Here is a 117968-nt window from a genome sequence, read left to right on the forward strand (position 1 = left end):
AAACCGTTTGCAAATCATAGGGACCCGGCATGGCCAAGCGTGTTAAGACGTGCGACTCGTAATCTGAGGGTCGCGGGTTCGCATCCCCGTCGCGCTAAACATGCTCGCCCTTTTAGCCGTGGGGGCGTTATAATGTTACGGTCAATCTCACTATTCGTTGGTAAAAAAGTAGCCCAAGAGTTGTCGGTGGGTGGTGATGACTAGCTGCCTTCCCTCTAATCTTACATTGCTAAATTAGGGACGGCTAGCACAGATAGCCCTCGAGTAGTTTTGTGCAAAATTAAAAAAAAACAACAAAAAAACAAGCAAATCATAGGTTAATTGAAAGCTCCTTCGAAGATTTAATTCCATCAAAGGACGTCCAATTCTTTAAAGATGACATTTATAAACTTGCAACTCATTGGTAGAATTGTATTTAGTCTAAAGGAGCTTATTTTGATTATATGAATTAAACGACAAAAATCTGTATTTGTTTCACATTTCCCTTTAAAAATTCAACATCTCATATGCAACAGCCTGATACCATTATAGTCTAGATTATTTTGGTTGGTCAGTTTTCTTTGAATCGCGCGACGAAAAAAAATTATAAAACTAAACAAAATAAGATATTTCATGAAATTTGTGATATTATACATGAGAAATATAATCATCGACCAAGAAAATATAGCAATTGTAGAAATATTATATACTTTCAACTGTTATTTCCTTTATATTTCTACACATTATCCAAAATATCCTCGATCAATGCTCCTGTCTTTCTTATATAGATAACCTTTGTATCAGTGTGTTGTATAAACTTCTGTTTTGTATATTAATATATCTTCTGATACTTCCACATGATAAATCAATACGCTTCGTTTGCTATTAATCACATAGCTACACAATGTCTCTGTACTCTTTTCACCGCTAGTATCAAACCCCCGAATTTTCGCTTTATAAGTCTCAGACATACCGCTGACATACCGGAAACGGAGTAAATTGAAATTAGTAAAATTGTCATCAAAATATCTTTACGACTGTAATGTACAGTATAATACGAATGTGACCAAATTTGGTTGCAAGATGGATTGATATATATATAAAAATATTTTTCTGTATATGTTAGTAAAGCACAGACGTTTCAAACTCACGCTAAAATCCATTAATTGAAATGCTGTTCTTGAAATATATTGAAATATATGTAAAAACGGCTGGTATGAGTAGAGAAAGCACTATGTGGAGGAGCGAACAACGTTTCGACTTTCTTCTCTTATCGTCAGGTTCACAAAGAAAGAAACTGACCGATAGCTGACCACATGTGTGATAATGGTTGTGCAATTGAGTGTAGGAATGTAGAGGGCGTGCTTAGATGTTGCATATATCTATTAATATAGGTATAAAAGTGTTCTTCTGTATTGATTTATTTTGGGCTTGACTTGTTATATAAATAAGGCTTTTTTAATTTTGCGTTTGTTTATGTTTGCTTCCTTATTTAGTATTTGGGTGTTTTCTATGGTTATGTTGTGTTTATTTGGTTTGCAGTGTTCGAAAACGTTTGAAGGTGACCTTTTTGTTCTTTGAATCTGGTTTCCATTTTTCTACTTGTTTCTCCAATATAGAAGTCGTGGCAGTTATCACATTGTATTTTATAAATAATGTTGGTGTTGTGCTTGTCAGTGTAGTTTTTACATAGTAAAAGCCTTAGTTTTGTGCTGTTCGCTCTTTTTTTTCATCTCGCACTATTATCTTTCATAATTAAAACTCAATCACACCTTACACTATTACACTATTTAAAAGACAGATTGAAGATTAATATCCATCGAGTGTTTGATATCTCATCTTTCTGTATATATATATTTAATAATAGCTTTGAACAAACTATATTATAATCTGGACAAAAATTTGCGAATTTTCTAACTGGTGTTTTAAGAAACTTGATCGACGATGATCGTTTTCAAAATAAATTAGATCAAAATGTAAGAGAAGTTTAAAACCAATGAATGGATAACGTTTTCTTTTGCTTGTATGTGGAATATTTCCACAAATTTGCGTTACTGAGAGAAGTTTCAGCCAAAAATTTATCATTACACAACAGTGAAAGGTGAATTTGGTTTTATTAGGTTGATTTTAAGCATAAAAGTACACAATGGGCTATTTGTTTCACGTTCGTTACGGATATCAAAAACGTAATTTTAGCGTCGTAAGCCTACAGACTTACCGCTGAGTCAGCTAGGGGCATTTATTTGTTTGGAATTTCGCGCAAAGCTACACGAGGGTTATCTATACTAGCTGTCCATATTTTAGCAGTGTAAGGCTAGAGAGAGGACAAGTAGTTATCACCACCCACCGCTGACTCTTTTATCAACGAATAGTGGGATTGACTGTCAGATTATATGGGCTCCATGGCTGAAAGGACGATCATGTTCGGTGTGACGGGAGTTTGAACTCGCGACTCTCAGATTACGAATCGAGCGCCCTAACTACTTGGCCATGCCATTAGGGGTAAGTCAGATACGAAGCTGTATTATAGAAGATATATCATTATCCTTGAAAATTCCTTCTTTAGATATAATTTCAGAATTACTCTAATTTTGTTAAGTATGTAAAACAACATTTTAAAAAATATTCATAACTAATTGGATAGCCAAGAAACATTTCTAATGTGGCGAGATAACATGAAAATATACATCATGACATACAGTAATACCACGGTGCCCGTTACGTTTTAAAATAAGCTTTCTGAATTGTCACTATGAAATTCTCGATCATATCTCTGATAATTAAAAGGGTTAAAGCTTTATTTGTTATCCTTTCCCTTATTATTATATTTTCAATTTGAAACAGGAAATAAAACAAAACCTATTCGCCAATATTTTGTTCAGAAATGAAGACCTTAAAGTTTCATATATGTATTATTCGTAAAAAGAATACGAACAGTATAGAGAGTATTCGAATTACAATTAAGTATTGTATTGATTAGTATTTAATATCTTGGTGCTATATATAAATATATGTAACGGATTTACCCTTATACGCTTAGTATGAATATCTACGCTTGTTTCAGTATAGCTTGTTCTCTAAATTTGTAGAAGATTAATGAGAGTAAGAATCAACAGTATTTGTTTTACAAAAACACGCTAGATTGTTGAAACTTCTAGGTACTCGTATGAGTTGTATAAAAAACACTAAGTAAGAGACAAAAGGAGAATGTTATTGGACAGCTATAGTCAGTGTGCTATAGGCCTCGGAAGCTATAATTTCGATTAACGCCTGTTAATTGGAATATTATAATATTACAGTTTTGGTTCAGGAACATTTCTAGGTTTCGAAATTACAAACCGTTGAACTACAGTGAATCAAGTTAATTCAGTCTATAAGATATAAGACTCGGTATTATTTACTAAATTTTTGTATATAAATCATCATTTGTACTAACTATTAGTAATAATCGTTATTATAAATAGTAATGTCTTTCTTTGTATATTAAAATATATTTGTGTTTAAGAAAGAAAATCATGGGTAGCAATCTGGTTGGCAAATATCTTAAATTTAATACATATTAACAGTTTATTATTATTATTAGCTTCTAAATTAAAAATTTTGGTTATTTGAAATCGTAATATGTAACGTGCGTAACATAATAAATCGGAGACTCACCCTAGATAAATTATAATACCAACATAATAAATTAAAAGCTCTTCCGAGATAAATTATAGTACGTAACAGCCCTGGATTAACCATTAAGCGAAATAAGCACGTGCTAAGGGCACCAAAGGAAAGACAGAACAGTGTCTTTTACCTTAGCTATCACGCCCTTAATTCTTTCACTGCCACACTCAACTTTAGTCGATTTTTTTGTAATTGCTTTTTCTGGCGTGTTCAACGTAATTCTGCATTGTTAAAAAAAAACAAAAACGTTTTCTTTGGCTCGGTGAGTGACTAAAGTTTCAAGAAACTACTGAACTATGTGTCTGAAGTAAGAAGCCATTGATTTGCGAAAGATTATTGTAAAGAGCAGTAGAAAATTATGATAAAACTTTAAGTAAAAAATGATGGTATGTTACGATGTCTGATCTTGAAGATGAAATGTATCTCAGAACGGCTGGTTATGTGTATTAACACTTTTATTGAGAAGGAGAGAATAACGTTTTAACCTTCTTTCTTAACCTGAATACGACCTAGGAAGGTAGAAATATTGTTCTCTCCTTATAAATAAAAGTGTTAATACACATAACCAGCCGTTCTGAGATACATTTTTATTTCAAGTGGGTTTCTCGTCATCAGGAATTGAAGATGAAATATTTTTATCAATCATTCCTTCTGTTGTGGCTATTTATAAAAAATTATAGGCAGTGGAACTATTTTGTTTTATCTTTTACTGTTTTATTCAGTCACATCTACAGAAAAATAAGAGTATAATACCACAAAACAAGTCAAACGAGTGTTTGTGTGTACGATTTTATAGCAAAGCCATGGCGGGCTATCTACTATGGCTATCGAGGGGAATCGAACCTCTGATTTTAGGGTTGGAAATCCGAAGACTTGTCGCTATCCCAGCAAGTCAAATAAAATTGTGACAGATGTGTACAGAGACGTGGCTAGTTTTAAAGTTTTTCGGCTTTTGTTTTCGAACATTATATTTGGGTTATTGTTTCGTTTGTTTTAGATTTATTTGCGTTGGTATTGCATTATTCATGCGTGTTTTGTAATATTTTTTTTTATAAGTGTGTTTCTCACTGAAGCTTTTCTCAGCCGTAATTTTTTTTTTGGAGAGAAAGAACTTTCTCTAGGAAAAAACACAACAAACTCCTTTGTGTGCGAGTACACGTTTCGAAATTTATCATATCAAAAAAGAATTTAGAATGGAATGCTAGTGTAGAAATGTCACCGTTCATAGATTACATGTGACCTATAAGAGCATTTGGGCATGTATGTATTCCCTTGTGATTATGTAATAATATAAACAGATTTAAAGCTGAGATTGACTTAAATGTGATTTAAGACCGAGCACCTTTATTTTTATCCCCATTCATAAATAGCCAACGAAATTTTGTTAAATATGCCATTTTTAGACCCAAAAATGGAGATCACAAATATATTCTCCTTACCTCTTCCTTGATCCTATCCTGAGGTTATAATGCCCCAATCCGGCCCGGCCCTCTGGTGATTATTTTTATTAGACGAACGAAAAATCCGAAATAGAAACACAGACACAACGACGACAAAATTTTAGGTGTAATTCAACTATTTTGCGACTATAAATTCAGATCAGTATGTGTTCTATTACGTTTCTGAAAAGCTGGGGAAACAATCCCCAGTCTAAAGGTGATAATTCGATCTTTTAGGTCAAATTGTGTAAGACTTCGACATGTACGGCAACATGATTCTTAATGTTGTTATGTATACACTATACTACTAGTAATAGTACAGTACCGTGGTTATACAAAGATCCTGTAAATAACCGACAAATCAACAAAATCAATTTAAGATTGTCTGAAAAAGTGCATGAATTGGGTAAATTCATGCGAGCAAAGTACCAGGCTTAATATTAGTGGCCTCAGTTGCAATGTATTAGCATTAGGCCTAACATTGTTGTTATCTGAGAAATGAGAGGCAATAACGTTAGGCCTTAATACTGTAACTAGTTCAGTGAAGTACACTGGAAACGCTACTGTAGCCTGGAATAATGAAGTGAACTATTCCCAATTTTAAGGCCGTTGTTTTTAATTTGCCTTCGCATCCTGGCATGCAGATAAAGTTTCAGACATATGCCAGTTTTGTTGGCTCATCTAAAGTCCCTAGGTCAAAACTGAGCTGAAAGTTGAGGTTACAACTCATTCTTCAGATATTTGATTAGGGTTGAGATACTTTAGCCTAGGCCTAACATAGTATTTTTGCTTACAATGGATTTGCATGTTACCATTGATATTGCATCTTGAATACAGCTACCATAGCAACAACCTTAATGAAACTTTTGCAAAGACTGAAAGCTAATTCTCCTAAAATGGATTGAAGCCAGTCTCGAATGATTTTCAACCAATCAGAATGCAGCAAATCAATAAAGGTATTTATGAATTTATGTTTGTGTGTTGATGGACCTAGGTCCTAGATAACTTTCTGATAATCTTTGTCTAAATGTAAACGTAGAGTTTAGTATGTTTGACTGTCTTACCAAAGTTTTTCTTTATGAATTTAGGTTTTTCTAATCATTATAACTATATATGATCTATATTATCTTGTGTGTTTTTTGTTTCTGTAATTTTCAGACTGTAAGATGAAACATGTTCAATTAGGTAGTGCCCAAAAGAGAAAACTTGCACAAAATAACCAACAACAGGATTTGGATTTAGTGACCAAAACTGGAAAGTTAATTTTTTCACTCAACCTCCACAGCATGATCTTCCAAATCAAAACTAATCCCCGCCATCAGAAGTCACTTGTACCGTATCTGATTCTGACAAAATTGAAGTTGAACCAAGCTCCACACCTACAAATATCACTTTGTCCACTTCAAGGTCAGAATATCATGTCACAGGCTGGCTTAAGTCTCACAAATCTCAATTTTCCTGTAAATTCTCCTGATATCTAGTTTTAACATTGATGCAAGTTGTTCTACAAGACAATCTAGAGTTGAAATAATTGCTGAAAATGAAAATCTCTTGGACTAAGGTAAAATGCTTCGGTCTACGAAAGATGAAGAAACTAAAGCAAAAAATCTAGGGTTGTGACTCGATTTCTCTGCTGATGATGTGGCTTATTGGATTGCTTTTCAGTAGTTGCAAACCAACGCGATACTGTTCACAAAAACTCTTCTTTGAGGTAAAAGCTGACGGCGAGCAATACAAAAGAATGGTTATTGCATTCACCATCAACAGGGTCAGTTTACTGCTTTGTTTGTAAACTTTTTGCCCCAAAATTTTCCTCGCGTTTTTTTGAAAGAGCAGGGTTCAGTGACTGGCGAAATACTATTGTAATTGATCATATTGAAAGGAGCACTACTCACCAAGACCCTATGCTGACCTACTTCACCAGATTCAGTCATGCTGAACTTCATAAAATAATTTCAGAAGACAAAATCGACTGTGCGTTTACAAACGGAGACATCGCATTGGGTATATTTTTAATATTAACGGGCACAAAGTGCACAACTGAGTGTTCATTTTATCAATTTAAACATATTCAAAATCCAAACAGAACAACTATGCGACAAGACAGGCTGGATGCCTTGTCTCTGCTAGGTATAGAAGCAGATTTGTTACACAAAATTAGTTTTGAGGACTTGATCAGAGACTTTGCAATTAAAAAATCTAGAAGAAAACTTTTTAAAATTTAAATAAATATTAAGGTATAAGTAAATAATTTGCTTACAGGGTTTTAAGTTCAAAGTGAGAAATTGTTAATATCAAAGTGAGGATATTTTTGAATAAAAGGGTTTTTAGTAAATTTTTCATTTTTATTAACATCAAAATGTGAATTTGTGAACATCAAAAGTGAGAATTGTTAACTCGGAGCGAAAACAAATATACAATTAAAAGAATTATTTTTACTATCATTAATTAAAGAAGCTTTTTCTCATCATTTCTAAATAAAAGGCCTCAGTCATTGCTTGATTTTGATCCATGCCCAATTTGTTAAATAAAGAAAATAAAGTTTTTATTTAATATAATTGTGGGGTCTGACCTGGAAGAAAACTGAAGAAGGGTTATAAATTTTCAAACTTTTATTTCACTTTCAGCACTAACTTGAGTCTTAATGTGTTGTCAGTTAAGGGTCCGAGGGGTCATCACTGTTGGACTGTGCTTCGGGCATCAGTTGCCCTTAATCCGGCCCTGGTACGTAGCATATATAAAATTATCAAAATATTTTATTTATTAAACGGAGTATTCACAAAAAAAAAAAAAAAATGTTGATGTGACACAACTCTAGATTTTAGGAGTTTCTGCCAGTTTTCACTAACAATCCTTGTATTATTTGATGATTACGCAGTTCAATGAGTCCTGCATAGAATGGTATACACCAATCACACACTATTAGTTTAAACGTTTCTTAGTAGTGCCATCATTCGCGAGGTTTTAAAGAACCTAACTAGAAGCTATGACAATGAAAAGTTTTATTTTTGTCAAAATATCTAACATAATGTACTAAATTTAGAGTACACGTCTTAAACATGTCAAATCAAATTCGGATGTTAAAAGGATCGATTAACATATTTTTCATACATCTTTGTAAAATATGAAGGTTTGTATACTCAGTCGTGCCATACACGTCTTTGCACCTATTTTATATTCCATGATACAACTTACCAAACACTAAAACATGAACTTTAGTCTAAATTTTAGTGCACAAAAGTAACACTTAAAACTTCGTCTTATACATATTCTAGAGATATGGAAATATAAAGAAAATATGAATAAAAGTTTATTTGATGCGAGATGAGCGCAAGGATAAACATTATTAATTTGTTTGTGAACGATAAAAAACACGCTTCACTTTCGTAAATATTTACTATTTGATTGTCGATCAAGTTTTAAGGAAAAAAAGTAATTTAATTAAACACACACACACACACGATATTAACTTGTTGATTGTCAAGTATTTCAGCTGCTAAAATACAACTCTAATGCTTATTCATTTTGTAACTTTTCTCGTGACGCTATTTTGGATCGAAAGTGAAACAATTTGTAAGTAGGTCAAATGCATGGATGGTTCTGACATCTAGCGTTGAAGTTAGGTATTATTGACAGCGAACTTACTCGTCCGTGGCACTGTATTACCGATCGGCTTGGACGAGTTATCTCGTTTACGGCACTGAACAGGTTAATGATGCCATGTATTCTAGCCACTTCACACTTTGTTGCATATATACAATGCACCAGTAAATACTGACTCATGAAGCACGGTCATGGCTGTGTTTAAAAACACAATGCAAAAGCTTTTACTCCAGAATTATTTTGTAAAGAGCACCTTTTATATTAAAAAACAAGACAACTATCTTTCGTCACATTAAACAATTTGGTCAGGGGCCTAATTAATATATATTGTCAATTATTAACTTCCTTTCAAAAGTGAATAACCAACCCAGTACTTGAAGGACACATGACAAGTGTGTGTGTGTGAGCGCGTGTGTATTCGTATAAAATTCTTAAGCTACTACTAGTGGTAAAGCACTCGAGAATTATAATCTTACAATTAGAAGTGTAATATTTTGGAATTTTAAAAAATGATTAATAACGAAAATTTAAAATTTGTAAATGTTTTTGTAAGTCCTAAGCTGTAAAATTTAATAGTTAAAATAGTTTTTAGGCTAAAGATGACGAAAAGCTATGAAATTTACCTATCACAATGTGTTCGTTATTTGTTGATCGTAACAAAGCAAAGGATAATAAATAAATATTTGAAAGACTATAAAATACTAAAAGTACATACTTAGTCTCCTATTTACATAAATAACATTATAGTTTGAATAGGATGTGATTTTTAATTATACAATTGCGAATCTTTGATAATTTTCATCCTTAATTGAAAGACTTGTCGTAAGAAATAAACAATTATATCTATTCAGCCAATATATAGCTACATTAATACAAATGTTCTTATTTAACATTTTAATAAAAGCGAAGCTCAATTTTTTTTAGAAACTGCGTTGTTGATTGAAGGCAACTTTATTTCTACCTTCAATTGTACTCCAGTAATCAACACTCACTCGTCCAAACGCCAAATTCAGTTCTGTTGCAGTAATGGTAAAATGGGTTAGATACAGCCACAGAATGGGCACGTTGAGAAAAGATTGAAATATTTACTGGATAGACAGTGACTGTAAAACAGATGTTCAAGACAGTATTGCTCAAATGACTACAACAAGGCATTTTTAGCGATCAAACGCAACTTTCTTTTCGGTCATCAACCTGTTCGTTAGATGAATCGTCACAGATTTGATCTTCTACAGTGACTGCTTTATTACTTCGTTTGCGAAGAGACTTCTTACTTAACCTGGCTATTAATGGCCACTTTACTTTACGACCTTCTCTATAAGAACTTTGTTGCTTGTCTTTCGTTTCAAAGTCTTGATTTAAGGATCTCAATGAATCAGCTGATAATCGTCTAATTAAATTGCTCAGATGGGGGTTGTTTGAATCTTGTTCCTTTTCGTAACATGATGATGAAGGGCCATGATTCTTTGTTGATGTTACTGAATCTATAGTCTTTTTCGCTTGGCGTGATAATTCATTATTTTCAAGATTAAGAACCACACTTTGCGTAAAGTCTTTATTTTTTGCAGAAACTAGATCACCGTCAAATGAAAGATGCGATTGTTCTGGCATCAGTGTTTCGATATCCTCCATATCAAGAACGGTACAACCCTCTGCAATGCCTGTAGTTTCTTCGCGACTAACCTCTATTATGGGTTCCATAGGTCTGGTGAATACCTCCTCGTCTATCCCTTCTACGTTCTTTAGGACCTTGTTTTTTCCTTCAGGAACATCTCTGAACTCCTCGAATTTTTTCTTTGGGGAGCGACCGTTATTGGCGCTTTTTCGTTCACTAAAGAAAGGTAGAAGTGTAAAGCTCATCCAACTGGTCTGTGACAGAAAAGGATTCCTTCTTCCTCTTTCAGCTACTGGCCGAATAATTTGAGATGCAGGTACATGGTTTAACAACGGTTTTTCTGAAAATCACAAACAATAATCTTCATGAAATTCTTGAGCTAGATGTTTCAACAGGCAAAGTTTGTGAGATAAAATGTCATATGTTTTATTTACCATAACATTTTTTGACATTTCAATGTACTTAGGTTTACGGTGTAATTTCAGCATTTTGTTACGAAGCTTAAGATTTACGTTTTAAATCCACATTATAAAAATACACCTCCTTAGCCTACATTTTGAAATGATGTATTGAGGTGTTTATTTCATGTGAGTTTTTAAAATAAAAACACATGGTTATACATTATTCTTTAGTATCCACATCTTTCATGACAAAAATGTTGAAAATTATAGAAAATATATTAACAATGCACTGAATTTCTTTTTTCAAAAATTTGTTCGAACATTTGATAAAAAAACGTTAATCTGATATATTACAAATACATAAATCCTTATATCACAACCGACATTTTACTAGGTAATGATCTAAAATAAAAGTTCTTATAAAGTAAAAAATAAATATAATAATATTAAGTATAATCTTTGTATAAGTCAACAAATAAAAGATGGAAACTTAAAATCTTAACAAGGTATCGTTATTATAAAAACGCTGAAGTTACAAATAAATCGAATTCTTTGCATCATTTCAATATCTTAAGGCTATCAAAATAATTTAAAGACGTGATATACAAATTTAGGTTTAACGACACTAAATGCTTCTCTGAGATTTTATAATATGAAGGCTTAACAATACCAAAGAACAGTTATGGTTAAAGAAACTACAGGATAATTAGATATTGTTAGCAGGAAATGTTAAGCCTACCATTGTTGTCAAGTATTTGCTGTTGCGAACGGTTCTTTTGTATCACAGATCTTTGTGCGATACTCCCTGAAACAGAATTCATTCAAGAGCAAAAAAAAAAAAAGTTAGCAAACAAACCATGCAGATTTAGGAACAATGTAAACACAACTGGTAACGTGGAAAGATAGAATCAGCAAAACTTAATGGTGGTTAAATGTTAGAAACGAACTACACATACAAAATTTAAAGAAATTGGACAAGTTGATTGAGAATGAGAACAAATAGTACTAAAATTCCTCGTTTGTTTTTACTCATCTTCGTTTGTAGGTTTGAAGGGCACTTTGCCGTTGTTTTTTTAAATGAGACTAGATTATGAGAAAGTTGTTAATTTTAAATTAAAGTTTTTAACATCGATTGATTAAAAGACCGAGAGAATAGCATCTCGGCTATTAAAAAAAAAAAAAGTCACAAGTTACTATTTTCTACATCTTTACACAGACCAAAAACAACCAATAGATTTAAATATGTCTGTTCTATTAGAAGTGACGACGTACTGAGGCCAATTTAGTCCCTTCATATAACAAGCCTCCCTCCCCCCTTCCCTAACTGGGACTACATTGACAAAATTTACTGTAGGTAGTATTTGTTGTATAAACAAGTTTTTCTGATGAACTAATCAATGAAAAATGTTATTTATTTATTTACAGGTAAACAAGGAAATACGTTTAAAAACCCTTATTTATTTTTCTTTTTAAAAAAACTATGTTTCGCTGAGTTTGAGTCGAATCATAAGTTTTACCACGTAGTTTTTAAATTCGGCCTGGCATGACCAAGCGCGTAAGGCGTGCGACTCGTAATCCGAGGGTCGCGGGATCGCGCCCGAGTCGCGCTAAACATGCTTGCCCTCCCAGCCGTGGGGGCGTATAATGTTACGGTCAATCCCACTATTCGTTGGTAAAAGAGTAGCCAAAGAGTTGGCGGTGGGTGGTGATGACTAGCTGCCTTCCCTCTAGTCTTACACTGCTAAATTAGAGACGGCTAGCACAGATAGCCCTCGAGTAGCTTTGTGCGAAATTCCAAAAAACAAACAAACAAACAAAAACAAACAGTTTTTAAATATATTTGTTCATCCGTAAATAAATAACAACGGAGTAAACATAGATTTCCATAATAATTTATATAGTTAAATAATTATTTATGAATAAGTGTAACTCGGTTTCGAAACTGCTTTATATTTGCAAGATTATAGTCTAAAATTTGCCATTACAATCTTCTAACATGTGTATTTCATCCTTCCGCCAACTTTGATATACGTAATAAATGAATATAGAAGTTATATTTTTACATAATATATTATATGGGTACAATGGCTTCATTTTGGTTAGTCCATAAGTACACGCATACTCTAAATCAGTGATTCTCAACCTGTGTGCCGCGAGAGATTGGCAGGTGTGCCGCGGTGTTTTTTAAACACATTCAACTTTCTTAGGATTTTACAAGCAAGTCGAACACATCAGTTAACAAAAGCTACTATAGAGACACTCTGAAACCTTCCGAAACATTTGATGGTTTTCATTCAACTCGAGCACTAAGAAGTTCATACTTAAATTTCATTCTCGACTGTAACGGTTCGACTGTTAGTTTAATTGTGGCGCAACAAGCGCTTCGTACGTCATAAATAATGCATCAAACAATCAAACTGCTTTCTGGAACACGTTCTCATTCTGCGGTAAGCTACAGCTACTACGCTGTAGATAGGAATTTTATATCAACTGCAGAACTTCGTGCTTATCGTGTATGAATTAGCTTTATCATTTATCCATGGAAAAATATTTAAGTAAGTCTGGTGCTGCGAAGGAGAATGTGTTGAATCAAAAGCAAGGAATCAAACGAAAGTACAAAAACGAATACATAGAATACGGTTTTATCGCTTTGGAATCGGAACATTCTCGATTACCATTCTGCCTACTCCGCAATGCAGCTTTATCGAACGAAGCGCTTGTAACTAGCAAATTGAAGAGACACTTGGAAACAAAACATTCAACTGTGAAGGATAAACCAACAGAATACTTCGAGAATCTCGCGGCTCAACAACATGAACAATCAAGGAAGCTTGTGAACTACATGAAGCTGCCCGAAAAAGGATTGATTGCAAGTTATAAGGTTGCTCAGTTGTTGGCAAAACGCAAGAAAGCGCATACGGAAGCCGAATCAGTCATTGCGCCAGCGTTAGCAATCATCGTTGAAACAATGCTTGGAACGGATGTCGCCAAAAAGGTTTAGAAAGTTCCACTGTCCAATGACACAATTTCGCGCAAAATTGTAGACTTGTCGTCGGATTTGAAGGATCAAGTTTGCGAACACTTCGAGGCGCCTGAAGATGAATTGTTTCTGGTATGGTCTCTTCAAGTTGATGAATCTACTTACATTTGTGGAAAAGCTCAAGTTCTGGCTTTTGTTCGATTCATAAAAGATGGAAAAATTGTAAACGAATACTTATTTTGCAAAGATTTAAAAAAGTACAGCCTTTCGCCAAGACATTTTCGAGTTGGCAAATGAAAAAACATTTTGCTCTTCAAATTACATTGGAAGAACTGTCAGCGTTTCCACCGATGGCTGTCCTTCAATGCAAGGAAAAAAGAAGGGATTCGTTACTCTGGTGCGCTAACAAAATCCAAATATTAGGATTGTTCACTGCATGATTCACAAAGAGGCGCTCGCCTCCAAATATTTGCCGAAAGATTTACAGTCTGTTATGAATCAAGTTGTTCAAGTAGTGAATTTCATCAAGTCTTGGTCACTTCATTCTCGACTTTCCTCTCTTTTTTTTGTGAGGCGGTGGATTCAGACTACAAAAAGCTACTGTATCACACTGAAGTTCGATGGCTTTCGAAAGGAAAGGTGTTAAAGCGTCTTGTCCAACTAAAAACTGAAGTAATTTCTTTCTTGGAGGTTGAGGAAGCAGGTTTTGAATTTTCTTTTCATGAGATCTGGTGGCTGAAGGTTCAATTTCTCTCCGATTTGTTTAACAAATTAAATTCTCTGAACTTAAGTCTCCAAGGACCATGTGAAAACATTATTACTGCAACGTCCAAACTGAAGGCCTTCGATGAAAAGGTGACGCTGTGGAAGAATAAGATCTCAAAAGAAGTCCTTGATTGTTTTCCTTCTGTTAACGAATGTCCGTCAAAGAAGAAAATTGTCCCTCAAATTTTGAACACATTAAGCGACCTACAGTCTGCACTAAAACATTACTTCTCGTCATTTGCTGTCGACGAATATAACTGGGTGACCTATCCATTTGGAATCAACGAGACAACAAATCTTACAACTGAGGATGAAGAAGAGCTTATTGATTTACGAAACGACAAATTTTATCAGTCATTGTTTCCCGAAAAGAGCTTGGATGAGTTTTGGATCTCCATTAAAAATTCATATCCTGCAATCAGTTCAAAAGCAGTTGAAGTTCTGCTTTCTTTTGCATCTTCTTAGATTTTCAGCATTGACTGAAATTAAAGCCAGAAAGAGAGAGAGGCTTCTTACAGTCGATAATGAAATGCGAGCTTGTTTGTCTACGTTAGAGCCTCGCTTCAATTTGATTTGCTCTCGGAAGCAGGCACAAGCGTCACATTGAAAACATATGTAAAATTAAAAAGTTTTAATTTTTCTGCTACACCACAAAATCGTTAAAAGCCTTAAAAGGAAAATCACGGCCAAAGCAAGCGATAATAATGTCATTGTGCATCACGTTTGGATACACGTAGCACAGAAGAGTTAACTTAAAAAGCCTTAAAACGAAAATCACGGCCAAAGCAAGCGATAATAATGTCATCTGCATATTGACAATACTATCGCTTGCTTTGACTGTGATTTCCCGTATAACGTGTACCTAAAAATCGTTAAGGCTTTTCAGGTGTGCCGCGAAAATTTTCAGATTATTGTAGTGTGCCGCAAGTCAGAAAAGGTTGAAAACCACTGTCTAAATGAAACAAACTTACTGACTACACAAAATGAAGCCGTATTTTAAGTAAACACATTTGCATATAGTTCAATGAATACACATCTATGTGTGTGTGTGTGTGTACGTGCCCTTAAAGAAAAAAACAAAAATTCAAATTTATTTACCAAATTGTTACCATGTACCAGTCTTTATACCCTTTATGTAATATAATAATAACAGTAAAAACAGCTTATCTGTTGGCGTCGATTATTGTTTAACGATAGAAATGTTACTGATAAAAATAATAATGATTAAAAAAGAAAATAATAATTATAATAATAAAAAGAAACAAGGACTAAGTGTCTAGTGCATAGTGGCCAGCTTGTGTTACATTTTTTAAATATATGTTAAAAGGGGAGAGGTATTTAGGACCATTTACATCGTGTACGTGATATCTGTCGAAATCACACATTAAATCATTTTTATGCCAATTCTTATTGAAATATTTTAGAGAATTATGGAAGAGCCTTTCAGCCATTGTATCTATGTTTGCATACTTGTGCATGAATGTGGTTGAGGTGCTACGTGGTACTTTATATGCTGAAGTTAGTACTGAATTTTGTATACGTTGAAGTTTCTGTACATGTGTGGGTGCTATGTTAATCCAGGCAGGTGATGCATATTCTATTGTTGGTCTAATGTAAGTTTTGTAGATTTTAAGTATGTTGTCTGGTGATGTTCCTTGGATTTTACCTGAAAGACTTCTTGCATAGTTTGCTCTTTTCCAGATTCGTATCAGTACATTTTTAATATGTGGTAGCCACGTTAATTTTGAGTCATAGGTTAGACCTAGAAATTTAGCAGAAGTAGCAGTCAGTAAAAGTGATCCATTCATATAGAGTTTTGGTGGATCTTTTTTCAGCTTATTCAGTCTGCTGAATACTATGACTTGGGTTTTTGGAATATTGATTTTGATTCTGTATTTCTGGCAGTATTCTTCGATGTTATTTAGGACTGGTTGTAGGTTCGTTGCTGCTACTGACGGAGTGGGGGCACTTTTCCAGACTGCTACATCGTCAGCGAACTGTGATGCATAACCTAAATTTACTTCCTACAGAGGCATATTACTCACGTACATGATAAATAATATAGGGCTAACAACCCCTCCCTGCGGGACTCCTGCTTCGGGTGAAAAGGACCCTGAGTGGGCCCCATTTACATTTACTTTACACATTCTGTTATCCAGGAAGTTGGACAGCCAGGGAATAGTTTCCTGGGGTAATGCCATTTCAAGTAATCTATGTCGTAAGCCGTTATGCCACACTGTGTCAAATGCTTTCTCAATGTCGAGAAAGCAAACTACAGTGCATTCTTTTTTGTTGAAGCTGTCGGTAATTGATTCTGTAAGTCGAATCAGGTGGTCTGTAGTTTGGCGGTTTTTTCGAAATCTGTTTTGAATTTCTGGTAATTTTGAATTTTCTTCTAAGTAAACTGACAGACGATTACTAATTATCCTCTCTAATACTTTGCCAATACAACTGGTTAAGCTAATCGGGCGGTAGTTGTTTGGTTTATTCGCTGGCTTTCCTTCTTTCTGGAACATTAATATTATTGCTTCCTTCCAAGAAACGGGGATATATCCAGCTGATAGTGAGAGATTAAATAACGCTGTTAGGTGTTCATATAATCTCTGAGTGCCTTGTTTTAGGAGGATAGCTTGAATACCATCTTCTCCAGGGGCTTTGTTTTTGTGTTGTTAATAGCAGTTACGACTTCTGTTACAGTGATATGTTTTATCAGTTGATGAGTGCTCCAGTCTTTTGTTTTTTCTTGGTGTGTAAAAGTGTTGACTGGAAATTTAGGTGTAAAAATGCTTCTGTTTTGATCAATTAAGTTTGTGACTGTATTATAAAAGTATCTGTTCATGTCTGGTTCATGATGTGTCTTGAACGTGTTTTCTAGGTGTTTTTTAAATATCTCGGCTTTTTCTGTGTTAGTGTATGCTGTTTCTCCATCCAGTTCCAGTGGTGGATATACTGTGTTTGTTGTTCCTGTATTTGTAAATCTTTTCAAGTGTGTCCAGAATTGTTTAGGATCAGTTTTGTGATTTAGATCGGAACAGAAGGTGTCCCAGTTTTCTTGTTTCTGTTGTCTGATTAAGTTTCGTATTTTATTCCTTATTGTGTTTATCTGAGTTTTAAGTGTGGGGTTGCGATTTTGAATGTACTGTCTGCGGAGTATACGTCTGTTTTTAATTAAGTGTATTATGTATTTATGTGGTTGCGATGAATGAGTTGTTGTGAAGTGTTTTTGTTTCGGTATCGAACTGTTGGCTGCATGTTTTAGACACTCAGAGATGATATGACAGTATGCATCTATATCTGATGCGTCCGCGGCAAAATGTAGTACTTCGGGAGGTAAGGTTTCATTTAATATAGTTTGAAAAACTGGCCAATTAGCTCTTTTGTAGTTCAGTTGGTCTTTAACTATGATTTTATTTAAGTGGGGGGTGAGATTGAAGATACACCAAACTGGGAGGTGGTCACTATCCAAATCGTGACCAACATGAAAATTTACGAATTTGCGACTCATATTTGACGAACACAGGCATAAATCCAGTATTTCACTGGTGCCGTGTGTGAACGAGATATGTGTCGGTGTTGCATCGTTTAATAAAGTCATGTTAGATTCATCCAGAAATTGAAAAAGTAGATTGCCATTTGCGTTTGTACTACGACAGTTGAATGCTATATGTTTACTGTTTAGGTCGCCGATAATAATAAGATTACAGTTGCTATTATACAATATATTAAATAGATTTACATCTAACACTGTATGATTTTGCGTTTTTACATTAATAATTATAGATTCATTGCTGGAAGGGATACTAAGTTCCTGAACTATAAGTTCAGTCTTATACAATAATAAAATACCTCTGTTTGGATCTCTATTATCCTTCCTGTCATGTCTAATAATGGAGTAGCCGTTTAATTTAAATCGATGGTAGTTATATAAGAGAGTTTCACTAATTATAATTACATCAGGTTTTATGGAGCTTGTTGTATCTTCAATCTCATGTTTCTTGGAAGCAAGAGCACCCTGGATATTGATGTGTAGAACTGTGAAGTTATCCATGTTTAGTAGAGTTTATGATGGAGGTTAAAATTTGCGGCAGGAATTTGTGTATGTTTTTCAAAATGATTTTAACTATTATGTCTGTGAGACTGTTGGTGTTTGTAGGGTTTGTATATTCTGCCATTATTTCCGAGAAAGTGGAAGTTATGGCAGATGTTAGTGTTGTTTCAATTGTTGTTGGTTGTGTATTTTGAGGTGGTTTTGGTATTTCCTCTTCACATGGTGATGGTTTTTCCTGTCGGGATGATGAAGATTTAACCACTGCAGCGTAAGTGTTTGTTTTTGTAGTTGTGCTTTGTGGTGCTGGAGTGGTAGGTGTGGGTTCCTTAATTGTTCGTGGTGGTGGCGGCTGGTTCGTGTTGGGATTTTTAATTTCGTACAGGTGTGTTTTAATGGATTTATATTTCTGACATCCTTTATAATTTGCCGTGTGTTCTTCCCCACAATTGCAGCATTTGGGTTTGGGGTTGTTTTGTACACTGTGTAATGTGGTGATTCTCCCCACAGCCCACACAACGCGCATTTGCTTGGCATTGGTAGCACTGTGTGACAACCACTGCTGGTGTTTTTGTTTGTTTTACTGTGTACTTTTGATACCACATAGTGATACCATTATTAATGAGTTGTGTAATATCCTGGCTGTTGTCTGTGACTACTTTGATTAGGTTTGTGGGTCTTTTAGTAATATTTGAAATTATACGGTCTACTGAAATATGTTTTATGTTTTGTGTACTTAACGCTTCCTTAATGTCTTCTATGTCTATTGAATTATGTACACCTCGTATCACAAAAGATTTCGGTGTTGGTTTAGTTCCTGGTAGGTGTATTGTAATATTTCCTGTTTTGAACGCGTCTGAAGGCCAAGCTTTTAGTAGACTGTTTAAGTCAGCGGGTTCCTGTCCTTGAACCAGAACACCGCCTCTGGGCAGACGCTTAATATTAGTAATCTTTGTGTTAGGTTTGCACCTGTATATTTCTTTGGCTAATTGTGGTTGGTTGAAACTACCAGGAACTCCTTGGATTATAATTGCGTGCTTAGGTGATTTTGGTGCGAGTTGTGTATGTGTGTCTGTAGTGGTTGTTCTTTGTTTAATTTGTTTTTTCTGACTTCGAGTCTGCACAAGCGTGAAGCCTTCGTCGTCAGAAAGAACTTCGTCTTTGTCTGAACTTCTTTGTTGTGGAATATCCAAAGTGGGGTTTGGGTTGCTAGAACTGCTAGTTGTTGGCATATTATAGTCTATAACCGTAGTCTTAATTACATTATCTTCAGATGCTGAAAGTATAATATCTTTTACTAGTTTTCTTTTTTTTCTAGTCCTAACAGTATTTTCTTTAATAGGCGTTAACTTTGTTTTTAATTCTTTTTCTGCTATAAACATTAAAGATTTTAATTTTACATTTTCATTTTCTATTTGGCCACAGACACTAGACTTACTTTTTGTCCCTGAAATAGACGGGTTTGCTCCCTCAGTTTCAGACGCTACATCGTTTTCCCTGGACTCCCCGGCCGGCATGTCGCCTCGTTGTTTAGCGAAGTTGAACTTCCTGTCTCGGGCTAATTCAGATGGTTAAAAGATCTTCTGTCTTTGTATCTACTGGCGTGAAACTCGAAGTGAATAGTAAAACACTACCAAAATATGAAGCGAAGTATGGGTTGTATACACGTAGAAATCAAGAGCATTTCAGAGGTATATCCTTCCTTTACCCTCTCCAAGCGCAGAATCTCCTCTCATCCAGTTCCAAAAAGTCTAGTCAAATATTTGTCTGTTGAATTTCGCGCATTAATATAGGAGTGATATACATACTACAGTAAACACAGTTCTTCAACACCACCCACTGCCAACCGTTGGGCTACTTTACCATATGGTGAGATTTACACTATAATACCCCCACATTTGAAAGGGCAAATTCTATAATACGATTCGATCTCAAAAATTGCGAGTCGCGCGTCATTACCATCAAGAAACGTCCAGTTAAAAATAAACAAATCAAATACACCAAGATGTTAGTGTTTATTTGTTTAAAAAGAACATTTGATCTGCGTGTTTAAGATATACTAATATAAAACAGAAACACACAAACATAATATTAAATGTTTCCATTGATGCAAAAACTTAAAATAAAGTATCATTAACCTCTGACCCAAGCAAACTACTTGTTTAGAAGAGAAATGAAAATGTCATTAAATAGTAAATAGTTTAATATTCTGTTCTAATCAGATGTATGTAGTTTTTAAAGACATACTGATTAGAATAATTTCAACTGTAACATAATTCTTGCATTTGTGTCCACTGTTAACAGAATTAAAAAGAGTGCAGAAGAAACATCTAGTAAAACTTGCTGCACCAAACAGTAGGTAAAGGTTCTTACCTACGGAGGATTGAATTGACGATCGACCACACATAATTTCCTTGTACCCCTTTCTGAAAGAATGACTTCTGAATGCATAGATGATGGGGTTACAAGCGGAGTTCATATAACCACACCAATAGGCCTAGAGTGAAACGTTAAGAACAGATAAGTAAGGAATATTAGTTTTAACTAGTTGAAATAATCAATACTATAAAATTAACCAATACAAGATAAAACCAACAAATGATAAATTTACACATACGCACAAATAATTACATAAACAGAAGATTAGTAGTTTTGAGTAATTTATATTAGAAAGAATTTGGAGTATTAACACGTAGCTATAGTCCATGTCACCACGTTCAGTCGTGTTCTGGTTTTCTTATATATACCCTTGAAAACAGCCTTGCTGCGTAGTTTCAATTGCTAAAGTCTCCATCATAAGACTGCCATGTTCAAAATACACCCTTTCCAACCATCTGGTGTACGAGGATGACAGTTTTATAACTCCCATTTTAAACAGCCGATTGTATGGGTGTTGTATTCGGCGATTTAACAGACATTGTTTCTTATAAAATACCATGAAAATCCGTTTCATTCTCCACCTACTTGAAGTATGTGATAGTTGAAGTAACTTGTGTACACGTGAATTGTGTTGCCTTTCCTTCTTGGTTATGTTGTGCACTGTTGCCTGGGCTTGCTAGGGATGAAGCTAAATCAAAATGTGCCTTAACTTAAACTTTAGTCCCTACACTCAAAGAACAGTGCTTTCCCGTTAAAACTGGTTAATTTTGTGTATATTATAATTTGTGTGTCTACCAGTTTTATAATGTACATGAACTCACCAGGAAAAGGCTGGCAGCGTCCTTATACGAAAAGCTTTTGTATTAGTGGATTCTCTTTCCTAACCATGGATAAATATCTGACTATTTGAAGACAAGCCTATCGGTGGGATATATGTTATTTTTAGAAAGCTGAGTTAAATAAATAGAAGTTTTATTGCCTTTTATTTTCCAGCACTTAAAATCTACTTATTCAACCATTACTTCCCCAAAAAGAATACATTAATTACAAGGAAGCATCTCATGATAATTTCCTTAATGTCACCAATAAAGAATACTTTGTTTAACCTTGTGTCCACCTCTTGAGTACACCCCCTTTTTTTTCTCTGAATAATACAACAGAACTCTCTCATAAACAGAAACTATCACAAAAGAGTTTCATTTTTGTGGGTGTGAACTCTTTCATCTTAAAGTTAATGTAAACGATCGACATTCTGCAGGATTTTGTTTTGTCGAATATATGATATATTCCATATAAGCATGATTTCTGTTTAATGCAGAAGTGCATGACAACGTCCACGCTACAGAGAATTAAACCACACTTTATAAGAATGTTGTTTCTAGCTCTACGCTGCCTTTAGGACCATTTACTTCATCGTCGACCGTGCTTATTCTGATGGCGATTATAACGCAACTTCACATGCACGTGGAGAAGTTGGATTCAAAAATTATATTTAAGCAAGAAAAATGCTATTAAATCTACAGACTGTACCGTGTGGTTTGGTAGGTATTTGGCTGATGCTGAGTGCAGTTTCTTTAGCCTTCGTACTCAACAGACACTGATTTCGAAGAGTGTCTGAAAGTTTCTGAACTTTTGACTAGTAAGCCTTGTAGCTTTGAATCTTTAAGTCACAGGGTTCTCCTTCGTAATAATAATATTTACCTTACAGGTGTAGACGTTGCTCTGGATTAGCATGGGATATAAGTTTTCTAAAAACCTCAAAACATATGTTTGACTAGAAGTGTTCTAAAACGATGAAAATAAGTTATAGGTTAAAACTCAAAGTTAAAACTTTGAGATAGTGTAATTATCATTGAACAGTAGCAGCTACTTCTGCTACGTAATACTTTACATGGTGGTTCACAGCGATCTATAACGAATGAAAACGGAACTACAAATATCACAGGTTGATTCACAGAACGCTTTTTAATTAAACACCTACATAATAATCGAATCAGTTTAATTTATCCGGTATATAACAAACACCCCAGCAGAACCTTCGGAATGATAAAATATACATCTTGCCCCCTGCAGTACCCAATGAACTGCAGTGTGGCTAACAGTAGTGTCGTTAACATCTGTTCAACAGTATCTCCTGAATGACAGTATATTTGTCCATCACTGCAAGAAGATCAATAGTGAAGCTAACAATTGTTTGGCAAAACCTATTTTGAGGTTTGTGTATTATATCATTTATCTAGCAATATTAACTGAACGAAAATTGTTAAAACCTGTCCACTATTACACGCCTAATATAATTAATTAACACTTGTGTAAGAGTACACAAGTGTACAGCAACGTAACGAGCGGTTGCAGTCCCTATGAAAAGTATCAAAGCACTTTACCTGTACTCATTACTTTTAACAGTGAAATTATCTATAAATCAAGACACATTGTAGTGTGTCGTGCGGCCAAAACAACTTGCAGGACATAGTGTATGTTAGTTTACAGAAGTGACAGTTTAGCAACTTTCTACTTTCTGTAGCCCAGACTGTGGTAATTCAAATAATTCCATATTCAATTGATGTGCTTTACTGGATCCTTACTTCACGTAGCAAATTGCAAGAGCACCCATTATGGAACACACGAGATATAAAATCTTCGATTTTGATTGAATTCCCCCCCCCCGTTTCGTTTCACGCTGAATGTACAGAAAATTCATTTGCTAGTAAATGTACTTAATCTCCATGGATTTTTTTTTCCTCTTTCAAATATAACATACCGATAGATCTGTACAAGTTAAAATTAAATGTCAAATTTGGTCTCAATATAAACTAAGCATGCAAAGTTATTTAACAAAAACCGCTCAATTTTAACCAAACTATTTGAGCACACATGTATAAAACGTCACGCGAACTATCGGTTAAAATATTTCCTACAGCTTTATGTAAGAGTAAAGGTGGACCATTTCCAGTTTGTCATTATAAGGTGAAAAAAACGTGCAGATATTCAATTACTAATTAGGCCACGCAAACTGCATTAGCAGTTTCTAGCTAAAGTTTTCCAATTAATCATATGGGTGTACGATTATTATTCATTGCCAATTTTTACGTACGAATTTGCTAAATTTTATTAAACCTCCTAATTAAAAAACGTATAGCGTTATGTGATATTAACTTAACAACTTAGCGTAAATAACGATGCTTGATACAATTGCAATGATTACAGGGTGGTTTTTGACATGGAACTGTTAATCTTGTTTCCACTGCGTTACAATAAAGGAAGTTATCAATACTGTTTTAGAGATGAAAGCTACCAACATGTATCTTATAGAATCTGGTTGGTTCTGTAAAGTACGCGTATATTCTGAATAATAGGGGTTGTGATTTTTAAATTTATATGCAAAAATGGCTCGTTTGGGTTGAGAAAATATTTTACATAGAAGAGCGAACAACGTTTCGACCTTCTTCGGTCATCGTCAGGTTCACAAAGAAAGAGGTAACTGACCGGAAGCTGACCACATGTTTGAAAGGGGTTGTGTAACTGTGTGTCGAAATGTAGAGGGCGGTATTAGATGTTTGAATATATAATTTTATTTATTTTATTATATTAATATAGGTATAAAGGCGTTCCTTTATATTGGTTTATTTTGGGTTTAAGTTGTTGTATAAGTAAGGATTCTTTAATTTTGCGTTTGTTTATGTTTGTTTCTTTATTTAGTATTTGAGTGTTTTCTATGGTTATGTTGTGTTTATTTGATTTGCAGTGTTCGAAAACGTGTGAAGGTGACTTTTTTTATGTTCTTTGAATCTGGTTTCCATTTTTCTACTTGTTTCTCCAATATAGAAGTCGTGGCAGTTATCACATTGTATTTTATAAATAATGTTGGTGTGGTGTTTGTCAGTGTAGTTTTTACATAGTATAGACCTCAGTTTTGTGCCTGGTTTTTGAATAAATTTGGTATTAAGTGGAATGTCATATTTTGTTAATAGTTTTTGCCAAATGTTGGTTATTTTTCTGCTGATGTCGGGAATATATGGTATGCAGCAGTATATGGTTTCATGATTTTTTGATTCACAAGATATATTTACTTTTGTTGGTGATTTTTTGATTCGCAAGATATATTTACTTTTGTTGGTTGATTTTGCTTTCTGTCTAGGTGTGTGCGAATGTTTTCTACAGTTTGTGGAGGAAACTTATTGATGCTGATGAAGTATTGTTTTATTTTGTCTAATTCATCGTTAATTTTATCTGGTGAGCATAGTTTGATGGCTGTGTTTATTTGGTTTCTTAGTATGTTGAGTTTTTTGTTTTGTTTCATGTGCTGAGTCCCAAGAAATCTATAGTGCAGTATGGGTGATTTTTTAGTGGATTTCTGGTTTGAATTGTGTGTCGGTTCTTGTAATTTTGAGGTTAAGAAATGATATTCGATTGCTTTCTGTTGGTTATTTGTTTGCTGATGTCAGGAATATATGGTATACAGCAGTATATGGTTTCGTGGTTTTTTGATTCGTGAGCTGCATTTACTTTAGTTGGTGGTTGATTTTGCTTTTTGTCTAGGTGTGTGCGTATAATGTTTTCTACGGTTTGTGGAGGAAACTTATTGATGTTGATGAAGTATTGTTTTATTTTGTCTAATTCATCGTTAATTTTATTTGGTGAGCATAGTTTTATGGCTGTGTTTATTTCGTTTCTTAGTATGTTTAGTTTTTGTTTTGTTTCATGTGCTGAGTCCCAAGGAATGTATAGTCCAGTATGAGTGATTTTTCAGTGGATTTCTGTTTTGAATTGTGTCAGTTCTTGTAATTTTGAGGTTAAGAAATGATATTTGATTGCTTTCTTCCTGTTCACATGTGAAGTTAATGTTGGGATGTATAGAGTTAATGTGATTAAAAAAATTAAGTATGTGTTCTGTAGATTTGAATCCCGCAACCGTGTCATCTACATATCTGTACCAGTATAGTGGTGGATGTAATGCTGTGTTAATTGCTTGTGTTTCAACTTGTGTCATAAAAATATTGGCTAGAACTGGTGATACTGGGTTGCCCATGCTTAGGCCATTTGTTTGTATATAGTTCTGGTTGTTGAACATGAAGTTTGTCTTTATCGTGGTGAATTCTATGAGGGTTGCTAACTGGTTACTGGGAATTTCTATAGTTGGGTTAGGGTCTCGGATATAGAGTTCTAAGGCTATCTTGCAGGCTTCAGTGGTTGGAACTTCTGTAAAGAGGGATATAACATAGAAACTGGCCATTAAGGCTTTATGATTAAGTTGATTTAGATTAGACTTGAAATTAAAAGAGTCTTTGATGTATGAGCTGGCTGGTGTTACATATTTGGAGAATGCCCATGCTATGTATTTACCAAGATTGTAATTAAACGATTCACATGTGGACATTATTGGTCGTAATGGACAATCTGGTTTATGAGGTTTGGGGATGCCGTATATTTGCGGTGTGCGTGAGTCGGTTTTACGTAGGTAGGAATAAAGTGTTTGTGAAATTGTGTTGGCTTTTTTCATTTGTAGTAGTAATTTGTTCAGTTGCGTCTCGTGTATCTTTGTTGGATTTGTGTGTATTGGTTTAAATTTGTTCGTGTCTGATAAGATGTTATTCATTTTTTGGATGTATTCATTCATGTTCATTATGACTATAGCGTTACCTTTATCTGCTTTTAAAATTTTTATGTTTTGTCTTGTTTTAGGTTTTAATGGAATTAATGTCTCTTTTGTAAGATTGTTTTTAGTTTTCTGTTTTGTGAAATTATGTTGATGGTTTTGTGAGAAAATTCTTTGAAAAAATCGTTTAAGATGTTGTTTTTAGGTGTTTCTGGAAAATATAAATTTGTAATTTTACCTGGGAAGTTTGGCTGTTGGATGTCAATAAAATTATCTAAGTTGTCTTCTTTCTGTTGGTTGTTTCCTTGTTTTTCTTCTCTGTAGAAAGTATCACAAGTCTCATGGCTAGGTCTTCTAAACATGTTTTGATTTCTATGGTTGGAATGTACCTAGGTGCTATTGCGAAGTTGAGTCCTTTGTTAAGTAGATGTTTCTCGTCTGTGTTTAATTGACGGTCGGATCTGTTAATTATGAGGTTAGTCAACGGTTTGTTGTTTTGGTGTCTTTTCTGTTGTTTGCATCTTAGTTTTTCTAGTTTTTTGTTGTGGCAGATCTTTTTGTCTCTGTCGTTCTTAGTATTGATTTGGTTTATGTTTCGTTGTACAAGTCCGTAAATCTCTGGTTTAATGCAGCATGCCAGTTGATGGTCTAGGTTCATTTTTTGTTTTTGTAAGTCATGTAGTTCTTTGTATTTTGTGTTTAACATGGCTTTAAGTAGTTTTTTCTGTAAATTTTGAATAATGTTTGTGCATGTATTAAAATTTTTTGAAAGTTTTACCTTTACAAAATTAGGGGTTAGTTGTTCTTTTCTACATTGTTGAATAAAATAAATGTCATTTCTTCTATTAATAATTCGTTGGTTTAAATTTCTTAAGTTTCTTAACGATCGTGTGAGCGTGTACTGTTAATAGTGGTGAACGGTATGCTAGTTCAGACATAATAGTAACAGGTAAGTACAAATACACTGAGAAAAACACAAAAAACTTACACTTCTCATACAATCGCCGTGATGAAATAAGTGATGTCGAGTAACCCACTTGTTGAGAAATTTATATGCAGAAACGGCTCGTTTGGGTTGAGAAAATATTTTACATAGAAGAGCAAACGACGTTTCGACCTTCTTCGGTCATCGTCAGGTTCACAAAGAGGTAAGTGACCGGAAGCTGACCACATGTTTGAAAGGGGTTGTGTAACTGAGTGTCGGAATGTAGAGGGCGGTGTTAGATGTTTGAATATATAATTTTATTTATTTTATTATATTAATATAGGTATAAAGGCGTTCCTTTATATTGGTTTATTTTGGGTTTAAGTTGTTGTATAAGTAAGGCTTCTTTAATTTTGCGTCCTAAAGCTAATGTAGGTCACTATCGAGTGTCACTTTTTTAATTGCTATGGCTTGTTGATGTGTTTGAGCAAAATTATAAAATTTAATCAAAAAACATTCAACTTGGGGCATGGTGGTGGATGAGTAAGTACTCAGCCTAGCTAACTAATAAATAAATATTTGCTGCAAAATTATTATCAATGCTACAAGTCTAGTTACCATTTTGGCGTCGAATTTTGATTTAATTTCTTTAAGTATCGCGTTCAATCGTTTTTTGGCCGCAACATTTTTTCCCCACACTTAAAATATGTTTCATTAGATATATAGCAGTATGACAATATAACAACACTTCCGCTAACTAGAGTCGGGCGATTTAATCGATTACCTCTGATCAGCGATTACAGTGCTTAATGTCTCGTAAACCAATCGATTATTCCAATAATCGATTAACTGAAAGTATGATTAAATAGATTGTCACGAAATTAATCAACTAATTGAAATTAGGATCTCCGATTATTACTATTTCTGATTATTCCAACTATCAAAGTTGGAAACATTGCCACCAAACTTGCACATCAAGCCTTTGTTATTGGAGAGCTACTAAGGTTAGCTGCCACCATTTTCTTTTTGGAACGTATGAAGCATGGTTTAAGAAACACTGTAGTAATCGATTAATGCTTGAATACCCTAATCACCAAACTAATTTCCAAAACCGATTTGTTTGGAATAGCACTGGTGTACTATTTGTAACATTGTAAAAAACTCTTGCTGTGTGTTTATATATATTTCATTTTTAAGCACATTAGTTGCTACCGCTTTGCTATACCTTTGTATCTCTTCTTTCTACCCTTTATCTTTGTCAGCTTTATGACATTTTATAACTCTTAGAGCCCATGATTGAAAGCAAAGGAGTACAGTATTCAAACCATACTATAGCTGGCATATCCAATGTAGAATGAGCCTTTGGCCAAATATAACGTTCATCGGGTTTACTAAGATATGACCAACTTAGCCGTGGTCTTGACGGTATGTTATCACTTCCAGTGAATGACAACTGTTATGATGCAATACACATAGCATATTGTAAAACCTCACTACAGAAAGAACGGAATAAACCTTCTACTTCTTTCATACAGAGCCCGACATGGTGAGATAGGTTAAGGCGTTCAACTCGTAATCTGAGGGTCGCGGGTTCGAATCCCCGTCGCACCAAACATGTTCGCCCTTTCAGCCGTGGGGGCGTTATAATGTGATGGTCAATCCCACTATTCGTTAGTAAAAAGAGTACCCGAAGAGTTGGCGGTGGGTGGTGAAGACTAGCTGTCTTCCCTCTATTCTTACACTACTAAATTAGGGATCGCTAGTGCAGATAGCCCTCGAGCAGCTTTGTGTGAAATTCAAAAAACAAAAGCAATCCTTCATACAGAGCTCATCCTTCACAAATTATTTAAAGCTATCTTTTGGTGTACACAATATGTCTCTTCAAGCAAATTCAAAAACTAAACAAACTTCAAATATGTGTATGATATGCTCACAAACACACATGCGACAACTGAAAAGCATCGTTATAGTTTGAAACACTCTCGACAACTTTAATTTAACTCTTAGTTTCATAGCGATTTACGCTTTTTTACCTTGATTTTATATTATTTTATTATCTGTGGTATCAGACCAATTTCAAAGACCCGCGATAATTTCGGCAATAAACAGTGATAGTATTTCTTTATGTATGGTACAATTTTTTTTTCACTTTTCACTAAAAATGAAATTGAAATTTGGCATAACACCTTAATATTATTCACATATCTAAATTAATTTAAGTTATATGGTAAATTTAAAAGGGCTCAAAATCTCCTTAAGTGATAATATTTGTTTACCATTACCTAGCTAATATTTATTTAGAACTAATTGTAGCTCTATACAAGTGGAATTAACCTGGTGAAGGTATATAACTATGCGCTATTTGAACAACAAATACTTACTATTTATGATGTCATAAATATTGTTAAGTTTTTGCTAAGTTAGGTTTCGGATTGTCTACCTACGTCAGATGTTCTATACACAACCATAAGAGGGTCGAGTGTCACTGTGTTCTTACAACTTTGACGTCTTTTAGTTTTTTGTTTATAACTTCCCCATCTTTTACTTAATTATTAGTTTTTATTCGACAGTTGTTGTGTGGACTGTGTGCAAGTTGAAGACATTTATTTAATTAGGTAAGAAAAGAAGTTCAACAGCCTGGAACCTGAATATAAAATCTAAATAGTTCACAACTTCCAACCACTAGGTAGGTATTAGTTTAATGTTTGTAGTTATGCACAAAGCTACACAAAAGGATACCTGTGTTCTGCCCACCACGGGTATCGAAACACCGTTTCTAGGATTGTAAATCCGTAGATATACCGCTGTGCCACAAGGAGACAATAGAAAAAAATTTACATTGCGGTACGATAACGATAAATGTTTGTTTGTTTTGAATTTCTCGCAAAGCTACACGAGGGCTATCTGCGCTAGCCGTCCCTAATTTATCAGTGTAAGACGAGAAGGAAGGCAACTAGTCATCATCACCCACCGCCAACTCTTGGGCTACTCTTTGACCAACAAATACTGGGATTTACCGTCATACTATAACTCCACGGCTGAAAGGGCGAGCATATTTGGTGTGATAGGAATTCGAACCCGTGACCCTCGGGTTACGCGTCGAGTGCCTTAATCACGTGGCCATGTCGGGCCAATAAGAAAGGTTAGTAACTTTTACGTATATAACGTGGAAGTAAGAAAATTGCGAGATGTGTTCTTGATGGTTAAAGCGTTTCAACCAACATTAATAATTTCACAAGATACTATTTAATTAGAAGTTATTAACAAATTAGAATAACTGTTCTCGGTATAAATAGGAACCCATGATAGCATTCGTTTTGTTTTTTTCGGATTTTTTTTTTCTCCTAGCTTTTGATATTGTACTTTTTCTCTCTCTCTAAGCCACCACCATGTTACTTGACACTCAACATTTTTTCTATAAATTTCACTCTGGAAAACACGTTTGTGCTACAGATTAACATTTTGCAAAAACTTAGATGAGTGTAGCAAGTCTTAAATCTTAGATTTGCCTTGCATGGGTAGTCGGACTACCGTAAAGCGATTATTGACAGTTTATGATTGTTATTATTCTTCAGGGCTGGTATCACAGGCCACATAGTTTTAAACTTGAACATCTTTACAGAAAACGCAACGACTGTACAAATGTAGTTATACAGACTCGTATGTTAATACCATATTAATTATTTTGAATAATTTTATCTCATACAATATAACTGGTGGTTTAAGTGGATTAGGTAATACGAGTTACAAGTAGTATAATACTGGTGAATCATACTTACTATAGGGTTAACGATGGGTGGAACTTTACTTTTATCCTTAATGAAAGCAACGGTGGAGGAATAAAGAACAAATGGTGTCCAACATATAAGAAAACATGAGAGAACCAGGAAGAGCGTTACCGACATCCGCTTTTGTTGCATTAACGTATTTTGAAGGGGAATATTAGACGTTTCTCGTATCCTGTGCATGTGTTCGTCGATCTCTTGGAAGATTCGACAATAACAGAAGATCATCACTGCCAGTGGTATCAGGTAGTTAGTGGTAGTAATGACAATGGAATGAGTATAGTCCAACAAGCCATCAGGAAGACTAGGACCACACTGTGAGGAGCCCAACTTATAGATTATGTTATTCCAGCCCACCAGAGGTCCTGTGGCACACAGAGCCGACCAACACCAAGCTGCAGCAATCATTATGAGGATCCTTCGAGGATTCATTGCTCGACTAAAGGGCCGAGTGATGGAGATATACTTATGAATGCTGATGTACATCAAAGTATGGATAGAACAAATTAGAAACAAAGCCATCGTGAAACCATTCAGCTTACAGAAAAAGTCGCCCATGATCCAATCACCGTGATTTATGGTCACCAAAGAAACGGGCATGTCAATTGCCGCGGTTAAAACGTCAGCCACTGCCAAGTTAACGATAAACATGTTGGTTCTGGTTCGCATTCCTTTGTGCCGGACTATTGTCAAGATTACCATGATGTTTCCAAAGATGGACAGAATGATAAAGATGACTATTGCCAGAGACATGGGCGCAACAATGGGAAGTCCATAGTAATGATACGTACTAGATGCTTGGTTATTTGTTTCATTGTTCCCTTCTTTCCTCTCGGTCAAGTAAGGACTTCTTGTTGTAACATTCATCTTCTCCAGCTTAACCCTAAACTCAGATCACCTAGATTAAATGAATAAGGTAAGGCAACATAAGATGAAGATTCCGATTCTTTCAACAAGGAATTCTTGACCTTCTTCGTAAAGCGATAAGAACCTGTAAAATAATAACAGTAAAACTCATTACAGAAGCGATAAGAACCTGTAAGATAGTACAGTAAAAATCATTATAGTAGTGATAAGAGCCTGCAGGATAATAACAGTCAAAATCCTTGTTGTTTTAATTCCTGGCGAAACGCATTTGTTTGGTAACCTTTCTAGTTAGCAAGCGCAGAAACAACTGTCATGGATTGTGTATTATGATTGTGCATTAGGTAGTTGGTTAAATTTAAATTATGCATATTGTTGTGTTCCGAAGTTCCATTCAAGTTAATGAGCGTCTTATAATCTAGATTTCGTCTGACTTGGGATCGGGAAACACATTCAAGCAAATATGAAAGACTTATTTACAGTCAATACTAAATTAAGCTATGAAAGTTCGAGTCTTGAAATTTCCTATGCTTCATGATAAGCATTTACTAACTCTAAAACATTTATATCTATCTTTCGTAACAAGTGAATCGATATAAATAAAAACATTGAGATATATTTAGAAAAGTGCAGAGAAAAGGAAACTGACTGCTTAAGTAACGAAACGATACATACATATATATAAACAAATTTACCATTTTTAAAACAACTGAAAAACAAAAAAAGAAACTAATATTCCCCTTACAAATGGTCGTGCTATAATGAAGCAGTACTGTATACTAAAACATATTGTGAGTCTGTTGAAGGACAGAAGACACCAGAAAAACAGTAATATCATACATTCACCATTAGTAAATAAACAGGGGATGATTCAGCATTTTATATACGAATTGTCCGTTTTATGGGGTCTAAAGCATATTTTCAAGAAAAAGTTATACCACATAAATTAGCTAATTGTACAAACTGTAAATATATATGAAATTAACCTTAGTTTGTGATAAACGACATTTAGAAGGAACAAAACAAGGCTAACAAAAGTAAAATAAAAGACGCCGCATAATTAAAAGAATCGCCAGGATACAGGCCACGATGTAGAATATAAAACCATCATAGCTATCCGCCCAATTTATCCACAGATCAACCCTTGATATATTTCAATAAGCCTATACTAAAGTGTCAAAGGCCTACTAGCGTGAAGAATCCTTTAAGCAAAAACTTGAAAGCAAAATGTTAAAAGTCAAACATTAATAAAGACTACATATTACACAATAAATTTGGACTTGCAGGTAGCTCTTATGGAAAAAAATATACGCCGTTTTTAATCGCAATTCCCCCCCCCCCAAATACGTCACAACATTTGAATGGTATTAACAAGTAAAACTGTTCTATTTGGTACGAATTGCAAAATACTCTTTAAACCTTTATATTTCAAATAGTAAAGCTGGAAATGTTCCGTGTTTATCGATGATTTGTTAATTATCATCCATCCTATACGATTCTCCAATAACTGTATAACTGTAACAATATTCTTTAAACTGGTATCAGTTAAAAAACCCCTAGGGATACAGTGGCATGTCTGCGGACTTGTTTATTTTTTGAATTTCGCGCAAAGATACACAGGAGCTATCTGCACCATCCGTCTCTAATATAGCATTAAGACTAGAGTGAAGGCAGCTAATCATTACCTCTCACCGCCAACGTTTGGGTTACTCTTTTACCAACGAATAATTGGATTGACCGTAGGTTTATAACTCCCCCAAGGCTGAAAGGGCAAGTATATATGGTGGGATGGGGATTCGTACCCGCAACCCTCAGATTGCGAGTCAAGCTCTCTAATCACCTAACCATGACGGACCACCCGAAGACTTAACGCTAGAAACTGGGTTTTGATACCCGTTGTGGGCACAGCGCAAATATCCAATTATGTAGTATTTTTCTCATCCAGAAATAAACAAAAGCAAAATAAACAGTTAGAAGGATCAAGTGCGGCCAAATGGTAAATCTATCGGTTCAAAACTGAGAACGTCTAGGGCAGATAGCCCTCGCGTAGCCTTGCGTGAAATCCAACAAAGTGACGAAGTAGAAGATTTAACATTTGTCATTTATCTAACTGCTATTTATCCGTTTTATTATTTAGTTTTTTGGTTTGATATTTGAATATTGCGCAAAACTATACGAGGGCTACCTCGATGAAGAATTACTGCATATTAGTTTACTCCTTCAAAGATTCCTAAACAAAACTAATTTTACGTATTTGTAACTGTTTAATTAGACATTTAGTTTATAGATTAGCATAATTAACCAACTGTCGTATGCCTACTAAGTTACTGTATTTGTATATATTTGTTTACTTATATCATTGGCAGTTAAAGAAAACCACATATGATTAACTACGGATAAAGAAATACAACTGATAACCAGCTACATTTTAATAATTTTAGGTTTTCATTTGTATTATAACATTGTTATTCCTTCATTAATAATAGAACGACCTTTACAGAGATAATGCTGAAATACACTGAACAAAATCGAAACTCTGGTTATGATAAGAACCACGCACGTGCACTACACCTCTCCCATAAAAACCCACACAGTGGTACCATACCCTCAATACTCCTATTACATAGGTTAATGTCATTGATTTATAATTTATATTTTAGTTACGATCCACAGAAGATAAATAATATTAGTGTTAAGAAAAAAGTAATAGAAGGACGACAACTGTAAAAAAAAAAAAAAAAGTTTCATTGTTGTTGAATTTCACGAAAGTTACACGAGGGCTATCTGCGCTAACATTCCCTAAATTAAGTGATAAACTAGAAGGAAGGCAACAGCATCCAATCTTGATCTACTTCAATCTAATAGTGGAATTTACCGTTACATTATAAATACCTCCAAGGCTGAAAAGGCGAGCAAGTCCTGTGGCGGGATTCGAATCCACGACCTGCATGTTGCGAGTCGAGTGTCCTAGTCATCAGACATTTGTTGTTGTTTTTTTGTTGTTGTTTTTTTTTTTGGGGGGGGAGGTCATGATAAAGGTTTGTACATTTTCTTCAAATAAGTTTAAGTTAGATTTGTAGAATAATAGTACATAATCATAAAATAATATTTAGTCCGAATTGTAAATATGGACGAATGTCTGAATACTGTAGTACCAGTGCCACGTTTCCTCTACATTATGATATAAAACTTTGAGGAAACATTAAAGGAAAAACACACGTGTGCAGGTTAAACAACGTCTCTGAACAAATCTTGGCAGTTTATAAACACCAGAATTTTTAGTGCGGCGTTTCGGCATCACTGAGCTTTTTTAGAATAAAATATTTAGCATTTATAACCTTATAATCTACATTCAGTCCGCTAATATTCTGAAGTATCCTGTTTAAAAATGAGTTGCTGTTCGACAATACGAAGTTATTATATATTTCAACAAATATACAAAGAAAACTACCTTCAAATAACCACCAGGCGGTGTTTACTCAACACGCTATTTTAAAAGCAGTTGATGTTTAATACATTTTAAATTGTTTGTTTATACTGTCCTCTATAAAGAAACATACCCGACATTCAAGCGCATGCGTCGTCTCAGTAGTTAAACCATTCGCAGCCAGTACATTTAAAACATGTCATCGCAACAAAAAACATTTCATATTTTCGTTTTTATAAATTCCTATCCATTAGTATATCTGACGACGGGATGGAAAATAAAAAGTAGGAATAAACTGTTTGCAGAAGATGGCCAGATTTAGATTATACTTAACTGAACGTTAGCTAAATCCATAAAAATATGTTTTAGTTCGCCTAATTTTTCGTTTTGTACAATTTCAGGTGCGATTTCATAAAAGTACAAAACTCTCTAGAGAAGTAACCCTCGATGATTCATCGGGAAGTTTTTGGGGAGTACTTCCTCGCGGAGGGCAGAGTACTGATAGCCTGTTGGGTATTTTTGCAGCAAAGATAATCGTATCTAAAGTGTTAAAACGAAAAGTGCAGCGAATTTTCTTCAGTTAACAGTCGTTTAATTAAATTCGTTATTTCAAATAATCACTATAAATATAATTAAGTGTTAGAGAGTTAATTAACATAATTTCTCTTTTGCTCGACATTTCTTCCCTTCTTGCATTTTACAAAATCTTTTACATGACTGGTCAAAAGATAAGATGCGAATGTACAATCTCTCATTTTTCGGTGCCCTATGTATGAACGACATACGGACGTTTCCGTTAAACCCTAGTTAAACTCAATTTTAACTGATTTGCCCATATAAAAGTACCGAGAAAGTGAAATAATCATGCAACAAGTCAGTTCTGCAGCACTCAGTGTGTTACCACCTGGAGCACTATGAACAGAAAATGCAGTTATAATACTCAATACACAAATTATTTCCTTAGTCATTTATAAGACCATTTATACAATTTTTATGGATCTATTTGGTGTTTTATCTTACTGATGAAATATTATCCCTTTAATGGTGAAGTACAACATCAGTTCTGATATCATAATTTTAAACAATATTTTTCAAGTTATATCTCCTTTGTGATTACTATATAATATTAATATATTACATTTTCTACTAACTTGATAACTAAAATGCCTTGCCGGGTGGCAGCGTCACAATCAATGTTATCTACTCCTGTCCCAGCTCGACCAATCAGTTTCAAAGAAGTTGTTGCTTCAAGCACATCAGCAGTAACTTTGGTTGCTGAACGTACTATTAAGGAATCATATTTCTAGAAGAAGAAAGAAAAAACAAAACTTTTCAAAATTTTAAATAGTACAAAAAATAAAAATTGCAATGTAATATAGCCTGCAAGAAAGTTATATTTCTAAAATCAGAAATATGAAAGATTAAAATTGTTTGTGAAAATTCTCTTCATAATCCAAATACCATGATTTTTACAAGAAGTTTTTGTTGGAAGGCAGGTAAAAACTCTTGTAAACTGTCAAAAAATTATCCACAGCAATAGAGCCCTATTGTGCGTGCGTGCGTGCGTGTTTTATAGCAAAGCCACATAGGGCTATCTGCTGAGGGTAAACTTATGTTACTGTCTAATTACAAAATTGAATAACGTGACTGTACAGAAAATATAGCAAATTAAACTAATGTTTAAAGAGATTAAGAAAATATATAAATTAAATAAATAATAAAAAATTCATGCAATAAATGGTAAATATGTTAATACAATAAACTAAAATGGCAAAGTTAAACAATTTACTACGCTGTAAGATGCATAATCAAATTAATTCGACTTTAATCACTGACACACATGGCCAACTGGCGCAGCATTCTGCCAGATGTTAAAAAGTTCAACTATAAGAATTTGGCGAAGTGCATCAGCGATAATAAGACACAAGAAGATTGTACTAGTTATAAGACTTAAAAAATAACACTGGTAAAATGTACAATTAAAGTAATTGACAGAAACTAATGTAACGTAAACTAATGACGGAATGTTACATAAGGAATGTTAAACAGTTCGCACCATTTACAGTTAGAGCTTAAAACTAACGGGAGATAAAACTGAGGTGAGGTGAAATATGTCTCATCCATAATATCCCGGATAGTTAAATTTGAAGGCAGTCTAAGAACAACCGGAATATAATACTCTAATGTGGATGTAGTTGATTCTAGAAGACTAACACCAAGTACAAAAAAATGATAGCAGTGTTTTTCTCAAAATAGGTGACGCGCCTCCCTTTTCAGGTGGCGCAACTGATTTCTGTGTGGGTCATTAGGAAAGTAAATATGTTTCTTATTAATGAAAATAATAAGCATGTTTCCATTATTGTTGTTTGTTTCCAGTATTTCAGGTGACATACAAGGTCATCTATGCATATGTCACACGAAATGACATACTGGAATATTCAAGAAGTTTAACTATTAATACTCGTTTCAGAGATTATTCTACTAATGATTTTAACCTTTGGCCGAAAGTTTGAAGTTCAATATATAAATATTCAGTTATAAGCTTAATAACTGACGAATATTTATAACCATTTATTAGCGAGATTTGCTGGTTGTTTAAACTGCTATGACGTACGTACATAAACATATTACCTTACGATACACAGTTGATAATAAATTCTTCTCAGAACATAAACACGTGTTTAGAGGTTGATAGATAGAAACTACTACTCCTATTTGTCTTAGTACAAAGCTACAAAATAAAGTACCTGCATCCACCGCGTTAAATCAAACCCCGGATTTTTGGCTTTGTAATTCCATAAACTTATCGCTGATCCACTGAGTGATCAGAAATTACTATCATTAATCCTTATCTTCTGTGTATATATGTATCAGTTTTAATTACCAGTACTGTCACGAGTAATAAAACTTCCAAATTTGTTTGCTGAGAACAATACATATCCATTAATCAACACGAGTCAAAATACCCAAGGCATATAAACCAGATATAGAAAATTACGAATCAAAATATCTCATTCGAGCACAACCAGCATATAAAAGACACGAAGCAAAGCAACTGAAGACAGAAGTAATAAGTAAAACTCTTAGAGTTTTGTTGTTGTTATCTACAGTATAAATCTAAAACGTGACGAATGGTTACTGGTTGGAAGTAGTATCAGTGAGAATATTATAACCGACGGTTCTAAGGTAAAGGTAACTGTCGAAAATATTTGTTTCAAGCAAAGTTACATAATGGACTATATGCGACGTATTCACCTTAGGGAACGATCATCGAATTTGAGGGATAAATCCTTATGCCTACCGCGAAGACATCGAGGAATTTAACGGTCGGTTTGGTTTGTTTTGAATTTCGCGCAAAGCTACACGAGGACTATCTGCGCTAGCCGTCCCTAATTTAGCAGTGTAAGACCAGAGCGAAGTCAGCTAGTCATCACCATCCACCGCCAATCATCATATACTAAACTTCGATTTTTCGCACGAAAGAAAGAAACTGGACACAGGATTGTAACCAAAAACAATTTTTGTTTGGAAAAAGATAAACACAACCAAAGGTAAGTACCAGGAAAAGCGTCTATGATGGGTATTACTTTATTGGCATTCTCTCTCTAGTGAAATTCTATATTGCCTGAATCTGATTGTGCCACACACAATCCACGTACTTGAGGACAAATCAATTTCTTCTAACAAAAATCTCTAACTATAGCAGACGAAAGATCTCTGTGGAAAACAATTTAATCAGAATTTCTATGATAACAAGTCATACATTGGAAAAGCCAAATCTCAGAGTCTAAAGTGTGTGTAAAATCCTCTCATCAAAACTATTTGACAAAATACGAAACTGTCAGTTATTATACTGACGCGAAAAACACATTCCAAACATAAGAGACATTAAAAATGAACCAAAAAGCTTCTTTTGTCGTTTTGAAGAAACAGATTTAGCTTTACCTCATACGGTTACACCCATCGGAGAGATTTGTAGAAAGTACAGACTACTTTTCTACAGTTTTTAATATAAAAGCAAGTAGAACAAGTGTACACATACACAAATACTAACTTACTGAAATAAAGTTTCAAACAAAACACCAGTTTTCCCGTATCTTTTTTAACATTTAGCATTTGGCATAGTATATTGAAAACGTCTTCGTACATATTAAACCTTCAATATTAAACAACAGCATATGTAAACTTGACTGACAACCGAATTTAGGAATTACTTGGAAATTCAATATAATTTTAAGAACACAAAACAAAATTACATTTTCTCTTACCATTTGGTTTTTACAAGCATAGCTAATAATCTTAATTGGTTGTATAAGAAGAGTTCATAAGTAGTTAACCAAACATAAACTGAAGGTTGTCACTTCATCAAAACTTGGAGCGAGTTGAATAGACACCGTCACGGCCTTCTTGCTTAAGTACAATTTACGTACTTAAACCAAAAAAACCTTAGCCTACAAGTGTTATTTAACAGCTTAACGGTAGTTCCCGAACTGTAGGTTGTGACTTACTGGCGGATCATAGAACAACACACAGTAAAGCAAATAAACATTTATTGTACAATTAGATCTATATTAATGATTCTAAAACGTTTTTGACAAATTAAACAAACACATATGATATAGGAACACTGTTCTACTCCCGAAATACATCACAACAATAACTTCCTCTCTCTCTCTTCCTCAGTTGAGCCCTTTCGGACAAAAACACTGACGACAGGATCACAGTTTTTTACTACTGCATGATTGAATTCTGTCATGTAACACAAACGCTTAAAACGCTATACAAACATCTAGCCTGTCTCCCACCGAAGAAATACTTAAGCTGTAGTTTAAGAGATTGCACCAAGCTCAGTTTCGATCGTCGGATCGTCAACCATCACCGTGAATGTATAGTTATAATATTATATTTAGAAAACATTTAGTTTCATATAAACTATGCTGCGGCGATGGTTCGCCAGAGTTTAGGGTCGTAGAATTATCATGAACCAAACTTCGTCAGAAATGGAGGTGGGGAGGGTATACAAATATAATTAATTCATAATTGTTAGTTTACATCGCAAAATGTGCAAATTGACACAAAGAGGAAATCTGGCCAACCGTAGTAAAACCGTGACCGGCCTTACTATGGCCAGTATTTGTCAAATATACCAACTCTAGCGGTTACAGAATTCAGTCGAGTATAGTTCAGTAGCTACAGGGCATATATAGTAGCTGTACTATATATTATATACATTTTATAAGCATGTGCATGATCCGGTACGTTCACCACAATCATCATACACGCAGTACTCCTATCAATAACGTTTAAGTGCTTGATGCAAGCGCCGCAGACGTAAAGCCATGCTGGGGGGAAGGGGATCCAGGGGCATGCCCCCGGGAAATTTTTTTAAATAAAAAGATAAAAGAAAAGCCTGAATTATGCATTCTGAGACCACCTTTTTAGCAAATTTCAGAATGGCACACTGAGGTGTTTGTCTTATTTTTTTAATCATAAATAAATATATAGGCCTATATATATAAAACTTAAAGTTATCAGACCCAGCAAAGTAGGCCTACAGTCCTGTCATCAACATATAAAATATAGAGTCACTCTATATATATATATATAGTGTCTATAATCTGTATTCAAATATCATAGACAGTGTATGTTCAGATTCCCTGGATTTCAAGAATTAACTTCACAAATAAACAGTGGGTGGCACCGTAGCTGGCTGGCAACACCATGGCACTAAACTAGTACCATTGGCGCCATCTATAGTGAATGATTCACTATACATGGCGCCAATGGTACTGTGAATGTGACGTTGTAAAACAGAAGTTGCGATAAACAATCATTCACTATGTCAAGCCTGAAAAAGCAAAGAACACTGCATGGGTTCTTTATACCCATTCATGAGGTTGAACCTGATCAATCTGCTGCAATCAATCAAGTTGAATCAGAATTGTCAACTGAATTATCAGAGTGATCACCGTGGCCTTCTACCAGTGCTGCCACTACCACCTCGGATCCAGTCTGGGACATTGGAGATTACATTTCTGATTATGTCAGCATTGGTAAACATGTAAGTCGACTCCTCATTATATTAATTTTGTATTAAAAATCATGCAAACACTGTGATGAGTTTTAGACTGAATATTCATTGCTGCTAGTGATTGTAGGCCTACAGCCACAGGATGTTAGGCCTGCTCTGTGAAATACAGCTCTAAGCCTTTCTCTTCGAAGTTATTGTACTCTCATAACAAACTTTCCTATGTGCAAAATAACTTAATCAGAACTATATCTTTCTGTCTCTTTTAGATAAATGCTGAAACCAAAAAATGCTTCCTTGAGAATGCCTGGAAGCCAGGGAGTGATTACGTTTTCCCCCCAGTATGGTTCAAGAAAGCTGCGTTTTCAGTATCGTTGGCTTTCACAGTGGAGATGGCTACTCTACAGTCAACATGCAAAGGGTGTTTTCTGCAAGTACTGCTGTCTTTCTACTCCTAATGGCGCTGGTGTTGGAAGCCAGAAATAGGGACAACTAGTGACATTTCCATACACAAACTGGAAGAAGGCTGTTGAAGGCTTCAAGGCACATGAATTGAAACAGTACCACCAAGACAGCAAAGAAAAAGCTAACAATTTTCTACAGGTCGTAAACACAAGTTCATCTGTGCACTTGCAGCTTGATGCAACTTGCAAGCAAGAAATTGAACAGAACCGGCAATATTTAATGCCTATTATTGATACTGTATTGCTGTGTGGGAGATAGGGTTTAGCTTTGAGGGGAAAATATGATTCTGGTCCAATGTTTATTGGTGAAACTGATGAGGAGCTCATCAATAATGATGGGTAGTCTAGGGCAATTTTGCACTACAGGGCAAAGGGTGATGTCAAGCTTTCAGCAAGCCTTAAGAGTACAAAGAGGAATGCTACGTATCTGAGTCCTCAAATTCAAAATGAAATCATTAATGCCTGTAATACTCATGTTCTTGATGCTTTGGTCAACAGGGTTAATGCTGCAAAGTGTTTCTCAATATTAGCTGATGAAACAACAGATATTTCAGGCATTGAACAGTTTTCGCTGTGTGTTATATATTTGCATGCCAATAACAACTCTGTTCCGATGAGAGAAGATATTTTGTAATTTATACCTGTTTATGATGCGACAGGCAGAAACTTGGCTGATATTATCATAACCAATCTGATAAAATATGGTATTGACATGGCTTACCTGAGAGGACAAGGGTACGACGGTGCTGCCTCTATGAGTGGGAAATTCAATGGTGTCCAGAGACACATAACTGATAAATTCCCACTTGCACCCTATGTACACTGCAGTGCCCATTCCCTAAACTTGTCAATTTCTGATGCTTGTAAAGAAGTTCCTGTGCGAAATTGCATGAGAGTAATTTCTAGTATTGAAAAACTTTCTCAATACACCCAAACGAAAGCACGTTTCGGCTCTTTCGGTGAAGAATAAAGCACCTGAATCGAAAAAAAAAGTTTTAAAGGTATCTGCCCCACCCGGTGGGTTGAGAGGCATGACTCAGTCATTGTCTTTCTAGAATTAATCCATGCAGTTGCAGATGCCCTTGAGACCATATCAGGTTGGCAAGACAGATTTTGCCACGCAAGCCAATCAATTGTGTTCTATAACAGAGCCAGAATGCATCATCACTCTACTTACCATTGCTAAATTGCTTTCCTTTAGTTTACCTCTGTGCAACGTACTGCAGCAACAGAACATTGATTTAGGTGCTGCGATGCATCACGCAGAAATAGTGGAAGATTTAATCCGTTCACTCAGAAATAATACTGTGAATGAACTTAACATTTTCTGTGAGGCTCAAACTCTGTGTAGTGAGCTTCAAATTGACATCATAATGCCAAGGCAGACTAAAAGACAGATGTACCGTGCTAACCCACAAACCACTATCCCTGAGGAGTACTTTCGTATTGTATTTGTACCATTTGTTGATCACTTTCTTTCACAAATATGTGACCGTCTGTCCAGTCACAAAACTCTCCTTACAAACTTCATGTGTTTACTACCATCAGGATCTACCACAGAACGGTCAGAACCTACAGCACAACAACTTAAAGAGTTGGTCAATATATACAAGGCTGACATTGACAGCACTTCACTAGCTGCAGTAGATGAACTCAGGGTTTGGTACAAATCACTTGCGAACAACAGACCAAAAAATGTTATAGATGCATATGCAATGTGCAATGCAGAAATGTTCCCAGTCATTTCTAGACTGTTGAAAGTATTTGCCACGCTGTCTTTGTCAACGAGCTCAATGGAGCGTTCGTTTTAAACTCTCAGAAGACTCAAAACGTATTTGAGAAATACCACCACTGAAGATCGATTGAATAGCCTGGCCTCATTATACATTCACCGTGATATTAAAGTTGAACCAAACTGTGTTGCAGATGTCCTGGCAAGAACTAACAGGCGTTTGAGCCTTTCATAGATATTCGATTGTATTTCTCTAGTTCTGACAAAACTTGCTGTATTAAAAGAGTGTTCAATCAGAAATTTGCATTTGACGATTTGTTTTGTGTGAAATTATCTGCCATGCAAATGCAATCACGGATCTTTATGAAACTTCACAGGTGGCAACTGAACTTGTCTAAAAAAGTTTGAGTCCATGGAGGGGGGGGGGGGTAACCACCCAAAACTCTACCTTGGCTACGCCCCTGACGGCAATGATAACAGGAGCAATACACAAATATGCATAAAGCCAATTCAAAGGTTTTTATCGTTTCCTGAGAGAACATCATACACCAGTTACGTAACACATTAAACAAAACTGTTTCAAATAGGGTAGTATTGCTATCCTACAGATCCATGTCCTCGATGGACATAAAACAACTAAAGACACAAGATTATTAAAAATCTTGATTGAAAAGAGGGAAATAGGGATCACTAAAATGACCACAGAAGAAAGTAAAAATGAAATCGTAAAAAAGTAAACAGAGGCTTGGGGTTTGATACAGTGTTGGCATTGTCTTCTCAAGCTATAAATACCAGTTTGACTAAAAGTTGTAATATTTAGAATATAGTGTCAACACTATATCTCAATCGTTAAGCTTGTTTAATTTTTTTATTTGCTTTTGCAAATGTATTTTCACTTTAAGCTACCTAAAAATCGTTTGTATAATATTCTAACGACCTCTATTCCCCCTTTTAAAATTAACAATGTTTTATTACTCACATATAAACTTGGCTTTAATGATAGAGCCAGGAGGTTGATTGAGTTTTTGACAAAAAAAAATTAAATTAAATAGATGCAGCCAGAGTTAAAACATACACAAGTGAAATTATTTTTAATAAAACGATAAAAAATATTGTTGGTGTTTTTTTCATGCTTAGAAAGTTTGATAATACGAAGTTTTGGGAACTGATGACTTCAACAAGTAGCTTTGTTTGTTTGTTTTTAATTTCTCGCAAAGCTACACGAGGGCTATCTGCGCTAGCCGTCCCTAATTTAGCAGTGTAATACTAGATGAAAGGCAGCTAATCATCACCACCCACCGCCAACTCTTGAGCTACTCTTACCAATGAATAGTGGAATTGACCGTCACATAACGCCCCCACGGCTGAAAGGGCGAGTATGCTTGGTGTGACGGGGATTCGAACCCGCGACCCTCGGATTACGAGTCAAGTGCCTTAACGAGAGCCGGGCCCAAACAAGTAGCTATTCCAATAAGGTTCCCCCGAATAACAGAGATCTGCGGACTTACAACGAAAGAAACCGTGGTGGACAAATCGTAGATAGACCATTGTATAGTTTTTTTGTGTGCTTGACTTCAAACAAACTATCATAATAAGAGTATCTTCACAAAACTAAAATGTTCTAAAACAGCCTGCTTCAGTCAAAAAGGAAAAACACACATTTCACAAATCTTATCATCACATATAGATGCACATTAAAACTGGAACGAAGACTGATTGACTTGTTTTTTTTTTCAATTCATATCGATTACTTTGTTCTAGAATTTCTAATGTTTATAACTTACGTGTTTTTCTTTTACCATGATTCAACTTTTGAAGAGCTCTATAATTAAGTTACATATTAAACCCTGGGTAAGGTAAAAACATTAAAAATTAAGAACTGAAGATGCATAGTTTTAAATACATGTCTTTTTTCCAATATCTATAGAAAAATGAAAACAACAACACATAACTGTTACCCGTTATCTAATTATCTAACCACAAATTATTAATGTTGAGGAGTCTGTAAATTAAAAAAAAGTCCTAAATTCGTTCATCTTAATCAAAAATTATCCATTGTATAGCTTATTTATCAGAGACTCAAAATAATGTTTCTTTTAGGAATTGAAAACGATTTCCTTTTCACAAGTTATGGATTTCTTGGCAGAAGAAAATAAGGGGCAGCTCTCATTCTGTTCAACATGCCCCATTAGGAGAAGGCAAAAAACAAAGAAAATGATGCTGGAATTGTATAAAGCAGTTGGAACAGTTCAGTTTAACCAGAGTGTGAACAACAGTACAGGTTTTGAAGAACTATAATATCTGCCCCATCTTGATTATTATTCTTACAATTTCAGTTGATACGGATAGAAAATATTCGAATCTCAGGATGTGTTTTGATATTTTTTCTTAAAGTTCAAATGAGAAGTCTAAGACTTCATCCATGTTGCTAATACATTTTATATACGCTAATTATAAAGCGTTGTTTCCTCAGTTGAAAACCTTCACTGTGTTTTTCGTTAACAATATAAGCGAGAACAAAAGCAGTTAATTAAATTTAAACTAAAGGTGGTTGTTCCACAGAGCTTGGAGTGTACTGAACAGAACTGTCGCGGCCTTCTTGTTTAAGTACAATTTACATAAACACATACAAAAAAGTTCTCTTGATACTGATAATACACATATTTATCGTTTATTTCTTCCGTTTACGACCTACGTATATCCTTCGTGTACGAAGCCTCATGTTGTGTTATAAAGACACAAGCTGGGATATACAACTGAAGTTCTTGGTTCAAAATCTACACAGAAGGATGTTTGGGCCCTTAGGGTGTGTAACTGGGTATTGCTTATTTATTTACGTTCGCAACAGAAAAATGCCAAGTAAAATAAACGACTGATACAACAAGTGACTGGTTACTGACAAGAACGCCATGATAGTGGAAGTAACGAGATACACAAGATTGATAAAGTAAATGAATAAATTAAATCACAGAATCCTGAATTCACAAAGAAAACAAATAAGAAATAACTGAAACCGTTTTGATTAAACTTCTTTAACGTTGTCTACACGATATGCACGTATAACCCTTTAGAGCGAATTATAGTTTAAAGATATGCAAGTTGGACTATGGTGTTCTGCTAGGCAGAAAACAAAGTTTTACACAGCAAATTTTCCCCTAACCAAAATTCCAACTCTGTTGTTGTTGTTGTTGTTATTATTATTATTTGTTTTTTTACTTTCGTGTAAATCTTACTTGATAGCTATCTGTACTAATCATTCCCAGTTTTTAAATGGTGGACTAGAAGGAAGGCAGCTAGTTAACACCTTCCCCAGACAATTCTGGAGCTTTTCATTCCTTTAAATCAAAGAATAGTGTCATTGACTGTTACATTATGATATCTCTACGGCTGAAAGGTTTAATGACGAGATTTTATCCTGTGATTCACAATTTCTCAGTTTAGTGCCTTAACTACCAGGCCATGCTAGGCCAACCTCAATAAAATAGAACGATAATGTCACCACTTTAAATTGCATCAATCAAAAAACAGTTACTGACAGTTCTGTATGTAATTTTTCTAGTAACTGAAGCTTAACCATTCTTTCTGTATTGAAAGAATCTGCGGCCTAACATATTTGGTTGGGACTAAAAGGATGCAACATTTTTAATATACTTCTTTGAAATTATATTTATTGGACATTTAAAAACAATAAAAGTTTAAAAATAATTTTGATAATTTAACATTGAAGTAGGTAGATTTGATAATATCATTCAGCACCTACTACACGAGTCAGCCTGGCATCTTGTTGTGAACAACAACAACAACAACAAAAAAAAAAAGACTCATTCTGGAAATGTTTAGGTTGTTTTGAGGTCAGGTCGCTGGACTGGACCCATGACTTGACCCGAGGCCACGAAAGCCAACATGGAGAATTTATCTTGTAAATATACAGACAGCGTAGCAATGAAACAGATTTCATCCTGTCATATTTTCATTAATATTTAATCGTATTTTGTTGTTTTCATGTTAGGTGTTGTGACGAACTTCATTCATCGAAATAATCCGAAGTCATCGGTTTCTAGGTCAGGTGGTTAGGGCGCTAAACTCGTAATCTGCTCGTATTTTCAGCCATGAGAGCGTTATAATGTTACGGTCAATCCTACTATTCGTTGATAAAAGATTAGCTCAAGAGTTGGCGGTGGGTGGTGATGACAAGCTGCTTTCCTTCTAGTCTTACACTGCTAAATTAGGAAGGGCTAGTGCAAATAGCCCTCATGCAGCTTTGCGTGAAAATGCAAAACAAACAAACAAACAAACAAATCATCGGTTTCTGGAATGACCACCTGTTCATCATTCTAGGCTTAGTACTAAAATATGTTGGGTTGGCTCATTGACAGGTGTTAAAAATATTGGTTTGTGTTGTTCTTTCCTAACGTAAAACAAATATCAGGTTTTCTCCATTTTCTGACGAAAATAACACGCAATAAAACATGTCACCTTAAACAAGCGATATTTCTGATAGTAACATTTATGGTTTGTTTAATTCGTCTACTAATATCTCATCGCTATGAAGAAGTAACCTAAGACGCTTTCAATTATCGCACACCGATATCCTGGCATCTTTTCACTGGTAATCATTTAAAAAGAAAATAATAACACTGACTACTATAAAAGCACGAGCTATTTGTTTAACTACAATGTTTAACAAAATGTCATGATGGAATATTCGATGGATAATAAGCATTACAAGTTCTTTTTTCATCAACAATATTCCTAAGTATCTTGTGTACATCTGAAATGTTTAAAAACAACTTCATATTAACAACTGTCAATGACTCCGCGTCCGATCTGCAAGACACACACACACACACACACTCACCGACATATCCCAGGGCATCTCATATAATAACATCACAGATTATGAAACGGGAAGCCATAGATGCAATGTTGATTTAGTTTGCTTTCCCTTTGTTTTCAGTACATTATTTGAATATTATGATTTTTACATATTTACAAGCAATTTTAAAGTCTACTCCGTACATTAAACTACCACCATTCCCGTGTCATGGTATTACGTTAGGATAGGTAATTTTATTTTTGGTTTATCCGAGAACAGTAATGGTGGTACATAAAAATGGAGAGCTTGCTTGAATAAAGTTAGATTTATTTGAAAGTCTTGTTCGATTCACTTTGAAATGAAATATCAGTAAGATTATTGTTTCCTGCATTTTCTTATTACGTGAAAATTTATCGATTTATTGCTGGTGGTTCGTAACCATAAAAAGGCTCTGGCTGTGGGCGTGCTACAAAAGTGACGACGAAATCTCAATATTCGACCAGAAAAGAGTCGCCGAAGAATCGGCGATGTGTGCTGTTGTCCAGCTGCATTCTCTACAGTTCGTTAGTTCAAAATTAGGGGCGTATAAGCTCAAAACGTTCTTATGTAGCTTTACGCAAAATTCCTCAAACTTTTTACTATGTGCTTTATTGGCAGGAAGGCACTTCTGACTATCCAAAGGTTTGAGAACAATCTTTTTTATTGTTTTTTAAAAAGTTTTATGGAGCAAACACGTTTATGGGTGCTCGTTTTACTATTTAAAGTGTTTAATAATAAACGACTGTTGTTTTTGTGAGGTTAGATAAATGAAGTAAAACCAAAAAGGAAATTGTTTTATGAATTTCGCGCAAAGCTACTCAAGAGCTATCTGCGCTAGCCGTCCCTAATTTAGCAGTGTAAGACTAGAGGGAAGGCATCACCACCCACCGCCAACTCTAGGGCTATTCTTTTACCAACGAATAGTGGGATTGACCGTCACATTATACACCCCCACGGCTGGGAGGGCGAGCATGTTTGGTGCGACTGGGATTCGAACCCGCGACTCTTAGATTACAAGTGGAACGCCCTAACCCACCTGGCCATGCCAGACTCAGAAAGGAAATAAACCACCATCAACAAATGATATTGATAAGCAACATGCGTTTACATGAAATAAAATAGTTTACAGACTACGAACATCAGAATATCATCTCAGATTTAGTCATTTTTATTAAGCCTATGTAATTGCCATAGGTTCAAAGAACTTCTTTAAAAATTCGTAGTTTCGTTAACCCCTCACACCACCCTGTAAACAATATGTATGAAATTTATGATGATGAAAAATCCACCTGAATTAAAGTGTATCTCAAGACGGTTGGTCTGGGTGTTACAACTATCGTTAAAATAAACTAGAGAACAATTCAGCCTTACATCCATCACTATACTGGTACAGATATGTTGACTATACAATTGCTGGAATTACATCTACAAAACACAGTTCTTTCAACCACGTTAACTCGATACACCCCAACATTCAGTTCACCTCTGAACACAAAAAACTAACCAAATAGCATTTCTCAACCTCAAGAGCACGAGAACCAATACACAATTCAAAACAAAAATCCACAGAAAAATCACCAATACTGGACTCAGCACACGAAACAAAACAAAAACACGACATATTAAGAAACCAAATAAACACAGCCATAAAACTATGGTCACCAGATAAAATTAACGATGAAATCAACAAAATAAAACAACACTTCATCAACATCAACAAATTTCATCCAAAAACCGCTGAAAAATTATAACCACACACCTAGACCAACAACAAATCCCAAGAAACAACAAACTACAAAACCTTACACTACTGCATACCATATATTCCCGATATCAGCGAAAAACATAACCAACATTTGAAAAAAAAAAAAGTTAACAAAACACTACTTTCCAGTAAACATCAAATTTACTCAAAAAACAGGTACAAAACCAAAGTCCACACTATGTAAAAACTACACTGACAAATACAACACCATCATTTATAAAATACAATGCAACAACTGCCATGACTTCTATATCTGAGAAACAAGAAAAATGGAAACCAGATTCAGATAAAAAAAAAACCCTTTCACACGTTTTTGAACTCTGCAAATCAAATAAACACAACATAACCATAGAAAACACCCAAGTACTAAATAAGGAAACAAACATAAATAAACGCAGCAAAGTCAAAGAAGCCCTACCTATATAACAACTCAAACCAAAATTAAACCAATATAACGGAACACCTTTGAACCTATATTAATTAATAACTTAAAATATACTGCAACGCCCCCCATAGTCACGTACACGTTTATATTCTCGTTCCTAACATGCGCCAGCAACAGTCAATTGCAAACTCTATTAATATAGGTATAATAAAGAAACAAACATAAACAAACGTAAAATTAAAGAAGCCTTACTTATACAACAACTTAAACCCAAAATTGCAAACTCTGTTACCTTGAAAATGACCAAAGAAGGTTGAAACATTGTTCAGTACTTTATTTGAATTAAAATTTTAATACCCATACTAGTCGTTTTGAGATAGAATATCAATTACAGTCCAAAGAACAAATAAACTGTTAACAGAAATTTTCGGATACTTTCATTATTATATTGAACGGAACTATTTTTGAGGGGATTGAACCTTTAGACATGAGAAATGAAATTATTAATTTTTTCCTGTAAATTGTAAAAGCATGTTCAACGATTATAAAGAGATGGACACCATCCCCAGAATTACCAAATAGATATCCATTAACAAATATACAAAAATCATTAAAGCTTTCAGATTATTTTGTAGGTATCTTTTAGCAAATATGTTTAATTACCACTTTATTAAATTCATTACACGTTACGTCCATTCCATTAAGAGCATCTCATTTCATTTATTATTATCACCTACTCTGTTAGGGGTGGACATGGTGCCTGTAATAGAACGTTTCACTGCAATAAACAGCATTTTTGGTCGCACCACACCCTCTTGATTCTGTTGAGTTATGGTTGGCAGTGCAACATGGCAAACTAAGAGCTGTACATAATATGATAAATATAAACAATGAAAAAATTATTTCCCTTTAACAAAATGGTATTACTGTAATGGAAATACGTAATTGTTGTTTTCATATAACGTGCAACATTAACACTCTTTTAACTGGAGATTTAATATTTATTGCAAACCAAATTTCTTTAATTATATTCTCAAGTAATTTTTCTTGAGCTTGGAAAAACAAAAGGGAAATTTCAATAACCGCGGTATTTGAAACTCTTTTAGGCAAGATCAGAATAAATAAATCTACAAGACGAGTGTTTCCCCATTCTGTTATCCATATTTTTTGTGCGTCAGCGATACCACGGAGTGATCCGCGCGTGTATCCTGTTTAATTCTATTACTCAAGATCTCTACTAGCATACTCTCAAATCTAATTTATTCTAATCCTGCCTAAAATAATTTCATCTATTGACACCTTGGGTGTGGTCAAAAACATCAATCGAAAGGGTTTAACCTCCCGAGTCCACAACTCGGTCAAGAGATGCCGGAGGTATGAGCTAAAAGTTTGTACTTGAGAAACTCAGATCCATTCTATGAACTACTCAGCCGCGGTTGAATGTCAAAATAAAATTTGTATAGCGTACTATAGAAGGCCCCTTCCAAGTTGTTAAATTTCAACAATCATAATAATTTATCGGCAGAATAATATTTATTTGTAAACTATCTGTTTACTCTGAAAAAAACAGGTGTTCTGTTGAACTGCGTGCAAAGTTACTCAAGTGTTACCTGCGTTAGCGTCTCTAATTTCGATGTTGTAGACTAAATGGGGAAACAACTAGTAAGCACCACTCACTGCCAACTCTTGAGCTGCTATAATCGAATAATGGGATTGACCCTCATATTATAACGTCTTAACGGCTGAAAGGGGAGCATATTCGGTGATGGTGATGGGGTTCGAACCCGTGATCCCCAGATTGAGTGTTAAGCACACTAACTCTAAGATAAGTCCATTCTAAGCTAAAACAAAGATACCCACAAAGTTAGTCACTTGGTAAAAAGGTATTTAACCCTACACTTACAAATGTTGGTGGCCAGGTGGGTTAAGGCATCGACTCGTAATCTGACGGTCGCAGGTTCGAATCTCCGTCGCACCAAACATGCTCGCCCTTTCAGCCTTAGGGGCGTTATAATGTGAGAGTCAATCCCATTATTCGTTGGTAAAAGAGTAGCCCAAGAGCTAGCGGTGGGTGGTGATGAGTAGCTACCTTCCCTCTAGTCTTACACTACTAAATTAGGGACGGCTAGCACACATTCTCGAAAATGTTTATGTAGCAAATTATTTGTGGATCTGTAACCTCTCTTTGGTTATAAGATTCCTAACGTTTGTTTGTTTGTTTTTTTAACTTCGCGCAAAGCTACTCGAGGGCTATCTGCGTACACTTTAAACGTTTTCTGTTGTGAATTTTCTATTCAATTCTCCATCAGGCTAGTATTACAACAGTGACGCCTCCAGTTCCCAGCCAAATATTGGGTATAATAAAGTACAACCAATTTGTTTCATCCTTCTTATTTCTCTTGTGATTTAACATCACATGGTTACATCTTTCTGCCAGTTTACATTGCGAAGGAATGGAATAATTTGTCCGTTTCTTACTTAATGTTTCACATACGTTAACGATTCGAAGCTCCGTCTCTTATCCAAATTATGATCTATTGATCTTTGGTTTATCTTTATACACACCCATTCTGTGCCAATGTTTTACTCTTATAGGGGGGTGGGGTGGAGGGGAGTTTCTTAATATAACTGAAATAAATAAAAACTGTATAACTTGTAATGAAATTTGACAACTAGAAATGCTGTTGGTTGGTTGGTTGTTTTTTTCACGTGATTATAGCGTATTATCGTTGTAACTGAAAATGTTCTTAGATGTGTGCATGTCCACTGACTGCAGTCTGAAGACAGGACAAACAAACACTAAGTGTTCAATACACACAGCACTTCGTAGTGTTCTTGCGCGTTTCACCAGCTTTCCAACACTGTCGCGATACATCTAAGCGAGGAATGGTTGCGATATTCCTTACGATAACATTTTACAATCATCAAATTATTGTCTTCAAGACCACTGCTTTGGCACTCAATCCGATACTCCTTCATTGCACAAATCACACTCGTCCAATTGCCTAATAAGAGATCAATACGCCAAGTTTCTATACCTGCCAGATGAAGCATTTTAGTTTGCATGACTGCAATTCTAAATCCATTTGACGTGTTGACACGTGAGCAACTGTGTGGCATCTAAACTATAAAACTGTGACCTGGCCCATTATTTTTCTTTCACTGAGCAAAAAACTGTATAATGGACTACTTGTGCCCTATCCGTCTCGGGATCGAATCCAGATTTCTAGCGTTATAAGCCATGAAGCTTGCCGGTAAACTACTGGGAACGTAATGCTTTGAATATCGGCTAGGTCCCTTCAAGACAAATTCGTCGCTTTCGACTTGCATGTCCCCCTTTGGGTCAGTGGCGAGTCCAGAGATTTACAACGCTAAAATGAGGGGTTCGATTCCCCTCGGTGGACTCAGCCCGATGTAGCTTTGGTATATAAAAACACACACACACACTCGACTTACATGAATCATTTAATTAAACTTTAAAACAGTTTCATATAACTAATTTTACTCCAGATTACCTATAACACTCGATTAATTACAATACCGGAAAAAAAAATTATTTCGTTAAAAAATTGAAAAACTACACTTGGTAGCCAAACTTGTAGCAAGAATTTTTTTAACCTGAAAATGGTACGCTTTCGCTATATATACAAGTTAATTTTACACTTTGGCAAGTCTCATTTTGTTTGCACTGAAACGTTAACAACACTTGAACCTAATTAACAGGAAATATTTTTAGTGCAAAACTTAGCGTTTCACACTCACTTGAATTTAATATTTTTATCTGAATTTTCCAGCATACCTAATTTCCCATTAGATGATAAACTAGCTAATGTATAACAAAAGTATTTCATGACGTTAATTTTTAAACAACTTTCACTTTGTTGTTGTTTTTGCATAAGCATTCCCTCTGGACTTTCGTGTCACACTGGATAAATATTGTGGTACGATAAGTGTTTTATAAGAATGTGGAAAATCCAATATAATCGTTATGTGACCAGAAAAAGTCGTTAATAGTTCAGCGAACTCGTCGATGTGGCTGCGTTACAATGAATAAAGATTGATTTTTTCATTTCATTCAACACAGTGTTCCCTCTTCTTTTCTGACAACATAAAGTCAGAGGTTATTATTTACCCCGCGACACTGTGTGTATGCGTCATTCCTTTGGCTATTTTGTAATTATTGCTCTTATCTGAACAGGAAGTCAGGGTAACTGAGTGTACCGCATAAATACCATCATAGGTTAGCTTCTAAACAGCACAGTCAACTAGTGGAGTTTTGAGACTTATTTTGACCAATCATGAAACAAACATTAAAACATACTGATAAATCAAGTGTGTCACATCTCGGTACCACGTTTTGTGAAACATTCATTTCGAGTCCTTAAATTATTATATTAAGCACTTTCGCCTTGTACATTTCCATCAACTTTGTTAGTTTATTTGCCCTCTATATCCTTTTGTAAATCAGCAGCATTCTCTTCCCAGCCAGCAACACCAAATACCTTGATATCAAAAGCAAGTTTAAGTAATTTACTGACCATTCCTTAATTTAATGTCATGTTACGTATTATAATTTATCTCGGACAAATCACCGATTTATTATGTTATGTATGTTAACGTATTACGATTTCAAATAAACAGAAATTTGAACTTAAACTTAGAAGTCAATATGTATCAAATTTATATTTGCCAACAAGATTGATACAATTTTTTTTTAACATAAGTATATTTTAATATACAAATAATAATAATAATAATACAGTTGATAAAGGTTATTACAAATGATGGTTTATATATATATATATATATATATATATATATATAAGAGCTTTACAAACAATACTCAGTCTTTTATCAGGTCTGGAACTGATAATTTTATCGATGACTCATGACGAACAAATATTCAATGTTGATAAAGGTACAGCTTACTTAACAGGTAAGGTATCTCTTGCTGCTCTCATGCGAGTTTTCCGCTGAAGCTATACGAAGACATCGTTTGTAGATTGGGAGCATTACGAACTTAGTGAATTAACTTCGAAATGTTCCACTCTACAAAAGTTCCTGGTCAAATATCTGTAATTTTCCAATTAATATGCGTTAATCACAATAACAGCTTCCGAGGCTTACAGTATACTAACTGTAGCTGACCAACAATATTTTATTACTGTCTCCTGGCGTCTTGCTACGGCTTGGTTTTATACTCATTAGGCGAGATTCTCGAAAGTTCAACAATATTCAAAGATACAGTAGTGTTTTCGTAAAACATATTGTTGATTCTTACACTCCAAAATGTATTATAAATTTAGATAACAGGCGGGACTTGAGCAATAGACATTTAACAATATACGTTATATGCATTAAATTGAAAAAAAACAACAAAAAAAACACGTAGCTATTAAAATAAATGTATAACAGTAAATCCGTTACAGTTATTAATGTAAATAAAAAAGCAACGGTCCTAAGATTGAGTCCTGAGGTACACCACTTGCTACATTTATCCAATTTGGCTGAAGCCCATTTACAACAACCCTCTGCCTTCTTCCATCAAGACACTTTTGTTTGTTTGTTTTAGAATTTCGCACAAAGCTACTCGAGGGCTATCTGTGCTAGCCGTCCCTAATTTAGCAGTGTAAGACTAGAGGGAAGGCAGCTAGTCATCATCACCCACCGCCAACTGTTGGGCTGCTCTTTTACCAACGAATAGTGGGATTGATCGTAACAGTATAACGCCCCCCCCCCCAACTGAAAGGGCGAGCATGTTTGGCGCGACGGGGTTGCGAACCAGCGACCCTCAGATTACGAGTCGCACGCCTTAACACGCTTGGCCACCAAGACACTTTTATTCAATCAATTAGTTAATCACCCACACCTGTAGAGACGAGTTTCTTTAAAACTCTTTTATGTGATACTTTGTCAAATGACTTCTGAAAGTTCAAGCGCACTAAACTCGCACCTTTTCCCTTGTCTACATATGCATTAACATTTTCAAAGCATGTTGAAAAATTTGTAAGGCAAGATTTTTCCTTAATGAAACCATGTTGAACATCTGATAAAATTTCTAAACTTTGTTAAACAGCTTTGCAAAGTATTTTTATCATACTCTTCAAAAGTTTTCCCACAATTACTAGGACAACTTCGACTACCTCCCTTGAAGATAGAAGGGACATCAACTAATTTACAACCTGTTGGCATTTGTCTACTATTCAAGGACTTACAAAAACTGTGGCAAGTGATTCACATATCCAATCCTTAACCTCCTTTAAAGACCTTGGGGAAATATTATCTGGAGCCTTATTCCTTAAATTTCCCAGTTTTATTTTAACAGGTTCAGAATTTATGCAATTGTCTTGTTCAATCAATTGTTTATCAACTGCTCTGGATGAGAAATACTGCTTAATTCTTCATTAGTAAAAAAACTAAAAAAAAAAAGAAGCAGAATTTAATAAACCTAGGTATTTCATAATCCTCACATACAAGCTTTTCTTTATTATCCCTCAAGGGTCCTATCCCAATCTTAACATTTTGTACATCTCATACTTTCAAAAATCCTTACTGTTAATTTTTGTTTTCAAACAAATATTTTTCATACATCCTTTTGGATGTCTTAATTTCCTGCTTTATCAACTTTCTTAATTTTTCTATAATATTCTATAATTCCAGACAATTTAAATTTCTTAAATTTGTGACTTTTCTTTAATTTCCTCTCTCATTCCCTTTGGGAGCCAACATGTTTTGTTTTTTACTTACAGCTACCATTTTCTTTCTGTAAAAAAAAAAAAAAATTCAATATTCAAAACAAGTACATTTATAATTTTGTACATTTGCTCAATGTCTCCACTTAACTCAGCTGCCCAATTAACATTTATTGTATTCCTTCAAATTTTTATTTTTTAAAACTTAGAATCAAACTATTTCCAATTTCCATATGCAGCAGGACATCAAACCTAATACAGCAATATTCACTTGTACCAAGGTGTTTCCCAATTTCCATGCTGTCAACCATTTATATATTAGTTTCTCAATAATTTCAACACTTCTTCTGATGGTTTGTAACAAATTCCATCCAAGAGCTTCCTCCTTGATATCCACTAACAAAAACCCCAATAGATTCAATCTCCTTAATATTATCAACTTCGATAAAATGTAACTCACACTTTATATACAGAACCACTCTTCCACCTTTCTTTACTACTCTGTCCCTAGTGAATAATCTAACCATGTAATTCAAAGAAACTTCCACCATCAAAATCATCTACATTTAACCATCTTTAATTTATTTCCATTATAACAAAATCTTTTATTTCTACCAGTGCCCTAAAACCACCATTTTATTCCTTATACTTCTAGTATTACAATAGTAACAATTAGGCTTATTCTTATAACTACTTTTATACTGATTTCCTATGCTAATCTTTCCTCTAGATCTTAATTTTTCATTTAGTTTATCTGTTCTCACCCCTCTCTACTCTTAATTTAAAACTTATCTTAATAGCCCTTGTAAACATGCCAAGCCCCTTCCTATTTAAATGTAAACCATCCATACCAAAAAGTTCCTTCCTCCCACTGATCTGATCCCACAAGTCAAACCAGATAGCTTGCACATTCTTACATATTAATTCTAACTTAGCATTTAGCTCTAGTGACATTCTCAAATTTCATCCCCACAATTAATTATCCGTAGTATCCACGACATAATTAATTTATGGTCTTTATCTTTAAATGCTTTTACCAACCTCTTGTTGCCTGTTCCCTTCATTATATCAGTTGTCTTCCACCTGTACCCTAGGATGGCATAATTAATTCTTTTATCATTATTTACCCCACAAACTATTAATTCCACATGTCATATCAAGGAATCACCTCTAACTAGAGCCTTCATAATCCACATCATATTTCATTCCTTTTGCTTTCCTTCCCTCCAATAGTTCCTCGTTTACATAAACCAAGGGCTGAAATATGTTGCTCAATAGAATATGGTCTAACATGAAGTTCACTACTTTTAACCCTAATACTGCCCTTTATAACTTCCCGAACGTTATCGTTAATCTTAGCTGATGTCTCTTTTGCATGTAAAAGCTTAGGCTTCTCTTGAAGTCCTGCTGTCATTTCAAAGTTCATACTTCTCTCTATTTCCTCAACTTTAGTGAGTATAGCCTCCAACATTCTCTAATCTGCAAATTCACCATATAAATTATTAAACATCCTCGCTACTTGCTCCTTTTAAAGTGCATAGGAGTCCAAACCAAATAGAATCCATTCATTGTACCTATCACGCCAAAGAAGCTGGGTATGCTTAAACTCCAAACTAGTCTTAACCATTGTATAATTTGTATTAATTATAATAAACACTCAATACCACTAACCTGTTGTTAACAGTTTTAAGTATAACTCTAACAATTAACCAATTTTTCGGCTATATGTGTTAAAACCATGTATTTAACTTGTCTCACAATCTCATTGCAAGTTGAATTATAATAAAGCCTAAAGAACCGCTATACGAAATAAGCCTAATCTAACGTTATACTACACGTTACACTACTAAAATCTAAACTAAGAGCTTATACCTGTTTTATTTCCCAATCTTACTAAATGCAGTTATTTTTCTTGTTATCCTACTCTAAAGTTAAAAATTTATAAAACTGAATAACCTTCAAAAATTCACTATAAAAATTTTGCTTTCTAAAGTCTTGGTCCGGCATGGCCAGGTGGGTTAAGGCGTTCGATCCATAATCTGAGGGTCGCGGGTTCGAGTCCCCGTAGCACCAAACATGCTCGCCCTTTCAGACGTGGGGGCGTTATAATGTTCGGTCAATCCCACTATTCGTTGGTAAAAGCGTAGCCCAAAATTTGGCGGTGAGTGGTGATGACTAGCTGCCTTCCCTATAGTCTTACACTGCTAAATTAGGGACAGCTAGCGCAGATGAACCCCGAGTAGCTTTGCGCGAAATTTCAAAACAAACAAACAGTCTAACGTCTTTTATTTTCAAATAACGCCCTCTATCGATCTTGTTTCAAGTTACCTTTCTTTCGTTGTCAAAGTTATCACTTAACTTATCATCTGCTGAGGACATTGCTACGTAAGACGTTGTTTAAGGTTAGAGTACTGTACTTCCCTGTTTGTACCAACGTGGAACGAGAATGACATGGTATCAAATTTGCACTAGGAAGACTTGAGGTTTTGTTTTTAATATAAATATGTCAGTCAAGCGTGATTTATAATTTGCGACTACTCAAGCACAGACTTGCACTGTTATTTTATCACTTTGGGCTACACTTCCTCCGAGATACGCGTGACTACTAGTTCCGAGACCGTCTATCTTGGCACCACATCCTTTATAGATGTAGTAAACAGGAAAATGTTATTGTTGGTTATTTTATTACGTCTTTAAAAACAGAGAATATTTCATTTTACGTCATTATAAACCTCAAAACCAATCATTAGAATCAGTTACGTTTTCTCGCTTGCCTGTTTGTTTCAACACATATCTATAACAGTTTGTCCATCGCGTGGAATCGAATCTCGTATCAATGACCCAGCGGCGGGCTTTTGTACAAAAGAAACCTTATATACAAACAAAAACGATTATGGATACATTTTCAATGGGTTTGGTTTTTAAATTTCGTGCAAAGCTATTCGAGGACTGTGCTAGCCGTCCCTAATTTAGGGGTGTAAGATTAGAGGGAAAGCAGCTAGTCATCACCACCCAATGAATAGTGGGATTGACCGTCACATTATAATGCCCCCACGGCTGAAATGGCGACCATGTTTGGTGTAACGGGGATTCGAACCCGCGACAATCGAATCACCATTTTCTCATTGGGAGAGGGCGTAGTTAAGCAGTTAGCGTGGTGAAATTTGGCTCAGAAAGTCCGTGGTTTGTGATTATTAATGAACTTTGTACTTTGAGACTGTAGATGTGTTATAAAAGTGGCAGTCATATCTTAATTGATTTGGGTAACCTAAGAGAGAACAGTGAGTGGTGTTAATCGTCGCTCTTCCCTCTAGTCTTTCAGTTTAAAATTACGGACAACTAGTTATATTCAGCGTTACCTCACCGCACGACCTAAGATGCTTCCCAGTAACGTGTTTCTTACACGTTACGTATTTGCACACTTGTACGAAAAGGCAAAATTACTCCTTTCTGTTTATTTTTACACTTATATTGTAATAGGAAATACGTTTCTTCCCCTATTCTCCCCAGTGAAACAATTCTCTTGAGCTCACGATTCTCAGAGGCTCCATTGTATCGTTGTACAAGAACACGTGGTCCACATATGGTCCCATTATCTAAAGAGTGGAATTATGAACATAGTTTCAAAGATGGCAGCCCCGAAAACTTCCTTCTAGGTGCCTTCAGGGCGCGTTTTAGCTCCTACCCCCTGATGAGGGATATGATATATAAATAAGGGCCATCTCAGGTCACTTCAAGTCCGCCTTCCAAGTTCGGTCCTATATCTACAAAAGTGTAGGAGAAGTTACAAACCAAACAGAGAAACATGAATTAATATGTAATTGAATTAACAGTATTTTTCAATAACATTTTCAAAAATTTATAAAATGTGCTCATATATTATTGAGATAAGAGTGTAAAGATTCAATTAAACCAATTCGTTGTTTTATTGAATTTTGCATAAAGTACACAACGCTATGCGATATCCGTTCCTAATTGTGAAGTAATAGCCTACCTATATCGAGGGAACACAACCAAGTAAAACATACTCGATAGACTGAATAGTTTGACTTAACAGTGACTCCGACGTTAATGTTTGACTCTGAAGTAAAACCACACAACCTCAGCTTCACGTTTCGACAGTGAAACCATCGAGCCATAGTTGGACCTAAATCACTTCAAACGAGTTGAATAGAATTCAACTTCCGCTATCGTCACTAAACCAACTTCAAGCTTGATGTCGAATTCTGATAAAATATACGTAAAATTGTCTATGACTAAACATGGTTTCTGGCACAAATACACCAACCATACAGAAAGACTGTCTTTGAAATTTCTTCAAGGTCATGACAAAAGATGGTATTAAGGGGAATTGTCGCCTCTTCATTGTTAAAGGAAGGTTGGTTTCACTGAGAGCCAAGTCGATCCTGCAGTTTTGAGTATCATATGTTCTAGTCTTAACTATACTTTATCAGTGAGTGACCGATTAGGCAAATTGGTGTCAAATTTCGTTGTTCTGGGAAGGCTTCTTTTTTTTTTTTGTGACATTGGAAAACATTTTCTGGCGTAACTCGGCGATTTAACAAAGATACGTTTTAAACTGCGAAGAAATGGTCATTTTTTGTACATTTTAGTCCAAATACATCTTTAATTTTCGATCAGTTATGGACTACTCACTTCTAACTGACAGGAAGCCAAACTACTTAAAGTACGTAACAAGTTGCTATATCACTACGTGATCGAAAGACAGATACTATGTTTTATAGTATTACATCATTTCTTAAAAGTAATTTATCACTTGAGACGAAAACAATACCTTAACTAAATATTAAAAACCAAAAAAACATTTATACATGATTAGTAACAGATATTCCTTCTTTAAAAGATATAATGGAATATGATGGATAAGGAAAGTAACCAATCGATACTAAAATGTATCTTCTACGTTAAAATACTTTCACTCTAAGAAGTATTGGCTAAAGTTTCGTTTAAGGTCACAATAAAACATATTCTTACCCTAGATATGTTATTTGTATAACAAAGTTAAAATTAGTCAATCCGTTTTAATACAATGTAAATAATCATAATATTCGTACAAAATAGCGCGAAGTTAAATACTGCTATTTAAAAATATATCAGTCATGACTAACTCATATTTATAAATCATCATTCATATGTATAATTTGTACTTCATAATCAGTTTACCTGGGATGCGAAATATTTAAAACATAACTAATAAAAATTAGACGGGCACTTAAAGTAATCACAATCCAATAAAGCCAATCTTAAAATGAAATTAACTTTGTGACCACAGCGTAAAATTGTATTATACGAACAACGAAGCTGTAACGCAAAACTTAAATACTTTGAACAAACCAAAACGAGCAACGAAATAGCGTACAGAGAAGAATGAGTATTTGAAAGAATTTGAAATTTAGAACCAACTTGTTATAAAATGATCATCCACAACAAAGTAAAAAGAGGTAGATAAAAACAAAGTTAGTGGAAACTTTTTTTTTTTAAAAAAAGATATATTTTGGACATTTTAGCTCAACCTTTTAGTACCTTCCTTTAGTCATATTTCATTGCATTGTACATGATAAAGGTGCGCTTGACAAACCGTATCCTTTACAATAAAAATATTTGTAGCAAGCCTCTGTGTATCTCACTCGCCAAACTTAATAGCCTGACATGACTATTAGAACGCTCGACCCTCAATCTTCAGGTTGCGGGATGTAAACCCGTCCGCGAACACGTTCGCCCTTTCAGACGTAGAATTGCTACAGTGATATTCAATTCCACAATTCGTCAATAGAAACTAAATGAAGAGTTGATGGTGAATTGTGTTAAAATGTGGCCTTCACCTTCAGTCTATCACTCTAAAATTAGGGACGGCTAGCGCAGATAGCATTCAAGTAGCTTCATACGAAATAATAGTCTATCATTTTCAATTTTGATTAGTCATTCGCAGACAGTTCGTAGTTTTAAGCGAAACATAAATCAGGTCACACGCCGGTCCAAATTTTTTCCAGTAACACCAACATATGTGCGACGTTGACCAGACCCACTTTTCTTCGTTTTACCTATTTCAAACTAAGATTTTTAAAATTACATATTTGCGGTTAATTTTTCCTGTTTCTCTTTCTCTCTCCCGTGCGTTAATTTGATGGATTTTTATCATTTAAGTACATTCTTTCACCAAAGTCGAAGTAAATTGATTGATTATTACGCCATGCTTATTTAATATTGCATAACATTTGTAACTTCTTCCCATTGCGCAAGTGCAACCTCTATTAGATTTTCATTTTTTAGGTGTAACTTCTGAATGCTCAAACCTGTTTGGATATTAAGATATGAATGTAGGTTGTTTCTACTACTAGAACTGTATCTTATTACAGTCAATAGTGCAAAGGTCATGACAGATTGCAGTTTATGACAGTTACATATTATAACATACTAATTCACCTCTATCTACATGCATAGCACGTTTAAAAATTCAGCTGTAAGTTACGTGTATGTTCTATTAATTATCAAGAATAGTGATGAACAAAACTATATTTCCGACATTCTTACGAATATTGGCAATGAAAAATTTATTCTAATACGACCCTGAAAACCAGAAAAACTAAGAACTCACCGGGACCTCCATATTCACAATTTAATTGCAAGCAAAAATCAACTATCTATCGCGTTTGTAGTAGTAATTTTAATAATTGTTTCTCCATTATTTGCTTGGGATCAAAATTTAACCTGAATGACATTACCACATGCGAACAAGGGCGAAATAGGCAGGTCAGCGAACCCCTCAGAAGGAAGTCAGCCATTCAATACACCTCAATCCGCAGTCCAACATGTAACAGCCACGCCCAGCCCCTTTTGCAATGAGGAGTTGGTGTCCACAATGGGCTGTCGGTGCTCTGCCCACCAAGGGTATTAAAAACACGAATTTTAGTGGTGCGAGTCCGCAGACATACCACTGTGCCACTGGGGGCGAGAGAGAACAAACAATAACAATAATCAGTGTTACAAAATATTAGTGAAGAAATGTATATAAAATACTAATATATAAATAACTTAAAATAAGTTGAAGAATCTACATGTGCGTGTAAATCTAACTTTGAGAGATACATTTTGAGCACCAAAAATTAAACCTTATAGAGTAAACTACAACAAATGTTATCTCAAGTTACTATCACACGTAAATATTTATAAATGTTATTTGAAGAAATCAAGCTCAATATTTAAGCTAAGACTGACGGAATTCTCGCAACAACGACTATCTTAGTATCGATAAAAGTTCCTAATTTTGAACTAATGGACGGCAACTAGTTGAAAGTCTTTACTATTCTGCATTATTCGCAAAAATAGGCTACTTTTGTCTGACTAAATAGGCCTGGCATGGCCAAGCGCGTAAGGCGTGCGACTCGTAATCCGAGGGTCGCGGGTCCGCGTCGCGCTAAACATGCTCGCCCTCCCAGCCGGGTGGGTGTATAATGTGACGGTCAATCCCACTATTCGTTGGTAAAAGAGTAGCCCAAGAGTTGGCGGTGGGTGGTGATGACTAGCTGCCTTCCCTCTTGTCTTACACTGCTAAATTAGGGACGGCTGGCACAGATAGCCCTCGAGTAGCTTTGTGCGAAATTCCCAAACAAACAAAACAAACAAACTGACTAAATAATTGAAAATGAACGTTATTTTAACGCACTCGTGGTCCACATGTGCAAGGTGCCTTTTTATGCGACAATATTATGCAAACCATAGATAACGGTACCATAACTACATTTTCCACACCCATGCAAACATTGCAACTTAAGTCATACACTTAAGGAAGTCCAACTTTTTATTTCGATAAGTGTACAAGTCGCGAGAGTTCAAATTCAAAGTGTGTGTTATGTTAAAACACAGTATAATCACACTTACCTAGTTTTAGAAGTATGTATACATTCCAGAATCAAATGAAAGACGAACACATTTTGCTTTTCTTGCCATAAACAATTCCCGACTTGTACGCCAGCCCTTACAGTTTTACAACTACGAACCGTCTTCGTCTTCATCAGCTTACCCCTACACAATGGTGTAAGCGGTCGGTCATTCCCGCTTTGTTTACTCACTCAGTCAATTATTACCGCTAGGGGTCACTTCCTTCCCCAGTCACAACCAAAGATGTTGGGATAAGTAATGGTAAGAATTTATCGCTAAACATAAACAAGAATGCACAAAAATACAAACTCCCCGACGCCAACCTCTTAGATCAAAATAAAACACTTGTTTAACAACTTGAATGACGAGAATAAATAAAGGATACGGGTAAAAGGGGCAATCGTCCCCAACGAAAAGTAACTTTTTATATATATTAAAGCACCAGTTGTATATTTTGATCGTGTATGCTGAAAACCTTTATTAAAATTCAAAACTAGGCCAACAACAATTGTATTTTCACTTTAAAAATAAAGGAGCTTACGTCAGGGCTAGGCTATAAAAAATTCTTCTACGCTAATTTATATCTCAGATGTCATTACTGGTATACGCTATACACATTTAAACAATCTGATTTAGAAAGTTAACTCGGCGTAAATATCTAGGTTTAAAAATTAACGACGAATACCTATTTACAGATACAAAATCCATACTGTATCAGAAATGCTGTTCTGATAAGTGAAGTCATGCTCAGACTTTTTGTATGGATAAATCAGAAAGTCATACAGTATTCTAAATTCACATTTGCAAATAAGCTATCAAATAAAAATATGCACAATAATTATTTAATTGAGAAATGATTGGATATTTTTATTGAAGTAAACTGTATTTTATTTAATTTTAAAATAATCAAACCTGTCAATAATTTACTTAAAATTATTAATTAAATGAACACAAAAATTACTAAGTATATTAGATAATTCAGTTAAATGTCGATTAAAGGTTATTCGTATATATATATATTAATGTGCAAAAGTTGTAGCATAAATATAAGTGGTTATAGAAGTTTAGTTTAAGGCTCCTTTATGACTTTTGAAGAACCACAGTGGCTGTTCTCTTTAAGAAGAGATACCCTCCTTCCAAAGTAGGACACTATATTTAGGAGCGCCGGAAGCAAATTTACGTTAGTGGCGCAGGGAACTATAATAAAATGTCACCAAAGTCAAAAATAAGGCAGTGTTATCACCATTTTTTATTTTATTTATTATTTTATTTTTTTTACGTATTCGCATTCGAGTGTAAATATCTCTAGTGATACCTTTTGAAATCATTTAATTCAACATATTCAACGCAAAATTATCAACTTGAATGTCACTACTTATTCTTATTGATAGAAATAAAATGTCGAATTTATAAAAGTATTAACTTCTAAAATAAATATTTCACCACGTAGGATTGCTGTTCATCACTACTTGCTATGCAAGCGATTTTCCTGCTGGCTAGGCACCCATAAAGTTGGCCCTTTGAAAATTGAAAATATCCTCGCTCTTACCCATTTTTTTACGGAATTACCATGACATCACTAGAGTTACGCATTTATGGAATTTAAACATTCACCTGACATTTTTAAGGACCAGTTACTTTGCGTATCTAAGCTGTAAAAACTGACAACCAATATAGAGATTACTTATCTCAAGCTAACAAGAAAGAATGATTTAAGTGGAATCTACAGCGCATTGTAAAAGTCCTTACTACTCCCTGTGTTGGTAATCAATTTTAGTGGTTTGTATGCGAAAGACACAACTTAAATGGGCAAAAATATTTATTAAATCTCAGGAGAGCTTCTAATGTTTAGAAATAGAAAAAGGTGCATTATTACTTACTTTAGTGATATAAACACAATGAAATCTTGATAACATGTTGTAAGTCTTCACCCCTAACACGATTCTGCAGATAACATTCGGTTGAAACTCCTTTGGCAGTAATGACAGTAGAATTTCTTTTTGGATAATTATCCTCAAGCTTTGGGCACTATGCTACGGATATTTCTTGCCACTTTTGCTTGTAAATATCCTCCACTTCTTGAAAGTTGAAAGGATGTCTTGGATGCACAGCAATTTTCAATTTTCTTTACAGGTTTGCGAGTGGATTAAAGTCTGGACGTTGGCTTAGCTGGTCAAAGACTTTAATTCTCTTTCTCAAAACCGATTCTTGGGTTGCATTTGTCCTACATTTGGAATTATTATCCTGTTGAAATATAAATTTTAATGAGTTTTAGTTTTTCAGCTGACTTCTTCAGGTTTATTTCCAACATCTGTTATTTTTATACAGTCCACAATCCTTTGAATATACAAGTTCTACAGTACCAATTACAGAAAAATATTACCACAACATTATGGACCACCCCCATTTCGCTTGACAATTGAGACTGCATTTGCCAAGTCATCGGTATTTTTGGATTCTTCGCAATACATCCCGTTTCTCATATAACCCAAAAAGTCTTGCCTTAGTCTCATCTGACTATAGAACTTTCCGCTATATTGTTGTAGGTTTATTGAAATATATACGATCCTACTCCCTTACCGATATAAGATGCATTTTTTTCTGTCGTGGTGTCTCTCTTGCCACCCTATCATACAAGCATTTTTGTGCAAGGTGATATTATCGACGCATGTACAGTAATTCCAGCTGCTCCTATTGCAGCCTCCAGCTCCTTTATTGCCACTGCTAGCTTGACGTCAAGTCGCTTCTCTGACGATTTTACTGCTTACTCGAGCACAGACTTTCTTAGATCGACCTGACCTTGGCCAGACTGAGGTAGTGTGACGCACTTTCCAATTTTGAATTTATTAAACAACAATAACAAAAAAAACTTACAAGAAAAATATACGAATAAAAACACAAACAAAACAGACGTAACAATGTCTTTGACAAAATAAATAAATGAAAAGGAATTACATTACAACTTAGACATTATAAGTGAAGTAACAAATTAAATAAATTAAAAATTATGTAGACAAAATACAAATGAAACTTTTGGTTTTATACACAAAAAACAGTGTAGTAATTAAAATACAAATGCAACCTCTCGCGGGCCCGGCATGGCCAAGCGTGTTAAGGCGTGCGACTCGTAATCTGAGGGTCGCGGGTTCGCATCCCCGTCGCGCCAAACATGCTCGGTCTTTCAGCCGTGGGAGCGTTATACTGTGACGGTAGGTCACTATTCGTAGGTAAAAGAGCAGCCCAAGAGTTGGCGGTGGGTGGTGATGACTAGCTGCCTTACACTGCTAAAGGCACAGATAGCCCTGCAGCAGCTTTGTGCGAAATTCAAAAACAAACAAAACAAACGTTTAACTACTAATAATCAAGCAACCTCTCGTTAAAGGTTGTGCACATCAGTGACACGTCAGGACGCCAACGATGGTAAAAGTCTCTAGGCGCCAGCAGCTGATGGTTCGCTTCAAGGCAAAATAATAGCTTATACAAGGCTTCAAACACTATTTTATAGTATGTCACTAGTACCCGTTCAAACACATTGATTCCGAGAAAAAAATAAAATAAAATTCGTGGCAGGTATTTCGATTTAACACTTTGCATCTCAAGAAGAGATGCAAAGCAATCGAGGGACCTTCTCTTCGCCTTATTCATGAAGTAAAATTTAACTGGGCTAGTGATTGATTATTAGTAGTTAAACGTTTGTTTTGTTTGTTTTTGAATTTCGCACAAAGCTACTCGAGGGCTATCGGTGCTAGCCGTCCCTAATTTAGTAGTGTAAGACTAGAGGGAAGGCAGCTAGTCATCACCACCCACCGCCAACTCTTGGGCTACTCTTTTACCAACGAATAGTGGGATTTATCGTCACATTATAACGCCCCCACGGCTGAAAAGGCGAGCATGTTTGGCGCGACGGGGTTGCGAACCCGCGACCCTCAGATTACGAGTCGCACGCCTTAACACGCTTGGCCATGCCGGGCCAGTAGTTAAACTGACAAGATTTAAAGTTAACTAGTTTGCAATGCAATCTGGTAGCAAAGGTCCAATGGTGGTCCGCGGGAGGTTAAATATTGACTCTACAAACAAAAAAATCACAAGAGGATAGTGATCTGTAGATCCAAAAACCTTGGAATTTGCTGTGGGGGAAACGGGAGTACCCGGAAAAAAACCCACTTTCACGATCAGGGCACCGAAAAAATCTACCCTGACTGTGCCTGGAAGTTGCTGGAAAAAAAATCAGGGTTAGTAAGGCTTATAACAAAAAACACTCAAAAAATATACAACGATAAAACACGTGTTGAGATCAAAAGATCGATCTAAGGCACCAGGTGGATAAAGATAGGCAGTTCGTGGATACAAAACTGAGTGATTCATTCTATCTGTCTCAATGAGTCGTTCTATTTCGGTCTGGGACGATTGGTGTCTTCTTGCGAATCTTGTTTGTGTCTTTTGCTGAACGTGATGTTGATATCTGTAGCGGTTGATACGTCTGTAGTCTTAACGAGCGTGGGTTGAGTCTGGCATAAAGCTGTATTCTTTGGTTTGAGTCGCTGCTGAAAAGTAACGTCAACGTTGGTCGGAGTATCCTTGTCTTTCTTCTTAGCATTCATTAAATATTGCTGCTTGCAGCAGAGATAATTGGCATACATGAAGATGAAAAGCTTAGTGGACGAGGGGTACTCTGATTGACAGACTTGGCATTTTGAAGATTAATTGCTCGACATCGGGGACGTTCGGCACTAAAATGAAAAGATTGTAGGGTAGATCCGTGGTTAAGTATAAAATCAGCTACCTGTTTATGCTCGGTCACGACCTTCACAAAGGTAATTGGCAATCCTGTGGTCTTAGAATGAATTCTGTGAGCTGCATGGAGGTTGTTGTTTCCAGAAAATGTTGAATTTCAGCGGGAGCTATAGACAAATGAACGTTCTTAATAAATATCGAATATAGGTAACTTGAAGTTTTTGTAGGAGAGCACCGCACGTTGATATCTGATTTCTATGGTTTACATAGATATGCATGGTCCTGGAGTGTTGAAGGCTGCAGTAATATGCCTCCTCTGCGAAGGATTCTAGTTTTTCTGGGGTCAACTGAGACGTTACGTTTGAAGTGGTCGATGAAGGCAATAATTTGGAGAGGGGAGAAATCCAACGGTAATCCGTCAAGAATTACCAGGGGTACTGATGATCTTGGCATCGAAGGAAGCTTGTGTGATGAAGGCAAATTGTCAACGATGAGTTATCACGTCTGAACACTTCAGCTACTAATCGAGGAATGAAACTAAAACCAAAAAAACCAACTGACGTTCTTAAATACCGTTATGAGCACTGGGAACAGGGACGGGCACGTGATACATTATGGTTCTAGCCGAGATCGAAGAGTTCGTTTGTTTGTTTTGAATTTCGCGCATAGCTACACGAAGGCTATCTGCGATATCCGTCCCTAATTTTGCAGTGTAAGACTATAGGAAAGACAGCTAGTCATCACCACCCACCGCCAACTCTTGGGCTATTCTTTTAACAACGAATAGTGGGATTGACCGACACATTATAATGCCCCCACGGCTGAAAGGGCGAGCATGTTTGGTGCGACGGGTATTCGAACCCGCAATCCTCAGCTTACAAGTTGGAGATCATAGGGACACGGAAAAGACGAGCCACCAATTTCCATGTCTTATCCGATATCGAACATAAGACCAACAGATGGAGAACAAACTCCCCCCGGCTTGACACAATGGACACGTCTTGATTTTACTGACATTAACAGGTACAAACGTTCTCTCACCGGTAGTACGTTACGAGGTCTGTTCAAAAAATACGCGGACTGTTTGAATTGCGCGGCTCCAGTTGGTTCCAGGGGAATCCGCTAGGTTTGCACAGATCAGCTGATTACGATGCCATTTCCCGATATTTGCAGATATCTTCATTTGTGTATTAGCCACGCGGTTTTAAGTGAAGTGCGATTTTTTCGTTTGGCGGATTTCAGAATGAATGACCTGAAGGAGCAACGATTTGCTGTGAAATTTTGTGTTAAACTTGGAAAATCTGCGACTGAAACTTTTGCTATGCTTAACACGACTTACGGTGATGTTGCTATGAAGCGTACGGCATGTTTCAAGTGGCATTAACGTTTTAAGGATAATCGACAGTCCATTGAAGATGATGAGCGTCCTGGACGTCCTTCCACGTCAACTGACGACCCACACGTCGACAAAATCAACACCCTGGTGCGGGCAAATCGACGTCTGACTGTCAGGGGAGCTTGCTGAAGAGTGTTGGATATCAGTTGGATCTTGTTACGAGATTTTGACCGAAAAATTGAAGATGCACCGCGTTGCTGCGAAATTCATCCCTCAGAACTCGTGAGTTTTTGACCAAACACTCGATCACTGTTCTTCCCCACCACCCTACTCACCTGACCTTGCTCCTTGCGATTTTTTCTTGTTCCCCAAACTCAAAAGACCCTAGAAAGGAAGAAGATTTGAGACGATTCCCGAGATTAAAGCAAATGCGACGAAGGAGCTGGAGGACATTACAAAAGAAGCGTACCAGGACTGTTTCAACAAGTGGAAACACCGTTGGGATAAGTGTGTGCGTTGGGGAGGAGAGTACTTTGAAGGGGTCCCAGACCTGTAACTTCTAAATAAAGTACATTTTGTTTTATGACGTCAGTCTGCGTATTTTTTTAACAGCCCTTGTATGAACGATGCGCCAGTTGAAAGCCTTTAAATAACTATCATTAAGGTGCATCGTAATGCGGTCCAAATAACACCTCACAGAAGAGCAGCATGATGTAGCTCCATCCTGCGAGTCACTCCGGGGCCAATAGACCACAGAAAGAACGGAAGTCTGTGGTTGTTGAAAAATCACGCAACGCAACTTGACAATGTAACGTACTTTTCATTTTTTCACAACATATTTTGTGGTACTTAATAGCAAATTAAAAAATGTTTGAAATTTATCTATATCATTCTCCAGAGTTGTGTTTCTTAACATTTTCTCTCTTAAATCTGTAGAGAGCTCTTTTCTCATCATTCTCAATATGTAACAGTACACAAAATTTTAACTTTTATAATTCTTTGCTTGAATTAATACTGACAGCTCCATGTTACCTAATATATTTTTTCACGTGGTTCCGTAATATATTTTGGTATCTGCTTGAGATATGCACAGTCATCCCTAATTTAGTAGTGTAAGACTAGATGAAAGGAGCTAGCCATCACTACCCACCGCCAACACTTGGGCTACTCTTTTACCAATGAATAGTGGGATTGATCGTAACATAATAACGCCCCCGCGGCTGAAAGGGCGAACATGATTGGTGTGACGGGGATCCGAACCTGCGACCCTCAGATTACGAGTCGAGTACCTTAACCACCTAGCAATACCAGGCTCGAAAAGAGTCATACAAACAAATAGAAACTGCAGTTCTGTAAGGACGGTTAAAAATAAATTAAATATAAAAATCCGATTTATTACTTGAGTCATCAAAACGTTTTGATCTATAATTTTATTGAATTTATTGGTTATAATTTGTTTGACTATTAATCTGGGATTTCAGTAATAGTCACTCTGGGATTCAGTTTCATGTCAACTTTAGTTTTTTGAAAACCACATTTGTGTGTGTGTGTGCTCTTTGTTTCAATTTAAATAATAAACTTTTCAAGCAGGGTGAAATGATATACAGTTCATTTGTTACACTGTCAGAACCATTGTTCTTTAAATACTTAGTGTTATCTTTGTAAAGTTTATCGAGATGCAAAATTTGAAAAACATTTGGCAAACTTATCACTTTATTATGTAAGGCTCTATATAATTTCTTCTTTTGTTTCCATTCTACAAAGGGTATAGAGCACTTGAATCGAAATCTGAAGATTGCGGGTTCGAATCCCCGTCGCATCAAACATGCTCGCCTTTTCAGCCGTGGGGGCGTTATAATGTGACTGTCAATCCCATTATTCGTTGGTAAAAAAGTAGCCCAAGAGTTGGCAGTGGTTAATGATGACTATCTCCCTTTCCTCTCTGCTAAATTAGAGACGGCTAGCGCAGGTAGCCCTCGTGTAGCCTTGAGCGAAATTCAAAAAACAAACAACTGTATAGAGTGGCATTTTTCAACCTTTTCTATATCAGAAACCGAGTTGGTGTCTCACTAAACTGTTAGCAACCACTAAAATGCAAGTGCCATTGCGATTTATATGTAAATATTCTGTCAGTTTTTGTTTGTTTGTTTTCGTGAAATCTCACAGATCAGTGGTTAAGAATCTAATTTTGACCACTCAGTTATAAACTTATCAGATAATCACTTCACAAAACTTTGATTATTATTTTTTACTCACCTACAGGGTGTGTAAAAATGAAAACTAAGAGATTTTTCATCTACCTTCCTTAGGAAAATTCACATAAGCAATTTATACAAAGTTCAATTAACTTAAATTAAAAAGCAAGCTTGTTGAGAATATTCACACAAAGCTAGAAAAGAGCAATCACTCTTTATCCGCTTGAACTTTCAGACTAGGAAAAAGGCGGCTAGTCGACAACATTCATCTATAATTGTACTAAATTAATTGGTTATGATTTTAGTCTGCTCTAATTGAACAGAGAGATGTGACCTGTCACTCATATAAAGCACCTACGGACTCAAAGTGCAAAACACAAATTTTGCGGTAATAAGACACGAACCATTATCTTCAAATTCACAGAGTAGTAAGATTACTGTTAGCCCACGACCAATCAGCTTTCAAAGAAGTAATGATAAAAGAGAAAGCTTTACTTTAGATTAACTTCATAAATACACATACCAAATTCATTCAGTATGCTTATGAAACAATTAAGTATGCGATTCTCTTTAGTTAAAAGCGTAAAATTCTTTAGTAAATTTATACAAGTTGAATAAAGGACCATTATGCACTGTACTGAAACGCCCATGATAAGAAAATGTATTGATCATGAAAATTTTGGTGTGTACATGATAGAGTAAGAGGCACAGGCAAGAATGGATTAAAGGTTTTATTTACCCTAGACTTTTCAATTTATAGAGGCCCCCTCGAGACAGAACTTCTACGTGCAGTATATTTATAGTCATAGCTTGAGGCCTTGAGCTTCAGCCACTCAGTGGCTCAGTGGTATGTCTGCGGACTTACAACGCTAAAAACCGTGTTTCGATACCCGTGGTGGGCAGAGCACAGATAGCCCATTGAGTAGCTTTGTGCTTAATTCAAATCAACAAAACCACAACCCTGGGCTTCAGCCCGGTAAGCCCATGCCTTAATTCGGGGTTCGGCACAAATACTTACAGCAGATATTGGACATACTTTATAGTATATAGATTAAAAAACGCTAGGCTAATGAAAAGTGACACGTCTCGTTTGTTTTAAATTATTTAAGTATATGCCTATAAAGCTAACCTATTTAAAATTCACAACTTTATTTACACATGAAAGTTTACATAATTTATAATTTCATAGCTTAATGTATTTTTCTGAAGTCAACATCAGTTAAATATATCAGATCAAATGTAAACACTATTTTCATGCTTTATTCTACATATGTCTTGTACTACATCGGTAATATATGATTTTAATATAAAATAAAATGTTTTGCATAATTAAATAGATTGACTTTGTTATGCAAACATTCAAAGGCGAATCCCACTAAGGGGAATGAATGATATTTGGTCTATTGAGAGGGTGATCTTGAGAACCACTGTTCTAATGATAGGAATGTTAGCATCTCATCCAAAGTATTCTACTCTGATCACAGAATAATAATATTAACAAAATATGTCACCAAATTTCACCAAAATTTTAAGTTTACAGTAACATGAGGAATTCTTTATTTTTTTAATTACGATGGGAGACTAGTTAACTAGATGAATTAAGTGCAATAAAAACTGAAGGGTTGTAACAAAGTTTTTCCCACACTTCTAGCCTTTAATTATAAGACTTTGAAGTGACCATTTGGGGAAAGGGGACTCAGATTCAAGGTGAATTGGTGAAAGGGTGAAAAGGAGTCTTTTAAAAAAGTAATATTGGTAAATGTTACTCTGTTCAGATCTAGTACAGTATATGTAACGGATTATTGATAAAATATGTGTAATGATTTGGGTTACTTTTTGGAATTGATGTTCTGTTTATACACACACGCACACAAAAGTATATTTAAACATTTATATCAGTTATTGCCTCAAATTCTCAAATAAATACGTATGAACAGTATTATATTTTATCATAAATTTGCTTAATTATTTCAATCTACTTCAATTAAGAATGTTGAAATTTTGGAAATTTAAATAAATGAACAGCATTCTTTTTCAGCCCACCCCCAGAAAAGGGCATGACTCGTCACCTATTGTTCATTGACGACAGTATTTGGGATGTATGTACATTATTTTGTGACACATAATAAACACCGACGAAAACGAACAGTTTTTAATCAATAAATATTTTCGGAGAGAAATATAATTGTTTAAGAAATGTTACTTCTCTCTGGCAAAAAACAAAAGTGTTAAAATCCGTCTTTTGTTTATGTAGTTAAACGTAAAGCTACACAAAGGGCTGTGTTCTAACCACCAAGGATATTGGAACGCAGTTTCAAGTGTTTAAGTCCGCAAACAAACCACTTTGCTACTAGTAGGCTGAAACCAGTGTGCTTTGTAGTTGTAGCGAGCCTACTTTAAAAACAAAGAAACAAAAAACTCTCCAGCACAACCTAAAATAAGCAAAGGGATATTAAATGTTACAAATTTCTAAATGACACTAATAAGCAATAATGTTATATTTTCACTTATATGATAATTAACGAGCAACACACTGAAGCAAATGTGTTTCAAATGTATTCCTTGAGTGTTAATGCTACATAGTAGACACGAGGTAAGAATTATGCTGTAGATTCACAAATATATTGCAGTTTTGTCAACCAGTAAGTTTAATTTAATGTGTTTTTAGTTGTTAAGCGTAAAGCTAGACAATGGACTATCTGTGCTCTGCCCACCGAGAAATATTTAACAGGACAAGGAACGTTTTGAATGGGTATGATAGTGTTAATAACAATGATAAGTATACATGTGTGTATATTTACATACCTATTATCTAGTGTGAAATAATCCAATTGTTTTTTTTATTTTAAATTGTGTGTGTTTCGTACATGTATTCTTCTCTGTGATGTCGGGTGCTTTGAAAGGTATGTTCAACTTATGCGATTTAATTGCTGACTGGAGAGGCTATGTGAGTGTTTATATATTTTTTCAATATGAATCTATAGCTTTTCAACTTTTGAGGATCGAAACTTATTTATAAAAAATATAACGATTTCACTTGAAGTGGTGCGTCGAAATTGTAAAAGTAATATCTTAATACATTTCGACATTCACCTGTTGATCAAAATTTTTTATTCTTGTTCTTCCATAACTAAATTATACTGAATATAAAGTTCTTCCACAAGACGACACAGGTTATGAAAAATCTATTCGGAGACACAAATATTAAGGATTAAATTTGTGAAAGGTTTTTGGATAAATTTTGCCAAGTAATATTTCAGACTCATCAAAAAATATTTCAAGCACAGACTGTCGCAATCGCTCTTATAAGATCCTGATGTTCCGTAATAATGTATTTTAACTTTATTTTCGACCATTTAATATGATACTGTTTAGTTACCTGCCACTTAATGTATGAGTTCTAAAAACACGTTTAGTTTGTTTGTTTTGTTTGTTTTTGAATTTTGCACAAAGCTACTCGAGGGCTATCTGTGCTAGCCAACATGTTTAGACAACTAAATTAAAAATTGGGTTTTTGAATCATTTCTTATCATGTAGTAACTTAGATTAATTTAGGCGTGTGAAAAATACTATGATATCGCACCTAATTTATTATTCGATATTACACAGCAGATTAATTGTTCAATGATTTTAAATGTGTTGCAGATTCCTTTTCCTTTTCACCAAAGGTAAATATAATCCGTAAGCATATATTAATAAATATATATTAAGAACATTGCATCTATTTTTAAGTTTCTAAATGTACACATCATATCATGGAACTATCATTATCTATGTGCAATATTTTGCATATATTATATGTGGTATTCATCAGAAAAGGTGAAAATTCCCAAAAAATGTAGGTAGTTTCATGATTTTTAGGTGCAGAACAAGTTTAAAATGGACACTAGAGGAATTTAAACAAACATAAAGGCCGTTTAAAACACCAAAATAATGTTTTTACCAAACTCCGTGTTAAGTTACCATAAAGTGCAACGCTTTTTTCTTCAGTAGTATCTAGAAGTTGTGGTTGAGAAAAACAAGAGTAAGGAAGGGTTAGCAGATGTCCGGTGAACAAAAATGTCATACTACGTATAAAAAACTGTAAGAAAATAAAGAGCAATTTTGTAAATATATATAATTAAAGATATATTTTATGCTAGTTATGGATGGGTGAAATTCAAGAATATTTCAGTTATGACATATATATATATAGTAATATATTTATTTTCTGTAATTAAAAAATAATTCACTCCCCTCATAACAACAGGAAAGTTATTAGTTTAATAGTGTTATGACACAGGGATGATTTTCTAGATATTACAGCACCTTCTTCCACAATCGATAGTGTTATATTTGATGTCTTTGGTTCTTGACTTGCTCTGTATGTCAACATAAATTGGATAAGGTTTTTTCATAATACATTAAGGTCAGCATTGTCCCTCTACTTTTCTTATGTTTTGTCAGCAGTGCACGGACATCTTCCAAGAATGGTTTGGAAAGGCAAGCTCATATTACACGTCTACAAATGGAATAGCATGACTTTTCGTTTATATTTATGTCTTGTGGAGCAACTGACTTATGAACTTATACGTATGACTGAAAACTTTTCCTTGATGAAAAAACACCTTGCTCTTATCCATTCTATAAAGAAAAAGTCATTTCCTCGTAGATTAGTATTGCGCCAACATGTTAGCTATACGGTAAACGGAATTCACCCGAAATGTTTCTCGATTATTCGATTGTTTAAGTTACCATTATAACTGTAACTTTCAATCACCATAAATCATCTGGAAAATTATGCGACATGCTCTGTTCTATACTTGAAATACTGTTTTATTGCTAGGACATTAACAAAATGTCCAGACTTTGATTCTGACCCTCAAATGTGGTAAATCGAACGACAGATCGTGCTTCGTATTTATTTTCATATCCATGTTTTGCCCATTGTGATAACTTACTTTTATTTGTCACACGTTGGGCAAAACAGAGGTACAGCAGTATGTCTGCGGATTTACAATGCTAAACATCAGATTTCGATGCATGTGGTGGGCAGAGCACAAATGTGTAACTTTGTATTTAATTTCAAACAAACAAACACATACGTCAAATATTACTCGTACAGTTTGAGTTACTTTCGGTTAAAAAGCTGGTTATCATTTTTCCTTCCTCGGGTATGCATTTGGTGGCTGGATACAAAGTAATCTTTTATCTCTTTTTTTTTCCCCCACATCTACAGAAATCACACCTTTCTTGCTTTACTCATATAGTTCAACAATGCAGATATGCATTTGTTCGCAAAGCTAAAATTTCATGTCTTGCATGCTTTTGCGAACTGGAAAGTTCTGCATTGTAATACTTTCAGAAGGGGCAACTTTAAGCGTAATATACATTTGAAAATGTCTAAGCTTCAACTTGAATGCAATAAGAAGAAAACAAAATAACAACAATAAAGCAAATAACTGATCAAAAATAGAATATATGCATTTTAAAAAACGTACAACAAAGCGTTTTTGGTAAAAATTAAGTCTTTGGTGAAAAATCTAGTAGTTCTGTTTCTTTGTTGAATTTAACGCAAAGCTTTGCTAGGAATATCTGCGTTAGCAGTCCCTAATTTTGAAGTGACAGACTAGAGAGGCAGCTAATCAATACTATTTAACTCCAACTATTGGGTTACTCTTTACCAGCGAATATTAAAATTGACTGTCACATTATAACGTCCTTACAACTGAAACAGTGAACATGTTGGGCGATGAGTTTCGATTCCACGATTGACAGATTGGGAGTCGAGCAACCTCAGCACTAGGCCGCTCACTCTAGTATTTATTACAATAAGGTGTTGTTGTTTTTTTAATTTCGCGCAAAGCTACACGAGGGTTATCTGCGCTAGCAGTCTCTAATTTAGCAGTGTAAGACTAGAAGGAAGGCATCACCACCCGCTGCCAACTCTTGGGTTACTCTTTCACCAACGAACAGTGGGATTTGCCGAACAATTATAACGCCCCCACGGTTGAAAAGGCGAGCATGTTTGGTGCGACGGGGATTTGAACTCGCGAGCTTCAGATCATGAGTCGAACGCCTTAACCCACCTGGCTATGCCGGGCCTATTACAATAAGAAAGCAAAAGTTATAGCTTTATTCTGCAACTTCAAGATTAGTAAGCATGCAACTAAACTTAATATAATGTTTAATTACAATAAACTTTTTCTGGTGAACAAAAACTCATTTTATTATATATATATAAGTTATTTTTATAATTTCCAATTACAGTTCAACTAATTAACGACATAATTTTAACGCATTTAAAAATATTTTCAGCACTGTTACCCTTACTTCGTAAAATAATATGCTCTAAAATGTTATAACGTTTTAATTAAAACGTTAAGAACCCAGAAAAACACAACAAGAATTTTAATGTAGAACAAATATTTCTTATGATACAGGGGCATATTTTATCCACATATTTTCTTGAAGATATTTGTTTCATGTCCCTCGCTAGAACAGCGGTAAGCCTACGGGTTTACAACGCTAAAATCAGCGGTTCGATTCCTCTCGGTGGTCGCAGCAGATTGCCCGAGTTGGCTTTGTTATAAAAAAACACACACACATATTTGTTTCATTATTTAACACAAAACAGTTGAACAATTTAGTTGGATATATTTCATGTTATTACACAGCAATAATAATTTTAAAAGTCTCTAATCATCACAATCCTTCCTGTGGAGAGGGCGCAACCGACATTTCAGGTTGATGTAAAAGATCTTAATTTTTGAACTGCAAAGTTCAGGCATGGTATATTACTATTTGTTGTGTATTTGACGTTTTACGATGTGTTTGTCATCGAAAGAAGTATAAAATTTTCTCATATTGTGGTTATTCAACCTGCTTCAAAAACAAAAAAATGACTTGCTGGTTTTTGCCGGTTCTGGGTGATACTGAAACTTAAAAGTTAATTCAGATAAAATATTACATAATCGGTGTTTGGAATAAATTATTAATATTGTCTTAGTAGTAGTTGGCATCAGTGTGATTTGTAAGTAACTTAATGTTAAAATCTATAATTTTTACAGTTTGTATTCACGAAATGACGATTAGAGTCCTTACTGTAATGTCATATCACAGCAGAAGTGATAAGTCCCGATACTTGATGAAAGGCGTCGTCGGCACAGAATCAGTGAATATGTCAAACGTATGACTGATATATTACATTAAGTTTTAGTTGTAACTTAAAATGAATGCATGCTGAAGTTAAGTGAATATTGGTAGTGATGATAATGTGTAGCATTTATGTTTGAATGGAATAAAATGTTATCTTTCTAATAATTTGAACGTGGAAAAATTAAAACTTTAAGTAAATGCTTCACTATTATTACACTTATTTGTATATTATTTATTTTCTGTGTAGCAGTGTTAGTATGCTTAGTGTGTGTATTAGGTATCAGAAATGATTAACATATAAGGTTACATTTCATAACAGATTTTTCACTAAAAAATTAAAGTTTTAATTTTTGTTGAGAAAAAATCCTTTAATTCAAAGCCATTTCTTTTTAATTCTGATTTTTATCACTTGTTACAGAGATATAAACACGTTGAAAGTTTCAAGTTCTATGTATGTACATAAAGTGATATCATGTTATTTTTCTCACCTTGATTTATTTAGTTTTTTGTATTTGATATAAACAGCTAGAGATATCCCAGGAATTTATTTTGTACTGTATATGTAAAGTAATGTAAATTTTGAGATTGAGTTATATATCTTTAAAGCTAAGCAGGTTGATCTTGTCAAAATCTTTTTAATCAACATTTATAAGTGTGTATGATTTTCTAATGAGACACAGGCATATACTTTAAAAAAAATAAGGTTCTCAAATATATGTCACAGCTCGTGTTATTACTTCTAGTTTTCACACATCTCTAGTTCCACATTTCTCATGAACTACCTGCACATTTTCCAAACAGAACATTAATGTTGAAGTTTAAACATTGTTAATTTCTTTATAGTTTGTTTTACAGTTTTATGAGATGTTTATATGTTATACATCATCAAGATAAATGTTGTACAAGTAAAATTGTTTTCAAATATCTTGTAAACATTTAGTACAAAATAAAATCAGTTATACAGTAAAAACTAGTTCCAAAGTAAAACTTGAGCATATACTTTTTATATCATGGTCTGACAGATCACGTGAAATTTTACTGTGTGAGAATGCATACCATACTTTCTCAGGATAAGTGTGAATGAAACTTATTGTAAGTCATATTAAAATTTTTATTTTAATACTTATATTATTTACTGATATCATATGCAAAAATATATTACTATAATATATTTCATATTTATATAAATTATGATAATTCTATCTAAGTTATCTATCTTATTATGAAAAGATGTGCTTCAGGTTCTAACAAATTTGGGTAAACTATCAAAGGGCAAACTTTAAGCAGTTGATTAGACTTTGAGACAGGCATAAGATACACAGTATCTTTTAAGAGCAACTGAAAGGAACTGAAATAAAACTTTGCATTGTTTCATATTGCAACATAACTGTTTTTGTCTATGTACAGCCACTAAGATTGAACATGGTTGTGACTTATAGACGAATCTGTTTTCCAACTACATTTCACTACTCAAAAGTTAAGAATAAGGAACAACATTTACACTTATTAAGTGTAAGTATAACCTGAAATGCTTTTAGATCTGATGACAGAAATGTGATCAAAATATCAGTTTGTTATAAATGTGTTTATAACATTAAATTTCTTGTTTGTTTATTTATTTTCTAAAAATTAAATTGTACATGTGTTGTTTACACAATGCAGCTTGTTGCACTAATAACATAATCTAGTGAAGACTCATTATAAAGTGTATATTACTATCAGTAATTTAAGTTAGTTATGAATATCATTATATGTAGCAGATAGCATTTTTGTAACTAGGATATTCTATCTAAAGTTTTATTTTCTTTAGGTTTATACTTCATGCAATCAATATTTAAATACAGAAATTGAGAACTTCATTAGTGTATGTAGTTGTAATTTCCTTCCTGCAGGTTCCATGACCTATATGTGTACAATACAAAGTAGCATATGTTTTAATTTCCTGTTTGTGGAGATTTCCTTGCAACAGGCAATTTACAGTCTGGTATATGTATGAACATCAGACAAGTGACAGAAAGCAAGACTACCTGCACATAGGAAGGTGATTTTCTCTTATATAGTTAATTAACTTTTAAAGATCGTGATTTTATTATTATTAGTTGTATACTAAACATAGACTTGCTAAGTGTGGCATATATAGATTATTGTATGTTAATTCATTTATTCAGTATCAGTGTTTATAGTTGTAGAAAGAAAACTAACCCCAAATCTGCACTCTATGCAAAAAAGAAAATCTTATTGATTAGGGTGCCCTAATATAGGTGGAACTTTATCATAACATTTATTAACAAATGTTTTAACACAGAATATTCTAAATATGCATGTTTTGCATCTAGTTCTTTATTGGCTTAATATGTTTTGACTTTGCATTTTTAAACTTATGGTAGTGTTATGTCATATTAATTTATTTCAAGTTGAACCTGATGCTAATTCTCAGAATGCTGTTGTACCTTCCAAGTTTTCACTGAAGTACTGTACTGTTACTTACTTAGTTTGTTGTCCAAACTCTACTACTAATTAAAGCTAAACAGTTCTGCCACTTGACATGCATTGTCCTCGGATAGATTTGCAACTTGCTTTAGAATTTTACAAAGTGAAAATTGCTACTGTCTAAAACAAGGAACAAATCATTCTTAGAGAACACAACAACATACATCACGAGTATTCAAAATACAGAAAAAAGAAAATCACCATTACAAACACCTAGCAAAAACGAATAGGAGGATCGCATTTAACAACCGGTTAAAAAAAATTTCAACAAATTGAAGAAACAATCTGTTTCCTGCATCAACTAGCTAGATAATTTTTGCCTTAGTTATGAAATACTTTAACAGCTCTATGATTTATCATATATGTTCATGACTGATACTTCTCATGGCTTGTTGTCAGTTCTCACTTGCAACTACATCTTCCAATATCTGTTCTTTATATTTTATCTACTTTAAGACCAGAAAGAAAACTTGGAATTCTCCATTATTAACCTGTCATTATCAGTTCTACTTCTATCTACATTGGATCCCCACTTTTCTGTAACCCATGTCCAAATGATCCATCAGTACTTTTAGTTCTCTGTGTAACTTGCAACCAACTCTGTTTTTCTTACTTCTCTTTCCATACTGTGAGACCAAACAAAACTTTATTTTTAGTATGTGATGGATTTTACTTGGATTGTTCAGAATACAGTTATTTACTTTGAATAATTGTGGTTAGTTTTGTTTACAGATGTTTAAAATACAGAAATATTTTTCAGAATCATCCCTATTTTTATTTGAAAGCTGTATTCTCTAAACAAGCAGAAGGATGGTCATGAGGTTACCATTTTTAACTAGATATTTACAGTTATTTGATTCAAAACTTTAAAGAAGACACTAATTGGCAAAGACATCACCTTGAAAACATTATGCAACTGATATTTTCTTTCACTAAACCAGTGATTCCAAACTTATAGGGCACATAACATCCTTTGAAGAACAATAAATTGAAAATTAACCCCATGCTAAAAATTAGATGATAATCTCAGTGAGTTCCTAACTGTATTTCTTTAGCCTGTCTACATTGTTTGCATGTTGTTGATTAATTTATTTTGATTCACCATTTTATCAATATAACACACTTAATTTTTTTGACAAATTATGTATGTCAGTTGCTGACTTCTGGCTATATCATCTGACTTAAGGACATGAGACGTGCAAAAGTTTGGAACCATTGAACTAAACAGTGCCATTGTAAACAAGCTTGGAATGTTCTAAACTCTAAAGAGAATTAGTATAGAAATAAACCTTACTCTAAAATAAGATAATAGAAAATGACTCTCATCTTTAGAATTTCTTATTATCAAACACAACACCACACCTACCTTTTTCCATAAGAAGATTAAACATATACATTGCAAACTAGGAAAGGATTCATTGTCAGTCACATAAAAGTAATACAGTTTTTACAATAAGTGACATACTTGTCACAACATTTAAAGAGATCTTCAATTAGTAAGTATTTCTCTATCAACAGACAACAATCATATAAGAAAGGCTTAAGAAACACTCACTCAATATAAATTCTAAAACCTGGGAAGATCATGCAATTTAATATCAAGATATCCTGTAAAATGAAAAATATCTCTAAAGTAACATTAATATAGAACTATACAAACAGAAAAAAATTATTAGAAACTTAGAGCTTAACTTAAAGTCTGACTGGAATATCTACAGTATACGTTTTCTACAACAAATTTAAGTGAGAATCACTTGAATAAGTAAATATGTTTTGAGGTCATTGCTTTATGAAGCTTCATTATGAAACATATCAACATTTAAACTTACTATGGTATTCCTATATGTTTTAAACTGCAAATAGAGTTATAAAGACAAAATAGTGTGAAAAATTTGTCTCCATGTTAACAGACAGGGATTTTTTTTTTAATTTTGTGACCTTTGACCTTGACCTCCAAATACTAATCACCTATAAGTTGGGTCATCATCCAAACGTGCCAACATTTGTCCACATCCATTTAGTCATTTTTGAGAAACCGTGCTGATAAAACACACGGGCTGGGAAATATAACCAGTCAATTTAGGTGGCAGAGATAATGCTGTCATAAAAACAAGTAAAAGGCTATAAATATTGTTTAACACATACTGGGAAGTTGAAGTCATATAATCTCAATTGATATAAAACTAACTACAGTTTTTCAATAGTACTAGTTCAATATTTTTAGGCATCTGAGTAGTAAGTATAGCTGGGTGATTAGAGAAATTTACTGTAATTAACTGTTGGACTTATTGAATACATTCAACTAATTTATTCTCATTTGGGACAAATCTTCTTATTTTTTGTTGTTAAAAACATTGTGTAATTACCTTCCATTTGGTATTTGTTATAGACAATTTCAGGTAGAATGAATTTGGATTAGGTTACTTTTTTTTATCCAAAAATATTGTACATGAAAGTGTATATACAATGTAGTGCAAAACCTGTAACAAGCTGAAAATATGACTGATATTTTTCTGTGGATTTTTCCTAGAATTTTTTCACAAGGCTGTTGTACTAAAAGTAAATAAACTAATTATTCATTAAAAAATACTTGTCCTTAAACTTAATGTGATAAAACTAGTAATGTTTCTTGTCACAATGTGTGATAAGTAATATACAGTTCAGGAAAAACAAGTTCATATCAAAAATTATATTATATGATTGGTATGATATAGAATAATTTATGCAGAAATTAAAATGATTTATAAGGTGGAAATGAAGGTTTTGTAAGAAATATTGATATTGCAATTGTATGAAAATATCTTTAATTATGATAAACGTTCAAGCATGGAGTTGTTGATGCAATTATAAGTTTAGAAACAACAACTTAAAATAATTAAGTTTAATTTTTTATAGTACAAGCTGGAAGAAACTGTTGAAACACACATGAATGTTAAGAAATTGATAAATAAAGTAGTTAAAGACTTATAGTATTAAGAATTGTTTAAGCAGCCATTACAATAGTCAGACTTTTGCTTTCCATTCTGAGTGTTTCTTATTTAGTTATATCTTTTGTCTAAATAGGAGTCCTATTTACATAAATGAGGTAATGACATGATGGTGTAAATTATTGAATTATTCTTTGTCTATGTTTAGTAATTTCTGGCAAACATAGTTAAATGAGCAAGTTATTCAGCACTCAACAATTAGCTAATAAAGAATAGTGAATATTAACTTTCCATTGCTTTTATTTTTATTAAAGCAATCTTACCCTAAGCAACACTGGTTACACTTGGAGCTTGTAATCAACACATCAGTGTAGCTAATTATGTAATTAATGGTCATTAGGGTACATCTTTAAATTCATGAATTGTTTGCAAGTAGAACACGTATTCTGTCATGTATATATGGCAATGCAAATGGAATAAGCTAAAATTTTGATTGCTTGGATAGTTGGAATAATCTAAAGTAGTAATAGAAACACTAAATTTAATTACTTGATTATTTTTGTAAGTCTTGTCACTAATAGATTAAGCCTGAAATACCTGGAGTTAGTCAGAAACAGTGAGAAATTATTATGGCAATGTTTTGTTTTCTTGAATAGTAATCAGGAATTATTATTTTCATGATGATAGTTGGTTCAATAATTCTTTCACTTTAATGATTTGATGTAAGCTATATTTTCAATATTTTAATTTAGGTGTTAGCTAGAGGTTACATGAAATTAAGATAAAGTAAGTTCATAAAAGTTGTTCTAGATTATAGAGAAAGTTCACATTTCAACCGTTATCGAAGCATGGGTACATCAATATAAATATGAATAATCAGGAAACTATTAGATAAGATTGTAATGAACTAATCAATACATGAATACTAAATTGTTGTTGATCCAGAGGAAGTTGATTGAGTGAAGTTATTTAGTAAGAATTAGTGTTTTTGTAAGCTATTATGTAAGTTAGTCACCATTTGTTATCGGTCAAGATAATTTCTCTTTTATGTTATTAGTGCAACAGACCTACTGTAATTTCAGAGTTTGTTGGAAAATATTGATACCTGCAGTTAGGCCTATAATTAACATTAATATGAATATAGCCTCTAATGAGCAACAATGAAGAAATTAATTTATTGATGAAACTTTGTAGAATGGATGGCAACTGTTGAAGACTTTTGAAACATTGTCCCCTACACTTGTGTTTCCACAACAGGCAGTTTTTGTCCATTCTACATAGTTACATCTTAAATACTCTGCCTAAACAATTTATTAAAGAATAACTAATTTATTATTGTTATCTGGACTGGACTTTGCTTTACTTTCATCAAATAATTAAAAATTACCCACCCAATGATAGTCCACATTACAATTTATTGTTCTATGTGACATTATTTGATGCAACATATGCTTATAGATAATCAGAAATATAAAATGGTCAAGTTAATTACCCAGTTATACTGAGAGTAGTGATCATTTCTCAATGTACAGTGTATAAACTTTTTGATACAGCATTTTTTTTATATATATTGCAAAATAAACCATATTACTTTGCTATAAAATGAAGTTACAGAATTTGGTCTTAAACCCAAGCAAACTTAAATGTTTACTTTTTAATTGCATTGAGCATATGTAATTGGTTAGATTACAAAGAGTCTGTACAATTGTTGTCTGTATAATATACATACTTACAGAAAATAAAAATGCACCTCATGTTTTGTCATTATTTGTCAAATTTGCTTCATAAATAAAACAAATCATGCATTATTTTTTTTATTTCACACATTTTTAAAACATCAGTGCATAAACAAAATGTTTTGACTCAACACCATTTATCAAAATTGTCTGAACAATTGAGCAAGTAGAAAATTATTTTAACCAAATTCATATCTTGTTTATAACGTGTATGCCCTCCATTTGCCTCAGTTACATCTGTTATATGTTACCTGATGGATTGATAGAACTGTCTGATTTGATTTTGTAATATAGTCATCTATTGTTTCCTCTGTGTTGCTCTGAGTTGCAGTTGTATTTCTGGAGAGTATGAGTTCTGACCTAAATGTTTGTTCAGTAAATTCCAGAGATTTTCCATGGTGTTGCAATCCAGGCTCATTGCTGGCCAGGAAAGTGCATTAACCTCACAGTTCTTTAGAAACTCAGTATATGAGCCACGTGTGGTCTGGTATTGTCTTGCTGAAAAACTGCATCAGGCCTGACTTGATCCTGAAAAGGCAGAACCACTGGCTGTAGAATTTTATCCTAATATTTCTGAGAATTAAAATTCCCTTCAATAAATTGAAGTTCTATTTGGTGATTGTCAGAGGTACTGATCCATACCATTATGCTAAGACCTCCACCTTTGTCCACTTGCTGTAACTATGGAGCAGCATACCTCTTGTTTTGTCTCTTGTACACCCTTTACCTCCCATGAGCTCTGAAGTCTTTTCTTGTTATTAAAAATGACAACCAAACACCTTTGCAACATTCACCAAAGATTGGTGTGACACCATTGGATGTGGTTTTCTTAGTGGTGGGCAGTAAAGACCATTTCTGTGTAAGGGTGATAGGCTGCATTCTAACATGTGAAAGACCTTTGTGAACAGTTTTGGCACTCATTGGTCTGTTTTGTGTCACAGTAGTGGCAGCAACTCTCTGGGTAGAGGGCTGGAATTTGTTGTGCAGAAGCACCAGACTTGTACACTTCATTTGTTTCACCAAAATTACTGAAGTGTAACAATAAATATTGTCATTTCATTGTTTAACTCAATAGATAAACCTAATGCCATAATTTGGATCAATTTTGCCTTCCTATAAAAAAAAAGAGCATTTTTAATTTCTCTGAGTTGTATATTGTTTTACGTATTTTGATTATTTTTTCCTAAGCAAGATAAACAATAATATTATGCCTCTTCTTTCTTGGCACTTTGTAATAATTTAGTACATTTAAATTAAGTTTATGGCATCCTAATTATTTTTTTCTTTTTTGTTTTCAGAGGATTGGTTAACCTATTTTGTTTCTTAAGAATAATTTAAATTATGCCACCCCCACCTCCAATAGCTCCTCCTCCACCTTTATCAGATGTTCTCCCCTCACTTGGTAAAAAAGCAAAGACAGATCGTAATGCACTGCTATCAGACATCAGACATGGAACCAAACTGAAGAAGACAATGACCAATGACAGAAGTGCTCCTCAGATAAGTGGTTAGTGTAAAGTGACCAATGTTACACATACACACACAAATGAATTTTATTGTAAAGGCTGTCTATCACATAGTTGTAAATATGAACGATTTAGTATCAAGAAACATTGTATATCAACATAGATACTGATTGGTTAATTTAAAATATTTTGGATTTTCACATGACTCAAAGATGTATTGAAAAATGTGAGCTTTTTGTAAGTTTCATAATGCAGTAAAACCAAAATTTGTTAATTTTTTTCAAAATAATCACAACTCTTACTAGATTTAAATTCTCATTCAAGTTTACATTATTATTATTATGTTAAAGAAATATTATTTAGTAAATCAAAACATTTTGGTGTTAACTTTTATTTGTCAAATTTTTAATAAAAAGTAAGAATTAATGAATATTTGCATTGATATACAAAGAGATTTTGATATATCTGATGTGAATGAAGGACTAAGCACTTAATAGAGAAGTTCTCTGTAAACAAGGAGTCTATGGACAAGCCCCCATAAAAAACAAAAAATCCAGAAGCAATTTCTGTGATAATGAGATTTAGTGGAAATACATGTTTGAGTTGGGTTAACAAGATTTCCACAAACTTGAAAAATCAGGGAAATTGATTAGGTAATGTCAGGGAACTGGACTATTGTTAAGGGAAAATCAGAAAAATAATCTTTCCCATGTTACAGAACATAAAATATAGCAGCAAAATATAGAATTGAAAATGCAAAATTCTTTATATCCTTCTGAATAAAGAATACATCAGAAGATATTCTCCATCTATTGCAGTTGTCATTTTGAAATCTCATCTTCATCTTCCAACATTTAGTAATGCAGAACAGTCTTGTAAGAGAAAAAACAACATATATATATATATATGTATGTGTGTGTGTCTATAAATATGTGTATTTGCAAATTTTTATTAAGAAGTATTTGGTAATGTTGTTAGAGGAAATTGTAAAAATTTGTGTGGGAACATTTATTAAGAGCATGTGTTATACTATCGTGGGTTAACTGAAAAATAACCAAACTAAATTGCAACCTGAATATATGGAGAGGAAAAAGTAACTATACAGTTGGTATTAAAGAAAATATTACAAAGATAATTGAAACCAATTGCATTATTGTTTGTTTGAGGGTAAGAGTTATGAAGTGAATTATGCTCTAAATAAAAGTACTGTATAGTCAATTTTGCCTTATCCTGTGAATATATAGCTTTAATATCATATTTAAAACCAGTTGTGAATATAATCACATTCTTATGTCAGTATTCCTTTTTTTTAAATTTGTTTCTTATAATAAAAGAAATTTCTTTTACCCCTCGGTCTGGATTCCTGTACGTGGTGAGGGGACCTACAAGGGAAGGTTCTGTTCTTTCAGTTTACCTCCTCTGGGATCTAAACATCCACCCACGTGTTTGCCGTACTTGGCAACCCATGAAGGGGAGGAGAGGATCCTGGTGGTTGAGGGGTCCAACCCTAACACACCACTTTGGCCTTGAGTTTCTGTAGACGGGCAGCCTTTGGGTGGTCCCCCTTGGGTCAATCAGCTGGTCCACATGGGCTAGAGTCAACCAAGTACCAGTGTTGGGAGTTTGCAATGGGTGTTGTGGACATTGTGTCTGATGCTGGTGTTTGGGTATAGTGCTCACGAAACCCTGGCGTTGCTGCAAAGTCCTTGCATGACATTGTAGTGCATCCCCTCATAGGGCTCCATGGTGGGTTGGGTCAGTGGGTACTGAAATTTTCCTTTTTCCTATGGATCCTCCTTCAAACATTTTAAATAAAATAGTGAAAAAACAGTCAATAGGTAAACGACCACGTCTTGAAGACTTTGAGCAGCAGTCTTCAACATCTGTAACACACATACTTCATTTTCTTTAATTACATTCTCTTTCAGAAAAACCTTTAGGGCAAATGTCCCTCTTTTTTATTCAGAAGGGACTAGAGGGTCTTCCTGGCTCTCCAAAGTCCATAAAGAAGTTTCGATCTGGAGACGTATTGGTTGAAACATTCACAACCCAACACAGTGAATTCCTCTTGAATTCAAAGGAATTGGGGATATACCTGTTGAGGTTACCCCTCATGCTACCTTGAATTAATCACGAGGAGTTATTGTTGAGAGGGATTTGAAGAACGTCCCCGAGTCAGAGATTCTCGCTGGTCTCTCCGCTCAAGGAGTTTCTGCAGTGAGGCGCATCTTCACTCGCAAAGATGGAGTTACACTGCCGACAAACAACCTTGTTTTGACATTTACATCACCATGTGCACCTGCCACTGTCAAGGTAGGTTATCTAATTTGCAGGGTATGGCCGTACATTCCAAATCCTCTCCGATGTTTCTAATGTCAGAGGTTCGGCCACTCTAAGATGTCATGTTGTGGTTCCCTGATGTGCTCGTTGTGGTGGCAAGGACCACGATCTCTTTGAGTGTGACAAAGACCCACATTGTGTCAACTGCAATGGTTCTCACCCTTTCTACTTTCGTTCTTGCCCAAAATGGTTGGAGGAAAAAGAGATGCAGCATTTGAAAACGACGCATAACAAGTTTGGAAATTGCTGTCCGCCACTCCATTTTGAACATATGCTGCTGCACTTCGTTTCACAACTACAGTGGGAGTGCAGACAGATCTCTCTTTGCCTCCAAGAGAATCATTTTCAAAACAAATGAAAAGCCTTTTGACCTCCATGGTTAAAAAGGTCGATGAATCGACTTCCACATCCCTCTCTGTTCCTCCCATACATTCCAACAAACCTCAAGATCTGTAACCTTCAGTTTCAAATATAGGCATTTTTTCTGATACATCTTTTTCTCCCTCCCCAAGATGCAAAACAATCATTTGTTCTCGTCCTCAATCACTGGAATCCCCTTCCAATAACAAAGACCTGCCCAATCGACCCAGGGCAGGATCCATGGAGGTTGATAGACCTCCTCCAACTAAGGACAGTAAGGAAGACGTGGTCATAAACAGAAGGGTTCTCCAGCCACTTTGCCTACCTGTTGTTAAAAATGGCCACCTTGATACAATGGAACTGTCGAGGTTTACGTTCCAATCTGGATGATATCAAAACACTGATTGCTTCCTACCATCCTGTATGTCTTTCCTTACAAGAAACATATCTAAAACCTGCTGATACAGTCACCATTCTGCAGTTTTCTCTGTACAGAAATGACAGACTGTGTGATGGATGAGTACATGGAGGGGTGGCACCATTGGTTGATCAGCATGTGCTCACCCTGTCTTTGTTACTTAACACACCCTAGGAGGCTGTAGCCATCTGTGTTTCCTTGGGTCATATCATCACTGTTTGTTCTCTCTACCTGTCCCCTGGAGAGACAGATGATCAATCAGACCTTGATGCTCTCATTGAACAGTTGCCATCTCCCTTTCTAAACCTGGGGGACTTTAATGAACATCATTCCCTCTGGGGAAGTGCTGTTATTGATAGAAGGGGTCACTATGTAGAGCATATGCTCTCTGATTACAATCTTTCTCTTTTCAATACTGGTTCTTCCACTTATTTTCATGCACCTAGTCAGTCCTTTACCGCTATTGATCTCTCGGTTTGCTCCCCTTCATTATTCTCCCATTTTTCATGGAGTGTTGACAATAATCCACTAGGCAGTGATCATTTTCCCATACCTTTGAGAGAGACTTACTGTGGTCAATGCCACCCTACCCACGTGCCCTGGTGGAAGCTGGATAAGGCAGACTGGTCCACTTTCACTGCTCTCACAGAACTTGATCCTGCCATCGTGAATCAGCCATCAATAGACAATCCTGCTTCTCTTGATGTTTTTCTAGTTGTCTTTAACCGGATCTGGCAGGAGAATGTTTTTCCTGACTATTATCTTACCTTTCTCTAAGCCTGGGAAAGATCCCAAGATTCCTTCAAACTGCTGTCCAATTGCTTTGACTAGCTGTCTGTGTAAGACCTTAGAGAGGATGGTTAATGCTTGTCTTGTTTGGTTCCTCGAATCAAACTACCTCCTCTTGCCCACCCAGTGTGTGTTCCGATGAAAGCACTCCACCACAGACCACCTAATTCAACTTGAAACATCAATCAGAGAAGCCTTTCTCAAATGCCAACATCTTGTATCGCTATTCTTTGACATTGAGAAGGCTTATGAAGCTGATATTCAAAACCAACTGGCCCATTTCTCATTAACATCTTCTATCCAGTTTTTCTGGATACCAGGCCATGTTGGTATTCGCAGGAACGAGCTTGCAGACACGGCAGCTAAATCTATCTGCTCTAGCACTATCACCACTGTGCCTATTCTGTACGTGGACTATGGTCCTGTATTCAAGGCTTGGCTCCGTGCCAGCTGGCAGTCCACTTGGAGTGAGCAACGTGACAACAAGCTTTTTCAAATAAAACCCTATATTGGTTTTTGGCCGTCTAGCTTTTGTAAGGTTCAAAAGGAGGAAGTTGTTCTAACTAGACTACGCATTGGTCACAGTTTTTTAACTCATCATTTTCTTTTATCTGGAACAGTTGCACCAGTGTGTAGTTTGTGTAACACTCAAATCACTGTAAGCCACATTTTACTTTCTTGCCATCGTTACAACTCTCAACGACGGCACAATTTTAAACATGTTTTGTCCCAGGGTTTGTTTGTTTAACATTGGACAGTGTTATTGGTGATGATGACACTGTCCACCTTGATAAAGTTTTTAGTTTTTTAATGGCCATTAATCTTTTTAATGTCATTTAAGTGTTTGATATTTATTCATTACACATTTTTAATTGTGGTTCCCTTTTCAGAATCTCAATCTCTCTAGTTCAATTGGAAATTGGCCAGAACATTAAATAACTCGACACCAGGATTGGAAAGGCCAACTTCAGGTGACTAATAGTGGTTCTTGTACTTACCTGTTAGTCTTCCTGGCAGGTTATGATCATTACCATTATGTTACAGAAAGTCCTTTACAGCTTTATAGACTGGATGTCAACATTGTTTTATGCCATTTTGTGTTTTTAATTGCTGTTTTGTTTTTACCTTCATTTCCTTTTATGAATTTTGCTGCATTTACTTTACTTTTATTTTTTTATTGGACATTTGGCTAATCATTATTACGATTTTGCTATATGTCTTTCAAAACTTTTATTATTTTACCTTTTGATAATTGCTGTTATGACACATAACCCGAAACCAGGACTGGAAAGGCCAACTTCAGGTGACTGATGGTGGTTCTTGTACTTACCTGTTAGTCTTCCTGGTGGGTTATGATCGTTACCATTTTGCTAGAGAAAGTCCTTTACAACTTCTCTTACTCTGCTTTCTCTCTTAATATTGTAGACTAGGTGTCAACATTGGTTTTATGCTTTTTCTGTTTTTCAATGATGTTTTATTTTATTTTCATTTCTTTTTCTGTATTTTACTACATTTAATTTATTTCTACCTTTTTACCGGACATTTGGTGCAGATAGTTTTGTGCCGTAAAACAGTAAATCAATCAATCAATCAAATTTCTTTTAAAACATAGAGGAGAGCCAAGCACACACACCCCCTCCAAAAACAAAAGCCATCTGTAGTTTATATTATAGAACAAAGAACAACAGGAATCGTTTTACAAATATGTATGATAGCTAACCACAAACAATACTAAAACTTCTGCACTAGACTTTTATGTCATTTTATAAGTTTGTTTAGAATTTAAAGTATTGCAAGTGACAAGCCAAATGTATTTTCAGATTCTAGTTCCTAGTAAAGGTTGTTACATACATATTTAGCTTAAAAATATTAATTTCAAGAAAAAATATACAAAAGGTCTGTATTAATTTCTTGCCATACTTAGTTTGTGCAATAAGTTTATATAATATTAGGCATAATTCAATAACATTGTATAGTAAATTTGATGATAAAAATAATTATTCAGTTTTTAAATTACTTATCTTAAAGATGTTTTATACTCTAGCCATGTTATAATTTGTTTTTATGAAATTTAAAAATGTTCCTGTTTTAAACATTATTACAAAAATGACTTCAGTGTGTAGATGTATTGATGTGAATTCACAAACAACCAGAATGAAGAGCTGAAATTTGTTTGTACATTGTATATGTTATAAACTAGTTACCAAGAATATAGACATCTCTAAATTAAGAACATGTTTATTTAACAACTGTTTAAGATATAACCAACCAGGTGCTTTATAATGACTTTTCTTTTAGATTTTATGCAGTTACATTTTTAAACCAGTGTTATCATTTTTGTTTATGAGAGACAGAATTATGTTTGCTTTCTGCATTTTTTCTTTCTAGTTATTATATGAATATTTTTATATATGTTTTTTGTACCATACCTCTCACGCATTAATTGTAAATGATACAAAAAGTGTACAAGTTAACTCCTTAAACCTTAGCAGATGCTGCTAATATTTAGTTTAAAATCGTAATTTACTCATTATATGGTTACAGTGGCTGATAATACTTATGTCTTTTTGGCTGAAAACTAATCAAAATCATGTTATTATCCAGTTTTTATAAATAAAATGGAAACTTCATAAGGTATGGTGATAATTATTATGGCATTGTGAAAATAATTCTGACAGAACATACAAAATAATTATGGATTTAAAGAGTTAGATGTATCTGGAACTTTGAAGGTTTATATATTATTATTACTGGAAAAAAAATTAAAGAAACTGTATTTGAAAATACATTGAAATCCCAATGAGTTTTATTTTGAATAATGAAAATTTTTTTTTGCTTTAGTTACTTCCAAGATCTGTATACTTTACTGTGAAAGTGATTTTTGTATCACAATAAAATGTAAAGTTACAAAGGTGGTAAAATTTCTCATCCACTGCACAAGCATCTTAGCACATCTATGTATATAAAAAAAAACATAACCATGAACCTTCTTTACAATATTCTATATTTATTTCAAGTAAAACATGCAAATAAATGAAAGATGGACATGGCTACTTTATGCAGTTATAAGCATCCACAGCTAATGATCTACTTTATGCAATGGAGACATTTCTAAGGTGACTTGTGTATATAACATAAGACAAAAAAGTACTTATTGATAAACCAATATTTGGTGCTAGATGTGTTTTGCATGGCATTTTGAATTATTATTGAACATAACATTATTTCTACTCTTATTTTGATGCCCCTCCTTGGTTTAGGAGCAGAAGTGTAAGTTCACATTCTTATTAAGACTGTAAAGTTTTCTTTGCAGATATAAATTGTAATGAAAGTGAGTAAAGCTTTCATGATCTTTCTTTTCTCAATATACCTTTAATTTACAACTATTTTAACTCTTTATGCATGAATGGGGGTTAAAGTGCACATGCTGTGACCTTGTATAGTGTGCCATTCAACTTGGTATCATGTATCAGATGTCAGAGTTATCAACTATTCATTTTATCATAAATTGCTTATTTAGTATGAGTTCATTGGAGAGTGGAGTAAATACCAGATACAATATACAGGGGTAGTGAAAAAACATTGCAGAGGTTCTAGAGGTCATACAATTTGTGAATTGTATGATATACAAAGTCTTTTTATTCTTTACGTGAACATTACACTGCATCCTAAGCCAGATTGGCATTGTTAATTTCCATACATTTCTTGAGAACAGTCACTCCTGATGTTTTGTGTATAACACTTGCACATTTTACTAAAAACTTCTTATATTTTGTGTAGATGCACAGTAAATTTAGAATTATAGTTAACTTTCTCTCTCTCACATGTGATCAGTCCATTGGAAGTATAAGAATGATAATGGCTTGCTCTAAATTTGTTTGGAGTGTGGAATAGTCAAGATCGACCAATAAGTCTCTTGTTGTCCAAAAATATTGTTATGTTTATTCATGAATATATGCATCACTAATGAAGTTTAATATTTTTTGAAGCATGTAAAGGAATAAATCACAAGTCTTCTGAAAAACTCAATTCTCCAGCTAGCCTTGGTGGGTTGTTTGCCCAAGGAGTACCAAAGTTACAAGAAACTGGAACTCGAACAACAGCTTCAGCGGGTTTGTATCTTTATTGTAATAAATAAATACTGTCCAGGGAACAAAACAAAAAATTTGGTTCTTTAAAATAAGGATGTTTAAGAATATTTTAAAAATTTAATATCTATGGGATGTTAATTGATGAAAAGTTATTTTTTGATTAGTTGATTATCTTGGAAAACACTAGTCAATTAAGTCATTGTGTTACTTAACTGATTATTTTGTAAGACATTAATTGAGGTCTTTGTTAAAAAGTTTAAGTTATATTTCCATCAAAACTACGTGTGAGTCATGATTTATTTGCCCCTTATGTATTAAAGTTTCAATTTCATGTAATGATACATGTAGTTTTTTCTACTTTTGGCAATGTTATGTTGTAGAGAAAAATGTACATGTATGTAAGAAAAGGATTTCAAAAAGTGAAACAACTGATTTTTGTGTGAAATGTGTTAATATTTTATAAAATATGGAATAAATTTATGTGTATGTTAGAGTGGGGTTTTAGAAAATGTGAGATTTGTAGGAATGTGATCTAATGTGGCTAAAAATAAGAAATCAATGCAAAACAGATGTAAAAGATTCAGTTAAACATTAACAAGTATTAGATGTGTTCTTTACATTTGGAATCTAAGATAGAAATTCTAATAAATGTTAACAAAAATTACCAACCCTGAGTGGCACAATGATATTTCTGCAGATGTACACCTCTAGAAACTGGGTTTTGATACCTGTGATGGGCAGAGCACAGATAGTCCATTGTGTAGCTTTGTGCTTAATTACAAAAAAACCAAAAATGACCAAAGTGGCACAGGCTAACAGACTTCATGCTAACATTCCTTAATTTACAATATGCATTTCTCAGCATCACTCTTAAACTTTGTTTGGTGTGCTTTTAAATAACAGTTCTGAACAATGATTATAGGTAAAGGTAATAAAAAAAAATCTATGTTTATTATACTCACCAAACTATAATAGGACAGTTGAGTTGATCAGACAGAGATGACTGTGTATGTTGCTTAAACCTCTTCCATTATTCTTTGTACTGTCATAGATTTAAAAGGACCTGGTCAGCTGACAGATTTCTAAATTCTAATGAGTTGGCCACAAAATAACTTAAAAATCTAAGGAACGTGAACTCGCATTTGTACATTATTCCTAAACATTTCTAAGATTGCTGATAACTAAGTTAAAGAGGTAATGTAAAGATAAAACTGCAAGCATTACAAATATCCTAAATGACACGATTGTTTCTCGATTTACCTAAAGACACATGTTTTCAGTGTTTGGAAAGCAGTAAGTAAATTATATGTCAAAACTTTTCCTTGTACCTTCAAATGATATAATGAGTTTTATAACCATAAATTTAATTAAAAACCAAGACCTATCTTTCAGATGTTGAACAAATTACATAAAGTAAGAAACATGCCACATAATCACTCATGTTTTGCTGATAATAGAAAATTATAGTGTAGACTTCTAATGATACATTTTGGAGTTTCAGTGATGATATATAGTATGGGTGTAAATTTCAAATAATGTGTTTATCACCAAAATTATTCTAACTCTGGATGTTACAAAATTATATTCAGGCTAACAAAAGTTCCGAGTTTAAGTTGAGATTTTTTAAATGTTATTTTACAAACAGTTTAATTTAGCTGCCAGTTTTCTGCAGCAGTTGAAAATGCTTTTATACTGCAGGGAGAAGTTTGCCAATCAATATTTCTGCACAAACTCCAGAAAAACAAGTGTTATGCTTGCAAATCTAATGAGAGTTGTATTGGTATTAAGTATGACAATATTATAACAAAATTTATTACAGGATTATCAGAAAATAATGAAACTATTTCTGCATTTGTAGTTGTCAATAACAAATATATGACTAAGTCATTTAAATTCTCTATAGCAATGGATCCCAAACTTTCGTCTGCAGGTCAAAAGAGGGCTGCCAGGTTGTTATAGGAAGGGGGGAGGAGGGTCAATATTTGCAGAAATATTCTCTTTAAAATGTTTCTGATGATGGTGAAAGCAGTAATTCAATGAAGAACGTTATTTTTTACAGCAAGCATGAGTACATAAATAACACAACATTGTTTACACTTGAGATTTTTTAATTTATTTAAAGGTACAACTTGCAACGAAAGTGAGGTACCTTGTAGTGACTGTTTAAAATTTCTATTAAATTATTACATAGTGCTTCTCAGACAAGACATTTAAGGCCATGGAAGGCTTTGAGCTGAAGGGTTTTGGAATGCTTTGCCTCAGAATTTACTAAACACTGTGTTTTCCAGTCATTGGGAGTTGTTATTCTGTGTCATAGAATGTGTAATTTTACTTGTTATCAAGTTAACAAGTTTCACAATGTTTACAACATTGTTTACACTTGAGATTTTTTTATTTATTTAAAGGTACAACTTGCAACGAAAGTGAGGTACCTTGTAGTAGCTGTTTAAAATTTCTATTAAATTATTACATAGTGCTTCTCAGACAAGACATTTAAGGCCATGGAAGGCTTTTGGAATGCTTGCCTCATAATTTATTAAACATTGTGTTTTCCAGCCATTGAGAGTTCTTATTCTGTGTCACAGAATGTATAATTTTACTTGTTATCAAGTTAACAAGTTTCACAATGTGACACCAAGAAGCTGCTGAAACAGATAATAACACAAGTTCCTGATTGTTACTTGTTACTGTCCATTTACAGATTTGTTTAGAAGAAGTATTTTAATGCTGATTGAGTGATTCTGGGTTGATTGTATCTCATATGATTTTTTCATCTTAACAGAACATCTGCACAAAAGTAATTGGTTAGTACGTTGTTTATTAAACAAAAGCATGAATTGAACATGGAACTGGAAACATCAATGCAATGAAATCTGTAAGGAACAGGAAATATTAACCCTTTGATGGCATCACATGTGTAAAATGTTATTTTACGGTTAAAATTTGTCAAATAAACATCATTAAGAAAATGTGAGAAAAATTGTAGCTTTTTTAATTTTAGAAGATAAATCGAAATTAATTTTATTTTGCCTATTTTACATTTTTTAAAAATCCAGGTAATGCATTTAACTTTCCTTCTTGTTTAAGCAACATTACATGATTTTTTTTATTTAGTTTCAAAGGGAAGACCAACTAAAATCCCTGGTGACCAACAACCACCATTAAACAAGTCTTTAAAGAAAAGAGCTGTGAACTGTTCTCCTAGCCCACTGAAGTCACATCAACAAGTCTTAACTAAATTTTCAACTATTAATAAAAAAAGTAATGCTCATACAGCCAATCATGCAACAGGACTAAATCAAAAGTGTCCATTCCCAAATGGTTTACGTTCACCACCTAATTCTCCCCCTGCCCCACCAGAGAAATCAAGCAGTATCAATCCTAATTACTTGACTGACAAGAAGTGCTGTTCTCCTCTATCAAAAAAGCCTCCTACAGTACCAGTTGGTTTAAATCAAAGAATAAAGAGAGAAAGTCTTCCAAGACCATCACCTCCTCCTCCTCCAAAAAACCCACAGCCCACCCTCACTAAATCTCTAATAATGCCATTCAAACCTGTCAGTTTAGTAAGACAGCAAGATATAAAAGCTCAAAACATTAAGAATGAACCTAAATCACATTCTAATATTACATCTCAAAAAACAGTTTTAACCACAAAGAAACAAGCCTCACTACACTCCCCTTCACAGAATCAGAGTGTTAGTAGGGTGTGTCAGGGTCTTGGTGAACTTAAGCATAAGTCAAATTCAAGAAATGTTATGCCTGCTTCTAGAAAACAGGAAATTGCCCCATTTTCAGTATTAACTACAACTGTTGCCAAAGCTGCACCCTCTACTAGTCGCCCTACCCCTCCACTTTCACCTTTAAGGTCATCAGCTGTTGCACCATTCACTTCACTTAAACTCTTAAGGTCACCAGCTGTAGCACCACCACTTCTGCCTCTAAACATAAGTGCATCATCATCTTATGCAGAGAACTTTCCACCACCACCAAGTGTGCACCCTCCTTCTCTACCTGCTCAAAAGAACTATGTGAAGACTGGTAAGTTTTATATTTACTTAACTGTTACTTTTACATGTATTTATGAAACCTTATTACACTGCATTAGGGTGCACCATGGTTTTATATCTAGAACTGAAATAAGAGACATTAGGCAATATTTCATAAGAATTTTAAGACACATTTTTTTTTCATTTCTTTGTTTCTATGTATAGCAAAGTTTGTGATAGAGCCAATTTATCACTTTGTATAACTTGAATAATGCCATTGCCCCAGTTATGTGCTTTTACCTCAATATGATTTAAACGTATTAAACTCGGAATTTATAAACGTCAGATAATAGTAAAATCTTATTAACCATAAGTTATGAAACCCAAAAAACAAAAATAATGAGTAAGATAAAGTTTTTCAGCCACTGAATTAACATTTAGTTATTCTTATTAATATGTATCCATAATCTCTGCTATATTTTGAAAGTCATCAGTACATTTTCAATTATTTATTTACAAGTCATCAACATTAGTATATAACTGGGCTGATCTCTAGATATATATTGTGATTTTGCTGTTAGTTCTTATATCTTAAGTGCCTGGTGTTTCAATACACTTGTCTTATAGTCTGGTTTGTTGCATTGCAGAAAAAGAACTGTATAAAATTAGTGAATTTCCTGAAGATTATGTAGTTTCTGCAAGTAAAGCATCATATTTTTCAGATACAATATTGTTATGAATTTACAATTTTGAAAATTTGAAAACAAAAATCAGTGTAATATTCTTTATAACACAAAAATTCTTACCTTTGTTGTAAATTTCAGTTGGTGATTTTTATTTCTTTGCTTCCCACCCTCCAGTGGCACAGCAGTATGTCTGTGAACTCAAACAGCTAGAAGCTGGTTTTAGATACCTGTGGTGGTCAGAACACAGATAGCCCATTGCATAGCTTTGTGCTTAATTCAATACACTCAGTCAACTTTACATCCTTCTAAAATTTTTGTATACAATTTTTATTTTATAAAACTGCAAGTCTTTGTGTTTATCCAGTTAACATCATATGGTGTTTCATTGTTTTTATTATCACTAGTGTATAATAAAAGTAGCTTTTTTACAATACCAAAATTATTAATGAGCTGACTTTTTTGAAGTTGTAAATCACAAGATTTAATTTATGTATCAAGTTTTAATTCTATTATATATTTAAATTTATTTTCAGTTATCTTATTTGCTCTTTCATGCAATTATTTAGGCCAATAAAGTGTAATGTAATCACAACCTATTGCTGTGGCCATGTTGGCAAAATGAAACTTCATTCATCCAATGACAAAATTGTTTAATTATGTTTACCTCTTCTTGTTCTATAAAAACGTTTCTTGTCATAATTGCAAATGAAGTATAAAATGATAATGCAAGCTTTAAACAAATAAAAGGAGTAGCAACATCACCAAGATAGCTTTTATCATTTTGTTTCAAACTCTGCCGAACTGGAATGCTATATAACCTTATTCATTTGAAGAGAATGAAAGAGAAAAAAACTTTTATGACATATTTAGACCACTAACCTGTAACTTCATAACAAGGTGGAGAAACAGTGATTGATCAAAATTAATAAAACTACACAAAGTTTTTTTTTGTTTTTTTTTATTCACCACAATATGTTTATATACCATTTCAAGAACATGAAGCATTAATTCTTTAATTTACCCTTGTAAATCATGAGGCCAACAAACCATTTTAAAATACTGAAAATAAATGTGAAACAATCTTTAATTTGATCTGCCACCAATTATTAAGACTTAATAGGTTAAAATTACTTTTTTTTGTAAAAAAACTATTTTTAATTTCCTTTTAGGTGGCTCCAAGAGTTCTATTATGCTCAGAAAAAATTCAGAAAATTCACAAACACTAACTTTTTCATTTGAAACAATAATTTCAATCTAAAATCAAAATTTATAATTAAAAAAATATATAAAATTAAATAAATAAATATTTATTGAATACATTTTTAACTGATTTTTTTGTATAACATGAAAGAATGATTACAAAATTTTTCTATAATATTTTTTTAATCTTATGGAATAAATTGCCTTACAGGCAAGATGCACCCATTTGAGCAGGATTGCTAGATTAAATTTTGACTGGTTTTATAATCTCTAATGTTTAGCTACATTCATTTTTCATTTTTATGAAATTTAAAAATTTAATTTCCATAGTTGTTTCATGGATGAAGTATATATGTAAAAAATTAAGTGATAATTACTTAATACAAAACTGATACCAATGCTTTGTTCTTTTGTTATGAGTTTAATTGATAAGGTGTAGTTAAATCTTTCATGCTTTAATATTAGAGCAGGCATTTATTTTACAAATGTAGTTTACACCTCTGCTTAAATATAGAGGATCACTTTCATTTAAGTGAAACATGACAGATGTATCTGTATATGTACGTACCAATGGTAGTATTTCTGGTCAAATTAACATTGGTTTCTCTGGTTGTGGCTTTCTGGTGTCATCTGTGATTTTATATGCAACTTGAATAACATCTTCATTAAAGTATTCCAAAAAAATTCATCATCAAACTGCTTGTGCAAAGAGATAAATCATGGTGCTTGAAAAGCATAATATTATAAAAATAAGTAAATCTACATTAAAGAAGGTTTTTTGAAAGGCTCTAGATATGTTAACTTCTGACTAGAGCAAATTGCTTATACAGATCAGAACTGAAAATTAACCCAATAAAAATGTGGGTAATTTTTTGTGCTTTTCTTCCTTACAATGATTAGAATTAATGTATTGATTCATCAGTTTGTTATCATTGCTGTTAACAATATGTTTAGTAGTAATCTCAATAATATCTAATGAGATTTGGGCAACTTGGGATATTTAGGTTAGGCTAAGAAAACAATACAAAATTTTCAGAATAAAAGGAAATAGTGTTTGCCTGATATAAACATACTTTTTAACCAATGAGATTAACATCAACAAAAGAGCAGAATATTCTTGTAAAATTAAAATGAAGTATCAGTTTGTAGAGTAAGAATCTTTTTTAAGTATTTAGATGGTGATGTACTAGAATGAAAATAACATAAGCTACTTTTTCTTCCAATAAAACTGTGTATTTTTGGTAAATGTTTTAAGCTTGAAGTGTGTTTGTACTAGATATTTTTCAGTTCTACACTGATTACAGATAAATCTTTGTCAGATGCTTATGTAAAATCAAGTATAAAATTTGAAAAAAACTAAAAAAGCATTTATTTTACTCTGTCATACTTGAACATGCATAAATCTAGGCCTAATTTGTGTATGTAATTGTAGATGTCTGGTATTCTTAATTGTAAGTATTAGTTTTATTACGTGATGTAATTTAGTATGTAGGTACATATATTTACTTCTGCATAACACTTTCTTAAATATATTTAGTGTATTAACAGTTTAAATATCTAAAATTAATCATTAAAACTAACAGTGTGCAAGAATAACAACGAAACAATGCATATTACCAACTTGTATCTGAGATACTAATTTATCGTGTAACTGATGTCACTGTCAGTTATTACAAGTATAACTTGAGAAAATATTAAACTACTTGAATCCTTTATCAAATTGTGTGATTCATCTTTGAGTCCATGTAATGATGTTAAAATGAATTTTAAAGTTTCTTTCAGTAGTGATAAATGTTGAAAGCATTTTTATGCTGTTTTAAATTATGTGAGTTTTTTGTAGTATAATTATTTGAAATTCATTACAGATGGTTTTGAATCCAAATTTAAAAAGAGATTCCATGAAATCTTTGAATTACCTTCACCTGATTGTTTTGAAAATACACCAAAAACCTATTCCAGTCAAAGTAAGTCAATTACTTTAAGTTTGAGTACTTTAATAAACTTATTAACTAGTAATTAATGGTTTATTCTAACATACTATATATATGTAATTTTTTGGACTTAAAAACAAAAACTGAGTACAAAAATTTCAACTATTAAAACTTATCACTATTAGTCACAAAATTTTTCATCAATATTACAAAAAAGGAATGAAAAAGATTCTGGTGTTAAGGTGATTTCAGTTTCTGAACATAAATATAAAACATTAAATATAGAAACAAATAATCTCATTTTCTTCATATGAGATTCTGACCATCAAATCTACTGAAAAACAACAAGAATTTTATGCAAAGAAGAATCTTTGAAGTTATTTAATCTAAAGCCTGCTTCATTCCAGCACTTTCTGAAGTCATTTTAAGCTAGACATCTTCCTGACCTTCTACAAGTTTTCCTATCAGAAGACAATGCAAGACTGAATAGAATGCCTGAATGTGTGAAATGTAGTTTCTCTAGTATCAAGACTTCTGGTAGTCTGTTTGATTTACTGTGGATTTTCATTAACCATGCTACCATTTAAATAATATGACCACACTACTTGCATTATGTCAATTCATGGAAACTGATTGAATTGCAAATATATTAAAATACTGGATGCATATACTGTAGGACTTTTTTTTTTGTTTTTAGTATGTGATGCCCTCAAGATAAACATTCTTTGCTCAAATTCCCTTTGACCCCTCTAACTCAGTGCTTATGTTGTGTGTGCATGTGTGTATGTATGTATATATATCAGGAGTGGCAGTTAGTGATTTTACAAGGTATTTGCAACTTTTAGTAGTTACATGGCTCTCTGAGTGTAGTGTGTATTTGGTTTTTATTTACATAAATGTCACATGGTAGAGAAGCATTTGTAATTAGACAACTGACTTTTGATTTATTGTGGCTGTTAATTAAACTTAAAAGATAAAATAGGAGCAAGAAGTATATTTAAAATATTATCTTGTGTTCATTTGATATATCTGCTTAGCAAAAGAGAGAAACTGCTTTTCAGTACTATAGCCTAATGCTGAGATACTTAAGTACCTATTTAAACTTGTTAATCATAAGAGTTGTTTCTATGACCTCAAATATTATGGGTTTCTTAAATAATGGGCAATAATTTTAGATTTCTGGGTGGTTTGTCAAAAAGAGGTAAAACCTATGGGTAAAAAAGGATAATTATACAAATCAGTATATTCATACATTAACCATGATTGTCATGCATGCATGTTATCATAAGTAATATTGTTTTCTAATAGGAAAGGTTACAACAAAGACATAGTTATTGTAAAATTTTTACATTCATTTTAATGGAAGATTATTTTAATTAATTTTGTTGATAATGATTGACTTCAACAGGATTATTTCAATTTTTTATAATATTTTTTTTCTTCGTACTTTAACAGATTTTCCAACTGAAAAAAGACAGCCTCCACTACCACCACTATCAATCCCTCCTAATCAGAGACAGTCTTCTATGGTTTCTGAATGTTTGACTACACCTTTGACTAATGTTCAAATTGTTAATGCAAGTGAATGTTAATGTATGTATCAAAAGAAGTCAGCTTCAAGAATCAACAAGAGAAAATATGAAACTAGTCAACAATGTTAAACCTGTCTTTTCTGCCTGAGAGCTCGGTAGCCAATTAAAGACAGTTTTATCCATGACAGTTACTGAGTGTTAATAGAAAATAGAAATTGTATAGTTCTTAATTGGAATCTTGTACACAGTATTGAAGTTTTTTCCTTAAACAATAATTTCTTGCTGTATGTATTTTCTTTTTTTAACCTTTCAGTGTCTGAAGGATTATCACTGACAAGAGAAATATTTATCCAAGCTACTGGTAGTACTGAACTGATTTAGCAGTTTATTTCTACAAATTACTTTTTAAGCAGTTTTCTAATTAAGATGAATTACTAACATACCTAGAACAAAAAAAAGTTTTTCAAGTTCAGCTGAATAACGCATGTATACTAACATCTTAGATTTATAGTTTTTGGAAACTCAGCATGCTTTAATATTATTTCCACATTTTTTTGAATATATATTTTTGTGCATTCTCAATTTTTTCAAAGTTTTGTTGCAACTTTATTTTAATATAGGTAAGCAGCAATAATGTAATGCTTTTTTTGTATTTTAACCTTTAAATATTTTATGTAAATACGTGCTACAGAGTGGGTAAAAAATTATGGGTATTCCCTTCAAATAAGGACAATGTACATATAAGTCGGAATTTTACTGCATGTTGACTACCAGTATTTAATTAATAATAATAAAAATGTCTGTCTGTTGTCTTTTACATGACATAAGATGGTAGATCTTCATGTGTTATATAACACCTTCCTTAGCATATTAGGGATGACCTCAGCAAACTTTCAACAATTTGCTACAATCATTACTAAAATGCAAAAACTTGAGTTATTAAATTGGACTTTAAGTAAGAGGATACCCAGATTGTTTATCCACCCTGTATGATGTTTTTGTTACATATTTATTTCCTAAGATATACTTCAAAAGATTTTAAAGTAATTTTAACATTAGTTATATTAATTAATTTTTAGTTCCATAAAAATTAAGTAATAACAGAGTAGAAATAAACTAGTTTTAGACTAGAGACAAAGTTCTTTGGATGTATTACAGTATTGTAAAAACTGTAAAGTTTTGTATATTATATATTTGATGTAAGATTTTGTGGATATTTGTTTTTAAGTCATAATATATTGACTGTTATTAAAGTTAATATCTGTACATGTTATTGATATTATTCAGTCAAGTCAAAAGTCAAATCCTTCTGAAACCCAGATAGGACACTGGATCCAGTGTTTCATTTCAATATCAGCAGCACAAATGGATAAGAATAGTAACACTTTCTTTCCATGGATGTTAACTCCCAATTACATGCTGGTATCCATTTCACACTGGGAAAAAAAGTCTCTAACTCAAGGACACAAGAATGTGTTGTAAGCAATCCTTAAACTTGTGTGGATTATGAATCCAAAACACTAGCCACTAGGCAATGCTGCTCTAACATTTAGTATAGTGTTTTAATCTAGAATGATAAAGGTGAAATATTGTAGTTTTAAAGCCATTTGAACATTGTAATATATGTAGATATTCTTCTTGCTAACTACTGATTCTCAAATTTTAATTGTTTTGTTGCCAGTACTGTTTTAAAACAAGATGCCACGTAGTTTAATGTATCTTTTTTATTTATTTTATCTACACCCATACAATATTTTTTCTAACTTTAATCCCAAATATTTTATGTAAGTACAGAAGTTGTACACTTACATAATTAGCCATGTTTTTAGCATTTAAATTATTTCATCTTATTTATTCTTTAATCATTTCCATACATATAGAAATTTATCAGCAAGAGAAAAGTTGAGATGGTGGATCTAATGGGAGGAAAGGATATGGAAGGAAGAAGGCAGGGAAGAGTAGGCCAAATAAAACAAAAGGCAAACTCAGTTTGTTAGGGTACAAGGTAAAGATCACAAACCAAAAAAACAAAACAGTAGATGCTATATAACAATGAATGGCCTTGACTCAAACACAGGAGTATATCTGGATACAGTCAAGGGGAGAAGAAAAGGATGACCAACCCTTCTGAACTACAGAGGTATTAGGAAGAAAGGGGCAGTCAGAGAAAGAAGCTAAGTATGCTGATAAAGGGTATGTGAAATGTCAATGGCAAACAAATCAGGTCATCAGTGACCACAGGCTAAGAGAAGAAGGAAATATGTTTCAAGGGGCAGATAAAACAAGGGACACCAAGAAAGTGATTCAGACAGAAGTAAAGTGAAGACAAAGGGCCACAATAATGTAGAAGGGCAGAATGCCTTAGAGCCCTCCAAATCTGAAAGTAAGGCATGAGCATGGAAAAGAACAGAGAAAGTGTAAACCTTATGGTATTGGGAAAAACAGAGGGTATGGGATGTGGCTACCCAGTATCCAGAAAGCAAGGAGACTGAAGATCCACATTCAAAGAGTAAGGCAAAAAATTCTGCCACAAGTCACAGAAGGTTTAGCAGTAAGAAATCCTCTGTTACCAGACCAACAGCAGAAGACTTTCTACTTATGGAATTGTAACAGTTGGAAGTATAGTTTCATGGAAGATGGCTATAAGAAACTAGCTAACAAGAAGGTGGCTTGACTTGTGAAACTGTTTCAGCTTGCAAAGGATTTGACAAAAGCTAGGCATAAGGATGCAGGACAGGGAGACTGGGGTGTAGAATGTGGAAACAAGGTTGAGAAAAAAGGGAGGAACAAAGTGGAAGAGGGACAGGTGGTGACAGAAGCAGATGTTACAACCTGGGAAACCAAGGTTGCACTGTTGAATAGGATGCAATCAGGAGAACTTGAAAAGGAGTGAAGTGGACAAGTGAAATCACCCAATGAACCAATCAGATGGGAGGATACACAGAAAGGTATCTGTGTGACCAATCCTAGCTGAAGGCAGCAAGTATCAAAACCTGTGGATGCAAGTAGAGCTTGGTGATGAGGCCCATGGCAAAGATATCCAATAGGGAGGAACTCAATGGCAAAAGTCCTTGAAAGTGAGAGAATATAATGCCCACTTCTTTAGATAGATCCTGTCTGGGTGAAAAAAATCCACAACTAAATTGAAAACAAATAACACAAAACATGTATTAATATGAATGTGATGTGAATTTGCCCAGTATAATAGATCTAACATTCGAAAACAAAGATCTTTGTTTTCAACTGTTACAATTATCCAGTAACTTAAATATCTCCATGATAATGTTTCATTATTTTTATTATTTGAAATTTGTTCAAGTTAATCAGTTTCAAAATTCATGAATATAATTCAGTAGTTGAAATTTGAATTTCCAGTTATTACTATTTTTAAATAATCCAAACTCTAATTAAAATAATGCTATTGTATTTGTTATTAAGCACATAATATCACAATGGGCTATCTGTGCTCTGCCAACCATGGATATCAAAACTTTTTTTTAAAGCTAAATTAATGAGAACACTCAATTTATTGAATGTATTCTATTAATGAGCCTGACAATTAATTGATTATCAAACTCCACTAATTGTTCAGCTTTTTTTGTTATGCTATAATTTTTTTCCTCTTTTCTCATTACCCTAGCCATTAACCAATTTGCTTATTCTCAATTTTCAACATTCCCTTACCAGTGTGCAAGCTTAAATTGTTGGTGTTTATAACGGATTTCATTAGAGTTTTCTTGAACATCTTGATGCCTATCCTGTTCAATAATTAGAGACCATCTCAATTATATGATTCACCTTTGTCATGATAACTATCCTATAGATCCAACCAGCGCACCTGTTGCTCGAAGAATACTTCTACTTTTATTGTGAAAATACTCTTGAAATGGTTGTATGTTTATATCTATCCCTAAACCTGTGAAAAAATGTAGTTTTCAAACAGCTTTTCTGGTTAAATATTTCAAATGTTGTTGCTCCTACATGCACAACAGAAAAAAAACAACTTCTTAGTTTCAGCAAATAATCAGTCAAAATGCTTTATAATATCTTGTATTACAGAATATAGCAAGCATTTTCTATTCGTACTTTTTCTATGCAGCCCAGTTCAAGCAGCTTTATCACCTTACTTAATAAGAATGTTCTCACTATCCACACCTCTTCATCATTTCTTCCTTGTTTGAAGCAGACAAATGTTAATGCCTCTGTTGTTCGATTTTTTTTTCACTACTACAAACCTTTAAAAAACACTCTTCTCCTGTTGTCCAAAAGTAACCTCTACCATAACTCTATCCAAATGCTTTCTTGATTTCTGATCTAATCTGCTTCAATTTACAGTTTATTTCATCAAATAATCTACAGTGATAAAGATACAAGGAAAGCTGTGTGTACTATTAAGTGTTCATCAAACCTCACGGGTTAGATTTACCTTATTTCTAAAAATGTCACAACTTTTTTAATTGGTATTAAAGTGATATGAAATGCACCTTTAGTGCTTTATACGCATTCACAATTAGCTTTGAGATTTCATAAATTCAGAATTTCTTTCTCAAGTTCCTACCACAATGTTAAACATGTATTTAAACAGAAAACACAATAACAGAATATTAAAAGTAATAAATTACAAAGAAAGTCATTCTCAAATGCGAATTTCCATTGGTGAGTGGTTTTTTATAATTAGTAATTCCTTTAATTGCTAAGAAAATTACAGTCACAATAATTTAGCTTTGCGTGCATATGTACATTGTATATAAGCATTTTATGTTGAATTATGAAAAAGTTATGTAGAGCATTAATTAATTTTAAACGATAACATATGCATAATCCCTCATTTAATAAAAAAAGAAAGCTTTATACGATGATCAGTTAAAAATACAACTTCACACAGGAAATGTTTATTTGAGCTGAAGTAGGTGTAACGTACATTACTTACTAGAAATGTATAAACGTTTTCTCTATAAATAGTATAATACAGATAGATGGATAAACAGACACGTGTATAGATGTATATTTCTTCATGACATTACCATATTGAAACTTTCTGAAAAACGTTTCGCCAACATGTAGGTAAATGTTGATTCCTTCAGATGTAAGGTGGCCCGGCATGTCCAGGTTGGTTAAGGCGTTCGACCCGTAATCTGAGGGTCACGGGTTCGAATCTTCGTCGCACCAAATATGCTCACCCTTTCAGGTGTGTGGGCGTTATAATGTGATGGTCAATCCCACTATTCGTTGGTGTATATCCGCATAAAGTAGTGTCAAGTTCTTAGATGACTTTATTTTAACTAAAATTTTTAATGTTTTAATACAATTTCTCTTATTTTATTTTCTTTGTATTTATTACAGAATAATTTAATTTATCTATTTTTCTCTTAAATCCATTAGATATTAATTTTCGTATCAGTATATCAACATTATTAATAAAGCAGTGTAATTTATTATAAATTTTACAATATCTGAATATTGGTAATAGCATTACCTTATTTTCATTTTTATTTATTTTTTCTCATATTTTTATCTTTATCTTTTTGTTATTCTAACTTGGGAGAGCAGTCACCTTCCTACAACTGTCTGCAGCCAGTGAAGTGTGATATAGATGTGGGACATTGTGGGCTTGAGCACCCACATTTTGCTTTCCTAATTTATAATTTTCTTATGTGAGACTAGCGAATTGGAGGTTAAGACTGATAGACAGTGTATCCCCACCTCAATGTGGGTCCTATTTCTCAGTCACCTCCAAAACCTAGGATACATTTTATAATACCACGTTGTAGCTGGTACCCTAGGATCTCTTTTAAAAAAAAAAGTGCAGTGTATTTTAAAAAAATCATGTAAATGTGTTTTGGTTTATGGCTTGAATATTTTGTGGTTATATATATACACACACGCACACATGATATATACACAAATATTTAATTATACATATTAATACTTATGATAATATTTTGTAACAGTACAATTAACTATCTCTACTAGTACTACTACTAGTATTGTCTATAAAGTTTGGCTTTAGATAAAAATGTAAATTATACTATTGTAAAGTAGCTGTAATTTGTTGATTTTTTTTTTAAATTTAACTACACTTACCTTGTTTAAATTAACCAGCTTACAAATTCAAAAATGTTTAGCAGGTATGCAAACTTCTAAGTTCTTTTACTATTAGTGTCATTATTAAGAATAACAGTTCAAACAAAAATTTATAAGTTTAGAAACCAATTAACGAGTACTGCAAACAGCGTAATAACAAACTTTCAATCAGTATACGAAATTTATACAATCACTCTCCAGTAATCAAAGGCCCACCATTTGTAAATTTTACTAACATTCAAAATCTCTCTGATAGTAAGAGTTGAATTCGGAACACAGTCATTGATAAAGAAACAGAAAAGATCATGGATTGAATACATACATCCTGGACTAATGTCCCCTCGTGCTTATTGATAATAATATTCAAAATACTTATTATATAAAGACGTATATAATATTATACAGGTCTGTGTTATTATGTTACAGTCGTGTATCTATGTTTACTTGATGTTTCAGTCCATCAGTATTTGATGAAATTAATTAAAGTTTGCTTGAAGGCTCTTGACCCCTACAGAATACAAACGAAGGGCGCATTGGTTAAAAGAGGAGCGATGGGAACCCCAAAAACTTTTGAAACAAGAGAATTTGGACTTTCAGGCTTAGCTGAATCGATTTATTTGAAATTGAAAACTGGTAGTAACATTTTAGGGCATTTATAAAAAATTTTATCTATTTTTAGATTTTTTAAACGTTGAAATTGAAACCGCTGATAGCTTAGTCAAACGTATTTTAAGGGTTTTCAGGACCATATCCATGAATTTATATAAACATTGACATAGACGTGTGAGGGATAACTCAAAACAAGTGCCTATGTTTAAATTTTCCGTTTGTTTTTTTCCGTGGGACCCTTAAATGTGAAACAAAGAGGGCTTTGAAAGTTCTTAGTGTTGAATGCAAAGATTTGCTTACAAACTAATAAAAACATGAAAAGGCTGTTAAAAATAAGTGTATTGTTTTTACGTTGTTGCATTTTCCTGTCACTTCTCACATGTGATTATATAATACTTTGTGTTTTGCTTTGTACCTCTGACATTTATGTACCCTTCTCCATCACCTCTTGTTAAAACGTTAAAAACTAAACGACACCAGTAAAATGGATTGATTTCTTCTTGCAATAATTGTGGTAATAATAAATGAAATTTAGTTGTGTTCTGTGGCTATGTTATTTATTTCAATTATACTTTTCCTCTTTAACGGAGTTAGTCATTGTTCTTTCCCAAGTATTATGTAGCTTTTTCTTATACGATGTGGCTAGAAACTGTATATACACTTTCAAATAAAAATTCTACACAGAGTTAACTCATATCAGTAGACAGAAAACTGTATTTTTAACAATAATCCAACGGATTAAATATTGATCTACTTAAAAATTATTAGTTCTATAGACAGCGAAATGAGTGACATTTTTATTTTATACAGACAGCGAGACGAAAGGCGAAGGACTTCGAAACGTCGTCCTCTACACTTGTGTTTCTACAACAGACAATTGCCATCTATTCAACTTAGTTTAGGCAGTAATCTTTCTCTAGATTTTGGAAGAGTTCAAAACAATCGCCTTAGATTTTATTTATCAGTAAAATTAAGCTAGTTTGCTTTTAGAAATATTTCATGAAATATTTCAGCCAACATAAACTAAAAGAGAAACTTAGACTACAAATATTTTTTTTTACAACATGAAAGCCCACATTTTCTCAGTAGATACAATAAATAAAAAGAATCAAGCAAAACTTCAATTACATATAAAGCGGCATCGAACAATACGTTGATGAAATACATTTATGGAAAATTAAGCTGTCATATTTTTTATAAACTCTTAAAATGCGATGCAATATGCATATACTTTGCAGCCACCTGACTTTGAATGCACTTACGCCACTGAAATAGAACACATAACCATCTGAACTTTATGTATGTGACACAGATGACAAAGATATTTATCACAGTGAGTGAACCCCTACCCTGGTGGCCCAGCAGTAATATGTAGGTTTATAAAGCTAAACATTTGTTTTGATAATTATGGTGGATAGAGAACAAATAGTTCTTTGTGTATATTTGAACTTAACAATGGTCAACAACAATTACAGTAATAAGCATGCATATTGTACAACAATAAAGAAGGAATCAACAAGATAACAAACAACAGGTAACTATTTAACTTCAGAGTAATATAACATTAATAATGACACCCACACGTATATATATATATATATGTATGATAATAACAATGAATGTGGGAATTCTCGTTTGAGATCTGAAATAACTATCATGGTACCCTATGCAGTGTCTTAACTATATAGAAAGAAGTTAGCATGGTAGTGGTATGTGCTAGAAAAAATCAATTTAATAGTACTCCACAAATACATCTTGATAGAAACAGTGTTTAACACCACATATTAAGTTTTGTTCTTAAACCACGGCCCAAAAAGCATAGAGAATTGTCAGTAGAGTAGATAATTCGCATAAAAGCTATACGTGACGCTAGTTGGACTTTCTTATAAATTATTGCAGACTTGAAATGATCTTCAAACACTGTCAAGTACACCCTAGAGCCTAGATCTTGAGACCGAGACAGGTAAAGTTTAAAATATGTAAGAAAGAGGCAGAAAATCTAAACTAAATGATAATGATGTCAAATTACTTCGTTTATACAGTCTTCGAAACAGAAGGAAGATTGTCACTGATCTCAAGCATGAGATAAACGACCATGTATCAAATGGCAGGAAAGTGTCCAAGTCTGCAGTGTCAAGAAGACTCAACGAGAAAGGAATATTTGGTCGTGTAGCAGTTTAAGAACCTTCACTTCTCTCTCCAAATATTGCCAAGAGACTTAACTTTGCTAAAGTGTGCAAAAACTGGACTGTTGGTGATTGGAAATTGGTATTATGGTTCAAAGCGTAGGTTGTACGGCCTGTGGAAGAAAGGTCAAAGATACTTATCTCAATGCATATCACCTTCCATGAAGCATGGGGGAGACAGTGTGATGTTTTGGAGTGTTCTTCTGCTAAAGCGACAAAGATATTTGCAAAATAGATGAAGTATTTTTTTTTTTAGAAAAAAAGTTAACTTGAAGGAGTTTATATTTGTTTTGTTTATATTTATTCTTTTCATTTATTTAATAAATTCTTATAGTAAAATTTCTTTATTTTTTTTATTTATACTTATTTAATACATTCTTTAATACATACAGTTATTTTAGTTATTTTACCAAAAATTTATGATAACTATTTTTAGTTGTGAATTAGGTCATTTAACAACTTATCACTACTTTATACGGATTAACACCTTACCGCATATAAAGGCTTGTTTAAAATTCGTAATTACATTAGATTAATAGGTGGTGGTTGGGAGTTATACTAGTTGGTTTAGATAACTGGTTGAAACCCTTCATCCCAATGTAATTCGTTTACTGGGCTGTAGTTAGTGCCTTACTACCATAACGGGGGCTGGAATGCTAACTTCAATAGGTAAGTTTATTTAACTTACTTACCCCCAAATGGTAGTACCTTATTTTTATATTTTATATATTACTTTTATGGATTTTTCTATTTAATTTTTATTTATTTTTATTTTTATTCTTCTTCTTAACTCTAGAGAGCAGTCACTTTCCCACAACTGTCTGCAGGCAGTGAAGGATGATATAGATGTAGGACGTTGTGGGCTTGAGCACCCACATCTTGCACTCCTAATTTCTCTTTCTATTATTTTTATTTCTATTGTTATTCCTTTATTTTATTTCTTTATGTGAGACTAACGAATGGAGGTTAAGAGTGATAGACGGTGTATCTCCACAGCAATGTGGGTCCTACTTCTTCAGCCACCTTCAAAACCTAGAGTACATTTTATATCTTTTATTATAGTATGTATCCTGGGATCCTTCTAATTGGTGCAGCTTTTTTCATCTTTGTTTCGGCTTGTTTTTAGTTATAACAAACTAACATTAGCAAAATACTTTACTATTTACTGTTCTTAACGCAGTCCTTCTATTTGATTTTACTAACTCTTCAGTATTAATATTCTCTTTATATATATATATTAGTGAAAATATATTGCTTTTGACTTAAGATAACAAATTATATATATATAAATCAAATGATTGTTCAAACATTCTCAACACTTTTGATAAATGCTTCTTTTTTCATAGTGCTTTAGAATTAAAGTTAGGTAGTGTGTGAAGAATAAGAGCTCATTTCTCTTTGGCTGTAGCTCAAATTAATACTTCGGAGGCACGCAAGTAGCCTAAGAAAAACTACTGGTTCAACTATTAAGTGTAGGAATGTAAAGTAATATTAGAATTTTAATATAGATCTGATATTATTTTTGGATAAGTGATAATTAAACACAACTTTATTGCAAGGCTTTTTTATAATTTTCAATAAACAATTACAGTTCAAGCTAAATTCGTTGTATAATTCGTATTCCAACATAAGCATATATGTGTATTATTTGTAACATTACTGGACAAGGGCCCCCTTTAAACCTTTCAAAAATGATTCATTACTTTACACATATTGTTAGAAATCTTAGGTATACATATTATACAAGATGTAGTACATAAAAACTATAGTTCCTAGTTTCTTGTACCCATGAACTGAGTTAAATGATAAAACACGACATTGTTTAGAAAGTACAACTCTTGTAACGAATTATCACTTTTCAAATATCCACAAGACATTGCGATTCATTTGATGTACATGTATACATGGCGACATACATACATAGAGCTGTGGAAGTAATCACACACACAAACTATGCTTAGTTACATCGCTATAAAATAACAAGTTACAATTTTTTTATTTTATAAGGAGTTACTTTTATCTTTGACAATTGCTTTATTCTGCCAATACTTCTAATCGACATTTTCGCATCAGCATCTTGCATTAACATTAGTTTTTTCTGAGCGCTTTAGACTATTTATCACACTTTGGCAGTTAATTGTCGTTCCCTATGAATGTGTATTAACTAATGTAGAGAAACTAATTTACACTAATTTAGACTCGGTAATACTAATAGCGCTACAGATGTATCGACTTCAGACAGTTGGAAGGGGGGGTAGAGACGATGATGTCATGAGTGACAATGACATCCAAAAAGTAACAAATATCAAACCACATGTTTATGTAAATTTCGTAAGTGAGAACTGAATAGAGCTTTCATTTTGGAAAGTTATTCTTAGCTAACTGATACTCTTTGAACGGTTCCCCCGCTAGTACAGCGGTATGTCTCCGGATTTAGAAC

At 33.9% G+C, this 117968-nt stretch overlaps 2 protein-coding genes across 10 annotated transcripts; one reads left to right on the forward strand and one right to left on the reverse strand.

Annotated features, from left to right (window-relative positions):
- Positions 1-8072: 8072 nt before the first annotated feature.
- Positions 8073-68034, reverse strand: LOC143246230 (uncharacterized). Of its 5 annotated transcripts, XM_076492590.1 has the most exons (9): positions 67873-68027; positions 67173-67536; positions 65293-65567; positions 64137-64356; positions 36624-36775; positions 31176-32172; positions 20870-20993; positions 11446-11511; positions 8073-10645 (listed from the first exon to the last, which is right to left on the reverse strand). In XM_076492590.1, the coding sequence occupies exons 6-9, from the start codon at positions 32046-32048 to the stop codon at positions 9855-9857; spliced, it is 1854 nt and encodes a 617-aa protein (XP_076348705.1). In that variant the 5' UTR covers positions 32049-32172; positions 36624-36775; positions 64137-64356; positions 65293-65567; positions 67173-67536; positions 67873-68027; the 3' UTR covers positions 8073-9854. The 5 variants fall into 5 exon arrangements, with proteins under 5 accessions (XP_076348705.1, XP_076348706.1, XP_076348707.1 ...); XM_076492591.1 differs by having other exon boundaries at positions 36611-36775; positions 67173-68028; XM_076492592.1 differs by lacking the exon at positions 64137-64356 and having other exon boundaries at positions 67173-68028.
- Positions 68035-80285: 12251 nt separating this feature from the next.
- On the forward strand, positions 80286-107915 carry LOC143246234 (uncharacterized). 5 transcript variants are annotated; one of them, XM_076492602.1, is made up of 8 exons: positions 80286-80328; positions 80607-80725; positions 82102-82206; positions 89146-89354; positions 97210-97332; positions 100426-101352; positions 105052-105150; positions 106573-107915. In XM_076492602.1, the coding sequence occupies exons 4-8, from the start codon at positions 89189-89191 to the stop codon at positions 106707-106709; spliced, it is 1452 nt and encodes a 483-aa protein (XP_076348717.1). In that variant the 5' UTR covers positions 80286-80328; positions 80607-80725; positions 82102-82206; positions 89146-89188; the 3' UTR covers positions 106710-107915. The 5 variants fall into 5 exon arrangements, with proteins under 5 accessions (XP_076348717.1, XP_076348715.1, XP_076348716.1 ...); XM_076492598.1 differs by adding an exon at positions 82587-82735 and having other exon boundaries at positions 80288-80725; XM_076492600.1 differs by having other exon boundaries at positions 80287-80725.
- The last annotated feature ends 10053 nt before the right edge of the window (positions 107916-117968 follow it).

This window comes from Tachypleus tridentatus, chromosome 3 (genome assembly GCF_004210375.1).
Source record: "Tachypleus tridentatus isolate NWPU-2018 chromosome 3, ASM421037v1, whole genome shotgun sequence".
Taxonomy (NCBI): domain Eukaryota; kingdom Metazoa; phylum Arthropoda; class Merostomata; order Xiphosura; family Limulidae; genus Tachypleus; species Tachypleus tridentatus.

Coding starts and splice junctions, on each gene's coding strand:
- LOC143246230 (XM_076492594.1), bottom strand. CDS start 32,048: ATGAATGTTACAACAAGAAGTCCTTACTTGACCGAGAGGAAAGAAGGG. Junction 20,994..31,175: donor CACCCATCGTTAACCCTATA/GTAAGTATGATT, acceptor GTTTCACTCTAG/GCCTATTGGTGTGGTTATAT. Junction 11,512..20,869: donor GTCAATTCAATCCTCCGTAG/GTAAGAACCTTT, acceptor ATTCTGTTTCAG/GGAGTATCGCACAAAGATCT.
- LOC143246234 (XM_076492602.1), top strand. CDS start 89,189: ATGCCACCCCCACCTCCAATAGCTCCTCCTCCACCTTTATCAGATGTT. Junction 97,333..100,425: donor TCGAACAACAGCTTCAGCGG/GTTTGTATCTTT, acceptor TTTTTTATTTAG/TTTCAAAGGGAAGACCAACT. Junction 101,353..105,051: donor AAAGAACTATGTGAAGACTG/GTAAGTTTTATA, acceptor AATTCATTACAG/ATGGTTTTGAATCCAAATTT.